Here is a 122,548-nt window from a genome sequence, read left to right on the forward strand (position 1 = left end):
TTCTGCCTCTTACTAACCAGTTTCCCTCCTGGTTTTAGTTGGCCTCAGAACGTCTTTTGTTTGTTTTTGAAAAGACATTTTCTTTTTCTCTGTTTCGGGTCGAAGTCGTTTTTTCTTCTTTTCTTTTCCCTGTTCCTTTATTTTCTTTATATACTCCTTCCTCAGTTACCCGTTTAGGGGTTTATTCATTTTTTGGGATACGTCCCTTAGGAGTATAGCACCCCCTTATTTTGTCTCTCTCACGAGACTCCGTGGTTACTGGAGTGCCCCTTTGGTAACTTATAGATCCCCTGTTTGGTCGCATCTGGTCTTCACACTTCCCCTCCCTCACAGTTAGCTGTTGGGCCTTGCTGCCAAGGACACTGTCATGGAACTGCCACGTTTGTGTCTGTGTAGTATGTCTGTGGTCCACCATCCCTGATTAAAGCATCTTACAGGCATGGCTATTTACACACTGTGGAATGTTTAGGGTTTAGTAGATCCAGGCAGTTTACAAACTGGTTTCTGTTGATGAAAAAGTAAATGCAGTATCCCAGGCAACTTATCACTTACAGAGCATCTGCAATGGAGCTGTGAGCTAAGTTGCAGAGAAGCGTTACACATTTGTTATTGAAGTCCCCTACATCTCACACTATTGAGTTTCTCATTTCACTCACACAACCTATGAGACCAAAGCACAAATGCTACTCTGCCAGTACCTTTAGAAACTAATGAAGCCAGTGCTGATACCATTGACTGGAACACAATCTCTGCACTCTCAGAACCTGGGGCATTGTTGCTCATTTCTTGAGTTGGAAGGGAAGTTGATCTGTCTTGCAACATCTGTCTGAACATGCGCTGCATTCCCCCAGAAAGTGTATCTGTGAAATAAGAAACTTGCACTCACACATGTCCGAAATGAGGGGTGAATTAGATGTTTTAACAGGACATAAATGATGCCAGCCAGGAGCTTGATGAAACCGCCCCGCCCAGCACAAATTACACACTCAGTTCAAGTAGCAGGGTGAGTTTGGATTGAAACCAAAAGATTAGTGTAAATTATATATAAGAAGCCGCTTTTGGTATTTTTATTAAACCGAACAGGAAGACTCATGCCAAGTACTGACAGGGCGCCCAGACTTCCCTGGTCACTTATCATAATAATAATGAGAAGAAAACCATAACCTTTATGCTCCTGTCTGGATTTACTGAGGATCGGTTGCCAATATGTCTGCTTATGCAGTGTTTTCAGGCTGTAATCATACCATGATGATAACATGATTTGGGATACAATGTGGAGCATCAAATGGCTAGTATTTGTATCATTTCTATTTTTATTAGGTTTGTGAAAAGTAAAATTTAATTACAGGGCTTGAGTTATCAGTTTTTTCCTGCTCTTTCTTTTTGGATTTTGATGGAGAATTGGCTCTTCAAAATAATACATTATAACCCATGCTGCTTGAATGTGCATTAAATGCACAGTGTTTTTGTGTCTGTGTGTGTGTTTGTGTGGGAACGGAGAAAAATGTTTGCAACAATGTGGTCTTTTGCCCCGAAATTTGAGACACAGCTAAAATAAATACTAACAATAAACAACAGTCAGATCCAGGAGTACTAGAATTCTGAATACTCAAGTCCTTCTGAATTGGGACGAGAGAGTGCGAGGACAGTCAGTGAAAGGGGGGTAAATTAAACCTGAAACTGAATTTGGCAGTGCACACTTGCTTTGCAAGGACAGACTGAGTAATTAATGCTATTATTTTTAGCAACACAAAACAAATAGCTCGGACATGTCACAGAATTTTAAGGACATGACATCACTAAAAGTCCAGGTGTACAATGTCTTTGTTCTGCAGCCCATGTGTATTCCCATACCAGGAAACATCCTGCTCACATCCCTCTTTGGCAGCCTTTCAGACTCTTATCTTAAAGAAGTTTGCATTTGCATTGATTCCTCAAACAGAACAATGGGAAATGGCTGCTTGGACCTCTGTTATCCACAGAAGCATGTGTCATAGGAGCTGACTGAGAAAATGTTCTTTACTTTAAGGTTTAATAGGTTCATGGGATAGTGGATGTAAGGAGGGAGAGGCTGTTTAAACGGACCACCACCCATCATCTCCATGCTATCAGGTCCGAGAGTTTTCATTGGTCTTATCAGAGCTTTGGCCCATTTACTTGTGAGCAGACTATTCACAATAAAACCAACTTTGTGTGTGAACACATTAACGTGCACTTTGACAGATATTATTTTGATTGGACTGGCAAAAAAAAACTTCCTTTGGGCTTAATTTAGTCCATTAAGCAATAAGCCGTATCTAAATGACCCTGTTTTTTCTTTGTTCCTGAGTGAAGTAAAGTCTCACAGAATAAGTCCCGTGGAACAAGCATAGAAAAATATCCACTAGACACTACATGCTGTAGTGATACTCCATGTTTACAATACAAATGGTACGTTTTGAGGAAATTCTTCCAGTGGTCTTTTTCACCTCACTCCTCGCCGGGCAATTCTTATGTTACATGGTCAGAATTTATCTACTGATAAATACAGAGGCTGTGTGATGATGTTGACTCAGTGCTGCCTGTTGTTGTGCTTCCTAGCCTCCCTCCAGTTGTTTCTCTTGCCTTGTTTGGGGGGGACTCTTGCAATCCTTCCCTCTCCAGGCACTTTGTTCTCCCGCCCATCTCCTCGCAGGCCCTCATAGCCAGGCCTCACAGATGGCAGCGCTGCGATAACACTCCGGTCCGTCCCCAAGGATCAGTTCAGACGAGATGCTAATTGTCGAGCCTCCCCTCTCCCCACATACTCCCTTATTTACTCTCAGGAAAAGGGAGGGGCAGAGACTGCACTAAGAACCAGATTGGGGGCATAACTGTTGAAAATCAGTGCTGATCTTACATTTTTTTTCTAAAAGCCTTTAAATTTTAACCTGAAATTGAAGATGATGCTGAAGGCACTCACACAGGTGTGCACTGTGAAATAGCACATTATATTTACTCCTGGTGTCTCCTAGCAACAGCTGAAGGCTTCATTGTGAATGAATTTAATATTAATGCTTGTTACCGCCGTCACAGAACTCTGAATTCTATGCACCTGCTCAGGTGTACTATATTGAATGAAGTGGGCAGATTACTAATGCTCAGCCTATGGCCATGTTAATGAAGATGAAGAGAGGTATGAAGCTTAAAGTGTACATTTGCTTTGTTGTATACTGTATATCCTTAATTTAATGTCTCAGGTTCTAAAAGACCATCTAGAGTTGTTGAAAAACTGCCTCTCTGTTGAGAAAAGATTGCAAGACTCGTTCTCATTAATTTGTCAGATCTTAGCCAGGTCCGATCCCAATTTGAACTCTGGTTGAAAAACAGTCCCTCTCACTGGATTATTTTAATGACCATTAGTATAATACAGCAAATGTCCGTTTTTGCATGTTTGTTATGTTTGAAATAAAATGTACATGTGCACCTGGAACTGGTCAGACTTTTTGGCCCAGTGCCCATCCCCCCCTCTCCTGGTGACAGAGCTCCCTTCTGCAAATGGGCATTTTTAACTAAGCCAGAAATGTTTTAAACGGTCTTTAAAAATTTAACCCCCCGGGAGCTTGTGTGAATACAGCTTCAATATGAGTGGGTTTTGGCTCTCATCCAATCAGAGCCAGTCTGCTCTAAACAGGTCCAACTTTGGCTCATTGGCACATGTTGACACAGATCACAACCTAAGATTTGCGATGTCACTGTCTGCCGTAGTTCCCCAGATCACCAAGTCTCCAGACGTTGCGTGTTGAAATGCAGGATTAGTAGCTCTTAAATTCATTGCAGCGTGGCGTTAATGCAGCCCGCCCACCATGGGCCCCAGGGGAGCTGTTGCACACAGACCAGTAGGGAGGGCAGTCAAGGCGGGGGAGTCTCTGAAGTGCCGCCTGAGCAGGGTGTTAAGTCTTTCACCAGGCTGATACTTGCAAGTAGCCACATTAGTGAGTGAGTGGTGGCGCTTCTTACAAGCAACCGATCAGCAGGGTGTTAAATAATGTTTACATGATCTTATCTGTGGAACGTCAGTCTCATGCATCTGGGTTTTTTCCAATAATTCCTGAAGTTTTAATACCAGCACCATTTCAGTTCCCACAACTGAATTCCCATTCTTAACACGGACAGAGTCATATTTCTTTTACTGTAAGACTAACAGTGTGTGGTGAGACACCCATGAAGCAAATCTGTAACAGACATGGACTGTAGACCATTTGCAGATGGGATCTTGGTCCCCACAGAGAAATAAGATTGGAAAATAGCCAGTAAATCAGACTAATTTAGAGTAAATGAGCATGTTTAGTTTTTAATTAAATAATCTCGACAGAGAAGACACTTGATGTGTTATACTAATGGTTATAAAGTAATGTTGCTGGTAAGAATTCAGTTAATTTACACAAACTTTCAAAATAATGTATTATCTCGGTTACTTCACCTTAGAAATATGTAAAAGATGTGTTTCAGACAAATTTAAACAGTGTTTTCACAAATTACCACAACCAAAAAAATAAATAAATAAACAAAAGAAAATATAGTTAAAAAAAAATGTTATTTAGCTTGCTGAAAAGTAATCAAAAAACAAACCAACTAATAAATGTACAGGAATTGAAGAACCATGTACAGGAAGTAGCATACCAGTGTTACAAATGTATGGAACTACAGACTACAGTCAGTGCGAATCTCTAACTCCACATTTTTGAAGATATGAAAATTCCACTATAGTTGCACTGAGATCACATGTATAAACTGTGGGTGGTCCAATCATAAGGTTGTAGCAACCAGTCAGCATCTCTGGGATCTGGTTGATATCCAAAAAATGAAAGCGTGTGAACATAGCTCTAGATGTCCCTGGGAATCTTTTACAATGCTAAATGCATCCAAGCCAAAGTAAAATGCAAGTGACATACAAGTCCCATGGATGGTGCTCTAGCTGCGTGTTGTATTCTGAAATCCGATGTTTTTCAAGCGCACTGCAGTTGCTCTTGAGTGGCATGCCCTTTGGCCTGATCTGACAGGAGAAGATTTGAAAATAGGAGGCAAGATCATGGCTAGGGTGCGTGGGCTGCTTTTCGCTGAGAAAGGAAGAAACAAGGAAATGAAGACAGACCAGATGAGGTCATTCGGTTCCTGGCAAGGAGATGAATACGGCCATGGGACGGTAGATGTTTGAGCTTTAAAAACTACACCACAATGGACGAGCCTGAAAAATATTTGACATGTGACGTGTGTAAGGCATACATAGCGTCCTCCCATGCTGTAATGTGTTCTTAGCTCTTCATATTGTTCATCTTTCTTTTTTTCTTTTTGTTTCTTTCACCATTAGTTTCCTGTTTCACCCCAGAGGGTTCTGTTGACTCGCACACTGTCACTTCCCAGCACATCCTGTGGAGGCTCCACCCATGTCATTGTCCATTTCCTGTGCATGTTGAGTCTGAAGACCATGGTGCTTGCAGTCACCTTGTGGTATGGGGCAGCACTTTTTAAATCTTGAGGGACATCAAAGGAACCACTGCTAAGCACGGGCAGGAAATGGAACAGGGCATCATGTTCATTTGACCTGTTTTTGTGGGGTGATTTTCCTTTTATGGCTTGGGCTTTGCTGCCAACTGTCCTCACAGACAGAGAGACCAGAGCAAAGGCTTTCGGCTGCCATTAATGAGGGATGGTTCCTCACCCACAGCTCACAGGCAATCAATCATCAGCCAATAAAATAAATGATATTTAACAGTATACTCGTCTGTCAGTCTCGTCACAAAAACTTCTCTCTGTGGATACTGTCATTAAGCATTTATATGCATACACACATGCACACACGCACACAAACACACACACAAGCATGCATAGTCAAAGAATAAAACATTCAAGTGTGTGCCACAACAGTCTCAAACACACACAGACAAGCTGAAGCTTGTTTCACCATGTACCCAATAGATGCACTGTCCAATGCAAGCATAACGAACGTAGAGAAAGTAACTTCTAGGGGGGGAAAAAATTGAAAACAGGATATTTATGTCTACCAAGGACTTCACAGCTTTGTCTTTGCTGTGTATTTGTGTGACAGCAAGAAAACAGTCCACTGCAGCTTCCGTGTTAAAAGACTTTACTACTATAGCAGGCCTTAAGGGGCAAATGATAGCATCTGACTAGTGTCTCTGATGGCTAATCACAGTTCAAAAATGCACAGAGATGCAAAACTACCATCTGGTACACAGAGAGAAGTGACTCATTCTTTTTTTGTCTCGTATAGAGGAGTGTCCTCCTAGACAGGCTTCCACATGGACAGACACTGGGACAATGAGGTCCTCGAGAGGACCTGTCAGTGCATTCAGCTGCCTCTTTTATTTGGGCCTGTGATTTATCTTCCATGCTTCTCTCTGGTGCTCTCTCTCTTTCTCTCCAGCCCCAGACAGGAAGGATCCTCAGCGCACAGGAGAGGAGCTTAACTGCGAGCTTAACCCAGATCAGTGAAGGAGACACTGGAGCTACTGGACCAGACCTGACAAGGGGCAGGTGGTAAACGCATTAACTAAGGGGCTCCAGCCTGGAACATCCCTTCTACTTCCACAGGCTCTCATAAATTAGATTGAAATGATAGGATGGCAATTAATTGCGAATACATATTTCATTTAGTGATGAGGCAGGTCTGAGGTAAAATAATGAATGCTTGTAGGGAACCTGTGACACACCTTATGGAGTTCCCACGGGGGACCCTCTGATCCTTGAATGCCTTGTCATTGTATGTCCCTTTTCAAAGTGAGCTCACTGCAAGTTAGTTAGGGGGTTCAAAGAAGACTTCTATCTTTGGAGTGGATTGAATGCCCTGCGTCTTTATCCCATTTCGTAAAACAAACAGTTCTCATCTCCCGAACAATCCATGCATCACTGTCAAAGCAATGGGGTTGGGGGTTGAGCTTATTTTGAGGAGACACAAGATGTGCCAGAGGAGTTGGTGGGTGCCCTGAATCCCTGGATCAGTGGGAACATCCCCCCACAAGGGGGTTAGGGGGTCAGGGCTTGCATTCCCTTTGGATTGGGTAGAAGATGCCATAAGGATCAAAAGAGTGCCACTATCAAATGAAGACAGGAGTGAGTTTGGGGTTTTTGACACTATGGTCTTACAGTTCTCCTGTCAGTGTGTTATGTTCCCCGGGGAAATCATGTGAGACAGACAGTGTAATTATATGGATTTTTGAGGTCAATGGGAGTATTAGAGCCACACTCTCTTCAACCACTTTGACGCCATTAAATCTGGGGTTCCTGTGCAACACTGATTCCCTGCGTGTGTGTGTGTGTGTGTGTGTGTCTGTATGTCTGTTCTCTTTCATGAACCATGGAATTCCAAATGGGTCAAAATATGTGAAATTGAAATCTGGAATGACACGTTGTCAACATTTTTGTCAGCATGTTGTTTAACAACACATTTACAGTACATTATCAAGGTGTTGAAAAAGCCAAACAACATGTTGACAACACATTTAAAACACATGATTCCAGACATGAATCTCACATATTTTTGACCTGTTCGGCCATAGTACGAAAGGCCAAAAAAGGAAGCAAGGACAGATAAAACAAGCAATTGGAATGAGCCCCATGAACTGGTGCAGATGTCTCAGCTCAGACCCATCAATGTTACCCATTTTGTTAAATTGCATTATGGGAAAGGTTGTTCAGAATAAATAGTGAGAGTGCTGTCTGCGACTCTTATTCAGTTCGAATGAGAACGACAGTGAAAAAAGATTGATTATTCTATGATTTTCAGTGCCTTCACATCTTTGAGGATTTCAATCTTCTTAAATATGAATGCAATTATTCTGACAAATTCTAGAACTATTTATTTTTTATCTTTAGATATTGCATGCTGAAAATATTCCATAACAAGTATTACTTCAAAACAAGCAAGTTCCTTATAAAACTGATAGTATAATCTGTACTCAAATATCATTATAATTAGTTTTTATAGTATTAGCAATATGGTGCGGAGAGCAAATTTTCCAATTCTGCAGTGACAGAAACAGTAGATCTGATCTCCCCCTGCTGGTTCTTGTGTATATTGACATTATGCAGACCAAACATCTATATATTATTTTTGACAACTTTATTGACAATTAAATCAAGTCCCAGTTTCAATGAACGTAGGGGGATGAATGGTATTAATTAAAATAATAAACAACTGTCTTCAATGTCTTTTAGAGGTGTATAAACATTAGACAGTGGTAGCGAAACATGTTGCATACTCACCTTTGGTCCAGAGTTGTTACAAAGCTTAAATCAAACCACATCAATTCCAATTGTAAAACTGTCATTCTGTGATTATTTTTAGATCCTGAGAAAAATCATTTAGTGGCCATTTTGTTTTTCAGCACCCTCAGTTATTTGTATTTCACAGTGAACAGTGTGATTTATTGCTACCCCTGCTGCTACCTTAGCTGAACAATGTATGCACAAGTGTTCTTAGTTTTGTGTAATGGATTGTTTATTTGCTTTGACCTTAGGAACCCAGTGGTAAGAGAACTGGATATGAGAGGATGTCTGTATTTTGCACACAGGTCAGTAGGACAGATACAGCAAAACATACCAACTTTTACAAAGAAATCTCTTAGGAAGCATTGGTGGTTTGTGAAGACATATTTAATTCCACAGCCAACCCCTAAAAAACATGAAGTGCTCAGAAAGAGGCAGAAAAAAATGTGTGCAAGTGATAACAGTGAAGAAACATTACCAGTGAAGAAACATTACTGCTCCCCTTCAGCTTGATTTACACATTCTTGACTTCACAGGAATGCAGCCTGTATGAATGGTGTGCCAAGACTGGCTAAGATGGGGTCCCCTTTGTTGTTGGAGTGGCCACTGTTTGATTCAAGATTAGGGGGACTTGTTCAGTTAAGCAGCTGAACCTCTGGAGATGGCCGTTTGAGGCTGAATTCCAGGAGTGGCAGAGGTGATGGAGAGAATTGGCCCTGACCTATCCTCCTACAACTCTATCTGTGCATCAGGAGGGGCTGAGCTTGGTTCCCTCATCCACTGGTATACAAACAGTGATAAAGATAGAGCTGTATTCTAAAGTAGTAAAATAGACTAGCCTAATGGAAGTTTACTGAGAAGTAGAAGAAATGACTGCCAGAGCTTTTCTCTGGAATTGCAGTGGCAAATTGAAGAGTAAAAGGCAAACAATGGCATATAGACTAGAGAAAACAATGGTGTATATCATATAATATCAATAAACACAAGCTGTGGTTGTGTAATGGATATATCTATTTGTCTTTCCCCTGATTTGTAAAACATCCACTATTAAAACATTCCTCCATATTTAACTGCTTTTAGACTGCTTTTAAATAATAATCACTTGCAAAATAGATTTTAATCTCACTGGGACTAACCTGGTTAAGTTAATGTTAAATGAAAAAAGATTGGTGAAGAAAGGTAAATAGATAAGCTGCAGTTGCAACAGGAGATTGAATGTTGTTCATTTTAATCTGCAGTTTAAAATTAAATAGAGCTTGTTTTACAGTTACAAGTACAATCTAACAATATGTTTATATGATATATAAAAAGATACACAGTATCTACCACTGTAGTTGCAATGTACAAATGTATTAGGGCCCTTAAAATAAAGTGGGACCCAGTCTTTTATTATTTTGATTTTATTCGGATTGTATTGTTCTTGCCTGGTCCTTCATTTCATTGTGTACACAACATTATTATAGGGACCCATAAAGAAGTAATCATTAGTTTTTTTTCTGTATGCAGGAGTAGGTCAGACAATGAATACACAAAAACAAATTTCATCCACCCACCGATTGAGGCTGAGCAATAACAGTGCAATATACATCTGGGAATTAACTTTAACGAAAGAGATTGTTAAACTAGATTGTATCTACATAAAGGTCAAATGTACATTGCACATTGCTTTAACACCCCACCAAAAACCTATAAAAACTAGACTTTTTGATGAAGGAGTTGAATATTAAGCAAATTAACATTTAGACAAGTTTATCTATTGCTCAGACTAATTCAATTAATGTTTTCTAAAGGAATAAAACCCCATATTCACTGATGCCTATCACCAAAGATTTATATATGATAGATAATATTATACACATGAACACATATCAGTTCAGAATCTAATCTAAAATGTTTTGTGTGCATGGTAATGGATAGTTTGAGGGATCTTAAAGCTTGACTGTGTTTTCTCCATTGATATCCTCAATTAAATATTCTCTATCACTTGACCTGTGGTAATGACTGCATCTGAAAGAGTCTGCACAGAGAGGAAAATGATTTTTATGGCTACACCATGAGCGGCAGTTCCTAAATTAATAAAGTTCCAACATGTGTCCTACTGAAAATTTGGGACTGTCTCCAGGGACCAGACTCCTAGAAGACGGGGGACAGGGGTCATGCCTTTGAAGTTAAAAGTACTGCTGCATAGTCTTTGTAAACCTGACACACTTTGATGGTACTAATCTTGCGTTATGTAGCCAAATCCAACCCTTATGAATATTGAACAGTGAAATGTTTTGCCAATTAAATATTTTGCTTTGAGTCATTTGAAACCAAGGATTGTGATGTAACAAAAATTTCCTTTAGGGGAAGTGTTTACAAAAACATTAGGCATATTTACGGTATTTACTAAAAGTTTTAAATACCTATTTTTGTGATAAAAGATGCCATGCATGCTAGAACATCTATTTAAACTATACCAATAAAAACTGATCATTGAGTAAATGTTTTAATTACCTGCACCGAAAAAATGCATCCAGAACTGTGAGGCTCTGAGTTGTTGATACTTTGTTGTGTTGTCAGTGAAAAGGATCTACTTCGTGTCATACAAAGATGTAAGAGCCCACGGAACTACTTTCACAGCCATCATTACACGAAAGGACACATAACATAAGCACACTGTCACTGATTGGCACGCATTCTAGTCTTTCTCTTCCTCAGTCTGCTCATCTGTCGCCATTTGTCCACAGACTTAAATGTGGGCTAATGCTCAGATAAGATCTGAGATGTGCACTCATAATGCAGATAATCTGACCTTTGGAGAAAGGATTTTGTCTTTAGTCTCAGAGACAAGTCGACACAGTGATACCTGACCCAATGAGACCCTGGCAAAGTGCAGTTGGAGATTAGTTATCATCTAAATTCATGCAGACTGAATTGAGACCACTATTCTTCTCCCTTGCTAGATGAGGGAAAAGGATGTGGAATTAATAAATGAATAAACACAAATCCATTTGACTCAGGAAACTGTGCTTTTTGTGCTTGTTCATAGCATGCCTTTATTTTCATATTGTACTTATTCCATGACTTCTTGGTTGTTCCTTTGTGCTGTTTATTGCACACAGGACACCCTTTAATTCTTTTTATGTTTCCTGTCTTCTTTTATTGAACTATTATGAGCACCTAAGGATGATGATGTTTCCTCCTGCAGCAGTGGATGATTGCCACTTTCAAACCTGATTAACAGCCTGGCTGAGGCCATGCTGAGAAGGGAGTATACATTTGGGAAGCTGAGCTTTGAGAAGCTGATTGGCTGGATTAAACCCAAACTGTTTCATGCTTGCAGCCAGTGTCCTAAAGTGACTGTTTTTTATTGAGTTACTGTGTTTTATTGTGTATAGATAACTGTGAAACAGTATATGTAGGGCCTATTACAGTTCTTATCTGATGGTGAAATGTCTAGCATTGTCCCTAATTTGACTCCCCATTTTCAGAGAATGGGTACTAACAGTGTCCTCCCTGGGGTTCTTCACTTAATCTTTCCTGATTAAAGAAACAGGTACCTCAATTCTAATTATAACCAGGTGTTTTATGGTAATAATGTCCCAAAGTCATGAATCAGCATGATTTTTAGGAGTGGGGTCAATACTGTACTCGATAAAAAAACAAACCAGCAAGAAAACCTTCCAGCATGCATATCTGTGCCACAGGTATTAACATTTCCCCTCCGATATAGTGCCAATGTTTAATTTTGTGCACATACTCCTCAGTCACCTAAAACTGAATCTGCCAAAAGATAAAGTTGTGGTTAAAATATCAGTTTTTCTTCCAAGAAGAAAAAAAGAGCACTGTGGAATAAGAGGGACAATGGCAATAAGGCGCCAGCACCAAATAGTAATAGCACCAAATAATAATAGTAGTAGTAGTAGCAGCAGCAGTAGTAGTAGTAGATGTTGCAGTAGTAGCAGCAGTAATAGTATCAGTAGTAGTAGTTGAAGCAGTAGTAGTAGTAGCAGAAGTAGCAGCAGTAGCAGTAATAGTGTCAGTAGTTGCAGTAGTAGTAGTAGCAGTAGGAGCAGCAGCAGTAATAGTATCAGTAGCAGTATGGAGAAGCGGATTGGTCTCGGCTGCGCCGGCTGGTGGAGAGAGTACACACACCTGGGCTGCATTAGCTAATCAGCACAGGTGCTTAAAGGTGTGCTGCTCTCCACAGTTCAGATTCCTTTTTAAAAAGAAAGGAATCCTCAGCTGGGATGCTGGAGGAGCTGGACCTGGCTGGGAAGGCGGGTCAGCTACAAAGCAGGGAACTGAAAAGTTGCTGCTCTGTTGTACTTTCTTTTGTCTTTGTTATTTTAGCTTGTTGATTTAGTTAATTGTTTTTTCCCGGAACCCGTGAAGGGGAAGGGTGAAGGTGTCTGTTTATTTTATTTCATATTTGTGTGGGTGCGCTCTCTCTCTCTCTCCATACGACAGACAAGGGTGTTGCCCGGTACTGCCACATCTCCCTCCCAGGGGTGCCACGCTTGGCGTGTGACACAGTAGTAGTAGCAGCAGCAGCAGTAGTATCAATAATAGTAGTAGTAGCAGCAGCAGCAGTAATAGTATCAGTAGCAGGGGTAGTAGCAGCAGCCACGGTAGTAGTATCAGTTGTAGTAGTAGTAATGTCAGTAATAGTAATAGTCACATGAAAGCTCAGCACCCTCCTATGAATCCCCTTCTGGAACTGATGTAGGCCCTTTCCTGATAACTAGCTGTAACCTATTCTAAACTTATGAACAGGTGATGTGAAGATAAGAGCACAGTGGAAGACATTGGTGAGTCATACAGCTCTACCGATGAAAAGATGCACAGGATAATTTATAAGCTGTGGCCATGGTGGATGATAGATGGCTAACAGGTGGGGACGCAGTGGGTTATGGGCTGGAAGTGACTTGGATTACTACTAATATGACTGGATTTCCGGCTGCAGCAAGATACTGTAGATCAGGGGTGGGCAATTCTGGTCCTGGAGGGCCAGTGTGTATGCAGGTTTTTGTTTCCACCAGTTATCCTGGGTAAATGAGCTAAATGTCTGTGTACACCAATACTGGTTCACTCATAAATTATATCACAGTATAGCATTTTATATAGCGACACATGAAGAATCTTCAGTTGTCATTCATGTACCTTTCAAGACATGTAGCTAAAATATCATATGGTGGAAATATTGGGGCTAATTAAATAATTAAGACCAGAAGTTGGCATGAAATCCAGAAACAGATATTGCCCTCCTTGCCTACTTCTGCTGTAAGTCAAAAGCACATGATTCATGAACTTCTTGATCATTCCCATTTCTGATATCGCCTTTCAAATGAATTTTTGTTGGTTTATACATGCTGTAAGTGCATGTTTTGTGAATGTTAAAATTCAGAATTCAGAGAGAAACAACAGGGCTATAGGAGAACTTCATTATCTGTTAAATCAAGCACAATCCAGATTAAATATTTTGGATGAATTTAATGAGTTAATTTATGTCATGTTTTATATTACAATATAACACCAGTGCTAGCACTGGGGGCTGTGAGTACATCGGAGTAGTGCACTATAGACCAGAGCATTGAATTAAGGTTTGCCAGAAAGGCGTCTGCCCACAAATCTGATTAAAAGATGAAGGCAGCTTAAAAGAGAAGGAATATTTAAAAAAATATATATTTATAGCAATTTGTTAAAATTCTGACATTACAAGTAATTCTATTTTTACAGTATTGCTTCTTTTTTGGGAATGTGTCCAGTGGCTTCTTTAAGGAAAAAAAAAGGAAAATAAGAAAAAAGGTTTATTTTCCAAATCTGGTCTGTGTTTGTGCAGATCTCTTGGATAACAGAGGCAGACGCTGCCAAGTGTCAGTGGAAACGAAAGCATGTTGCGTTTGTGCAGTCTCAGCTTTCCTCGTTGTAGCGCTTTGGCCCCGTCAAAGGAAACCGAATCCGTCGTTGTCTGTTATCTCTGCCTGCAAGAAGTTCTGTTCTTTGTCAGTGACCTCGCCCTCGTTACCTTGTGCCCTCCAAGGGGAGAAGGGAAAGCAGCACAGCTCCTAAACTTCAGCCATAATTAATACCATTTGCCCTGTATGTCCCAAAAGCTGGCTTACAGTTGGCTGCCAGAAGGCTCTGAAAAAACGGCCTTTGTTTGTGCCATCTTTCCCCACAGGCCAGCTCCCGATAGCTGATTTATCCATCCCTGCTCCATGGAGCCCCTCCAGGTTCCTATCACCTTGAACGTTGTGATTTATTTCTCTGTTCTTGTTAACCTGTCACAGGGATGATTAAAAAGATCTTGTCCCCTGGTACAAGCAGATTACATAACAGACAGGCCAAGTTACATACCTATATCAAGCCAGACCAGGTCAAGTTACATACCTATATCAAGCCAGACCAGGTCAGGATTGAACTCATGCACCTTTTGAAGACTAGAAAAGTGTCTTTCCCTTTTCCTAAAAATCGCTAATCATTTTCACTGAAAACAGACTGTCAAGCAGTTGTATTTTTTTGGACACTTTAGAAAACACTTTCAGTTCTTCCTCCCGATTTGTAAATGTGCCAATAGTTTTCCATTATGAAGAAAAAAACAGTGTCTCGTTGCAAACCCTAGGCAGTCAAGAGTAGACAGGATGCAAACATGGTTCTGATAAGGACTATCCATAATAATGTGTTATATATAGCAATGGCCTACTGTTGCTTTACCTGTACGGTATGTGCCATTTCATCATAGTATCTCCACCTCTTACCGACTAATTATCTCATCACTCGCTCACTAAGCTATGGCTTTACACCCCCATCTCTCCCACTTTCTCACTCACAGCCTGAACATCCCCATTGCTCCCTCTCTCAGCCCTGGGAGGGTGAAAGAATCATAGGTTGCAGACTGCTGTAGAATCCATCAGAGCTGGCTAGCCAAGCATGGCAACGAAACTAACCCAGGGATCACAGGCAATACGCATCACCACCTCAGCTTCCAATCAGCATTAAAGTACCTCACAGCAAGGGGGAGGGCTGGCAGAAAAACATTTGGTTTCCATAAACCAATTACATTCCCCCTTAAAATAGAAATCCTTCATAAAATGGCCTGGAGAGAAAATGAAACAAAAGATGACCCGGGTCAAATAAAGTGCACCTTTACTGGATAATGGACAAAAAAAGACACTCAATGTTTTGTTGTCTGGCGTACAGAATGTAAAAGCTTGAATGGTGCCTGGCTGCGGCAGTCCTGTTTAATGTACAACCCCTAAATGAATTATTGCCGTAATAACATGGGGAGGGGAGTCTGTTTGTGTCTGAGCCATGTGCTTGTTGTGCTTTGGTGCTCCAGTCAGAAACGTACATGTCAGCAGATGGGAGAGTCTGGTTTACTCAGTTTTTAAAGTCTGGGAGGAAAACATGAACCGCACTCAAATATCAGCTTGCATTTGTTTCAGATAGAGAAAGCCTCATTAATCATGAGCGGTTTAGTTCTCGTCATTCTCCTGGAATCACCACTGCATGTGTTCTCCGGGTACACTTCCCTGTGATGTAGTACATTAATGGAACTCAGAAGAACAGGCATATGGCAGACCACCCCAGGTGTTTCCGGAAATGTGTAATAAAGAGAGGCATGGTTGTGGTTAATGTTTGGATGGGGTAGGTCAGGCATGTACACTGTTGGTGGCATTGTCCCCATCAGAGTCACAAGCAAGAAACTTCAGGAGCAGACTCCAGCTTCATCTCCGCATCTCTGATTTTTTTCTCTGTCATTAAGTCAGACTCCCGGTGATGAAACACATGCCATCTTTTCGACTACAGATATTAATATAGATATTTCACAGACAATATTTGTGTTATTTGAGACATACTGCTTGATTGAACTTCACAATGTAAAATGCATGATTTCTTTCATGTGGAGTTCAAATCAACAACCTTCATTGTCACACATTGTACATTTCTCAGTGTACAATGCCAACATGCCTCAGTCATAGACACAAGATGCATAACTCACTTGTAGATAACTGGTAGCTACCTGCCTTTGTTAAAAAAATTTTAAAAAACAGCCTCTTATATTTAAATTTATTTTAAAACTGCACTACTGTAAATATAGCATGTGCAGACTTTTGAGGCACATATATTTAACTGTATAGTTAATTTAATTTTTATGCTACTATTATTCTGTGAAATTCAAATGTTGTGAAGACTTAAAAACTAACAATACAAAAAGCACTCAGTTATGTGATTCTGAAGTGTTGCCGTGTCCTTATGCTCTTGCCCCGCATTAATATTAATATTTAATATTTTAAGAAGAATAATAGTGAAATAGGGACACTGGGTAGAAGCTACAGTCTGAGACAGACCTAAGAATTACAGTTTTACAGCTATGTTGACATCGGTTCCTTTGGTGGTCACTGCTTGCAATATTTATAAGAGTTTATGGAGCAGAAAGTTCAACTCAGCATTTACCTAAATGAGTCTTTTGGATTAATAAAACCAAGAGAGACACTGTTTTCACCAATGAAAGAAAAATAACAAAAAAAAAGAATCTGTCCTCAATACACAGTTTGAATATACTGACATTTCCCAATGGTGAGGTAATAACCCAGTGCCATAGTTTTTCTTAGTCCATATCTCATTCCATAAACCAGGCTGTGTGTGGGGGATTTAAACAATACTGAGACTGTATCTGTAGGCAGTGATTTATAATCACCCCTCTGTATGAGAGAGTGGTAACATGAATAATATAACCCCTCTTGTGTTATATTATGTTGCTAGTTTTTTTTTTTTTTTTACATCATTGTTTTCACTGGTCCTCTTACTGAACCTTCTACTATTCTAGATGCTACTGTATCTGGCAAGTGGCTCCATTTGACATGGCAGCAATACTGTGGTAGTCAACAACAGCCAGTATAAATACTCATGGTTGTACGTGAAAATTCCTGGAGCCAGGTTTCTTTTTCATCAGTCTCTCTAAATCAGAATAATGATGTTGCAACATCGCACTTGAGAAACAGCCAGCACCCTGAGACAAAATCAGGGTCTGGAAAATATGCATGCTGCTTCATTGATAACTGATTATATCTCAACTCCTGGCACCATCCAAAACCTTTTCTGCAAATAATAACCGACTTGAAAACATATCGCAAAAAAACACTGCAAGGTACTCGATTAATTTGAGTGATTTAATGTTAAATGAGTTTTGGAATAAAAATGTGGCTATACTGGAATAAATTTGTCTAATTACCATTTTAAAGCTGCCTAATATACAAGACAATTAATGAACGATCTCTGGGGGTCACCAGCTTACTATTCATGAAGCAGGTTAAATAGATAGTTCCTCATTATTGGCACCTTACATTTTAGAAGGCATATTTCCAAAATTATACAATTGGTAACATTCCTGTTTAAAGATATAAAATATTGAGATAGCATATTAAATGTTTTAAATTTGCTGTTTCTCATTCAGTTTTGTTATTGTTTTTGGCTCTTTCATAATTGATGATGGATAGGCTCCAGCACCTCCCATGACACTGACCTGGAATAAGCAAGTAGAGATAAAGGATGGATGATGGATGGATGGATAATTGATGATGGAAAATATGCCTCCTAACACATGGGAGTGACTGAAATACACATTACACTTTACAGTGAGCAGTTCAATCAAAGCATAGCACACTTTGTCCTTGACTAAAACATGAAATTAAGGAGTTGGATTGTTTCAATAATTAGTCGTGCTTGGCAGCTGCTATAATAAAGAACAAAAAGGTAACCGCTAAATATATAACACTATAAATTCTGAATCTAAATTTTGGAAACTGGAGTTAGACTGTGCCTGGGCCTAAATCTGTAAATCTCAAAAGGCCAGAATTTTAAAGACGTTACTATTCACTGACAACTCAAGGAAATATCATAATCCGGGAGTCTGACAGTTCTGGGCACCACATCAAAGGTGATTAAAATGGGAAGCAAAAACCCAGTGGACACTTCTTCTCTGGCTGTCTTATTTAGTGCGATTTACCTAGATGTGAGAGCGGAGTCTGGCGTCCTTCTCTATACTGTAAAATAATCACTGTATCTCATTAAATCCACAGATACTGATATCTCAGCATGTCTTTCGCAAATCTCGCAGGTGGACTACAATCACCATGGACTCAACTACTACTGATTTTTGTATAGCTACATTACGCCATTGCTGTGTTGTGGATACCCTGAAAAAAAATGCATTAAAAATTTAGACTTTTTTGTGCAAACGTAACTCAATATAAACCCAACGGATCCTGACACAAGACCTGCTTTTAATTTGATTAAATTTGATTGAGACCTCAAAATTCTAAATTTGGACGCAGAAATGTCCATGGACTTAACATGGGAAGGCACCAACAATAGAGTCACAGGCAGGCACACCGACAGTGGCAACAGTGAGTCATACTGACTCTGTCCAAAGGACTCCGTTTGTGATAACATGTCGGATTCAGTAAAGCACAGCCAAAAGAGACCATCTAGATCGATGCAAATCACCGAAAACTTAGCTACAGCACCCCATCGTTGCTCTGCACAAACTAAATATAAACATATATTAACATTTATTGATTCCCTGTACAAGGTAAGGTCATTTCAAATGCCATCATAACCATCTTGGGAATTATATCTTTAACAATATTAACATTGGTCTAAATTCTTCAGAGTGCAAACATTTATATGGTTGTCAATCCACTGAATAGTATAAATTAGCCTCTTTGGGATAAGGTTTAAATCTTAAGCAATCTTCCCAATGGTGAGTACATGCCTTTTGAAGTACAGTAGGCATATACAGAGCTGTAGCAGTTGTCAAAGATCTGTGCTGATACCCCTTGATGGAGAGCAGGCTGATGTTAGGGCATTAGGGCCGATCAATTTCATTTCCTGTCTTTTGAGGCTTTTGGCAAATGCAGACATTTCATTTAATATGTAGGTTTATTTGTGATTAATACAATATTTATACCAACTCTGAATTCTTATGTCCACAAAACAAGAATGCACGTCCAAGAGCGATAAACCTGAATTATGGTCGCACAAATTCCGAAGAATTTGGTCAATAGCCTGAAACTATACTTTACTCCATCTTGTGGCGTTTTGTGGTACTAAAGGGATCATTCACGCTCTGTGGTTATTTGTCTGAACTATCTCGTATAATTAGCCTAGTTCCTTGAACTTATTTCCACAATGCAAGTTTCGCTCGTGATCACTTGCTTTGTATTTAAATTCTTCATTATCTATCAAATTGTTAGTTTGGCGGCCATTTTTGTAAGCTGTTGCATGTGTACCTCTTTTTATACTTCTATATTACCTGAACTTTTGCCTTCGAACCGGCGTCGCGATAATTATGTCTTCTTTATTGGTGAGCAAACAGCACCAGAAGCATTGTGTGTGTGTGTTTTAATGATATAATCTATTTATTCCATCTGTAGGTTTGCATTGAAGCAGCATACTAATGTGTGAAACTATATATTGCATTAATATATTTTTTACTTTATATAACCCATTAACTTTTATACATATAGTCTTGCTAAAATTGATATGCCAATCAAATTCTGACATACAATTAAGCCATGAGACCACCTTCATAATGAAAGGTCGCATGTATGCCTAAATAAAACACAGGTCCACGTTACATTAATGAATGTAAAGTGGGTAATACAAGTGTAAACGTTTACTTTGGGATAATTCATTTAGTTTTCTTTTTAAACATAAAGGTCAAATTGTCACGCGTCTTCATTTAGATACACTGAAATTTTAACAGGGAAAAGAAGAGTGGCTCAGACGAATGACGGTAGAGTGACGTCATGTTGAATCGCGTATTTGAGAGAGGAAAATAGCTAGCTATCCGTCTAACGTTCTCGCGTGTGCAGTTGTGCGATAAAGTCACGATTCAGTCGTCAGTTAGATAGCAGTCCAAAGTTTCTGTGCACTGCTAATTCTTTCAATTGTAGCATTTAAGTCGGAGAATTGTGTATTTTGCTAGTTGGTAAACTTGAGGTTAGCTTGCTAGTTAACACCAATTTGAGTGACTACTCACGGTGGCAATTTTGTACACGCTTAGTTATTGTTTAAAGCTAAACTCCAAAACAAAAGTAACGGCATGTCAGAAAAATGTCGTTTTTCCTCAGTTCATTTACGTTAGGCGACGAATCATGTGGTTACTAAGTTTGTTTTTCTAGTTAGGATAAGACGATAGGGTTCCTCATAGCTAACGACATAAGTCAGAGATGCGTTTCAAGACTTTATTGCTAATTCTCATATGGTGGTTTGTGGTAATTGCAACAGCAATCGAACCAATCAGCACGGGAATCGCTGTTGGAATGGCAGCCGCTCTCTCGGGCTTCCTCGCCTGCTACCAGAACGTGTTGTATTACTTCCACGAGTGTTGCAGACAAGAATGGATATCATATAATTCATCAGGTGGGATGTTTATTCAGATCGAGCTAGTTAACTATCTCACAAAGCTTGCTAATTAGGTAATTCATGTTTCATATTTTAGTAAATCTGGCTTTGCCTGTATTTATATAACATCAAGCATCAGTCTAGACTGCTGTCGATCAATGACGTTAGACAGATGCGTTAGATCGGAACTAGAAAGTTATTAACTACTGTAGCTACTTAAACTCCGCATTTATTTTGTACAAAACCCCAAATGCCTTATTGACCACATACGCAGACTGGTGGCTTATTTTGTCTTATAAGTATTTAACCTTATATGTAAATACGGTGCTATTCGCTGGTGTCCCAGGCGATTAATCAAATGCCACCCCTAAATCAATGACTCGTCGAGCGGTATGACCACAGAACTGTATGAAAACCAATGAAGTTCAGTAATAAGAATCCTCCAGTATTCTCCACCATAGAAATGGACGCACCCTTTGAAATGTGCACTCGTTGAGCTGTATTGAATAATTTGAATTTACCCTTTCCACTTCAATCAGGGGAATCCACGGGAGTTCTGTGGAGAGTTTGAACATTTCTTGGTAGTTGGTGGGTGCGTGTCACATATAGCGTCGTAACTGGAGAGGATAGGAGGAGCCAGGTGGTGCAGCCTTAGACGTAACTGGAAACAGCCCCTACCGTGCATGCTGAGGGCAAAAAAGCTTGCTTGCATTTAATTCAATGTAGAAAACCAAGGTGATTTAACAACCGTAGAAAACCTCATCGGTAATTTTTTGTGATCATAAATTTAATTATGTATAGAAGTTTGGGAAATAATTGTTTTGGCCAAAGTCTTGGGAGAATATGTATTAAAATGTCCATATTTTAATTTTAATTACATATTTTAATTTGTCACGTAACGATCGTTAATCAAGTTTTAGAATACCGTCGAGGAAGTTTTATTTTGCCTTCAAAAGTCTGAGCTTCCCCATTGGTTTTAATGGCAGCTCCAATGTTTTCCCGTCAACATGCGCAGTACAAGGGACTTCAAACTTAGATGAGCTCAAGGCAATGAACCCCCTATATCAGCCGAATGAACGATGAACTAGAAGGAAAACGTGGTCACGTGGTTCCTTTACATTCTATACTTCCCAGTGTCAGTGATACTTCCGCATGTGGCACCACCGCAAGATGGCTGCCACGGCCCGGAAATAGAATTATATGATGAACCTACCATTAATTTGCTGTGAGTGTTGTAGAAATTAATCGAACTCCCCCCAGCGCGAATTATGTGTCAAAAGCTCATATTGTGGTAATCAGTAGAATCAGGCAATAACTTTTCAAATTTTTCCTGGATCAAAAATTTTTCTAGGCTGAACAGAATAGAAAACAATATTTCTAATATAACTTCTGATTTTGTTGACTAGGCGCACTGATCTCTGATTGGTTAAGAACAAACGAAATTTGTAACAGGGTCTTGAGCTAACCATAGTAGCTTTATGACTGCATCATGTGATGGGGCCTATCTGCACAGTGGGCCTCATTCACCAATATCTTCCTAAGTTTTTTCTTAAATTTGTTCTTAAGAAAGATCCTAAGAAAAGTCTACGTCAGATTCACGGCGTGTTCTTAAACCGCAGAATTGTTTGCACATGTGGGCCTCATTCACCAACCGTTCTTAAGAAGAATTTTCTTCTTAAAACCCACTTACGCAGCTTTCACGAAGATTCTGACATTCACCAATGTTTTCTTATTTGGGATTTGTTCTTAGGTGTGAACAGAATCTACGCACACTCAAGAGCACACTTACGCACATTTGAGTGCTGACATGTTTGTGCAAAATAATTGGTTATTGTGTTTTCTTCAATTCTACAGTTGTATAATATTATAGGATTTAAATTACAATAATATATTTATCATTTATAATATTTCTTAATAATCAGTTTCATTATTTTACAAAGCATTAAGGTGCCAGGTTCCGTCTCAGAGGTGGTTGCCTCAGCGGGAGTAAATGGTAAAAATCAAACCATTGTAGTGACCTTTCATTTTTGGGGGTTTCAATTATGCAATGTTTGGTCTATACTGCAAAAGCAAATGTTTACATTTTGAATGCAAACTAAGCACTTAAGTAACACTTTTTAAACACATGGACATGTTGAAGAAGAGAACGTCACTAGGGGAGTGACTGGCAATACATTTTTTGTGCAGTGTTTTGTGCAGGGTTTACTCCGATGCAGTTTACTGCCGGTCGATTTAATTAGCGGTATTAGTGTGACATCTATACATCCATTTTATTTTTCACACATGTTGGGATATGATATCCCTGAAGATATTGGGGTGGTTTTCCGATAGATGCTTTGCTAGGCTGCAGGTGTTGCCTACCTTTTTTTTTTTTTTTTTTTTTTTTCAAACTGGTGCTGTAATGTTGTCATGTTCGCCTTTGTTGTTGGCTTTGTAGGCAAAGAACTGCCATAGGGTTGACATGTACACAAGTGGAGTTCTTGAAAAAAGTATAGCAATAGTGCAGATGTAAAGTGTAATATTTACTTTTGTGTGTGCATCTAATTACTTATTTTTTATATTACATTTTAAACTTATATGTGCATAGTTTACATCGGTGCAGAGGTTCATATTTAGTTGGATTAATGTGACAAAAGTGACTGCCTCCATACGCTTGTGCACACCGGAAATTCGAGTAGGAACTGTTTTGTCGAAAGTTCAAGTTGTAGTAAGTGTCTTTCTTCCGGTGGCACACAATGATGACAGTCCGCCGCTGCACTGTGATAGCCAACAAATAGTTTCGTTTCTTAATAACTAGTATAACGTCTTTTGCTTTATTTACAAGCTTTTCGCAATGCGTAAAATTATCAAAGGATTGCTTATTTTCCTTTCCGTATCGGTTTGTTTTGTGAATGCAATCGAGCCCATCTCAACTACATTTATTGTAGGAGGAATAAGTGCTTTATTAGGAAAGAAATTGTACAACTATTTTCATGAAACTTGTGGTGACAGTTGGATTGTGTACAATTCAACGGGTAAGTTAATTATTTGAAATGTGGCATCTCATCGAAGATTAGTAAATAACTAGCTTGGATGTCAGCTGTTAGTTAACAGATAAGAACATCAACTAGCACTAGCATTGGTAGCAGGTCTGCGTTTTTCTTTTATCTTGCTAAATGGACAGTCGTCAGCCAGTCATATACGCCACTGACTATCCATTAGCGTTAGTAGCGTAACGTAGCGTTAGTTGCTAGATAGTCAGCTAGTTAGCGGTCAACGAATGAATTCGTAAACTGTTAATTATAACAATTTCTTTAGCTTCGTGACTAATGATTGACAATCTTCATGGGTAGCTCGTTAGCTTCTTGTCTGTCATTTCCTGCCAATGCAGTTGTTTCCAGATGCAAGCTTCAACTTCGATCATATGGTAAACTCACTTAAAATATCAAGGCTAATTGTTATTTGTTGATTTACAACCCCCATCCCCAGGTTTGGAAATCGACCTGACGAGGAAGCTATTCGGTCAACATGTTGCCTCACGAGTTATCATGAAAGCAGTGACTGGATTCATGAATAACAAAAACCCAAAGAAGCCCCTGGTTCTGTCCCTCCATGGGTGGACAGGGACAGGGAAGAACTTTGTCAGTCAGTTAATAGCTGAAAACATCTACAGAGAAGGAATGGCCAGCAACTATATTCATCAGTTCGTGGCCACCACCCACTTTCCCCACTTAAGTCAGACTGAATCCTACAAAGTAAGTAGTGAACAAATACAGATGATGCTAATTTTGCTGCCAGAATTCACAATGCTGGAGCTGCAGTCTACCCTGCAGCTGGAAATTTTTAAACCATTTATATGACAATTTGTTTGATATCCCCCTGCAGATGCAGATGCATGCTATCTGGAAATATAAGCCTGTCTTTACCATGATTATGCGCTTAAGTGTTACACATATTTCAATAGCTACCACATAGGTTACATCCCTAGTGAAACCTCATTGAGTCTGACCATAATTTTCAAGCTTTTAAAATATGCTGATGCACAAACGATAATGGAGTGATTTTAATGCATACCTGTGGAACCCATGGTGTTCTTATAGACCCAGCTGCAGCAGTGGATCAAAGGGAACGTCACAAATTGCCCTCGCTCGCTGTTCATTTTTGATGAAATGGACAAGATGCATGCAGGGCTAATTGACAGCATCAAACCTTACCTGGATTATTATGAACACTTGGATGGAGTCTCCTATCGCCAAGCCATTTTCATCTTCCTTAGGTGGGTCAGACATCTGTTCTCCACCTAGTTAAGTGCTTGTGATTATCATTATGTTGAATAGTTACGTATTATAAGAAAGTACTTTGTTGTTAGAATTTGTTTGTACTCCAGGGTGGTGGCAGTGAAACATTAGACATTGTTCAGAGAAGGAGGGTTTCTGTAGGCAAGGTGTTCCCTGCTGCTGCTGCTACTTCTACTTTTACTACAGCTGTTATTATCACAGAAGTGACTCCTGAGGCTGACTGAGTGCCTGGAATCTCGCCATACCAGCTGTGTAGTGTGTGCAGTCATTTGGCACTCTGCCTATGAAGCTCTGCTGGTGGACTGCAGTGAAAAGAAGTGGCAGCTGACTGTTGGATGGCAGTGCTAGTCCTCACCCTCCAGTGCAGTGATAGGGTTGGTTTACATTTATGATTGAGCAAACACTAACTGATTTTCTGTTGGTTCTTGCGGATCCTCACAGTAATGCAGGGGGTGAGGACATCACACGAGTTGTGTTGGATTTCTGGAGAGCAGGCAGAGATCGAGAAGAGATACAGCTGAAGGACATTGAGGGAACATTGTCTAAACAAGTATTCAACAACAAGCAGAGTAGGTGTTGTGAGAAGATGGGCAGTATATTTTTACATTTATTATTATTTACTAATTAAAAGAAACATTCCACTGTTCTGTCATGTCACCACATCCTCCTCCTGCCTGTCTCACCCTTTCTCTCTTTGGGTCTGCAGGTGGATTTTGGCACACCAGCCTGATTGATAAGAACCTTGTGGACTTCTTTGTCCCCTTCCTGCCTCTGGAGTATCGCCACGTTCGCATGTGTGCTCTGGCAGAAATGGAAGCTCGAAACTTACCCCTGAACGACGAGATTGCGAACCAAGTAGCCAATGACATGACCTATTTCCCCAAGGAGGAGAAGGTCTTGTCTGTGAAGGGCTGCAAAACTATTGTAAGCAGGCTGGAATTCCACATTTAGGGGTGCTGGTGCTACAAAAAACTGTTTATGCCCTGTGCACCTCAGAACTGTAAGTCAGCCCTTCTTGGCCAAAGCATTCCAGCAGCTGAACAGCCAAGAAAGCCAGGGAAGGTTGAGCCACTGAACTCATGGATGGCCTTTCCTCGTTCCATTGTGCTCATTGAGAGGCCATCAAGCCCCGCTTCCAATAAACATCTTTGAAGGTGAATGAAGATTAAGGTTCTGGGTGGAGGGAAATGGCCCTATTTTAATCAGCTGTAGAGTATCAATGTGTCTAATCAATTGAGAAACACTAAGGTGATTTTTTTTCAGTCATTTTGGATGTAAAGTGAAATAATGTAAGAATGATAACATTCATGATTACGTAGGCTTGCACGTAGAGACCTGGCCAGTTTCAAAAAAGCAGTCAGCTTGTCCTGTTGTGAAATCCACCCTAAGAGTTTTGTAACTGGACCTAAACTGATCTTCCATGCCTGAGGAACGTATGCCTTGTGTCTTGAAACATGTAAGGGGGAATCTTCCCAAACTAGTGTTTTTATGCCATGGTTACATTGTAAAGAACAGTCCTAAATTATACTCATTAATCCACCCAGGAACCACTAAGAAGCTATTTTGTCTTAAAAACAAACATGTCAATGAAAAGACACATCAGTCTTATCACATAATTATTTACATTAAAGTTTAAATAATTGGAAAACCCAACGAGTAAATATGGTAACAAAGCACATTACAATTTTTATTTGTACCGGGTAGTTTTTGTCTTGCATATGCTACGTGCCTTTCTTGGATTGTGTTTAGTAACCATTCACTCAAGTGTGCATCTAAGTAATTTTGGTACAGTTGAGACACATTTGATTTATCCTGAGAATCAAAGTAAATTTATCTTTCTCAGTGATGAGGCGGAATCCTTAATTCAGTTGATCTCAAAGATTGGAATGACTGTGAATTTGTGTTTTGGATCTTTCCTCTATTAAAAACGAACCTTTTCATAAGAAAAATTTGGGGTGACAGTGAAAAGTACATTTTTGTCTGTTTGGCATTGTTTTGCAGTTGTCTACAGTGGACAAGGAATCAGTCTAAATGCATCTGACTGAAGGTATTACCTGAATTATACACTCACCGGCCACTTTATTAGGTACACCTGTTCAACTGTACTTTAACGCAAATATCTAATCAGCCAATCACGTGGCAGCAACTAAATGCACTTAGGCATGAAGACATGGTCAAGACGATCTGCTGAAGATCAAATCAAGCATCAGAATTGGGAAGAAAGGTGATTTAAGTGACTTTGCACGTTGCATGGTTGTTGGTGCCAGACGGGCTGGTTTGAGTATTTCAGAAACTGCTGATCTGCTGGGGTTTGCATGCACAGCCACCTCTAGGGTTTACAGAGAATGATCCGAAAAAGAGAAAATATCCAGTGATCGGCAGTTCTCTGGGCGAAAATGCCTTGTTGTTGGCAGAGGTCAGAGAAGAATGGCCAGACTGGTTCGAGCTGATAGAAAGGCAACAGTAACTCAAATAACCACTCGTTACAACCAAGGTATGCAGAAGAGCATCTCTGAACGCACAACACGTCAAACCTTGAAGCAGATGGGCTGCAGCAGCAGAGCCAACCCGGTACTAGCAAGGTATTCCTGATAAAGTGGCCGGTGAGTGTATATGGCTGGTAGAGAAAATTCAGCCACACCAAAACAGGTTGAGAACCAGTATCTGACTTGGATATTATTTTAAAATGTATGTAGACCGTCTCCTCTTGCTGTGTGCAGATTAGTCTGTAATGATCGGAGTGGGAGAAATGATGCAGTTCATTTGTCTGCTACCTTAACCTGTGTGTTCCCCTTCTTTTTTTTATAAAGTTTACCAGAATTGATTTTTACTCAAAATCGCACTGGATGATTTCATAGTTTGGCTGCTCCTATTAAATCTTTTTTACCCATTTAATTCATGGGATCATTCAGTAACATCATCAGCTTCCCTCCCGAATTTCACCACAAACATGAACAGAACAGAAACAAGTCCTGATTGTGATGTGAACAACAATGCCTTTAAATGAATACGACATCATAGCTTCTTGATTGGTAAATCTAAGAATGATGGACTAGATTCAGTCCTTTTAGTTATGCATGTTAGATGTAACTTGGTTGTTGAACTGTAAACATTACTTTGCCACATTCAGAATTTTGATGAAATAATCTTGGGCATACTGGTATTTTCCTCAAGTGTGATATCAAACCTCAGGGAAAAACTGATATTATGCAGATCTTTACAGGCAGTGCCCCCAAAGTTCTATCCGGAGTTAGTCAGGCACTTAATTATAAAGTAAATTATAATGTAAAGTGAAACTTGAGCCATTGTATAATTCTGGCCACATGATTTTTCAAAATATGTTCCATTGTCTGTTACCAAGCAACAGTGGTGTGTACCAATTGAGAATTATATAGTGTTACACTATATACTAGTCTGTACAAATTTATAGACAAATTAATATCCAGGTAAAGGCTTGATAAATTCAGTTTAGTGCTACAGTTTAACTTTGGTCTGGTACACGTAGCTACATCAGAGCTATAGTTACTGCTTGTACAGAGGCTCATCTTGGCTGTTTATTCTGCTAAAATTCAGGAGGACGAAAGCGTTTAATGTAAAATGGCCACAAAGTCAAAATGACAGCTCTCATTCTTTCTCCCAATATTTTTAATTGGCACAGTTAACACAATGCAAAGTATTCAGTGCTCAGAAACACAAGCATACCAAATGTAACGAACAGAAAAGTGCAAAAAATACCATTTGGCAGACTTCACAGAACAAAATCAAAAATCTTAGCAAAGCAAAAAAAAAAAAAAAAAAAAAAGGAACATTATAGTTAAAACCTTAAAAATAGACTTATTTCCTTTTAATCTGTTTAAATGTTATTTATATATTTATATATTTTCTGATTCTGATGAGCCTCTTCTGTACATAGGACACGTTGAGCTGTGCCGGCATGGTTTCCTTCATAGCGTGGAGAGTGGTAGGGTTTGTCCAACATCTTGCTTTTCCATGCACGAATGACCACCATTTAAACCTCAAAAAGGATGCAGCACGGCAGCGTCTGTTTCCTCTCCCTTCCCCCGACTGCAGCACTCCTTCAGGTAACTGGTTGTTGCCGATGGAGCGGCACCTCTGAATCTTCCATTGAGTTCTCACAAAGTGCATTGCCTAATGTAAATCAATGCTACTCAAACTAGATGCAAGAGCTTGGTGAACATTAACCCTGATTCTCTGCCACTATGTTTGTTTTGCAATGCTGTGTAACCATCTGTGAATAATTCCCAATCCAGAGAAGTTCAGTAAATGGAGCGTCCTTTATTTGATGCTGATTGATGTATTGACACTATTTCAGTCAATTATTGGTAATGTTGCTCAAGTCATATTCTCAAAATACATTTAAACACATACTTCTGATACACATTCAGGACATAATCATATCACTTCATAGAACAATAGGAAACAAGCACTGTGTAGTCAGTGCTTGCTTTGAAGTAAAGTCACAGGACTTCAATTCCAAAGTTCAGTCTGATTTTTAAAAATCTTTTCTTGGATGATTTGATGATGGGAGAAAATGGTTTAGGTATTTAATCCAGCTAAAAAAGACGGCTTAAACCATGACCCAACAAGGAATCAATATAAAAATCTTCAAATCATTATGTGCCATCAACAGAGGAAAACATGAACGTGTTGCCTGTGTGGACTGACAATAATGTACTGTCAGATGTCCACGCAAAGAAACAGCTGTTGTCCTCTTCAAAACAAACAAAACAACATAAATTCCAACCAGTTATTTTTACATACCACAGTTCCACAGAATGCCATCTACTTGAATCATTATTACCAACAATAAAAGACCCAGTAATATAACCCAGTAATGCCTAATTTGACTGTTCCATGTTTATGGGAAATATTGAAATAGATGTGTATATGAACCACAGTATATTTCAGCAAGACAGCAGTACAACACACACCCTGCAAAAATGTCATGAGTGGGGAGATGGATGATCATATAGTCAGACCATTACAGGAATAGCCCAGAGGAAATTTACTGAAACTCAAAGACTAAATCCAGAAAATTATGATTAATAAAAAGATTTGCGAGTTACACTGCTCATATTAAGTGCAGTTGACATTTGTACATACACATAACCAAGGGCATTTTCATATTTATATGTACTATATAGAAGACATCAGAATCATAGTAAAAAATATAAACAAAAACCTTGGGATCCCAGATGTTTCTTTGTTGGGTGGAAGAGTAGAGATACCAGGAGTGCAAAACTAAAATAATTCATGGTGTGAAGATGGGTGACCATGCGTAAATAGACGACACTTAAACAACAAACAGGTTTAAAACCAAAAACGAATACACAGGCACAAAACAAAATGTAGCAAACAGGTTAAGAACTGTACAGGCAATGGGGTTAACTTAAATGACAGGCAGTAGGGTCGGACCCCTCTTCTAGGATTGGCAGAGGCAAGGAGACAGGGCAAGCATGCATGCTTAGAAACGCGATCCCAACTGAGGAGCAAGCCGCCAGGGCAACTGCCTGAGGGTGTGAGCTCTAACTGGAGCCAATGGCCAAAGCTACAGCCTGGCGTGGGTTAGTGGCCAGAGAGAGGAGAGGATGCCAGTGAGGATATCACAAGAGCGAAAGTGCAGGTGAGTACAGTAACCTTACATCCAGGGTGCGGTCAGATGTGTAGGTGCTCCATATGCCATGCCAGTGATGATGACACAGTAAATGAATGCTTTGTTATCTGAGGGCTTATAATGTTTAGACTCAGTAATAGTAACTGGCACGCCTCCACTGTGTAACTGGTTTGTCTTTCTGATCGTGATAATGTGTTCTATTGTGACATCAGTGCCTGGCATTGTACAGAACCTGCCCAGGTTTTTACAGTAACTGAATATATGGCATTCAGTTATATGGGAATGATGCAGTTTCAGCTCCTGCCGCATATTCGGCTAGTCCAGATCCAGTCTCTGACCACGAAAGGCTGTGCTTGGGGGTTCAAAGCAAGAGCCATCAGCCGCCACACACACAGACACGGAAGCCAAGTTAGTACACCAAAAAGCAAGCTTTGCAGAAACAATAGAAGCAAAATTATCAAATAATATGATGGGTGCTAAATTTGGTTCGGTTTTCCTTTTATCTTTTTTTTTTGCGTCTTTCAGCTACCATTGCAGAAGGAGCACTCAATGAATTTCTGTATGGAGTTGAAAATTGTAATGCCTCATAACTTGTCCCCTTTCTGTCAGTTGATTCTGACTAATGACCTTTAAAAGGAAGATGGGTTTTCTCCGAGGCAGCTTGCCCTGCCATTCCTGTGCCAGCCCCACACTTTTAGGAATCTGCAATTCAAAAAAATAAAAAATAGAACAACAAACAAACAAAAAGAAATGACAAAAACATGTTAGAGAAGATGCATGGAAGAAAAGGAAAATCAACCCAAAAAAGAGATGAGGGGAAATCACTCTGTCACATTCCCTTGTCAGGCAGAATATTTGATTCTATGTGAGGTCAAAGGCTACAGTAGTTGCTAAACAATGGCAGTTCAGATAGTGAAAATCCAATATGTCATAAAGTAGTAGCTCCTCCTGGCTGCAGTAATAATGCTTATGTGAAAATATATTCCCATGCTTTAGTCCAGTCTGAATATTACTTTTTCATTTGACAAGCTAAATGTCACAGGGAAAATTTTAGCTTGTGTTTATGCCAAAAAACCATGCAAAAACCATTTGTTATGCAGTTAAAATAAGACCATCATGCTTTCATCATTGGCAATGGTCACATTTCATTTCTGCCATGATTGCATCTGTTGGACGATGAAATGCCTGGGTTAATACTACTCTGTTTGAAATTTCCAAGACAACATTTTTCTTTCATTTCAACCTGAAATTCATGAAAAATGTTGTGCAAATGAGAAAGCAACTGATTGTATTTGTCAAAGTTAAGGTGAAAACAAAGTCTGGGTCAAATTAAGTTCTCTTTGAAGTGTGTATTGGTACAGTTAGAGGGAACTTTTGGTTTTTAAATTTAGCCGGACACCCATGGTATGCTGAAATATAGCTACTTATGTATAAAGCTTTTAAAAAAGCGCTTAAAACACTTATATTAAACCATGCTTGTCAAACTAACATTTTGTGGAAATTTGAGAAAATTCACTCAAACCCATGCAAACAGAGACTGTTTTGAAAAAAGCAGGGCTTCTGGGCTCACGTTGACAAGGGCATGATCCACTCTGTTATCACCAAATTTAGCCATCTCTGTTCTGCCACACAAATCATTCAGACGAGTCTAAAATTACCCCCACAACCCCTCCTCGACCCCTGCACCAAACCCAAGGACAACATGTTACATGCTGGTTTCAAACCGATTCCGGAAACCTCTCCCTCTCGTCATGCTTGTTCCCCTGGCATCGGCGCTTTGTGTTTTCTCGTTATTCTACACTGATGAAGATGTTGGAGAGGATGTGTGACTTCATAATGGAAATGTTGGAAAAGAACATCATTTGATTCATTACAGAACATGTGTTCACCCAAAGCATGCATAGACGCCTATAGCGATTATTACAGGAGAGAGAAGCGTTACTTCTGGGTACGAAGCCTTTTACAGTAATATATTAAAAAAACTTGCATATTAATATTAATTTATTTTTAAAAAAAGGAACAAATAACATTGTATTTGCATAATTTAACACTGCACAATCTGGCATGCTTTCCTACATTATGTGGTTCAGGTCTTTTGTGCATTCTGTAAAGCACTCCCACTTCATTACAAATTTGAGAGTAATTTATACCATCATTTTCACATACCCTGTCCTTGCTTCATGTATTAAAAATGACACCTCACAGTCAATTAATCAGTTTGGGTTTGGCTGTCTTTTAGATCATGAGAATTGAGAATATTCAAAGACCACATGAGACACATTTTCCTCAGCTGAACTTTACAGAGAATTTGAGAAACCGGACATTGTAATCGCGACCTTTCTGCATTTATGATTTCGGCCACTGCACTGCAATGTTTGCAGAAGTTGGAGCAGAAACTGCTGATACATTTCCTCAAAAAATAAGCCAATTCGTTCTCTGATCTATAGGACTATTTCACCAGTGAAGTGATTCTCTCTCACATTAAAGCTGCCAAAAAACAGGAAGCTATCCACAGAGGCCTTTTAAGAAGAAACTGGCACAACTTCAAAATGTCCAACAGCCTATAAGAGCTCTTGAGTAGTGGACATTAAAAAAATATCCAGGGATTTCAAAACCAAGAAAGTCTTTACAAATAATCTTTTCTCAAAGGCATAAAATAAGATATTTCATTGTGACCAATGATTTTTTTCTCTTGCCTTATTTGTTCCGTAATAAAAGTCTCCTGTTTGTGACTGCAAGTTAGCACTGTGGCAGAAAAGCAGAGCATAAGAAGCAGAACCTTACTTGCTTTACACAGCAGTAATCGGGCTGCAATTCACACTGTGATGAACGCAGAAAATATCAGCTGAAAAAAAAAAACCTCCTTAAGTTAAATACTTATGCTCATCTCTTACAGTCCCTTACACATTACCCCTTGCTGGTTTGAATCATAAATAAAATACAGCCAACCCAGCAAAGATGGAGTGTATTTGACTCCTCATAGTTAAGGGGTAACAGAGTAGGGAACCATGCATGGTGAACGTCACAGATTCCACACCTGTGCCATCTGTCTTGTCTTACCCAGAATTCTTCCACAGTTACCAGCCCATTGGAACTGACTGTACAGAATATATTATATACATGCTTTTTGATAAAAGAATCAGAAGAGGAGAAGGAATAAAATTACACAGTAGAGAGCACAGGTATGAAATCTTCATACAGTCCAACATCACGCGTGCCTCGGCCTGACACAATGGAAAAGCGGGGGTTTGAATTGTCCTGCACTGCAGTAGCACATTTTAAAAAGAGGGTCCTCTACCCGGCTCTACCAGTAACCCCACTGAATTGGGTAGAGAACCCCCACCCTAGCCCACCCCCCTTCCCCCATGGTGCGACGCCCCTCCCAAGTCTACAGTTAGATGTATGTCATAGCACCTTTGGCATTTGTGTCCAAAAAGACCTCGACGTAAGACGTGGGCACGTATCCCTCCTCTTCCTCGTTCCTGCGCACGCGCGTCCAGCCGTCGCCCTTGTCTTCCTCGATCACGTACAGCAGCTCGCCCTCCGCCACCGAGATTGTGCCTTCATTGTGACCTGGGACAGAGATGGAAAGAAGAAAGAAGAAATGTGCTAAATGTCACAGACAGGGAAAGTTATGAAATAAAGTTAGTGAAATATTTTTTTAAAGCGCATGTTGTAATTTAATATTTACACTTTCTTACAACGTATTACATTACACCTTCATCCCGGTCCCGTAGAGGGATGACTCCATAATACAACAACAACACTCCAATATAGGATGTATTTATGTTCATTGATATTGCTCTATATACACAGTACTGATGAGAGTACTCAGGTATCTGTATCTATGCAAACACAAAACAAATAGTAATTATTGAATGTCCCATTAATATGAAAAATAACCTGTTGTCATAAAGCCTATTTATAGCTATATCTAAAACATATGTACTTTTCTGATTGTATGGGCAGATTTTGTTTGCAGGTCAGCATTGCCTGTGATTGTCCAACAAGTGGTCAATGCTGAGTAAGACATTACCTTCAAAGGGATAGAGGGCTTTGCAAGTTCCAATAGTGGGCAGTGTCTCTTCATCATCAAACTCGTCATCAAACTCTGTGCTGGGAACCTTGATCTGAGTCTCGGAACTCTGCTCCTCTGTGTAACTGCCATCTGGGCTGCTCAAGGAGGAACAGAGACAGTAACTATAGCAACAGCACCTCTCCAACAGCCATTTTGAGATATCTTTTGAATTGCTTTCCTCTGAAGGTAGAGGCTCTACTGTACCTCTCACGGTCTTGGGCGCAGTTGTTGACAGTTGTCTGAATGTTGTTCTGGGTCTCATACAGTCCACTCTGTCTCCGGGGAGGGTCACTCTTCACTGGCAACCGCCCTTCCACCTCTGCAAGCCACCCCTGTGGGGAGCGTACACAGATACAGAAACGCACAAACACACACACACAGACACACAAACACACGCACACACATGCATGCACGCATGCACGCACGCACGCACACACGCACACACACACACATGCGCACACACAAACGCACGCAAAACACATACACACAACACACACATGCACAGGGCAGACAAATGTAATATAATTCTGACATCATCAGAGGTTTATGTTAGAAAATGAAACGTGTACAAACTGCGTTCGATGAGCTTGACCTACAGTCTGGACCACTAAGAAAAGCCAGTACTTAGAGCCAGATCCCCAGCTGGCAGCAATAGCTCTAACTCAACAAGCTGTTCAAATAAGGTAAAAAGAGCAGGCTCTTAGAATACACTAATATTTGTTTTATGTTACTCACCACCATTCATTTTACAAGCAAACATCTGCATCTAGGGCAATCTGCAAGAGTTTCTTTCTGTTGCATAATCATATTCAACCTGATGTTTTATGACAGCAAAATTAAGCACCTGCCTTTGTAATCAAAGTCTGACATTTGCGGTAACTCCCCTCTATTACTCAACTGGTAATTTTGCTCAAAGCATAGGTTTCAGCAATCAAATGTACATTACGTATCATAAATAGGAAATATTCAATGGAAAACAATTTCTTTGTCATCCTGAATAATTCATTCATATGACACATAAAGAGAAAAGAATGAGTTTATCACAGCTGCTGGTGCATCAGTTCTGCTGTACATCAGAGACCAGTGAGTTAAACAGTCTGTTTACAATCTTCCGTAAAAACTGATTAACACAATATAATCTCAACTGGAAAAGCCTTTAAACCATCCATCTACTAAACATTTAAATAATAGAAAAGGGGGAGGCTGTAATCACTTTTGTCTCTGCAAGCAAAAAAGAAGAGATGTCATTTTTCAATTAAGAAAATTCTAGCTGTTCTTTAACAAGAGCCAGAGAAACAGCACTAACATCCCACAGTGAGCACACTCGTGGTGTTGGCCTAGTATCCATGGTGGAATGCATAGACGCTGTCTTGGTACAACCACAATAGCTGGTTCTCCTGCACTACACGATTTACACCCGAAGTTTCAGATCACCTTGGGTTTATGTTCTGTTTTGATTAGTAAATTAGTATTAACTGACTGAAGGGGTTTCATTTGTATTAGTTTCTATCTTTCCCCTTCACTGGTAGATGACTCTGAATCAACGCTGTCACTGTTAAAGAGGGTCCTAAAAGGGGACTAAGCCACCCACCTCAAATTTCTGCGCCTCAAACTGCAGCTTCTCTATGGTCTGGCTGATCTCAGCCAGCCGAGGGTCCACACTGCTGGGGTCTCCCATCTGTGGATTCTTCACGTAGACATCCTTCATCTTAGTCAAGGCATCCCTGAAAAGCAGGATCACTTCCATGCTTAGAACCTCTCTTTTGTTGCTTTAAAATGTTCTCATATCACTGTTTTCTATAATCGTGTTGTACAGCTCAACTGGATTTTTGTGAGACAATCTGAATCCTCAGCCCTGCAAGCACATTCATGGAGCCTGAACAGTTTCTGTGTGCAGCTACCAATGGCAGCCATCTCAAAAAGAATAGTTATTTTACTTTTGGTCCATCTCCTTCTGGATTTCCTTGTTGATGTCATCAATCTTGGCCTGCAGTTTCTTCCTCCTCTGCTCGGGAGGCAAGTGGCTGAAATCTTCAGGACCAGAGCCCTAGAGGATTTGGGGGAGCAGAGAGACAAATGAGAACCTGCTAATCTCCCACTGCAACTAGTGTACATGGAACACAGAATACAGCCTTCTAACACCATTCTTAGCTGCACTATCCCCTTTTGTAGTTCCTTGTACTCTAGATGTAAAATGTGTCCGGGAACCTCAGATATACATCACTGAAATGGACTGTAGCTTATTCATATGGAAAACTTGGGTCATGCAAAGTTGTTCATTCATGCTGACTGGGCTTTGTGTTAAAAACAACTAAGAAATACCATGCAATTGAAGTGCATGTTCATTTCCTCAAATGGTTTGTGGTGTCCTACTGCAAGCGAGGAATACATCCAAATAAATTCTGAGCTCCAATCAATTCTGCTAATGAGTGATGAAGTGAATTTAAAATCAAGGGGATAGTGCATCTTCACAGCAGCTGACCACTGCAAGGACACTTGAGATTAACCTTTTCAGTTCCAAGCCTTGGGCTATACACTGCATCTCCGCTCCTAAAGTTTTGCAAATGTCACATTAAAAGCTTTGCATTGGCTGATTCATCCTGATAAAAAACCTAGAGGCAATGGAAAGGGCATGGGAGGCTTTAGATTTGACTTAAAAATTGTGCTAGTTATCATATAATTTACTTTGAAATCATCTGAACAATAACGTCCCCAAAACAGGTTCAATTAAATATATATATATATATATAAACGACTAAGTGAGGTCACACTGTTATTGTGCTGCAGTTCATGGTTCAAACAGTGGGTGCCACCAGTGAGCAATACAATTTCTCTCTACACACTCAACGAGCAGATGGCTTGCAAGTTCTAACAAAAGAAATGGCAGAATATATTTAATGACAGAATATTTCATGACAATATGCTTGTGCAGGTGACATTTCAGCTTGGACTGAAGAGGTTAAGACTCGAGTGAAACTTGTGCATACTGAAAAACCAGAAGCACACGGCCTAGAGGGGGGTCACGGTACTGGGTCAGCAATACATGCGACTATAATGGTGACCTTACCCCTTCATTCTGCATCAGAACGCAACACTTACCAGGCATGCAATACAATAAATGAGTTTCACTAAACATGTCAGATACTTTAACGAAAAACGCTTTATTTTCTATGAAAACACATAGAACACCCGTGATAACATAAATAAAAATAAAACAAATAAAAAAATAATTACCCCATAGTAGAAAAAGTATGAGATTATAATACAGTCATATGAAGAACCATCCCGACATACCAAGTACTTACCTGCATATATAATAAAACAATTAACATAGAAAAAAATCTGGGTTTGATCATACAGAATTACAGAATTTGATTCATAACCTTTTTGTTTTCCACGACCATTCTTTTGACACAACGCATTAAATGTTTCATTATCACTTTAAATTAGAAAGGTATTCAGTGATGGAATGAGAAATTTTAACTTAAACAAATACAAAGTAATTTTATTTACTAAGAAAAAGCAACACAGGGCTCTAAACATCCATCAAACAGAATGCTACAATCTGGCGATAGAGCCAGGGAAGCATACATCTCTCATTAAATTAAAACATGAATCCACCCCCTACATTTTTTTGGGAAGCTATGCTACTTACAATACAGTTTGGGTATTATGGAGATGGGATGGGGGAGGGGTGGACAGTTTTAATTTAATTCACGTCTTTTAATCCTTCATATTCTGAAGACCTTCCTGAGAATGGCAGATAATCAATTTACAGAAACTTTATTGCTTTAAACCAGCACAATCAAAGGGGGGAAATTAACTACTACCTGTGAATGATAAATCTTTCAGCAATATACAATACAGGGGTCACATCACAATACTGCATTCCTTTGGATAGTATCAATGAATAGTATCAATGGTGCACAGCACAAAATGTCCTTAATGGCTCTGGTGGTGTTACGTTTAAATGCCTGTCTCTGTTTCTGCGGCTACAGAAAGCTCTTAACATTTCTACACATCCTTTTTTGCCCTTTTGATGACTAGACTGCTCTGTACTTAATGCAAACTCGTGATGGAGTGATGTACAGTCAGAGAGGGTTTCTCCCCTTCTCCACAAAACACCACGGTGCTGTTTTCACTAAAACATTGTGCTGTTTTTCTGCTTTATGGGCAAAATGCCATTCTTCTTGCAAAGTAGTAAACTGATAACCCTGCAGTCTTCTGTAAACTGTCAATATGAAAGGTATGATGAACTATATCTATTCACAGGATTATTTCAGAATATTCCCTATTCCTGAGAGAATATAGTGACCAACATTGTGGAGATAATTTGGTCTGTTTCAGCATATGGTATTTGGTTAATTCCCCCCCTCCCCCAGCTGGAAGATTCACTTCCCATCTGCAGCAAAAGATTGGTCTTTTTTTAGAGCCCTGCTTTGTGATTACCTTACAATGAGTGCTACCTATTTAATAGCAATCTACCTTTTTAGTCCTAAAAAACAACAACACAAAGCAAAAGAATAACAATGAATAATTCTGATCACCTCAATGAGATTCCGGACCTGAGCATTGAGAGTGATCTGACAGGACAGACAAACGGAGGCAGACAGTCACACGGACAAGACACAAAACAAAACGACAAAAAAAGGAGACAACAACAGGTGTGGGCAGTTAATCCTTTTTTTCACCACAACAACAATAAATAATTGAAATTAAAAAAGACAAAAAAACCCAACACAGAGATTAACTGTCAGATGTCAATAACGTGAGGAGCATGCTACGGTCATGCTTACCAGCTTGAGAGAAAGCTTCACGGTAGAAGGGAGAGTAATGAAAAAAAAAGAGAAAAGATAAAACAAAGTGAAGTCGGCATCAGCAGCAGATGAACTTTGGACATTTCTGGCACATATTGACACTTGAGCTGTTAGAATGTCATAGCTAAGAGGTGCTTGAAGGAGCACACCTGTGCTGAACTTCCATCGCATGATACCCAGAGCTGGCTGTGCCAAAGCGAGCAAATCAGAGCCATAATCATAGTTATTTCAATATTCTGAAATATTGCAATGAGGATAAATTGGGACAAATTACATGTTTACTTAAGCAAAGCTAGAACCCACAGAGACCACTGAAATAACAAGACATCTGGCTGGAAGAATTAAGGCCAAATCTCTACTTGGCCTAATCTGTCCCTTTGGCCTTGCCATACCAAAGCCAGTTCTGATGGCAGTAACAAACAGTTTGTGGTTAAATGAGTCTATATTACTCATCTAATACACCAGATGTCCCTGATTATAACCTAAAAGATCCTGAGTGGTGTACTGGGGGAATACAAGTTCAATATTTCAGTATGCCAGCACAGCCAACTGTGAATCTGGTAAAGTCTTTGTGTCATTATCATCCAGTGAAGTTCAGCGACAAGTTTCAGAGATGGACCACTTTTTCCCACTGAGATGACAGACACCAGCAGACTAGTCTATGCCTCTAGTCACCCAGAAGTGAAGGAGATGGAGGAGAGTGAACAGGAGAGACACCATCACATGGCACACACGCTCAGCCACACACACTCACCCACATACACACTCACACACGTACACAGAGCAGGTGGTCATGAGAAGTGTCCCACAAGTACAGACAGGTGACCCACAGGGAGAGAAGACTCAGGAACAAGAAGAGGTGTTGCTGTAATGGGGTGGGGTGGAGGCCCCTGGGGTGTCAAACCTTACCCCTGCTCCCCCCCCTAAATTCAGCCAGGAGTAAAACTGGGCCACGCACTGCACCTGCACCCTGAAACGGCCTTCACGCGAGGCACTATCACACAGCACACATTCCCTGCAGAAAACACAGCTAACACATAAAAACTCAAATAAACCACAGCAGGTATTGTTCTGCCAGTGACCAAATCATATAAACACACTGTCCTTTAAAAAAAACAGACAAAACAATTTTCAACAAGCTAGATTTCAGAAATGAGTAGTGCAAAGAGATCTGATGATTTCCAAGTGCAATAATAAAGGAACAATAAGAAAAAAGACCAGCAAAACTGTTAAATGACAAATAATATGCAAAATGATCAACAAAGGAACAAATCTGAGGAAAACCTTGGTGGCATTATGGGCTGGTGTTTAAGGAAGCTGCTGTGTTTAAATCACTAAAACCTGATTCAGATTAAAATGACATGCAAATAATGCTAAATGCATTTTTAGAAACAATATGAATAAGCATAAAAATCATAGACATTACAGTCAGTAGTGTTTGTGTAAATGCTTAAAAAATAAGCTCAATTTTCCACATGTTGATAAGATTGTTGTTAATAATTTCATTTTTCAATCACAGCTTGGCTAGGAGATATTTCATTTGAATTATGGCAGTGTTAGCATCTTTGTCCTCACTTTGACCTGCCTGTGTTTGCTAAGCCTAACACCGTTTCTTTCTAACTGCTCATTTGCAGTTCCAAGCAGCACTACAGCCAGTAGAATATAAGGCCAGCAGATGTTTTTCAGGACCATAATTATTACTTCAGTGCAAAGAACCCCTAGGAGCCTGGGGGAGACCGGAATATGTGCACAGGCCCAGGGTGATGAATGTCAGCATAAAGCAACCAGGAGGGGCAAATTCTGGGTTCCCCTGCATTCCAAAGTGTTACGAGCACTCCAACACGCACAAGTGAAACTTCAGCCCTCCGAGGAGGATCTGGAGAAAGAGGAGGGAGCGGCTGGGGCAGCTGGAGGATGAGGACTTTTGTTCCTTGTTACGCTACGGAATTTTTTTCCTCCGTGCCTGCCTCTGTGCTTGTGACACTTTGTGAATTGACCCCTTGCTGCAATGCTGGATGTGAACAGCAGGGGGGAGGCACAGAACCACAAGCTGCGGTAACATACGGGAGAGCGATGATGTCGCCGCTTGCGACCATGTGATCCAAGTGGCCATGTGATATGACTATCTTATTAAGGGCAGCTGCAGCCACAGACACTAGCCCCATTTAACAGATACCAAAAAGGCTTGCAAACAGAAAAAATAATCTAATTGCACAGGGGGAGGGTACAATAATTCTCCTTATTGTTCATCAGAAACATATACTACCATATGTTATGTTTCAGTTTATCAGCTTGGGAACAATTTACCTTAAGGGGACAAAAGTTATAATTATGTCACTGATGCTAGATAGTCTTACTAAAATCACAAGATCAGGAACTAAGCCTAACAAAGGCATTTATTAATGAAGGGGAACCTGAAGCGAGGGTGCACAGAGAACTAAGTGTACGTTCTGCCACACACCTCTTTTCTTTTCAAAAGCACGACTGCAGTTTCCAGCCTGCATGACTACTTCCTGTGCCAAATGATTAAGCAGAAGCCATGACACCTCAGCTTCCATCGTTAAATGCGGTTAGTGTCTGTGCAGCGTTCATTTGGCCCCCCACTCGGCCACACGCACGCACGCGCACACACACACACACACACACACTTACAACGTATTGCCTGGCCTCAAATGCGTACGTGGGCTTTCCCAGCGTCTTCTTCATGAGGTCTTTTTCGTAATAGTAAGAGTGAGCGGACAGCTGCCGTGGCGATGGCGGAAAAGAACACATCTTCATTAATAAAAACAAGCCCGCGCCGCACCTCTTCCTGAGGCGACACACCCAGGCACACGCGAACGCGCACACACGCAGTCTGATCCTCTGATATGGGTCCTGGCTCTCTTTAGCATCTGGCAGAAGATCAGAGACGGTGAGTGCGCCGGTGCCTAGTGGGGTGTGGAATAACAGGGCCCCCCACAGTGAGGCGGGCTGACACACAGGGGCCTGCTGGGATACATCACAGAGAGCCTTTACACTGCAGAGTGCAGCAGGACGCACTGAGCCTCAGCATCCCGAGTGTCTGTCGCCTCCTATTTTCACATTTTCTCTCTTGTTCAACAGGAAACTAAAACCAAATAACAGATGTTAACTTAGATATTCAACATACTGCTAATGACTATACATGAGCAGTAGCAGATCCCTGCACATTGCTCCCATATGACAACTATGTCAGCTAATTCCTGTGCGTCTCTCTCCATCCGCTCTGGCTTCACAAACAGTTGGGTCAAAGGTCAAGAGACAATTCAAGATCCAGTATCCATATCCAGGCAGTGGGATTATTTTATTTGTGTCTGTGGAGGTTATTTGTACTACACTATTGCTGTTGGACTGTCCATTTGGACAGCTGTTGAAAAGTGGTGTTTTCTTTTATAAGGCTACACACTTATGAAGGAAGACTTTTTACAAGAGATCAGTCACAGAGAAGATCAGTGCAGCATAAACTTTGCTTCAATTACTGCAAGAAAACCTCTTTTATTTATTAAATACTGATTACACTGGTCTGTGTACAGCTATATACCAACAACACCTACAAAAGTAAAATAAACTTATAAAAAATCAAAGATGATACTAATAACAGAATATTAATGTGAATGATGGTAATGAATGAGTTTGTGAATGTTTAACAGAGTATTACTGGGAGAAAAGCAACCGTTGGTGGTTTTCAATTCAATTCACTTCCAAAAATGCACATAGGCTAAATTCAAATTCATAGCCCTCCTCCTTCATCATCTTCCCTAGTTTTAACTTGTTTAACTATTTAACAGTTTCAACTTGTTTAAACAGCTTTAATGCACGATTGTAGATGCAAAAAGCAAAGTTCCTCTTAAAAAAGCAATACCACAGAGAACATTACCTGTGGTATGTTTAATAATTTTATAAAGGCAGTTAAAGGTCAACTCTGGTCACTCTATGAAGAACGAAACAACAGTCTTCATTTAGCAATAACCAAGCATTCAAACCAAACATTTTGTTTCTCCCTGCCACGCTCTGCAAGGCTATAATTTCTCATAAAGCAAACAGACTTCCACTGCTTTGCAAATTCAAAAAAAAAAAAAGCAGTAGGAAGGATGCATAAGCCACCCTTCCTGCTGTAACGGCGAGATGGTGTGGCTTTGTTAAGCCTGTCTGAATAGCCACACAGGGGAAAGGAAGACTTCTGGCACAAAACCTGTCACCTGAGTAGAGGCAGTAAACCACAGAACTGTCAAACTGAGACAGACTGAGCTGTATCATGATAGTCACCACCCTGATTCTATCTATTCTAATTCATCTTTTGTTGCAAAGTTCTAGATCACACATAAAGCCATAGGGGTGTCTGTGTAAAATTAAATGAGCCTTTAGAGTCCTGTTTGAAGGCAGCAACATATATTTCATTGCAGCATGAGATCCTTTTAAGTACAACTCCACAGGTCCAAGGGGATGAACACATAATGTGTAGCAGTCACCTATCCTATGGCGTTTACTAGTTGCATTTTCTCTAGTCCAATGAGGGTGCGACGACGCCCTTCCTGTTGGCATCAAAAGAGAAAAAATGACTCATTCTGATTCTACTACATGCCATGCGTCAGCAGCTTTGTTTTAGCAGGTAATCTGCCTAGCCTTCTCTGACTTTCTAGTTGAGGTTTTCATTGCTTTAGCTGTCAGACCTGTAGATGATAAATGGTAAGAGAACCGGGGAATCTAGCTACCTTCAAGGTGTTCTATTTAAAAACACACCTTTCCTGGGTAACCTGCACTAGGGTAACTAGCATATCTAAACTGCAAGTCTCTATACTACATTCTTAAATGAGTGACTAGACGTACAGGCTTAAAAGGCTTTATTTGTTTTGTTTATTAAGGTTAAGCTTTCAAACGCTCCTTTCAATTCATTTCATTTGCTGTTCCAGAAGAGAGGATTTTAAATTATATAGAGAAAGGGAAGGGGAAAGAACAAAACTGTTCTTTGAAACTGAAGAGGCATTTGTTTAGTACACGATTACTATAAAATTATTCATTTCCTTATTTTATGTGGCTGGAACTAGTATTCAGACTCCTTCCTGATCAGCTGGGGTTTGGGGATAACCATACTGCCACAAATGCATTACTTCATAGTGAACTTGGACCTTTACACTTTTGGTAGCACATTACAACATTGAGACAATTTTATTTGGTATTTAATTTTGCATAAGGATTGCAACTGTAAGGAGCTTTACTCCTGCCAGCATTTCTTTAAAATTATAATATTACTGAGCAATAACTGAACAATAAAGGCAATGTTTAAGTCCAGACTGCCAACGTTTATCCCAACCAAGGATGGCAACTCGTCATTTGTTAAAGCTATCCACTAGATTCAATCAACTCGCACTGTACTATATTGCTGTTCTAATGAGATGAACACATTGAACTGGATTTAACATGCTAGGAGTGTGCGACTAAAAGATACTTTTAGCCAGGAGAGTTTACAAACTACCTGACCAGTAAGATCCAAACCACTGTATCGAGCACGTGGTGTCACTGATTTTTGGTGGCTAGAACCTCTTGCTTCCAATGCCATTCTCTCTATGCTGAGAAGTACTGACTTTATGCTGATATGGTACCAGATTAATCTAGGCAGGCTGGTTTTGATTGAATTGTAAAACACTTTCAAAGAGACATTCAGACTGGCAAGAGTAGACGGAGATCCTGAATACTTGTCCACTCAATACCGATTCAAAGAATAACTATGACCAGAGTTGGTGTCATTCCCATACTCGTTAATGATCCTTTTGAGGTATATGAGTTGCGGTGGCTTCTGTACAGTACAACACAGATTAGGGTGTTTGTGGGAGAAGTCACTTTAACACCATTATTAATGATTTCCCCATGCTCAACTCATGCACACGAGTGAAAGAACTAAATTTCAGATAAAATAAAAATATTTTTCACTATAGCCTGACTGACAAACGTCCAGCAGAGATCTGTACTTCTATAAAAACGTAATGCACTTCACACGAATCTCTGGTGATACTACAGGCAAAAAAGGAGGATCTGTATATTGTGCAGCATTTGACATTCCTATACTAATTTGAAGTATGCCACTCATCCAAATCAACTCCATGGTTGGAAAGACAATCTCTACTACACATTTGCAGAACTATTTTATTTTGATACCAGTAACGGTCCATAAGTCTGATATCCAAGAATTCCCATATCTGGACAATCCTTACAGCCTGGCTTATAAGTCAAACGCCATACACCAATAGAATTACACAACTTCTATAGCAGACACTCCGAGACAGAACCCGAAGTGCCTTCGAGAGTATTTCCAGACAGAAAGGTTTGTCTGCAGTAAAATTATGAAAATAAAAGGGAGAATTTGCTACTGGAGACAGGCATCTACTACTCTGGGATAGAGATTAAATGAAGCTATGGAGGCATGCAAGAGCCAGCTAGACACAGAGAAAGAGAGAAGCAGAAGAGAGGCTGTATAGAGGGAACAATGGTGCCACCAAAATGACTGCAGTACTAGCAAGACTTAGTGGATTTTTGGAATTGGAATTTAGAATATCTTCTATATTTCTTTCATCAGTGAAGTCTATAGGCAAAGTATTAAGTGACGATTTAATGTCCACAAACTGTTTGGACAATTTATATTCATATTGTGCTAGCGAATCTGAAATACAATTTGAATTTCTCTCCAAGGGGTGTCCCCAGGGCAGAGTTATCACTCACAAACTGTAAACAGATGATGTCTGAAATGATTGGACACCCCAGGCCCAAATTATCTGGGAAATTCCTGCTTGCTTTCTGCTCGGAACCCCGAGTTCCCTGTTAGTCTTCACCTGCTGTTTCAGGCGTGACCATGGAACCCCTCCATTACAGCGAGCAACAGCGCCACAGACACGCAGATCCACAAGACAACTTACCCCGCGCTTCAGACTCCGGAAGCAGTGCATTTTGGGTTTGGAGGCCATGAACTCGTTGAGGCGGTGTGAGAGGGGCTCCTTGTGCTGCTTGGGAGACTGGGGGCCGTTGGGAACAGCAGAGGGTGAGGGCGAGGTGGAGGCAGGGGGGGGAGGGGGTGGCTGGTGGGGGGACGTTAACAGGGACATAAGCTACCAGTAAGAGAGATGGAGTAGTGGCAGAAAAAGGAGGAGCAGAACAAAATAGAGGATAAAAGGAAACACAAAAAACGAGAAAAATAAGGCTCAAAAAACAAAACAAGGGGACATCAAACGGAGCATCAAACCCGGTGTTCGAGCTGTTACCTTTTATCTTTTTAATAATTCCCAAAAAAACGACGGGAAAAAGGAGTTAGAACAGAGAATGTGAAAAGCGTAAGTATGTTAAAGCGAGTTGTTACAATTGAGAAGCTATTTGCCAGAGAGCACATGCAAACTCCCCTTTTTCCCTTCATCACATGCAAGCTCTCTGACTGGAAATTCAGCACAGTCTGAAAGCGAAGCCAGCACTACTGAATTTCAGGTCATCACAGCAGTGTTTCTCTCTTACCATCCCAAATGGCTGCTGACTGCCATTTCATTTGCGGACAGAAGGTGAAATTAATGAACCAAGGTTTGGGAATTTAAGTAGAATGTTTCACAGATGCATAGAGCGTGCCCCACAGAACTTCCTCTGATATTTCTGACTACCTTGACATGATTAAAAATGAAAGCATTCACAGCAGCAGGAATACTGGTTCACTTGAAACATCTGTATCAATATATGAAACTGCAGAACATGTTCTGTACCTAAATATATGATAAACACAAAAAGAAAACAGAAAAGACAGGCTGTCCCCATGGTACTTGTATGCCTCACCGCTTAATGCATTTATAACCCGAGAAATTCAAGGAAACTCATGATTTCTTATTCTAAAAGAGAAATGAATATAAAGTGCTCATCTGTTTCTTCTATGCACATTGTGGGTCATTGAGACGTACTGTGTGCAAGCTGTCCCTTCTAGGCCATATAACACCATTCACATTAACTGTACCTCAATCTACCATGACTTTCCATGGCCTGTACTTTCGTGGTATACACATTGGAAATGTCAGTGACTGAATAAGTTCATGCATCCTTTGGGCTTGACCAAAAATAGTGTACCCTGTATCTCTGGAAAGTGATAAGCATCTTCACTTCCATCTTTAAATAACACTTTTGATGCTTTAATGGCCAGATATGAGTCACAGCACATAACAGGTGTGATGTACAGGATGTGCATACAAATATAAAATGGACTCTGCTTCCTGTGGTGATCATCCACTAATGCCACAAAGACATCGTGCTATTCATGTGCACCGCCCTGCCATGGTGTAGAACACACATCACATGCCCAAGTTTGAGGACTGCAGCTCAGCAGCACAAAGTTCTGGTTTACAGACGACAAATACATCCTAAACAGTTCAAACCCCTTCCCAGTCACCAATGGTGAACCGATGAGCCGTACAGTAGCAGGGGATTGTGGGAAGCCATTCCAGGCAGATCACAGAGAGGAGGGATACAGTTATTACAGGAGATGGTTGGGTGCAGCAAAGAGGTGTCCCACAAGAACCAGGAGGTGAATTATTCTTTGTTTGTTTTGGTGAATGGCAGTGGAACTCAAGGAATGCGTTAGTGCGTTAGAGGGGTGGTTCAACCAGAATTAAAATGACCAATGGCATATGGGAAAAGAAAATGATGACAAATGGCAATAAAAATACAACAGTAAAAATAATAAAGTAAAAAGTAGTAATTATGAAAACAATACGACTGATAAAAAATGTCAAGTGTACTAGTATGAACAAAAAACAAATAAATACAAAAGACCAACAATGCAACAACAGCAACAACAATAAAAATGGAACACAGAACTTACATACCGCTGTAAAATGGTCAGACATAAACAACAACACAAGTGCTAATGTCACAAGTTAATTCACTAAAGGATTGGGATGATTCACCATTAGATTCTAAAATAAATTGGTCTGTCCTCCAGGACATTTCTGTATAGGAAGTGATGTCACAACATACGGAATATCTTCTACACTGTTCTGGTGCATGTGTGTATGGAAAACAGCCCTGTCTGCAAACGGCGTATTAGCCCAAGGTGGAGCACGGCATCTTTACCTTGTTCTTCTTGATAAAAGGCCACAGTTTGCCCTTGCTCTTGCTGCTGGGTTTTTCTGGCTTGGCCTCCCCCCTGGAGTTGGAAAGGCTGGACTCTGAAACTGTCCTCTTCATAGGCTGGCTGTAGTCTTCAAACTCCACATCACCAGGGGGCTCAAAACCAGACTTGTAAGATTCTACAACCTGCTTTGAGTCCTGTTGAGGAGGAACCATGAAACTGATTTGGCATTTGTGCAAATGTAAAATGCAAGATATGCAAGTCAATATTTTGGTTGTACTGTAAATTTATTTTGCTTTAATTTAACGAAATACATAAATCATAAATCTGTTCTCATTGCATTGCTTAAAGCATAGAAATTAGTCAGCAGATACATCAGCCCCACTGTGTTACAAATCGAATGCTATCCATTATGGCTTAAAGGCACAGACATTTGCATTGTTGAACACTTAAAATTCAAAAATCCTCCACTTTATTTGATCAATTTTATTTTTATCTGTCAGCAAGACATTTGGGTAATGAAAGAGCAGTGTATCCATGAACGAGCCTACGTCTTATTTAGAAATACTGGATATCACTGTACACGCGAAACAGACCATCTGTCCAAGCATTTTTTTACATTATTTTTTTGTGTTGTATGATTTTTTAAACTACTTTCAATCTTCATGTAGTTTAATCGATAAACTTCAGCTGCTGCTCAAGGTAATGCTAATGTGTTGGCAAACTTTCTACAGTCTTGCATCATTGTACTGTTATGGTATTTGGAAACTACAGTCACATTAAACTGTATATAATTAAACTCATAAGGTCATTATGTTTACGCCTGGTCTGCATGAATGTCATACATACATGAGGTGAGCAACCCATATTTGGTGAAACAATAATGCCATATGCTTTTTATTATGCAGCACTAGACAAGGCATAAAATGTGGAAGTAGTGCTTAAAACAGATGTCCAAGGAAAGAACAAGCAATTAGCATGCTGGACAGCATTCCAATCACCCTGGTTTTCAGGCAGAGAAAGTGCTGAATGCTAATCACCTTAACCAGGTGCAAGCCACAGCACCTGACATCGCTAACATTTGGAACTCTTCAATAAATACCTGATATAAGTTCTATTTGGTACAAATTGAAAGACTTTCCTATTTTGAATTACTAGTATTTGTTTCCCTCCTATTTATAAGGATAAAGGAAGTGTGCAGAGTTTAGGACATAATGGAATAAACCACAGAAAAATAAAAGATCACACCTTTAATCAGGTGGCTTATCAATAACAGCAAAGAGAAGGCAAAACATGAAGCTCTTAGATGAGGCACACTGAGAGTCAGTGTGCACTGAAGCTCAATGGAGAGCTGTCTAGCTCCCCGCGCTGATGTTTGAACTGCACTCCGTACACCCTGTTGTGCGATATGCGGGTATGTCGCTTCAGAGTGTGCATGTGGCACAAGAGCCAGCTGCTTCAGTGGGCCAGTTGAAAGAAAAACACATGATTTAATCAGCTTAGCTTCCCACCGTTTACAGCTAATGAGAGCTTTAATGGCTGCCAGGGCATTTACCCCATCCACACCTACACACAACCTGTCTCCAGTAAGGCATTATATCTATGACACATTACATTATTTCAGGTTAAACTAAACCGAGTGTACTTTTACACATTTTAGTGCATTGTGTTGTTTTGGACTGACATCCTACCCTTTAATTTCCCTATTCTGCTGAATCATTTTGGAAGTAAATGTGAAATGCGAAACTAGACGAGGCCCAGGATGCATGCAGTCTGAATGGAAGACAAAAGTACTTGCAGCTGGGGAACTGCAACCGTCCCTTTTTAAATACGTTCGACTTTGAATTGCTCTGGCAGACAATTCAGAGCAACTGCAAATGTAGCATTCTCTACTAGTGAAATAATATTATATTCGAATGTAACAATGGGTTAGGTGAGTCTGAAAATTATTTTACTTTATGGAACTGCTTCTTTTGACTGGGGGATGATTCACTGAAGACTCCCCCCTCCCTACTCCTTCACTGCTGACTGTGGGCGTAACTGAGGGGCTGGCCTGCACCTGGATCCTCTCAGACAGACTCTGTGGGAGTCCGCCTGGCAACAGTTGCAGTGCTGTGGAATGGATAAGTCCCTGGGTGGGAGTGACAAAGTCAGCCTTCAGACCGTGTGCATAATTCATCTGCTTTTCATACTGCCCTCGTTTGGCTCCGAGAAACGAGGCAGGGCCACATCTGCACTTTGATTTGGCCATGGGGGCGACGTTACAAGGTTACTTTTTTCAAATAAATAAATAAAAATAGAGAGCTTTTCTGTCTTTAAATGGTTTGGTTTGGGAGCTAGACAGCTTCTCAATTGTTCTATTTGAAACCTGAAGATAAGAAACAGTAAAATGTATTTGTATCAAACAGAAGAACAGCTTGGGCAGATCTCCTGTAGAAATTTCACAGCTCACAGTACTTCACAGCTCCCAGTTCTTGCTATGATTCACAGCTTTTTGTTCTTCCTTACCGTTTGCACTGTGTGCTAATTAATTCCATCATTCTTCTTTTATATAATAACCAGTTACACTGGGTGAGAATATGCTCTATAGCTTCTATAGTTAGCCTATACTTACACTTTTGGGTTCAATGGATTCTGCTGCCTTTGTCATACCATCAAGGCATTTGCTCACGATGGGTAGAACTTGCCGGTCGACCTCTGCAAAGGTTTTCATGGACTCCCCCACCCTCTCAATTCGCCTCTCCTCCATCTCTTGGATTTTCTTCAAAGATCAGGAATTGGTCAGCATATTTCATACATACTATACCATTATGGATATATTCTAAATCATAATTCACACTCAACATTAGCAATTCTACATGGTTGGGAGGACTTAATAGCCCTTTTAAAAGATGGAGTATAATCATGCATGCTTAAGATGACTGTCTTAAAGCCTTAATACACACAAACCCCAAAATATAATCTGTGATGCATTATAATAAATGGCTCCCTCAGCATATCTGGATCATGTATAGCATGGCACTGTTTTACCTATAAGACATGTAGCAAGCCTACTATTTGTACGATGTGTGGTATGAACATTTGGTATTACTGGAACATGAAAGGTGGGGTGTGTGGTATTAACTGGATGATGTGTGGTATTAAGAATGAGGTAAAATGCATGATCAGGATTGAGGCATTGTTTACAAAAAGTGTGGCATTACCTGGAAGATGTGAGGTATGAGAGTATAGTAATGTTCATTCTGTTCCTGGTTGAACTTCTGCAGGTAGGATGAGTACTCTCCCTTGCTGTCTGCTGCCATCTGGTGCCTCATCTGGGCCTGCTGTCGTGCCTGGGAGGGCAGAGGGGCGACAGGGAGGGGGGTTCACACATACGAACTGCGGGAGACACAACGCCTGACCCCCACAATGACCAATGCGTGCCCCCACACCACACAAACACACGGCCAGATGCTGACCTGAAGGTAAAGCACAGCTGGTTGAAGCAAACGTACAGTATCTCTATTACAGGCAAAGACATTCCTCAACAATGGCGAGTGAAATGAACAGCTAGACAGACAAGAAAGGAAGGTGGGTGGTACTGACAATCCAGACGTGCTTTTCATCCAGACCATTTACATCATTCTGGGAAGTAACATACATCTCTGAAGATGAAGCACATGAATAATAACACAGTCATTAAGAGAGAATACAGACCTGCTTCTCTACAAAGGGCAATGCTGACTTGCTAGGAATTATAATGACCTGTAATAACTGACAGTAGAATAATTGAGTTGCAGTCATTTTTAGCACAGTCTGGTCATCTCTTTCAGTTACCATTCTCACAGTACAGTTTCTTTTTTGTGTTTGTATACCCTTAATTCAGGCAACAAAATTTATTTATGCACAAATTCAAATCTAGAAGTTATGGGGGCTCTGCACTGTATAAACCTTTTAAATGGCCCCATCGCTGCAATATGGCACATGTCCATCCATACATAAAAACAATAATCCCATCCATGAAGGTTAAACTGCCCTTTGGGGAACCATAAACCCCAGGAAACCAAAGAAATGGCCCCATTCTTCCATTCATGTTTTTAATTTTAGAGTTTATGAAATCATCTGTTTTACAGCCAATCACACCTCTGTTCCAGCCAACCCCTTCAAAGCACGTAATCTCCTTAGAGCAGACCACACCATCTAAGGGTAAGTTAGAAACACTGTGCTCTGTACTAAATATTGATGCTCTACAAATTTCCATTAGCAGCTGGACTGCTCATCAATGACACTTGGCTGACTGCATTGTAAGCAATCCAGTGATGGTGTAAACTGAGACTGGAGGTGAGCAGCCAGACATTCTTCCCCTCCATTCGCACAGTGCTCCCCTCATCTTACTCCAGGCTGGGAGGCCAAACAATGTGCCAGACACATGTGCGTTTGGCTAGTTAGGGCGAATGAATCCGGCTTGACCATTCAGGCTGGAGCTTCTCCGAGTTTCACGTGAGGCAGCCTCTGTGTGTAATCTGCAGGTACACGCAAATGACCACAGAATGCTGCCCGGTGAGGAAGCTGTGCCAAGCGTTGGCACCCCAATCCAAATCTCAGTGGCTGCCAACATCGAGCAACCAGCAATGCCATGGGACCACAGGTATATCTAGTGCAACAAAATTATGCCCCTGAAGAGAATTAATTCATTACCACAACACACACCCAGTTTTTCAATGGTATATTCATTAAAATCATTGTTAGGGCAGTGTTTGAGGTTGAACAGGGCAGAGATTCCGTATGTAATGCAAGCATCCATGAACACCAGTGGGTGCATATCAACAGCATAGTAATAATATCAACTACCAAAATTTAAATAATCTTTAAGTTAAATTATTAGTTAAACAAAAGTACAAAATATTTAACTTTGCTGATTAACATTAATGCTGCAGTAATGCTGTGGGTGTCACAATTATCAGAATTCTGAAAACACAGGTATTCCATACAATTCTATAAATAGTGTGCAGTACTGTCAAGAAGAGTATATTACTGCAGGTGAACTGAAAAATGTAATCTGCTGAGAGCCCCTACAATCAAGTAACTGAATAATGGTGTCACCTTGGAGGGGGAAAAAATCACCTCTCCTCCCCTGTGCGATCTCCTGACTGGCAGTCCTCCAGGACAGCCGCTGTGCATCGAGCATACCCAGAAGCGTGCAGACATACGCGCAGCACTGCAGCATTAATGACGCTCAGGCGACAGACTGAGGGTTGCATTTTTAACCCTTGCCTGATGAGTACAACCTGAACAGCAGAACCAGGAGTCCCTGTCAAGCTCTCTGTGTTTTTATCTCTCGAGTTCAATGAACTTTACAAGGATTTCTGTCAACATGGAGTACCATCGTTAGCATCAGCTAAAACCAAGTCAGGAATGTGAGAGTTCCTCTGACAAACCATTTTAGTTACATTATTAGCATCCATGTACTTTTCATTCATACAGCCCACAGCTCACATTAAGGGCCTTGAATAGAGGGACATAGGAGTGAAATCTGAACCCATGACTGGCCTGAGGCCTCAAAGTATTCCCTGAAAAATATCAGAAGGATTGCTGCATTACATTTAATCTTTACAAAACTCCAGCTTAGTAGCAAACCTTATAGAACCGCATAGCTGACAGAGATCCACCCCCCCCCCCCCCCCACCCCAACACACACACACCAAAAAGTACAAAAACAGCTAAGTTTCTGCTTATTATTTGTGTACTCTGCTTGGCAGACTACTGGTTGCAGTCCAGTAGTCTGAACCATTCATCATAGATGGGGAAGGTTCCTTTTTAAGGCATGTGGGGTGCAGCATGCGAAGTCCTTGACCACAGACTTATCTGCAGTACACTGTATGTAGTCTTATACTGAGGACAACACAAAATGAAAAGTACCAAAGGAAAATGACCTTGCAGGTCGTTCACGGTGCGTTGCATCTTGGGACACGTTGAATAACACAGAATGTGACGATGCATTAAAATAATGAAGGAGACGACCAAGGAGAAACGTGTGAGAAGGGGGGTTGGCGTGCTCTCAGAGCTGTACAGGAACCCTGGAAGGAGCACAGGCTGTTTAGCGGATTCTGTTTTTCATGAGATCGAGCAGGCTATGGGAAGTGTGATTACAACACAGCTAAGCCATCACATCCTACTCCTCCTCCTCCTGGAGGGCAAGAGACACTTTTAATCCTGTGTTTCAGCTCCACTACCATGAAAACAGTCATCCAACCTTTTTGTGTAATGTAACATACCGACACGCGTGTACTATTTATTCAATAAGCATTAGCTTTGAACAAAGAAAAAAAAAACTACTTCAGTTACATGCTAGAAAACAAATGCAATTACACACATGCCAAATCTCCTATTCCATATGCATTTAAAACACATTCTGCATGTGAAAAGAAGAGCAATGGAAGTGTTCTGGCACTGATACAAAGGCCTCCAAACTGAAAGGTAGGAGAGCAGCTCTCCCAAGGAGGGAAGCAAATAAAACTAAACACACAATGAAATCTCTGCCCACAACATACTCTCCATCATTCCACTCGTGTCAGGTCTCAGGGAGCCTCTGCAGAGCCCATAAGATCATACTCAGGGAGAAGTGAAGAGTCAGAGCAGAAGCCGTAAGACATGCACAAACGGAAATGTGGCACGCCTACCAGGAATTAGCCTACACTAAAATTACACTTAGAAAAAAGAATCCTGCCATCTGCCAATCCAAAATCTCCAACAAAGCAGCAGCAAGGCTGAACTAATTAAAATGACAGGAATATCAGTCAAGCAGAGGAGCGACATCACAGCTCACCGCCAGTCAAAAACCACAGAGCAACCAACAGTCAGAATAATCTGCACTTCAATCGCCTCGCTTCCTGTTTATTGAAAAAAAACATCAAGTTCACCATGGCAAATGCGCTGCGTAGAGGAAGTGTGTTTAAGCTGCATAGAAAGTGCCAGTTACTCAGAACCCACATTCTGGGGACTTCTACGAAACATGAACTGTTAAAGTACCATTTCAACTACTCCCTCTATCCAACTCACAGGTATAGACTGCGTTAAGTGATAAATCTGTCATTGTACAGTCAACATGAATGTCTACCATCTGGCTGTAGGTACAGAGTACCTTTCGCCAACACCAGCCATGGCCATAGATCTTTTAGTTCCATAGAGAGTCAACATCCTCAACATTCTACAAACAAAGAATTCTAGCTTAAGCAAATGTAAATAGTGGGTCCATGCATTTATGCATCTGTCTTTTTGCACTATAGCACTGTTCCAGTGTCCTACTTTATGTACTGTCCCTGATGAGACAACCATGTTCTGACCGTGTGACGCACACACATTTCCTGCAAATGATCTTCCTCTCTGTTGAAACAACAGAAGGTAACAGAAAAGCACTTCACTAAGCAAAGTCTCCCCTTCATATTTGTCCTTAGTTTCAATTCATAAATTAGGCCTAATGCATGTTTTGGCTTTTGAATGTTTTTTAGCATGCACTTTATACTGTGAGTTCAGAAATCCTCAATTAAATTTCCAGTTTAAGGAAGTTTCGTCTGAAACCAGGCCTCAAGTCAGGCAGTGGGATCTCACTAGAGGGAAGTCTTGCATTAAGCCTTGAGGGAAGTGGCTTTATGAGTTTCTGACCATCTGCAGATAGACTTGCCTAACTGCTCATAGAGCTCTGAAAACTTAAATCTGCAAAAACATGAACTCTAAAAATATCAGAACTTCCATTAAGTTGAAAAAAAATTAAAATACAGAAAGGGCTGCTGGTTGGCCATTCCTGTTAAGCAACTGTGCTAGTTCATGGGCCCCCCAGTGGGAACATGCCAGTGCCAACTGTAGCTGACAGCACCGTAGGGCTGTCCACCAGATGAACTACCCATAAGAGGTCTTCAGCCTCCAAATGAGCCCAACTCATAGACTGTAGTGTGATAAGAACCAGCACCTGACATCTCTAGCTTCAAAGGGAAGCACAAGCTTGTCTGTGCTATCTCAAATCAATAGAGATATAGATCAGCAAAAAGAACTGGCATACCAAATTCCACAACTCTTTTTAAATGAATGACACAGCGGTAAAATAGTTTCTCCCTATTAGGAAATTTTTAATTTATGAAATCCATCTACGAACGCTCATACTTGAACGTGAGTGTATCTGTTTACCTGTCTGTGCACATGTGAGTGAAAACAGTAGCTGAATGAAATATAAGCAGTAAAATATACACCTGAGTAATTGTGAAGTGTGGAAGCAGGCACATCAAATGAGGATGCTCATTTCATGCTTACAGAGGCCACGAGAGGAAAATAAACAATGCTTACATACGAGTATATGCGTGAATGAATGAATAAATGGATTGATGAATGACTGAATAATTAAATAATTTGAATGACTGATGAAATAAATGGCACAAATGCTGTCCAGTACAGTCAGGCAAAACACTCAAGAAGTTCTGGTGAGATTGTGCTCGGCATGCACAGTGCGCACAGATACAGTTCATGAGCAACAAGACGGACCCCACATGACGTACAAGCATACACACATACAGTATGCGCACAGGTTAGACGGAAGACCTGGATCTTATGACAACACATGGGTAGTTTTCCCTGATACAGGGAGTATTTTTGACCAAAGATGAGTCACATCTGACTCCAAACCAATACAGGCTTGGTCTGGCCACTCATCAAGACAGAAACTGTACTGTCACATAATTAATTTTTATTCAGTTTTTCCAAGGTACTAACGACCATCCATATGCACCTTGAAATATGCAACCATATTTAAGGTACAATATAAAGAATATTCTTTAGTTCTAATTCAAAGGCTCATTAAAATAAGATGTTACCTTTGTATAGTAAATTTTGTTGGGTTTAGAGGTATAAAGCGTCACAGAACATAAATTCATGCCTAGATGGTGAGTTAGAGAAGATCAAAACAATGAAAGAAGAGATGTTGAAACTGCTTTTCAACCGGTTGTGTATCAGGTAGATACCCCTGAAACCTTGCACAGACTAGACACTAATTCCTTGGGTGGAAGATTTTGTTTAAATGCTATTAACGTTCAAACGGATGACTGTCTTTGGTGGTGAACTGGCCGTGGAGTGACTGAGTGCACGGTGAACAGATAAACAAGTCCCCACAAACATGAAAGACGTGTTGTGAACCTACCTTGTGGGAACATCGCTTCAAGGCATGTCAGAAAACAAAAATATAGGAGTTAGCTTCAGGGTACTAGGAAGGCGATTTAACAGACTGAGTCTTGGAGTACACTATATTAATAAGTAAGCTCACTGAGCCCCAGGGTAAACCCTGAACTATGAAAATGGTAGATAATTTTTATGGAACATGTATGGTGCAAATCAGCAACAGGCATGAATTACTGGGTAAAAGAGATGTATTACTGAGTATGTAGGACAATGCATGGAGGTTATTCTTCCTTTATTTTCAGTGATTAAATACTTATGTAAAAAAAAAAAAAAAAAAAAAACTTGGATATCAGATATTGAACCCCGTTCAAAAAGCTCAGGACACACAAGTTAGAAAAATGGAAACCTATGGATATTTTTAGCGATGGGCCTTGGTTTGTGTGAAACCGCTAATGTGAGGAAATCCCCCCAGCAGGGACAATAAAATGTATGAGGTCACATCAACTGCTGTTTTAACCAAAACTTGGCTCAACATACTCCGATCTTTTTGTGATTGTTTGAATTAAATTATTCTGAAAACCATGGGCATGGAGAATTGGAAGTGTTCTCTGCATTAAGAGACCTTGTTGATGTACATGCAAGCCCACACATCCATTTCTCCTTAGCTTTTATGGGAAAGTCCCTATCTTTGTGTTGTTATGGCAGGCGCCACCCAGACCAAACAATGAACATTAACAGTAAACTGTGAATCAGCCTCTTTACACAAAAGAGCCCCTACAATAACCACTATACCCCCTACCTGCTATGTAAAACCATGACTATTCTGCGATGGGGGAGCCCAATTGCTCACACAGCACAGAGAATCCAAATATCAGCAGATTCTTCCTCCACTCAGAACACAACACTTTAATGCTGCTCCATTTAGCAGGCAGCAAAATGATTGTGGGGCCACTGCAAGTCAGACCATCCCTCATTTGAATGGATAGAGGGACACATAACAATGTGTATACATAAACACAAAAATAAACATGATGGCTGATGCTATGTGGTTTATAGGAGAACTGGACTGGTCAGGCTCCTTTTCAATCAGCATAGTGAACTGCACCAATTCAGTTTACTGGATAGAAACAGTAGAAATGCAACAAAGTAAATGGTGGAGTGAAATGAATGCACACTCACCAAAAAAAATACCATAACTAAGAATAAACTGGAGCATATACATACTCACACACACTGGTATTAGTGTCATCCCTATTCTCTGAGTGTGTTATGAAGACACCCATATGACCAAGTCCTCCAGGTAAAGCAGGGCTTGTAGAACTGATCACTGCAAACATATCCATATCAGTCCTGGATAAATGACTGGCATTCTCTGTCCCTCTCTGTCCTGTGTGTCAATGTCCCTGGACAGAAACTTATACTTTCACAATTTGACAGAAAAGGGGCAAGGGCCATGAATTCTGATCAACACTAACTAACAAAGACCTTTTAAAGCCCCAAGCAATACTTACTACAGTGCACTGCTTCTCAGAGCATAGCAGGACTGCGCTGATATTTACCAGCTAATGGCAGCACAGTAAAGTGATGGCAGAGTCCTCAGTTTACAGGTCATAGCGGCAACAGAATGTGATGAATCACTGATGTAGATATAAAAGCACAAATGCAGGAGTTATGAAAAACGAAAATTTCCAAGAGGGTAAAGAATAATTAAAATGCATTTTTTTATTTGAAATCAAATCTGTGCTTGTTTAAGGGCAGAAAAATAAACTTAACCCCCATCTGAAATAAATAAAATCTAACTTAACACTCAGTGATAAAGGCGATTAAATGGACTTTAATAATAATTTTCTGAAAACACAATGATAAAATCATTAGACGTAACAATGGAAGATGAAAACCAAACTTCACCAGTCTCAACCAAATCTCCCATTGTACTATGGTAAAATATACTATATGTCAGAGCCAACTGTATACTTACATTTGTCATAACAGGTGCATCAAAATGACGTGTGTCATTACACTAAATTCTTGTAATTCCATCTCAAAAATGTGTCCCTCTTACTGCTGTCCACTAAGTTTCAGGTTCCGGTGTATACTTTTCCTATATAGCTGCTGGGGGACATTCTCTAAACAGCAATGCTCGGATGTCAGGGAAAATCTGTGTCATTCTAGGACAGTGTGATCTGCCAGGAGAGCAAAGCTTGGTATTTAACAAAGTACAACTTCATGTGAACCTGAATAAGTATGACTGCTCTCCATTGAAGAACAATACACGTTCAGGAATAAACATGCACAGTGGGTACTACGTACAACTTCTTGAAGGCCCACTTCAGAGGATCTCTTGGTATATGAGGGATCTAAAGAAACCACTGTGCAGTCCAGTGGTGCTTTAGTGTGTATGTAGAGGCAACATGAAAACAAAGTGATCGTAATGAGTTTGTGTGTGTGAGAGTACAGATGCAGATTTATCTAAGAGAGGTCAGTCCCGTGTTTGTATTTATTTATTTGTTTACCCCTGTGCTCTAGGAGGTTTTAAATGTTTGTGTACATTCCATTTACTGTGAACCTCTATGAAGCTCTGGTGGAGGGCCCACACCTTGCAAATCACATACCCTACATACACTGAAATACATGTTTGTTGTGTGACTAAGAAAATGGGAATCAAGTGAGTAATGATAGCGTCTACTTTAAAATATAGTCTGTACATAGTTTTAGGCTAGCAAGATACATTAGCCTACAAAAATATGCTTCTCTTTCTGAGTATACAGTGAGGAAACGCAACCTTCCTGACATCAGTGTTTGAACTCTTCTGCTTGTTCTGTAAATAATAAATTACAGGCATTAATAAATGATAAAGCACTACTCAAGCAGAATAGAAAACTATGGGTTTTGTGTTATTTTTTCTATTTTTTTTTTTAAGACCATGAATGTTCAGAGCCAGGCAAATCACTAAATTCTAGGTAATTCCAAATGATTGGAGTTTCAAGAAAGACTTGCAGGTTTCTTCACTCAGCTGGTCTTCTGTTTTCTTAACATTATATAATCAGACTTACAATGTCCTCAGATTGTTCTAGTTTTGTACAAATACCCTTCAGGCCATAGAGAAAGACCAGGGAAAATGATCTCTAACGCAACAATCTCCAACAATGTGTGATTATATAGGAATACAATCTAATAAAGGTGCACATTGATTCACACAAGTGTTTTCACTTCCAATACTGGACAGTGTCTGTTTGAGTGGCCTCAGGGGACAGTTCAGTGATCCTGTTCTGCATTCAGACCAAGTGTTAAAGAAACACAGGGCTGAATGAGGGAGAAATGTTGTTATCTCACTTCCCCACAGAAGCTGTATTCCCGAACTGAAGGCATTGCAGCCACCATGTTTCCAGGCTGAAGAAAAGGCTGTTGTCACAAGTGTATTTGCATTATAATCACATCTAAATCACTTCAGCAATTAGATCTGTAGTCCTGACTGCTGGTGGACGAGGACTGTCCGCTCACCCATAAGCTGTATACCCTTGCAGGTTTGTGGCAGCTGCTAAATATAGTAGGTGCTCTTAAGGTGAGTCTCTATCAACCTGAGCAGGTCCTGTTTAATAACAGCTATTAAAAAGGGGCAGGAGATGCATCATGCGTCACCTTCATGCTGTCCCCCTATGTCAAATAAGCATTCCGTGAAAGCCTTGTGTGAAACTCCACAATGGTTTTTACTCTACTTCCACCTCTGAAAGGGATCAGGTAATAGTGACCTCAGAAGTAAAAGCAAAAGTCCTGTCCAGTGATCCGTACAAACTCAAGACACCTACAAGTCAAAAGACTAGCAGGGTCAGAAGAAATTGGAAATGAGAGTTTGTTCACAGTTACTGTATAGCCGCTGCTTGAGACATCGCCTATAAACTAGCTGGGACTTTGGCTTATTGTTGTCATTTACAGTCATTTCTTCATGGCTCAAACCCCCACATTCTCTCATAATGGGGTTTATAGAGATTAGTGAGGCTCGCTGTCACCCTGCACTCTGTGGGCCTGAAAGAAACACACAGCAGAAGGCTAGCGGCCCACATTGACAATACCAGCCTTGTACTGCAAGGAAACTCTAACTCCATCTACATTCATCTGCAACGTCACACTGCTCCAGTGAAGCTTGTACATTTGTATATCAGATTAAAGAGGTCTGTACATCATCGCCTTCAAAGCGGTATCCCATGAGTCTTGACGATTCAAGGGTCCACTTCCGGCACCAATCAGAGTTTATTTGAGGGGAAGGAGGTGTGAGCCGGACCCAGTCTGCATGGGCTGTTCTAGTTGTGAGGGAGAATCCCTTGGTTCCGACTCGGTTGCTCACCTTCTCCACGTCTGCCTTAGTCACGTTGATGTCTGCGTCCATCTTCTCAAAGTACTGCTGCGCCCTGTCCGCTTCTTTGCAGTCCCTCTCAAACCTGCGTTTACTCTGAAAACAGTGACCACACACAGAATGAGTGGCTTCTCATTAACCACAAACAGAGCAAGGTGGAATTTGTACAGGGAACGAAAGTAGAACAGATCTCTGCAGGTTTCATACACACCACAAGGAGCTGACAGAGTTTCCTTTGCGGGTGACTGTTGTCAAGGAGACAATGCTATTTCTCCTCTTTTCCTAGGGTATGCTTTCAATAATTAAACTTAACTGGAAGAAGTATTTTAACACATATTCAAAAAAGTGGTTAGGTACATGCTAAGCACCCATGCAGTTCTTACTGGAACAAGATCAAACGTCATACTGGAAGGTGAAGTCAGTGTCCTACCGCCCTGGACTCTAATCTGCAGGCCCTCTCATAATGAACGCCCTAAACAGCACCCTACACTACTGTCAATGACAGAGAGAGCGGTTTGTTCAGCCTCTATTTGTGATTATACTGTAAAGAGGCATCATTGTGTGCAACACCATCTGAACAAACAGTGCTTGTTCTGTGTCTATATAATTTGAGCACACTGTAGCTTCCCATGGCTCTTTCTCATACAATGAAATCATTGAAACATTGAATGTCTGAAGAAGCACAAGACTGCAATATTTCTTTTAACACTGGGTGGGGGCATTTGGAGCTGGTGGGCGGAAGGCTGTGCTGCTACAGTGCTCCGGGGTGGCAATCTACCACATGCCTGGGACTCCCTCCATTCCTCCATCGCTAATTTCCTCATTCCTACACTCCCTAATTCTGCCCCCTCCAAACGCAGATGTTGTCCAGAATGGGGGGTGGAGGCAGGCTTGCAGGGCTCTCCTCTGACATTCTGGAAGCCGTAATGGATCCATCTGAATTCGGAAATCTGATCTCTGCTCACAGCCACCCCCATATCCCCAACACTTGATATCAAGCACTGTATATGGGAGGAAAAGAGTGCCATAACCCCTGGCCTTCTGAGGACTCCTCACCCTCCGCCAGTCTAGAACGTCTGGTCACCTGTGTCTGGCTCCTTATTCATTGACCTCTCATAAATCAATATTGCAAAAACAGACGATGAGGTATAAACTGGCTAACAAGGCCCTGGGTGCCAGGGTCTGGAGCTCACCAACTTAGCCCACATGCACTCTGCCTTGAATGCAACACTGCAGTAACACAATTGTGAGACTTACAACACAAATTACTGTTATCGTCGTGATTCTTATTCTTATTCATTTGAACTTTGTAACTTACATTTTACTTACTGCCCTTGAATTTACAGTATGGAAGTAATCAAGTACTATTTGTATGTAGAAATGGTACTAGCTATGCAGTGTGTATAGAAGTGTGAACCAGAATTCAAACTAGCAATATTGTAGGTACTTAAGTCCTACGCATTTCAACAAACTATGAATCTGAATAATTGAAAATAGTTTAAAGGTAACAAAAACATTTCAGTGTCAGTTTCTTGAATTTACATGATTTTATTTCCTAGTTCAGTTGGATAGGTTTCAAAAGATTAATTTGACTTAGGTTGCAACTTAGGTTTCTCTCAAAAGGTAAAGTACCACTTTGTTAAGTGAACCGTGGGTGGTGACCCAATTGTTTACTTTTTTTACATGAAACGTTGCATCCCTACTATATGCAGGCAGCCATAATCCACACTTCTACTGCTCTTTAAAACATCTCCAGTAATACTACTAAAATATAGTTAGTGGAGAAACTCACAGATTCCAGCTGTTTCCAGGAGTTTTCAATGTGTTGCTGTGCCTTGCGTCCATCATGGAAATGCTAAACAGGAGAAACAGAAAACAACACATAAATGATAGAAACATGGCATTAGCACACATCTGTTGCTCTTCCTTGGTGCATAAGCGGATTTGAACCATATTGACATCTTAAGGCCGATTAAGTCATCCTTGTTTGTCTCCAGACAGGATGGACACAAGAGGCAGATGGACCATGCAGTGCAGTGTGACTCTAAGGGGAGCAATGTGCAACATTGCCAATTTGGTACATAAATCCAGAACAGCTTGGGTCAGGGGCCCACTTCCGCCCAGAACTGAAAGTCTTGGAAAAAGTCCTGTTGTGTGACCACTCCTCCTCACTGTTTCTCACACAGAAAGCACTTCAGAGGCAGCTTCTAAACAATCTCCATCAGAGCCACATTTCCACATCTGCGCCCCCTCCTCTGCTTGCATCACTAAACATGGAACACGGTCAGAGGGACCTCTTTACCACGTGCTGACAGGCGGCCTTATGAATGAAGGGTGACCAACATGAGCCTGACTGTTATAAGCAAACAAAGCCCTTTTTGGGCCTCAAATAAGTGCTTTTTTCCCTCCTCTTTTTATGTTTCCAAGATCATTCAGCCTGGAAATGGCAGTGATGTATTCAAGATTCAAATCTTCATGTGTGCACGTATGGAGGCTTTGGCCTGTCGCCACTGCTCTCACGCAGTTCATGGACGCCAGATACTGCAACTTAGGCTTTGGACTTACAAGCAAGCAGCTTGTTTTCACAGCAACACCCCAATCTGATGCTGCCTGCCACAGTACCCAGATGTGACTGCACCACCACGTGAGTTTGTGAAGATTAATTGGCTCTCTAGAGGCGCTCATCTTCTCCTTACAGGGGAACCTACAATCAGATTATCATGGAGAGGTGAGGGCGTGGGCAATCACTGGAGTGAAGTGGACTCAGGAGAGAGAGCGAGAGAGTGCGAGAGGGAGAAAGCCTTGCCAAACCAACATGTTGCACAAGGCAGGACAGCTGTCGCTCCGGACATGTTCTGTAAACGAGTGAGAAATTTTTAAAGAGTCCCCAGTGCTCCCATCAGTTAAGTCAACGAAAAAAGAAAAAACAGCTTTAGCAATCCGTCAGCCTGAAAGCTGAAATAAACAAATCCTGAGGATCATGCACAGCAGTTACCACTCTACAACCACTTTCAGTTCCAAAGATTTAGCGTACTCATATTAAGGCTGCATGTACAGTATGCCTTGAGACAGTATTATTCTGACAATGCAGGGACAGTGCATAAGAACATGAATGCAAATAACCCACAGTACAAAACTGCAGGGTAACCACAGGCTAATTCAGACTTCTCTAAAAAGGGTCAATTCATTCTGCATTAAAAAGCAAGCATGTAATCCAAGGCCTAGCCTTGTGATTACCATTGGCAAACTCTGCACCAGCGGCTTGATTTTCATGGCAATAGATTTAATTGAACACACACTGAGTGGGTGGAAGAGCGGAAAGTAAAAGCTATTAATTATTGAAAACAAGTGCCAGAACACAGATAACTGACTGTGGTCAGTGTCAGTGTATTCCATACACACTCCCGATCCTTATATAAACACCCACACAACAATAAGCCTTGGTGTACATGCTGGATCTATCCTCTTCCATTTGGAATGCAGTGCAGAAAGAGGAACATCTGGTGCTAAACCGAATGCCGTTAACTACCATTGAATAGTCGCAAACGTTGAGCAGATATTGATACTCCAAACTAACATTTTTGTTCTTCACTTTTATGGGTTATAGTGATCACACCTATGCACAATAAGTATCCACTCTTCTTCCTTGAACCTAAGTAGTAAATCTGGACCTGAAAAACCCAGTGTCACAATATCTAAACGTCATCTTTGTAAGTAAACATGCAGCAATGCCCCACAGAAATGAGTGAAGATAAGTAGCCAAATAAAACACGAAAATGGGCAACAGCATGAAAAGTGATAAAGCAGGAAAATTACAACAAGTGACATCATAGCAATACTTGAGTGTACTCTGTCAGAAAATATTTTTCGCCATGACAACCTCTCTGAGGAGAGATAATGAGAAACAGTGTAAGAGAGAAATATCCCAGTGAGTACCCACTGAGATTGGCATAAATACATTCCCTAGCACAAAGGCTAGCAACAACAAAAGATGACCTTTTGAAAAAGGCACAAAGCAAACACCCTGCCACTGTCCTGGTGTGCAGCATGCAATGTGATGCACCTCATTATAGCACAGCAGAGACCACAGGGAATGCCACACCATACAGTTCTCCAATCAATAACAATGAGAGGTAAAGTACTCTCATTTGCTGAAGACATCAGATATTTCCAAGGCTGCTATGTTGACTATGTAGATGAGAATGTAAGGCAGGGAGTGTGCGACACAGAGCATCACTGCGTGTTTGTTTACTCTGCAACATTCGATTCCTGAACAGCCATGATCCACTTGGCCCAAATCCCACACTGCAAACACAGCGTACCTAAATCCCTGCCCCCCTCCCGTGGATGGCCAACATGCCATGGCCGTGCAGCCCTGGGCTGCTGGGGCTATTAATAGAAGGGGCCAAAGCAGTGGGAATCTGATAGGCCCCCTGAGACAGACAGACCCTTCCTCAGACAAGGCAGTAATGCTGAACACACCACTGAGACGGCAAAGCTTTCTGAGGAATACAGTATATTGAATATATATGGAATTAAACTATATGATAAAGAAAGTGCAATATTTCACAACATGGACAATATAGACACACTTGTATGTACATATACACACACTTAGCCCTTGACTCTGCTACAGATACGTCACATCTCTGTAATCAAACCGAGAAAGAACCTAGCTTCCACCCTTGCTGCATACGTGTTTGCTTCCATGGTAAATTAGCATACTGCAGACTGAACTGGCTCTGGGTGGTTTACCTCACCACAAAACAACAACCACACATATGGCATGGAGGAGAAATGTGTGCTGAGGGGGGAAAACACCAAAAACTCCAAAATCTAAGCTGTTTAGACTGATTAGCCATCTTGACACTTCATGCCAGCTGGGACAGAGAAAACAATTAGCCTACAAGGAGGAACTCCAACATGTTTTGTTCTCCTGAATGACTAGGACTGTATAGTTAGTACATATAGACAGGCCTATTATTATGAAAGACTTTTTTTCAGACTGTTTGTATCTCAGCACAACTGACAGGATTGAAAAGCTGACCACCCTTGGGGTCAAACCTCATCCCATTTTTTTATTTTTTATTTATTTTATTTTTTTTATGGCCTGAAACGGCCAGATACAGAAGTATTGTTCCCGGTGGAGTCATTACCCCAATCACTCTCCGCACTTACTGATTTGAAAACTTGAGCAAAGGGCTTTTAAAGGGTAGAAAGAATTGTGCTGATGGTACTCCAAACACCAGAGCGAACCTTGCCCTGGTGGAACACTGAGCAGGCACAGCCAGCCTCACAGACTGCATCTAAGAGCTGGCATGGGCTGGGAGAAGGGTGAGAGGTCATGGGACAGCATACGTCTCTCCCCCAGCCGAGAGCACCGGCATTCTCCCTCTCAGATACAGTCCTGCACACGTGCACGTGCATGCACCGCGGCAGTTAGAACAGACAGCATGCTGTGCGCGATAAGGGGGGTGAGCGCTGCTGGAACGATGGAATCATTCTGCAAATGAACCTTTTCCCAGAAGGCCGTGTTTTTCTCCTCCTGGCTCGAGGAGATAGAGCGAAATGTAAACATGAAGCTCAGGGAAGTGTAGAAATGGTATGGCTCTCAGCTCATTTCAGGTTCAGATAAAATGCAGGGATCTCAGCCTCCACTGGTTTTGCAGTTTCAAAGCTCACAGTTTCTTATTTTCCTGGCTTACGCTTAATTATTGTTTGTGCTCATAAAGCCATTGTGTAAGCAAATTTTTACTGAAAAATCATCCATTCAGTGATTTCCTTTTCAATATTTCTGATTTAACTGTAATGAAATCCCAAGTTATAGCTGCCAGTGATAATTCCAAGTCTGCAATGGGGAGGTACAAAGTAAAGAAAGGAATTTCAAATCAATGTTTTTAGTTCATTTACAAATAATACCTGAGAGTGAATGGAATGTCAAATTATATTCAATGAACAAACAAGCTGGGTAAAAAAGACGAAAAGAATAATTAATACAAACGAACAATGAAGTCACAAAGAATTAAGCAAACCCCTGTAAAAAAAAAGAAAAATGCAATGGATAAAAATTCAGGCCTTGTCCTAATCTGTGCTGCAGAGGCAGAAGCACAACACTCAAAGGTTTTTTCTTCTCTCGCTCTGGACCTGGTCTGCCAAATTGCTCTGTCCTTCTTCACAAGCAGTGTTTTTCCATTTAGACATTCTGGAGGCGTCTCTAATTGGCTCAGACCCCGGAAGGCCATCTGTGCGCAGGCACTAGAATCCCTTTTTTCCAGTGAGCTCACTGTATCCTTGGACCCCAGATCTGGCAATCGAGCTGGTTGGGAAAATTTGCACTTCCAGAGAAGAGATTCCAGCGCATTTATCAATAATAACAATACATTTTATTTATCAGGCACCATTCTGAGCACTCAATGTCACCTTACGTGATATTAAAATGGTTAGCAAAATGACAAAACACAGCACATACCAGATATGGAATTTAAAATAATTTTTAAAAACACTGGATGACTAATTATCTAAGTTATCTACATGAGGGTAGAGGATAGCTATGTCCTGTTCATGTGAAAGCTAGTGTGAGGAGGTGAGATTCTCAGCATTACGGAGGTGGGGAGGGAGTGTGTTGCAGAGTTTGGGATGCACAGGAGAGAGCCCGATCTCCAACATCTCATCCAAAATGATGGGCATTAATATAGAGTTAGTCCACCCTTTACTGCTATAACAATGTCCGCTGTTCTGGGAAGGCTTTATACTCGTTGTTGAAGCATTGCTGCAGGGATTTGCTTCCATTCAGCCAGCCAATATTTAGATCATAGTGTTTATTTCAGGATCATCTCAATGTTACCAAGTAACATGAATTAATTTTGTTTATTCTAGATCATTAAATGTATTTAAATGTCATTATATACAATGAATAAGAAACATGGTTAATGGCATAGGTAATCTATAATCCATATTTAATCAATTATTTACTGTATATTTCATAAAATTTTTTTTAAAACTATAGTGCTACTATGTGAAGAATCCAGTGGCCCCTGATACTGCATCTCAATATTTATCACCAAATTCCAGGGCAAGAACTGGAGGTTTCAGTTAAAGTAATTAGGCTAGCCTCTCATTTCCAAAGAATAAAAGTGCCAGCAAGGCTTGATCCAGCTGCACAAAATGTTCTGATAGCCTTTATTGTTTCCAATAGACAGGAAGACACACTCCCTGCCAAATGAACCAAGGCCATTCTAGGATGTTTCCCAGAGGGGGAAAAAAAATCTAGCTGAGATCTCTTCTTATTCATATCTATTGCACCTCTACAATAACAACCACACAATGGCACCAAAGGAAGACTTCTTTTCCCATATGTCTCATACAGGCATATATATATAAATATACATACTCAGAAAATAGAAATAAAACCGACTGTAAACATCTTCTAGGGATAATGAAATGAGATCAAATCTTTCTCTGGAGATAAAGAAATGGCATCAACAGTTTTTCCTTGGGTTTGTTTCACCATGTGGATGGAGTTTCTCTTCCAGACGGAGAGCATAATATCAATCTAACACTGTTATGCATGTGCTTAGGAGGACAAGTGCAAAGGAGGGATTTTCCATAACCTCCACTAACCTTAGTAGGCACAGCCCAGATTGAGAATTCAACAGCAGGCTGAATACAGGAGATGAGTAGGCTCACCTTCTGACCATACTGTTTAACTTAAGTCTCATCAATATGTAGGAGTGCCTTGATGACAGTCTACCTTACTGTGCTCCAATGCACCATGTGACCTTTATGAACCATCATTACCATTGTACATCACTGCCTTCAGGAGTGCTTCTCTGTGTCAAGAGGTCTTTCACTGAGGGAAGGCTTAATATGATTTCTAAACACACATTAAGAGCTCAAGGGTTTAGTGTCCTCATCCGATTTCAATCCCAGCAACTACTACCTCCCTTTGTAGACAGCTACTGCCTGAGCACACAGAACATGGCCTACATTTAAGGAAAAGAGGCATACAGATTAATATTATAGTCAAACACAACTTAATCTGAAAATGAAACAGTAACTACTCTCGTGACAAAAGCCAAAAGGAGAACCTGCCAGTTGGAAGTGAAATGGAAATTGTGGGTACAGAAACAGTGAAGAACAGGGATGCATGATATGAGAATTCTGGGGTCAATATCAATAAACAATGTTTGACTGGCCATACTGGCTGATTCTGATACTTCCCTGTTTTATACGGTACTATAAAAGAAGTACTGTAGATGAGTTCATACATTAACTTATGACGAAAAACAGTAACATTTTATTTGTAAAACGAATTATTTCAACTGGCTTACTTTATTGTTAAGCAGAATATAGTCTAGAAAGCTACAGTCTCTGTATAGCTTTGCTTGTGAGCTTGGCAGGAGAAAGAATAAATCAAAGCACAATAAATGGAAATAAAAATCTGACTATTAGGCTACTTTTTGGGCATGAAATCTTCACTTCATTTTCAGCCTCAGCGGCACATGAAATGAGTTGCCTCTCTGCCGCATGTATGTTGCGTGACCACACTGGCCCTTCATACAGGCCATAATGCTAGCTGATAGCAACACAGCCCTGATATTACTGTGCATGCCTAATGAAGACAGCACACATCACTCTTTCCCTCCCTTCCAATCTGTCCAACATGCAGCTCAGCTCCCTCCCTCTTTCACCACAAACTAACTTGTTCAGTGTGACACAACACAACCTTTAAGTTAAAATACATTTTTTTTAATGCCAGGGAGTGACTCTAGCACTGCATTCTTACTGTACACTAACAACCCTGATGCCCTGCCCTTATTACTATGAGTACAGCGTTTACTCTGCCTCAGTAGAGCAAGTTCCCTTTAGGGCATGTGTCCACATGACTGGTCCACAGCAAGACCTCCACAGAAACTCCTGATGCACATCCGTTGGGAAGAGGGGCACAGACTTCATTACCACAGGATTAATATCCAGCATAAATGTAATGTAATGGTCCTTATGTTCTCTAGATGACACCTGATGTACAGTGACCAGAAAGGCCAACAGAAGGGGCTACTGTCTACTGCCCTCATCCTTTATTTCACTGAAATTCACATCAGACACGAGGCCACACGGTAGTGTATATAAGTAGCCTATGCGACTTTAGTATCCAAAATAATATTTTCAACTGTTAAGATGAAGATGATGAAGAATTTCTCCATAAATCTCTTTTCCCAGGCACTCAGTGTTCACCCTTGCAAAAGAGATTTCAATCTCAATGGAGTTTTCCTGGTTAAATAAATAAAATATTATATTAACCTTTTACATATTTATCAAATTCATAACTCAACCATTTTTTCAGCTGGTTGCTTTTTGAAAAGCTCACACAGAGCCTTCTTTAAGGGGAAGTATTCCCCTAAGATAAGGGGAAGTATTACAACAGAATACGGAGCTAATGATTGATCGCAATGGCTAGCACAGGCTACGAGAGAGCAAATAAAATTTAACCCACTCCCAACTGCAGATATAACCATGACAGGGAGTGCAAACGAAGAGGTCACTTGTAACTTAGGCTATTGAACTGTAGAGCACTGCTGAATAGCCTCTCTGGTTCAGAGCAGAAATATTTCCACAGAACAGTCAAAGAAAAGATTTAGTGTGCAGAGAACGTGCACACTGCAGTGTAAAGTGCTACGCCTGGTCAGCCTGGTGCACAATGGGGCATTTTCTGTAGAGTGGACCAAGGTCATGACACTGTCACAATTTCAATTGACGTTGTCTCGCACGGCTGAATAAATAACTGTACAATATCCTTCAAAATTATTTATTCTGTTCAGGCCTGAAGAAAGGAGTCTTTCAGAGCTGCCTGCATACAAAGCGCTCTGTCCTTCCTGCTAATCGCTCTTTCCCACTGATCCAAACTCGGTTTGCAGATTATTCAGGAACAGCAAAGCAGCAGCAGCAGCCGGTTTCCACATTTGACACATCATGGTGGCCGCTGCCAAACCTGCAGATACTTCTTCAGGTCTCAGCTTAGCTATAAACTCAGTAACTGGGCTGCTCTTATCTGATCTGAATCTCTGGCCTCAAGCACAATTCCTGCAGCTTTATGTTCTCATTACACACGTTGTACTTCTCTGCCATTTTCTACAGTTACGGACCCTTATGGAGAGATGCTGACAGGAACAGATTCTTAATAACAATACAGGGAACCCCTGAGTCTACAGTGTAATGAACTAATTAATGTCCAAATGGCAAATGGTACACTATCTATGTGCAATATACACATCTATGTGTGTGCATGTATACTTGTGTGCAAGCACCACTGCATGTATGTGTGTAGTTAATAGCCTGAATAAACTGAAACCACTTGTGATTCCACAATTTTCAGAAAGTTCCTCTGGCTAACATGTTTCAGAACAAAAAAAACCAATGGAACTTCACACATACATATGCACATTCAGTGGTCTCCTCACAAAGTGCAAACCAGAATTATCAAATGGAAAGGTCAGCCCCTCTGTTGTGAGGAATCAGTCAATGCCAGGGGATAGCAAATGAGTGACAAAGAATGCATAAAATCAATTTAATGCTATTTACAAACTTTTGAAACAACCATTAAAGACTTGATACAGAGCTGGTAAAAGATCACTCCCTTTACCTTGCAAAAAAAGACCCAACACAGTTAGAGATTTGCTGATTCCCAGCAAAGAGTGTATAAGAACCAACTGAGTTTCATCTGTGGTATCACGTTTTGTTGGCAGTGTAAATTATGTGATTCCCACAATGTATGTGGCTTAATGTATTTGGGTGAGAGAATTTTTAAAAATCACCACTGGAAATGATTTAAAACTTCATGTTCTTTTTGTGGTAATAAATTATGTCACTGCATACTATTGCTTTTCAGTGGAGAGCAATGTAAGTAGCATTTTTTGGGAAAAAACCACATCAAAAGCAGTTATAACTGAATGGGTTAGTTGACAAACAAATGTTTTCCCAATTACCATTAAATATGTCCCTATTTAGTTTATTTGAGCAGTTAATTCAAAATGAATAGGTGCGCAATTACAAGGACAGTAAGGGCATGTGATATTCAAAGTTAAAAGATGTGACTTTCCATAAATGTACAATTCATAGTTTTCTGTATTTCTGTGGGAAATACAAAAGGGGGTCACAAAAGCAGATGCATTTCCATAACAAAGAAACAGTATGTGCTCTTCTAATAAAAACTGTTAAGTATCAGATCAGCATGACCTTTGGAAAATAAAAGCTGCAAGGACTCAGAGGATACACTGGAATTTATTCAACTAGACACAAAAGCTCAGCACACACAAAAAGTGGTCATATAAATTCTAGTGTTCACACAGTCGCTACTTTTTCTGCTATTTGAATAGTTTAATGCCCTTGTATGCAACTGCGGGTACATGCACTGAACAAATAAATGACTGCGTACTGAAGTTACAGAAATGAAATCTACTGTAAAAGATTCACGTTTTATGGATTCTTATATGGGGCAGAAAGGTACAGGCTTAATGTTTTAATTAAGCACTTAATTCCACATGTAACTCCTTTTAATTTTATATGCTCTTCCTGTTTGAGGGGCTGGTCTGATGCACACGCACACGCACACACACACACACACACACACATTACTTCCAGCCCTCAGTCCTAAACAGAGGCCTTGTGCTGCTCTCACCAGCACTGTAAAGGGGCTGGGGGGAGGGGGAGCGTAGCTGGCCATTTCCTATTGGACATCCCCACTGACCTGGATACTTAACCCAATTTTTCTCTGGATTAACGTTAACTGGATGGAGCAACCATTGAGCAGTTTTGAGCAGCAGAACAAAGTCATGATAATATCAGTCACCTTATGAAGTCTACATTTTTGTACAGAACTCCAAGGGGAGCTATGGACTGTGATGGAATTTTAATGAACTCACAAAGGAGAACAGAGTAATTTAGGGAGGGGAAGAGAACGTCCCAGGTTAACATCATGGCTGCTTCTTCCATTTCTCATAACAGCAATTTTGGATGGAATTTTCATTTTAGCCATGGGGCAGAAGAGCAACATGATCTGCATAAAACAGGCACAGTATTCTGTTCATCGCCATTCTTAACTGAAATCTCCAATGGCTACAATCCCATTCAGCTCTTATAGTGTCTTTGGAATCCAGGCAGAAAAACAAAACTGTCCCTGCATGAGATTAACAGATCATGGTTGCCTCATTAATTAAATTGCTAAAGGTAAAAAATGCTGAGAGAGCTGGTACGTAGAGACACGCCCTCGCATTATCCCAGGCGCAAGCCTAAATATGGTTGCTCACATGACCTTCCAGGTACCTATTACAGCCCATACAGAAATAAGCTCCTGCAGTTCATATCCCAACCAGGCTGAATGGAAGTGAGGTTTTCAAATTCATTTGTGAAATGAATAATCAGGAGATTATACACATCACTGGTCCTATTCGTGAACTGCAGAAAATCCCTTTTTCCCATTAGCTTGTTTTTATGTTATAGTGAGGTGGTTTGTAGTAGTTTTTCCCCAACCTCATAAAAACACAAGGCACAATGATTAAATTCAGTAAATGAGCAAATTAACTATTTTGCTTGCTGTCTGTTGCTTGAAGGCCTAAAAGAAAACCATTAATTTACTTATACTGGTGAATTCTTTTGAAATGTGCATGACTGGTGACTACACTTGAATTCAAACTACTAAGATATTGCTGCAAATTTAGTTTAAATAATGAACAACTATAGCTCTGGGCTAACACAGAAGTGGAATGCACACACACACATGTTGGCCAGTGGATACACTGCAAAAGGGAGGGTTCAGGGGGCATCCGGCAGACACAAAGCACGGTCTTACCGATTTCCTTTCTGTCTTGAGCTCCTGGGTGTACCGCGTCAGCTCAGAGATGATCTGTGAGGTGAGGTTCTCGGCGATGAGCTCATGCTGTCCAGCATAGTCGTTCAGCTCGTTCAAGGTTGACAGGAAGGCCCGACATGATGAATATCTGTTAGAAGAAGTGACATTGCATTTCATCACCAAGAATGACTGCACAATAAATGCAAAGCAGAGTCATGCACAATTTCAATGTCTCTGCGAGGCTTTAGTCAGAAATATGATTCACAATTAAGGGCCTGTTATTGGGCTAGCAGCAATGTAGCAATGCTGGTATGAATAGCAAGCTCTTTACTACCTCTCCAAGGACAAAGTTTTGGGAACTGCGATCGGTCATAATCTGCAGAAATGCATAACTGTGTCCAGATTGATTTCTTGTCAATTCCATGAGCAACAGGAAAATGTCTGGCTTCAATCAAATCTGAGTTGAATTTCAGCAATCACACATTTTTTACTAGCTAGAGAATGGTAAATAACATTTCTTTCCACATCTAGAGCTGAGAAGATCTGTGTTCATCATTGAATACCACATAAATATTCTTTAATATGTAAACATTAGTAAGATGTTTGGCAGGATGTACCGTGAATGTGTTTAATCCTAGTTATTTTAGATCTAAACCTTTCTGTTCATTTGAGCCATGCCCACACTCAAAATCAAGCCATGGCCTGTTTCTGCTGATTTTTATTCTGATTATCTAAGATCAATAATACAATAATGCACAATGGGCCTCATTCATGAAATGTGTATGATCACATTTGATCATAAACTGTGTGTAAGATTTGTGTCCAAGAACATTTCGGCATTCATCATTTTTATTATCTGTATTTGCCCATGGCTGTTTCCTTATGCTAATCACATCAACAGGATTAGCATTAATCACAATAACAGTCAGCATTCATCATCTCATACACCTGGGATATGCATAAAAACAAAGATCTGCATGTGTCATAAATCCCATTTTGTTTTTTCGTAGGAACATTTTTAAGAAAAGTTTTGACTGCATAAAATAGGAGGTTAGTTTTGTTTACAAAACTCACTTGTTTTCTTCTTCCTCTTTTGAATTCTTCTTGGGTTGGTATTTCTTTGAAAGGTTCCTGTGAATAAAGACAAGTGCTTTGTTACCCTGCAATTAAATATGAGGCAATATCTGGGAAGGTGGAAGGAGGAAGAATGAAAAGCATTCTGTGCAATCAGGGGGTTGATTTTGTGCCACCAGGCATCACAGCTATAAGTGTGTATGCAAACCATCGGAGTTACTTCAATGTTGAACCAGCGGCCTGTAATCATTCCTGTACAGCACATACTGGCAGACCAGTCTCTTCCTAGAAAATATATATATATATATATATATATATATATATATAAATACTATTTCTTTTTTGTATTTTGCACTATTATGATGCTCATGCCCACTATTACTGGGTTATTCAGGAAAAAGATTATTATGGTAACGCATGTTGCACAACAAACATTCATTATTAAACTGATTAACAATTAATAACATATAACTGTTACTTTTGTGCTCATTCATTATAAGGAATATCTGTATTCATAATCAGGGCAGATCTTTGATGGGTGTGATGCCTGGCTTGCTGCTTGAACCAACTCTGTGGCTCAACAAAGCTCTCAGGAGATTCACCTTGCAGCAGCATGTCTGCTGTGGCAACAAATTACTATCTAGGATTTTAGATATTACCAGAATACCCAACACATTCTGTTACTGTGTAAAGCTGAAACACTAACAATGCCTCGTTCTTTACTAAACACTCTTGTCTATAACTTATCTATAACTTGTCCTTTAGTGGAGTGTGAACTAAAAGGTGGAATACAGGAATTGACTAAATGTGACTCAAAATGCTAATTTTATTAATTGTCAAAGCTTTGCAAGTGTAATGTGTCCTTTCCCTGTAACAATCCAATATTTGACTTCTGTATTTTATCAAACATTTCCAAAAGCATGTAAGACCCTCCCACCAATATCCAATTAATATGCTGCGGGAAAAGTATCACTTCTTGATTTCAGTATTTGCGTGTACAACCACTGGCATTTGTTGCATAAGAAAGCTGGGATACTGCACCAATGAAACAAGATAACTGAAGAAAGGAAGTGATTCTATTACTTGTTCCCTTTCCATGCCCTTCATGAAGACTATTTATTATCACTGATTGCATTATTACTTTCAATGTAATTATGAAATGATAAAAAAGCAGCTATCATGCTTAACATGAAGTAGTGGCATGCCCCATACCTATACAGCACATAGAGTTTGGCACTTTTCACAGTTTCCAAAACATTAAATTATCTACCTTCTGACCTCATGTAAACAGACAAAATTCACAAGCAACTTCACACATCCACACAATAAAGCCCCAAACTTACGGGATTTTGCATTTTTTCCTTTTTCTTTTTTATGGCAATTACATCGTCACAAATGCTCCAAGCCCACAAAGCATAATTTTTCCCATTGGATATTTTGCTACCACAGCCAATAACAACACAAAATTGACATATAAGGAAGGCGTTTTCAAAAAAACCTTGGAGTCGCCATCTTTCAAGCCTTCTTGCTAACTAAAAATTGCCAAAAAATAGTAAACTATTGTTTTTTTACAGCCGTGTCATCTGTGTGGGAAAATTCTGAAATGCATTCTCTATCATTTCATGTGAAAACCCCACATAATATTGTTCCATGATTAGGGATGGGTATCGTTCAGATTTTGATGACGCATCTGCTGAAACAATCTGAAACTTCTGAAATGGTATGGTGCCTTAACCAGTAGTTTACCTTCTTCGAGCAAACGACAACATTGAAGAATGTCCTTTTAAATGCAAAGATGAATCCTTTTGGGTAAAATACAACCACACTTTAGAAAGTTTCCCTTTTGGCATTTTGCTAGCTAGCTGGCTAATGGTACCTGCTGTCACTGACAGAGTGAGTGTAATAACGTTTGTTAGCACATTCATGTGACAAATAAACTTGATGATCACATTCTCTACAGATGCTAAGATGAAAAAACAGGGCCAAGTAACAGGAAATAATTTAGGAAACACTGTGTAGCACTGGTAGTGTTACAAGTAGTTTCCACCCCACTTGTAACATCGATTTTTACGTACAATTTCCACTGGTGTACGGTTTCTAAACAACAAACAGCAGGAACTGATCATCACCGAGGCCATACAGCATCTCATTAGAGGACACCATTGTGACTACACGTCCAACATGTAAGATCTATGATCTGAATCATTACTTGTGAAGGTCACTTCTCTCCTTAATGTATATGCTTAATGTGTATTTGGTTTGATTCTTTATTGTAATGAAATCAGCACCAGAAGCTTTGCCAAAAAGATCCTGTCAGCACAACTTCATCAGGTGTGGTGTACTCAGTGGTTCCTTTGTGAATAGACAGATACACTTCACGCCCAGAGCTTGACGGTAGTACTTTTTTTTTTTTTTTTTCAGAATCTTTCAGATGAGCTCTGTGATTCAGTTTCCCTGGAGACCCAGTGCTCTTGACCTCATTTTGTCTGTCACTGTGAAACCAACCAATATTTCTCTTTTCAGTCACCAGACAGCCAGTAACGACAAGCAAGCTCAGCTCGAGTCTGCCCAGCAACCAAGCAACCATTAACAAGCCAGCTTATTATATTTCATCAAAAACCTAGTCTGCAACAATGAATCTCATTTTAATTAACAGTGCAGCACTGTAATACATTCCAGTTTATGCAAAAAGAACCATTCTCTGAAAAGGTCAGAAACAAACAATGGCAAATGTTTAATCTCTCAAAACAACATTCAATGTTTAAATGTAATGTGTAGCCTAATGCTAAACATTCAACCTTTAACCTAGGTTGCTGCACTGCTTCAACTTACTACTACTACTACTACTACTACTATTGTACTATTTATTGTGCACTTATTCAATGATCAAAAAATCCCTGTGCTATGAGGAATAAGATCAAATCCTCCACCTATCATACCAGCACATACTTTAACTGCAATGATCATAGGATTGACTAATGCATTTTCTCTGCTATTTCTAAAGGCATAACTGACACCAGATCCTCCCACCAATATTCAGCGTGTGCAAAATGTTCACACCTTTATATATTTCTATCTTGCTCTCTTGGCGGTGGACAAGAAAGCTACCGCATCCACCGATTGGTAGGGTCTGGTCTGTTGCTAGGCAGATGTCCCTCTCTCCCTCTCCTCTCTATATGAATATAGCCAGACGTCACGTCTCAACACTGTGCTGTAGGTGCCAATATCTTAATGCTGTAAACCCTTGGTTTACAAAAATACAGACAGCATTTATTGAAGATGGTATATTGAAAGTATTTAGTAAACCATTCTTTGAGCACACACACACCTTTACACAGCATCTCTTCACACAGCCCTTGTACTATTACAAGAAGGAACAGTTTTACTGCATGCTCCTGAACTCATGCACAGACACTACAAATGGATGATGATAAGCTAACAATGTTACTAGCGTTTACTACATTTAAACAGCAGTGCTTTTACTGGGTGAAAGCAGTGAAGTTTAAATGAAATTTAACTACGTAAATAAATTAGGCTGAATAATCAGTCTTGTGACTTCTTTAATTTTCTATTAAACAGATTAAAAGATTATTTGTGTTTCAGGCCCAGCACTGCCCCTGAAGTGTAAGGGATGTTAAATCTGCTGTGCTGTTATAGTACGAGTGGAATGGGAAGAGATCAGCCCACACCCCCTCATCAAGGACTGTCAGGCACCATCATTATCTCCAAGGTGCCTCCCCAGAGCACTAAGGCAAGGGGTTACCAGTACTGTGGGGTGTGGAGGGGGCAAAATGTGGGTCAAGGCTGAGGGGGGAATGTTGCCACTTTGTTACCATGGAAATACATACGCCACTGATCACACTTCCTGTTGCGCTGTGCTGTTCATATGCAACATCTGCTGTGCATATGTGTTTATGTAACTCTTCAACCACACCATGTGCTCTTCCAGAAAATATATCTTTTTAACAGTATGTTGCTAATAAACACTCAATAAATAAAATAAGCACTTCACACATCATACCTGGACATATTAAAGTTGTGTAAACCTTCAAAGCATTGCTTCAATACATATTCATTTCGTGATACAAAAAAACTAACTGTAAAAAATGATCTATGCACACATTTCATTCCTCTGTATACTGGAACAGAAATGACACAGCCACTACTGTTTTGTATACTTCGTGACAAATAGCATTTTCAACTTTCATGTTTAGGATATTTCAATGTAAAAAGGTGTTTTCACTCACCTAATCTGCTTTGCATAGTTGATTTCGATTTCAGACCGCTCTTTTACAAATTTGGTGTACTTCTCCACAAAGTCAATACCCCACTGTGTGTGCTTTTCCAAGTTGTCAAACTGATCCTGAAAGATAAGAGAGAAGAAAGACATCAATACAACATTCCAATGAAGGAGTCAGAAGTAGTAGGCTAAGCAGCGAATATGTTAAGAAATAATAATGTGAACCCACAGATATCCAACAGAGAACGTCACTGGATATCACAAATGTCATCCAGTGGCAATGGTCTGTGGTACAACATCTGTGACAACTACAAGAAGTGAAAAAAGATTTAATTATTTTATTCTTTAAAAAAATGCCTTGATGTCGCCTACTCTGATTAGAACACGTTTGCCAGCACACTGTGATCATACTCTAATTGTGCCAGATACCCTTTATTTTTCCAGTGAACTCTCCATCTCAGTCTTTAAGTGCTTTCCCCTGTCATCTTTTCTTTTCTCATAAGGCAAACATTTTAATAATAATCAATTAGCCGTGCCTTACTGAGGCCACTTAACATGTTACCAATTCAGTTTTAGTAAACCAGGCTCTGGATTCGTTTGGAAATATTAATACGATTGGAGAAAAATGCTAAGAAAACAAAACCGCAGCTAAACAGAACTCTCAAAAAGACCTTCCCTGCAGAAAATGCCAACTTAAACTAGGCTAAACTGGTCAAACTGGTTTAAACTGTGCTTTCAACAGCTCTGCTGGTTTTAGCTGGTTGACCAGCTATTTACCAGCTGACCAGCCTATAGTTAGCTAGTCCACTAGTTGGCCACCAGTTTATTCTACCAGCTTGACCTGCCACAGATTAGGCTAGCTATGGTCATCTAGAATTGTCGAAAGCACAGCTTAAACTATCTTAGATGGTGTTAGCTGGAATTTTCAGCAGGGTTAAGGGCTTTTTTGTACAATGTAGTTTTATTTTTCCGGAAGATGACTTCTTTATACAGTTGTGATAAATCTAAGATGAATCATGTAGCCAATAAAGATGTCTTCTTATATTACTGAATGAGATAGCTACATACAGTAATGACATGCTGCATGATTATATGGCCAATCTTCAGACATAATATAGCCTAATGTTCACAACAATGTGTAGCAGTGCAGTTAAGATCTGTCACCTCAACGGTTTCCATAATGAAGAAATCAATTTGCATAATTCTTCCTCAGCTTCAGAGATTTAAAAAAAAAAAAACATGACAAGGACAATGTGTGGTTAAAGTTTCTGTGTTTTTCATTTCAAATAATCAAAACTGATCACATCGACACATCAACAGGTAGCAATCCAGCATCATGCTTCATAAAAAAAAACATCTAATAAGCATTTTCTGCCCTCCTAATTGGCCCCATCATAAATTGTATTACCCTAATCTCTCAGGCTGAATAAAAAAACTCTTCTGTGTGCGCTGTGCTCCCAACCTGCCAAAGGAGCCAAATCTGACAGATGCTGACTTGCACCTCCTTCAACCTTCTAGCAAACGTAATGCCCACAAGTCTTTGTGGAACAGGCATGGACAGCTTATTTTACTTGAGTTAGGCTACATGGGTTCATTGTCCTCGTCTTTCCGTATGGATCCCGCAGAGGGACACGTTATTTTTCAGTGAAAGCAATCGCAAACACAACACTCTGGCTCTGTCCTAAAAATACTTCAGCATTTTGTTTCACAGAACATTTCTCACAAACTCCATAGCAACAGACTAAATTATTAATAACATAACCGCTATACCCTCTCACCTGATAAAACCATAGTAGCATTGTGCAGAATAAAAGCATTTTGCTGCTTCATAAGTATGGAATAAAATATTCATAGTTTGTTTTTATCATAGTTCCGGTACTCTATAGGCTATGGTCTACACCGCATGAGGAACAGGTGTTCATTCTGAAAGTGTTGTTGCATAAGGTCATTATCCCAGTAATTTAATAATTAATCTGAAATAGTTTGCCTAAGAATGAGATGATTCTCAGTGAACCCTCAGTGGTTTCTTAGAAACAACCAGGAAGGTGGTTATACTGCAAAAAAGAGCAGCCCTCATACCTCTGGTACCACAATTACAATCTGCCGAGTGCGTGAAAAATATACAGCATTGCTCTATTTTATTACATTTTGTAATACAAAAGATATTAGTTTCCTCAGCAAAGTAGGGACGTGTTTACATGGACACATCCCTGCACATACAGTAAAACACAATCTATAGCACTTACAAGCACAATGTTTCGTTTGTACACGTCTTGAGCACTTAAATTTTGAAAGCACACACTATGTCTATGAATTTGGAATTCAGATTTAGCAGCAAAAGCCCTGTCTTGCTTGCTGCCTCACCTTAGAAATGGCTGATATGATGATCAAGTACTGCCTCTCAGAAATACAGCTCTGATGCAGCGATTTCCTCACTTTGGTTGACTCGATAAATATTCTGATACAGAATTCACCAGTGAAGGCAGTTTCTGTACAAAAAGCTGGGTGCAGACCGCCATTAAATGCAGTTTTCAGGCTAAAAAGTAGTGTTTCTTATCAAAGCTTCTCAGAAGTATGGGAATATATTACATATTAGTTACATATATTTTTAAAAATCACCTTGGTGTAGCTCCAACAGTTCCCCATTTTTTCCTCGACCATTTCTGTCACCTTGTCCAAGCCAATTTTTGTTAATCTGTCATCTTCTAAATGTGAGCAAGATGGTTGCTCCTAGTATACAGGTTCACTGAAAGCAGCAGGTGGAAAAAAAGTGAAAGATGAGGAGAATGACTTACTGCTTTGATTGGGGATTCAACTGTGGTGTATCACATGTCTCAAAATGAGGCTAGAGACACAGGAAGTGGGTTCAAGAGAGTTGAGTATTTCAGCACATTATGCGCTTTCATGCACCTTTGCATGTTTTATACTGAGATACTCAAATGGTAGCCATTACAAAATGTCACCTGCATTAGCAATCATAGACACAAGCTAAAAAAAACTGAATTAGAAAAGAAAGAGGTGGGTTGTGGTTTCAAAAATGTACTGGCAAAAGTCCTAAAGCTCCTGAGTACTTTTTGGGGGGATTTCCAGTGTGACATTCTGTAATACAGTGGGCAGAAAAATAAGAGTGAAAAACGTAGGTCTGTGTCATCCTGTGCAACTTTGAGCTTTAGCTCATAGGCTATTATTTGTTGATCCATTTAAGCATTAATTAGACTGAGAAGAATGGTTACATTACATTACAGGCATTTAGCAGATGCTCTTATCCTGAGTGACTTACACAACGTTTTACATTGTATCCAGTTATACAGCTGGATATAGCCTACACTGCAGCAATGCAGGTTAAGTACCTAGGCAGAGTCCTACAAGGGAGTCGAACCTGTGACCTTTAGGTTAAAAGACCAACTCCTTACCCATTGCCCAGGTTAACTACACAAACAGATAACCATGAATATTTCTCTAACAGAAATACCTATATCCAGTACTTATGTACGTGTCATCACATTCAAGAAAGGTCAGCGCATGATTATTAAGCATTTTCTTATCATTAGTCAACTGATCAATGGTGACCACATATAGTGCATGCAATTTCACTGACCTCAGATGTTTTCTACAGACTGAGTAATAAAAGTGGCAAAATATTCTGGATGAAAGTTCAAAATGCCTGTTTTAGTTTACAGGATTGTAAATTCCAACTTTAATTGAGCTTTCTGTGGGGGACAAACAAAAAGGCTTGTTTAAGCTTTTACTGTATGCCAACGTCAACAGTTAGGCTGCCCCATAATGCTCTATTTCTCTCCTACCTCTTCCTCCCTCCATGTCACTGTCCATTTCTCCCTCTCTGCCTCTATCTCTTCCTCTCTGCTGCAGATTTGCTATCCTCCACTTTCCTAAAAAATAAGCCGATCAACTGACATTCTGCCAATTAAAGCCAGCAAACCCTTCTCTACACATTTTGTTCATTGAAATAACTGAATCAGCGCAATGCAATGGATCCCATCACAAAGCAGCAGATTTTAAATCTAACCACACTCACTCCCTTTAAGAATGTCACATTGGCTTTTACTATCATTTTCATCAGCAGTATGTCCTGTGGATTTCACTGGACACTGATAGCTCTCCTGCCCACAGACCCGTCCAATGTCCAGCAAGAGATTTGGAGCAATGAATGAGGAGGACTGGAGCTCACTACGTCCCGCCCTACATAGACAGGCAGTGCTATCTGCTCATATGGGAGAAGATTCCAGAGGGACACGGCATGTGTCACAATCCCAACTGCAAAACAGAGCCAGTTCACAAACCTGATAACATGCCATTAACTAGGCTAAGCTTAATAAACCAACACATTTGTCTCAAAACGGGGACCCAAAGGGCAAGACTGGCTGTTTGCCAGATACTTAAATCAACAACTGCAATCTTGAGTAAGGTTAAGATATCCAATGGAATTCTCTTTTATAAGGGGGTACATAGTTTAAATATTTTACCTCAGATTTGAAAATATATCAGGTAATCTGGATTTTAAAGAGTAAGCCTGCATTTTCAGTGGACTCAAATACAGTAATCAAATACAGCCTGCCATTACGAAACCCAAACAATCAGCTTATCTACTCTACAGTAATTCACTGGCAGGGCAAAACCTATGAGGATGGAAAAGCCTACAGGTGTGAGATGGCAGGTCAAGCAACAGGCTCCACCTCCGATCACGACTGTACCGACTGTGAAGGCAAGCAAGCAAATGTTTATTCTTGGATTCTTTTAAAGCCCCTGAACAGTGTGCAACTCTGGACTTGAAACCCCATGCTGTTTTTGTTTTCATACTTCCTGCTAACGGGAGGCCCAATCTGAGGCTGTTCTCACCCCTGACCCCTTTCAAGCCAACTAAAATTATCTGGGGCAGTGCAAACAATATTGCACTTGTTTCATACATCATCTGATTAGCCCGAGCATGAATGTAAATGGCTCCATGCCTTAAAGTGACAAAAAAAATATTGAGAGAAAGAGAGAGACAGACAAAGAGAGAGACCAACAGAGAGAAAGAGAGAAATATGCACAACACTGCACTTCCATTTCATATCCTTTTATGATTCTGGAAGTCGCTGATCACCATGGTAACCCCATTCATCAACTCAGTCTGTGGAAGAAAATCGGCTGCCGATAGCCAATCCCAGTCCAGATTTCTCCACACCAGGAAGCAAAAGGTCATTGGAAAGAAAAAATCAACTCCCATTTTATCAAAAACACAGATCCTGTCAGGTTTCCTACCCCCCTCCTTCTTCCTGGTTTGGATGTATTTCACTGTCCGGTCCAATTGTTTTTTTCTTTTTTAGAAAATTTAGTTTGTGAGTTCTGTTGACTGTGGTGTAATGTTGTACATGGCAGTCAACCCATCCATTCCTATTGTACACATACAGAGTAAACTCTGGGTATGTCCAAAGACTGCTGAAACTCAATTTAAAGCCCCTGTGTTAGACGATACAATATCTACAGTATTTATTCCAGGATAGACATGAACCTTGCAAGCACACAAAAAATCACTCCCACATTAGGCCCTGCTACTGGAAAGGGGAAGGTACATGCTCAGTATGTCATTCACTCTTAAAGCTGAAATGACACACCCTACATTTTAGGTGACATGTTTGTAACATCTGTGTGTCCATGTGGACAATGTCAATCATATTGGCACTGAATTAATGTTGGTGATGGTGGAATTACAGCATGTTTATTTATTCAGTTCTTTCTTGGGTCAAGAGACCAGAGTTCTCTTTTTTGTGAAGACAATGTAAAAACACTAGGCCTTCTTGATGGCAGGGTTAAAAGCCCGGCTACAGTTCCAGAGTTTAATTTCCCAGGCCTATAGCCCCTAGTGGCAGACTGGCTAGCAGTAGAAATGTCTGCAAAATATCACATAACATAGTCGAAATAAATGTAGCCTATCTCTCAGTAATCTGAGACAGCATCCAGTCTTATTTGAAAATAAAGTGTGGTGAATCTTTATTGTCCATCTCAAAATTATAAAACCACAATTTGTATTATGCTACACTGTACAAAAACAAATAAGCGTCCACAAGAGTCCTCTAAAAGCAGGACTTCCACAGGAAATATGTGGAGAGTAAAAAGTTGCACATGTTCTAGGGTGACAATGCAAACAGTAGACTTCCAGATGGATACTGTTATCGCAGATGAGAAACAGGGACATCCTTGGGCAGAGGGTTTCCGCGGGTGACGGGATAAATTTGTGGGGAGAACACAAGGTTAAACCACAGCCGATTCATTTGCAAACAAGCTCACAGCTGTCTGGACCCTTTTGTCAACATGTTCAGTTTTATCAATGACAAACAATTTGGATTAAGATGAGGTGCGGTGCAGCAAATGAGAGACTATAGTCTAATAAAATCATAAAACATATAATATGCTTTTAACTGTAATATACTCATAAAATAAAAATCAATACAGTAATCCAGTAGGATCAGGGTGCTCAGTAATTGTAATACTGAATATGTTGTGATAATACCCTAACTTTGTGTTGTAGAGCCTCATTAGTTGGTACCCATTGAGCTGTCAGTTAAATGTGCAAAAAGACTTGTGACACAGTCATTACCTCTAACATGTGCAAAACCCCATTTTAAAGGGCTTTATGTAATTTCTATTGCAGCAAACTAGGCTCCTGGCTGAACTAGAGCTACCCATCCCACTTCACATCTTGGGAAAACTAGGAAAATCCCTTCAGCTCATTTTCAATTTGCAAACAACTGCCTATAAAAAGGACCTGAAATCTTCTTCTTTTCCACTGTATACAGCTGCACAAAAAAATAACAGTTTCAACCGTGTTGTGCAAATCCTATGGGATTTTCTGTGAGTGTCAAGGCCTATTAAACATCCTCCATCGTAGGCGTTCTGCTGTAAAGAAAAATATTTGCGAGAAGTGCTGACCCTCTATCCAACACACAGTGTCTTTGTCCGCTAGCAGGCTAGAACAATGTGACTTCAGAGAGATCTTTAACCCTTGGTCTGGAGAAGGAGGTCCGCTCGAAAGGAATGCTGGGACAAAGGGCTCCAGACGGCCACAGTTTCACTGCAAACGTTTGCCTTTTGTGATACGCAAAGCCTCCCTGCACTCGAGTGCCCCCAAAACAATGACTTCACACACAAGACCAATTATGTGACTCAAAATGTTTCTACAAAAAAAAGATTATAAACAGCTTCCCTTCAGCAGTCAAAGGCTCTTCGATTTATGAGCCGACTTGCTCAGCTCTTACTCAGACCGTTTGGGAACGACATGAGAGGGGGAAAAAAAAGAAGTAGCTGCATCACTCTGGAAAAATCCCTCTAGCTGCAGGGAAGCTGGATGATTCATAAAGAATGAATGAGCTTTTCCTGTACATTACAAAACCAATGACCAAAAACTAGGCATAATATCTGTGAGTGCCCTGTACCAACAAAAAGCCCTGAGAATAAATGTTTAGGTTTTGAGGGTACAGCGCACATTGTGAGAAATACAGGCACATTCCTTTTTCTAACAGTGAAGGGAATGTTTTCTCTCACTGATACTGAGTAACAAAACCTGAAAGAGGCTGTGAAACTGTCCATGGGAAGAGTCACCTGTCCAGCACAACATTTAGGCCTACACCTCTCGGAAAACAGTGAGAGGAAACAGTACTGAAGCTCTATTACACAATGACAAGATAACAGTACATTGGCTTTTTACACGTTTCATTTAAATTAATATTATATGTGCTAATCATATTTATACAGATATAAGCATTGGCTCAAATTTGGAAAAATAAAAGGTCAAAAATGTACACAACCAGAAGCCCATTTTACCGGGTTGCCAAGTCCTGTAACTCACACTGCTTGTCATCTTCATCTGAAGAAGAACCTGGAGGTACTCCTCAAATGGGGACAGCTGAGGAGTCACCTCACCTGCGCTGGATTTAACCACATACACACTATCCAAAAAGTTTAAAAAGTCATTTCTCCACATCTTTGTGTCCTTCACGGAAGCAGAACGAAGGGTGAATGAGAGAAATAATGATCCCTTTGAGAAGACGAAAGACTCTCCAAAAAACAGAGTTGTGTCCATCAAATGAAAGAAAACATTTCAAAAGTTCCACTAGATCCCTGAACACGAGCAAGCAGGAACAATTCCCAAACTTGATGAAATCTCTCAATATTGGAGGTTCCAGTGCAAATCAAAATGCATGTAGAATTGCGCAGAACAGTGTACATACTGTAGGTAAGGAGTAAGTAGCCTATAACACCACTGTTCATAGGCATGAGATTAAATTACTCAAGAAAAACTTTGTTTGACGCTGTTTGTATTACTAATCTGCTTAAGTCCACAAGAAAAACCTGCAATGCTCTTGCCGCAATTAAGACATCTGACTACTGGACCTACTCTGCTATAAGCTATTGTTCTTTGTGCAAGTCTGAGTGGACTCTTATGTGATTTGAGTTTTTTGGGAACGACATGAGAGGGGGGAAAAAAAAGAAGTAGCTGCATCACTCTGGAAAAATCCCTCTAGCTGCAGGGAAGCTGGATGATTCATAAAGAATGAATGAGCTTTTCCTGTACATTACAAAACCAATGACCAAAAACTAGGCATAATATCTGTGAGTGCCCTGTACCAACAAAAAGCCCTGAGAATAAATGTTTAGGTTTTGAGGGTACAGCGCACATTGTGAGAAATACAGGCACATTCCTTTTTCTAACAGTGAAGGGAATGTTTTCTCTCACTGATACTGAGTAACAAAACCTGAAAGAGGCTGTGAAACTGTCTCTGTCCACTGTCACCTGTCCAGCACAACATTTAGGCCTACACCTCTCGGAAAACAGTGAGAGGAAACAGTACTGAAGCTCTATTACACAATGACAAGATAACAGTACATTGGCTTTTTACACGTTTCATTTAAATTAATATTATATGTGCTAATCATATTTATACAGATATAAGCATTGGCTCAAATTTGGAAAAATAAAAGGTCAAAAATGTACACAACCAGAAGCCCATTTTACCGGGTTGCCAAGTCCTGTAACTCACACTGCTTGTCATCTTCATCTGAAGAAGAACCTGGAGGTACTCCTCAAATGGGGACAGCTGAGGAGTCACCTCACCTGCGCTGGATTTAACCACATACACACTATCCAAAAAGTTTAAAAAGTCATTTCTCCACATCTTTGTGTCCTTCACGGAAGCAGAACGAAGGGTGAATGAGAGAAATAATGATCCCTTTGAGAAGACGAAAGACTCTCCAAAAAACAGAGTTGTGTCCATCAAATGAAAGAAAACATTTCAAAAGTTCCACTAGATCCCTGAACACGAGCAAGCAGGAACAATTCCCAAACTTGATGAAATCTCTCAATATTGGAGGTTCCAGTGCAAATCAAAATGCATGTAGAATTGCGCAGAACAGTGTACATACTGTAGGTAAGGAGTAAGTAGCCTATAACACCACTGTTCATAGGCATGAGATTAAATTACTCAAGAAAAACTTTGTTTGACGCTGTTTGTATTACTAATCTGCTTAAGTCCACAAGAAAAACCTGCAATGCTCTTGCCGCAATTAAGACATCTGACTACTGGACCTACTCTGCTATAAGCTATTGTTCTTTGTGCAAGTCTGAGTGGACTCTTATGTGATTTGAGTTTTTTGGTTTACTTTTTTAGTTAATAAATTTTGTGCATTCTTATTTCTTACATACAAATGTATTTATGAATTTATACTACAACACAGAACAACAGACAGCACAATACATGGTTCCCAGGACCTCTTAACGGAACATTGTAAATATGGAAGACATGACAGTTGTGCATACATGGGTCAATGCCCTGAGATAGGATACCTCAAAATGCAGAGTTTATTAATAGATCATTCTCGGAGTATTGGGGAAATGGAAGCGGGTCTTCACCATTTTTATGACACACAGGTCTGGGGATAGAGGGGTGTCACACCCATCTGTAATCCGCCTCTCTGCGCCCTCAGGCATGCCATGCTATTCTGGGGTCCTGCGCTATTTTTCGACCACACTGAAGCAAGCCCACCCTCACCATTAAACCTGGTAGCACACTGTTTTTCCTATCAGCACAAGGGCAGGCATAAAACTCTACAATGGAAGCAATGGAGACCCACCGGCGGTGACATACCTATCATATCCTGTGAATTATATGCAGTCATTCAATTAAAAGCATACTAAAAAGGCCCAGCCAAAAAATAGCAGGGAGAGGTCATGAAATCATTGAGGCCAAAGTCCTGGAATCATAACATTTCACTAGTCTAAGTTGCAGGACTGTACATCAATCAATTCAAAAGGTTTTAATTAGCTTTGCACTCATTTTTTGAGTCTGTATGCACTCGTAAGTGCATGTGCATGTATTTCTCTTGGTTTTTTCCCCAGTCTTTTTGTACCTGGTTATATTATCATACATGCTTTATATTACAATACAGGCATTTACCAGGGCAACCTGTATAGCTTTTTGCATTTTACAGAGTATCAATGTGTACAGCTGGATATACTGAAGCAATTCAGACTTAGCACCATGCTCAAGGGTACAGCGGCATCATTCTAACGGGGAATCAAACCTGCAACCTTTAGGTTAGAAGCCCCAGTTCCCGAACCACTGTACTACACTGCTGCCCCTGCATGCCAGCAAGAACATTGTAAAAGCAATGACAGATGTATTTTACCTGTCTAAGAAATAAATATGAAACAAGTTATGAATATTAATTTCATAAATTATTTTTCAGTGCTTCTGACTATAAACTGGGATAATCTTGGGTAAGATATATTGCTGAAAAATTCTTCCAGTCAGCCAGGTCTCTGGATGGTGGGAGTAGTCTGTTGAGCGGGTTATCAGCCTCATGAGGCATGAGACAGGTAATCTCTGATTCTGGCTGGTAACTCAGTGGCTATATTCTGGCCTGACTGCCTTTTATGAGACACCATCTTGTTAATGAGTCTGTGAGCTGGTCTTATGCTGGCCGAAATCAGAAGGCAGCGGACGGCGTCCAATGACCACACAGTGACCACACAGCACTTTGCAAACGTGAAATGGCCCTGCTGGCAGTGCTTCTGCACAACCTACCTGGTTGAGATGGGGAGAGCCCGTGCGAGGCAATGGGGAGCTGCTGGGGGGGGCTGCAGTGCACAGAACTGCTGCATGACCGGTATCTATGCCAACCATCACATATTATAACTTTTTGCAAACAGATCGACAAATACAGTAAATGGTGTTTATCTGAATAACAATCAATAAAGATGTGTCCTGTTATGTGCAACTGTTGCAAACACCAGGAGTAGCATATTACATTATTCAGAAGCACAACGAGAGTGATCTGTCTGCTTCTCTGTTGAAATGGATCTGTGACCGGTAAATATATTTTTCAGTAACAGGCACCATCGTCATTAAGTGAAAGGGAAGCACCACTGTTGTCTTGAACACAGGAAATCGTGTCACCATGGACACTTCTTCAGAAGTGAAGCAGAGCTGAGCTCTTCTTAAAGTCACATGGTCATTATAAGGACATTACATTTCCAATAGCCTATATCTCATTGAGTTATGGGGTGGGGATGTTACTGCAAGGAGACTTCCTCAGAAACCATAATAGTATAAGTCCAGAGCAGTACAACGCACACCAAATTGATGAGCTTCAAAGTCATGATGCTCATGTTTCTCATGACAGAGTCTGCCGTCTGGTAACAATTTCAGGAAAGCAGACGTCAAAGAGAGAGGAAAATCACTATAATGACCCGAGCACTCAGTATCTGTGCTGAGATTCAGTCCTGAAGATCCCTCTGATTCCGCTCTTGTTCTTTCTTTTATCACAGAGAAGGGAAACCGATGTGCAATGACACGGACAATTGGAATCATTCCTGTTGCCACCCTTTATTCCAGTGCATTTTCACCCATCACTATCTCTCTGCAAACGAGCAGAACTATCAGGACAACGCAATGACTTCCTGTTTAATGCATGTTTCCGCTCCAGCTAAGTATTGCAGGCTGCTCTCCCCGCAAAACCCTACAGACTGTTTCCTCATATGAATCAGAGCTTTATGAAAGACTTAAATATTTACTAAACAAACAATGAACAAAATTATTGAATATGGTTACATTTAGAAAGGACATGATCTCTTTAGTTAGCATCAACAACTTGGAGGAGCTCTTGCATGTGGTCATCTTCCGTGACATTAGAGCATGACTAAGTTTTTTTTTTTTTTTTTCTCCCCACTGTTTCTGGTATTTAACCTGCTTAATCGATAATTAAACACAACTCTGTGCAATTGCTTATGTATAACCACCAAACATCCTACTTTATGCCAAATGACTTAACACCCTATGCTCAATGAGTCCATTCTTTTACAATTGAGCACAGCCACTCAGGCAGTGTATTCAGTGAGCAAAAGGTACGAGCATCCGGCTGAAAAGTGCTCTGAAACTACGGCGTAAACGAAAGAGGAAATGATGCTGAAATTGAAGACGGAACAGCGTAATACAGCGAAACAGCCATTTTATGGAAGTAAGAACAGCTCTTTCTTTGTGTTTTTCAGGTGAGGCACAAAAGCTATCCGACCAAAAAAGGGAACCTCTGAAAAGAAGTGCACTTACTCAATAGCTTCTGAGCCACACATTTTTCACTCTTGATCTCCTGTGAACTATGACAACAAATTTAGGCTATATTTTTATTACAATTTTTTTAAACGATCAATGAATCTCATTGCCCCGTATGCCTTTAAATTGTTAGTACACTGCATTTAAAAATATATAGAATATCCTTACATTTATATAGCACTTTTCCGAATGCTCAAAGTGCTATACAGTGAAGGGGAACTCACCTCACCCACCACCAATGTGTAGCACGCACCTGGGTGATGCACGGCAGCCATTTTGCGCCAGAAAGCTCACCACACATTAGCAAAGGTGGACAGGGAGAGAACACTTATTTAGCCAATTAAATCTGGGGATGGTTTTGGTGGCAAGTTGGTAAGAACGGACTGGCTGTAGATTATTTGGGATTTGGAGGTGAATTTGACTGAAGGTTTACTGTAGTCCCAATATTAAACATGTTTCAACACCACAGTCGCCCTGAAGGTACCAGCTGGTTTTTCTTGACTTGAGCTGAGGCAGACATAGAATGCAATGGACAGGCACTACCCACAAGTCCTTCAGGGAACACTAATGACAAAGCAGAGTTGATCTGTTGCGGCAGATGTGTAAAATTCCCAACAATCAGCTCACACAATTGGCAATTCATTACAGTAAACAGGATTATGTCCAACTTGGCAGCAGCATAAATCAGTAAACAGAAGGTTGTTCATTTGGTAGCATTATCAAACCATAAAAGCATTCATTAATCACTAGTTGCCTACTGAGGAAATACAGGTACATTTTATCTGTGAACTGACTCAGTGATCAGAATGGCAAAACATATTATCCAGTAGTACTGAACTGCTATCAGCATTTAAGTGGGTATACAAATATGCCCAAAATGTTTGAAAATGGCACGTTTCCTCTTGTCACAGCAGGAAGGAGCAACAGTCACTGTGGCGCTTGCAGTCACGTCACATGACCCGTCAGCTTGCGAATGTGCCTGGCTCATACCATGCAGTGAACCCAGACACTGAGAGTTCCTGTCATTCCACCACGGCACCTCGCCACAAAAAAACATCTAATGTCTGAGGTAGTGATGAATGCTTTTAACACATGCTAGCGGTTTACACAGCTTATTGAAAAAACCCCACTCAAGAATAATGGTTGTGTCCATTGGTCTGAAGATAGCACATTTCGCGTTTTTATGAATCTTAGCAGCATTTCTAAACATATTCATTCTACACCTCATAGGGTTGCTAGGCAACACCAGAAAGTGAGCAGTAGAGGCATACGGGTCAGGCGCTTCTGCAAAAAAAGAAGCATTTCTCAGTGGTAGTTTCTGCTTCATAATGATTTAGAGTGACTGCGGGGAAAATGTATTCTTACACTCTTGAAAAATGAGCTTTAGACATAATATAAAACCATCCCTGCAGTTGGTGATCAATACGAGCACAGTTTTAGCAGAGCACAAGCTAAAGTAGCACTTCATCTATTAGCCTAAGCATAAACTCTGTCAGCAACAGAATCAGTACCTTTCCAAAATGTCTGTAAATCCAAATAAAACACCTCACCCATAATTAAAAGCCTACTTGTGTTATTTTTCCATTTCTTTAATGTTTTCAGGCCAAATATCTGAATATGCTTTTGGCTTAAATTTGCTTGTGTACTTTTTAAAACAATGTTTTTTTTTTGTTTTTTTTTACAAACTCAAAGAGTTTTGAATATTAGAACATTGCATCACAGCAGCTAGCATGTATCATCCATCCTAAGGATAATGGACTGCTACAGTGTTACTATAGTGGCTACAGTTAGGCTACTAAACATAAAAAAACTCATTTACATTTTATTGTATAAAATTGCTTTATTTTATTTAAGGTGCAGGTGCAACTGAGGTGCATTTGAAGTCTGCAAACATTTACATTTTGAGAACATCAATGAAAACAGATTCACTTAGCTAGTTAGCTATGTTGGGTATAATCTGAATTATAAGTCTGTCAAGGCAACATTGTCTTAGGGATCATGACTAGTTTATTCTGGGAGTTTGTGACCGAGCATAGTGCCAGTACTGCCCTAAGAAAATGCTATTTCTACAGCATTACATTGAGTTTGGACTTTATCAGTCCATGCTCCTTCAGAAAGGACTCCTTCAGAAAGTTCTTGCTATTGTTTTTCTGTTATCTGAAAAAAAAAAAAAAAAAATCTCCCTGGTCAAAGATTTTTGCCTGTCTGAAAAAAAGAAAAAATAACTAATATAAGCAGGCAGTCAATTTTTTAAAGGCATTAGAGGTCTGCACAGGCATGAAATTAAAACCCAATCCTGGCTTGTACCCAATACCTTGAGACCCAACCCGACCAAATCCGACTGGTGCTGCCAAATTTGAAAAGCGAACCCGACCCGAACTCCAAATCGCTCACAAATGCGATTTTACAATGCTTTGCTCAGCTGCTATGCACTTCAGTTATATAAATCATTTTCACACACTGCAATTTACTATATTTTATTTCCATATGAGATAGTAAACATTAGCTACACTGCTTACCAAGGCATGGTGGCCCATCAGCAGAGCAGTGTGCTAGGCTAATAAAGCACTTGTCTTACCGGTTTGTAGCGATCACATCCAGTTTTTGTCAGCTGGCTAACCAGACCCATTTGCATTAGCCTATATATCTCACTAGCGCCCTCACTGCCAGCAAAGTTTCTGCCATTTTTTGAACGGTATCTCTAAGTTCAGTGGGATCAGTCTTCTTGCCATCGTAGGTCAGAACAGCATTGCAATCCCAACGCCACAAATAACCATAGAGCTTTTCATCTGTTGTCACAACATTGACAACAAGGTCATATAATTTCCATAACAAAGCTGTTCCTGACTCATTAGAAATTTTAAGAAGTTGAAAGTTCTCTCTTTGCAAATTTTCATTTCATTCACTGCGAATTTAGGGGCTCAAACACGGACTAGAAAGGGAGTGCATGTGTGCCAAACAAGTTAAAAAACATTTATTTCTTCAAATAAATATACATTGAAACAACAAAATAATTCATTTAAACTTAATAGAAAACAAACCTGAACCCGGACAGAGCCCAAAGTTGTGTGTGCGGAAAAAAAAACGAAATCATAAACTTTGTCGGGTCCCATCGGGCTTGGTTTGGGTTGCAGACCTCTAAAAGGCATACTACGCAGGATATTTACCTTCAAAAGATTATAAAATAACCATGATAAGGCATATCTATGAGGCACTGGCAATCTCTGTCTTTATGCACTTTCGCCTAATTTAATCACCTTTGCCTTTATTTGATATTCTAAAATGTGTTTAGGTCCTTTCTGGGCATGACACTCTTTTCTGTGTGAGGAGGGATGCGTTTAGCTACTGAGCCTGTGGTTTGGGATCAGGTTTGTGCTAGCTAGCCACTGCGATGGCCCAGATACAGCAAAGCAAAAAGACAAACCGACAGGGCTCGTTCAATATAGTCAACCGTTGAATTGCTTTTTCTTGGTGGCGTCAGCTTATGTTTGCCAAGGGGATGAAAAGTGACATGCAGTTGGCTTGTTTTGTGGTGGACCTGTAAGTAATATTACCTCCAGCTATCCAGCTAGGGTTGCCAGAGGTTGGTTTTTTTTTACCAGAATGTCCGGTTTTCAACTTATTTGCACATGTCTGGTCCATGGTCCCAACCGGACAATGTGCAGTAATTTATGGGAGTACTTCCTAATGAATTAGCCTAATGTGTCAGAGACTAGACTAGGCTGGGCATTCAGGGACGAGTGGGTGGGGTTGAAGATGAGGAGGAGACTTGACCATGGGTTCGCACAGGATAAAAAATCCTGCATAGTATGCCTTCAAATTCAACCATTTTTTACTTCCTGAGTAAATAACACATGATGATATATGGATTTGGAAATGCGTAGAGACTTCAGAATATGAAGGAATATGAATTAGAGACATCAAAATATGATTTTTTGCTACTGAATTCAGCTACAACCTGTTGGCAAGCTCCAGATATGGTACCTTCTTCCTGCATCAAACCTCCATCTCAGTCAGACTGCTAAGTAATGTCCTACTAAGTTTGCAAAGAAGGAAAATTACAGTTTTAAAATAATAGTGATACTTTCACTGACCCATGATTGTAGCAAAGCAGGCCGACAAAGCTCTTTTGTGCTAGCTCACAGAGTATAACCGAAAGAACAGCAATTTTTACACAACAGTGATCACAGTACAAGTAGAATCTATGGCGGACGTGAGGCCCAAGGAAGCAGCTCTGGGGTGCACATCACCACGTGTTGATTAACAGAGGACACAGGTGTCTCCAGAATTTACAAGAGGCATAATCACAGAGGCTTTCCCAGCAGCAAACACGTTTACACATGTTTAGGGGGACGTCACACTAACAACTGCAGGAACTTCTCATATTTGGATGTGATGACTCTTATACACGTGTTGGTACTGCTATTTTTGGTCAAGGACAGTTTTCACTTCTACTGATCGTGACCACTCCTGTTCCATGTTGCATCTTTTGGTCTGGCAGGCCAGCTCTTCCTTTGTGCTATGTCCGTTTTATACTGAAACTGAAACTGTCCACCTTTTACAGGAATCATGATGTGAGAATGAGGTCCACCGAACATTGTTATATAGAGAGTGTACAGAAAAAAACACAACTGGGACCTGGCCTATGATTATGTAAAGTTAGACTACTGACTCCCAAATGACCACTAAAATGGAAAAATAGTAGGCCTATGTTTTCTACATTGGGTGAAATTCCCTCCCCCTCCTATTCAAAATTCCCTCACTCTCCCTATTTACAGTTGACCAACAGAGATTATGGGAATTATGGAACAGAATTTACTCCCTTCCTCTCTGTCTCCAGTCAATGTTGTGGAGACAGCATTCCCTTCATCTCTGGCATAGAATTTCCACCTTATTAGACTACACTTTGGAACTGTGGGCATAGTAATGAGTGATGACCAATGAGAGCCTAGATCAGAGGCAAACTCACTCATCGCTGTCCAGTCCTGCTAGTCAGACATTAATAACAGGGACACCCTGCAGCTGGGCGAGAGGTCCCTACATAGTGCCCCCCGGGGCACATCCTGCTAGCGTCCCTGACCCCCTGCTGCAGGAGGAAACAAGCAGGGTCGGGTTGCAGCCCTGGAAATGCCTAGATAACTAGTGCACAAAACAGAGAAAACAGCAGGGACATTTCTATAAAAAGGAATCCTTTTTATACAAATAAATCATCTGGCTCATCTGATCAGGAGACAAGAATAATGCAAACAGAGCCGAATATAGCTCACAGAAAATGGGTCCTTTCATGAAGCATGAGTATCAATGGTAAAGCAACACAGTAAATGGAAAACATCCGATCTCTGACCAAAGCAAGTGGTTTAAATTTGACATGTGTGTCTGTGGTTTGTGGATAACACTGGACACTTAGAGACCACTTACAGAACAGCATGTGAGTCCCAACATAAGTTACCAAAGTTGTCTGGACTCACCAATTTATCTCCTCAATGTCATTAGTGAGGTGGCAGGCATGCCGTTCCAATTAAAATACTAACTCAATCTGGACATTCCTCAAACTGCCTGTCAACAAGTAGGTCACAGAAATATATACTTTCAGCTATGAATGGCAAATAAATCAAAAAATTCCCAAACATGGCACCAACTAAGAATGATTAAACACACTGTGTAATAAAAGAAAGAGTCTGCCAGGTAATGTGTAGCATAACATTCCATATGCACTTAAAACTGAGACACGGGCAAGTGACACAACATTGCCAAAACTACATTGCTAATACTCACAATCCATATTCCAGATTTCGTAAGAATGTTAGACCATGTTAGACGCTATTGCTTTCAGATGTACTACAGTTATCATAAGCTACGTTGCATAGGCCTAAATATTCTCAGACAAAAAGAACCTTCTAGTTTGTCTTGTGTAGCCCACTGTGCTCCAGTATGTTTCAAGTCAAGAGTGTCGGTTATCTATTCTCTTTCCATTAAAACCCATGACTGACTTACAGCTCTAATCGTGACACTCTACCGATTGATCATCTTCACAACATCAGCAGCTCTGGATGAAGGCTTCTAAGCAGAGTCTGTATTGATGTCCAAGCAGTTCAGAACCAAGGCTGATTATACAGCAATAACACTGAGCGGCCGAGGCTGCCTTTTAGACCGAACTTACCCTCAGCTGCTGGGCTTTCACCAGCGTCTCCACTTTCCCCAAATCCATGGTGGTCCTGCACCTACAGCCTACAGAGTCAGGAGCCGAAAGGGCGGTGTACTCTCTGGTTCACTCTGATCAAACCTAACATTAGCTAAACAGAACTGAAACGTGCTATCTGGTAAAACGCACCGCATCTGTCTCACCGTCCAGGCAAAGGAGGTAAGCTGACTGAATATTTGTGATGTTGCCATGGTGTTGTGAACACTGAAGGTCAGTATTTAGGCATGCATACTTGTGATTCTGTTCTGTATCCTTATTTCATCAATAGATCACGATGGCACAGTTAATCTGATGCTCTGTTCCTTCCAGTATCAAATAGTAATGTGCAATTTTTCATTTTTTTTAAAAGTGCCTTTAAAATTTTTTTTAAAAAATAAAATACATACAAATATTAATAAAACCAAGTTTTTTTATAATGTTGCGCAGGAAAACCATTAATGACTTAAACAAAGGCAAGAATAGGCTATACTTATACCACACTATTGTGGCATTTTTGAGTAAATAAACACAAATGGAAGCTGTAGTACATTCTGAAGCAAACTCATGGTTTCATGATGGAAATGCACTACAATCACTTTTCACAGGATAGGAACTGTATTAGTGCAGAAAAAGTTATATGAATCTATTTTAAAAGGTTAGAAAAATGTCAAATGTCTAACTGATTAAACATGACAGAGAAATGTCTGTGATATGGTGTGCTGCCAAGTTCATTGTAGTGCTTTTCCTGTTTATAGTAGTTTTTTGAAGTTATTAAATAGTCTTTTCTTTTTCTAACCCATAGAGAAACAATCACATGTTCCCCACATTTGACTTCCTCCTTCAATAGACGCATTTGTGTGCCGGGCTGGGAGGGGACAGGCAATACACAGGACGCTTGTGTCCTTACTTAACAATTTCTTACGCAAAAACAAATGGCATTTCTGAGGCCGCTCAGCTTCTGATGAAATTAAGCCAGGAAATATAGACCAAGCCAAAGACCTTAGGCCTCATTGTTAGCTGAGACCAGTACAACAGTTAACTACTTGGTGGGCTCTAGTTTGAGAGTATATGAATGGGAGATGTATTAGCTACAGCAGTACTAAAATGAAGATGGTTATTGGCAAATATGGATTAAATATGTAAAAAAATAAAGAGTCTAAATATAAGGCAATTTAAAGTTTTTTATCTTTTATTTTATTTTTTTTATTTTTATGTGGACACAAAAACTAAATGTGGACCAGATTTAATGGGTCACTCCTCTTTTGTCTAGACTGTTCAATATTCTGGACTGAGTAACTGGCAAAAGTAGCAATCTGCTGGTCGATAGAAATTCAATTCTGGCCGGCCGTATGAAAAGGGGAACTGTGGCCGTCCCCAGCCCTTAACATACTGTGAAGGGACTGCAGTTCTCTGTACCCTGGAGTGCCCACTGAGCCCCCTGAATAACATTGTGTTTACAAAGACCTCTGCTGCAAAATATGGCACGGCTGCAAGCAAATTGAAATTTACAATGGTCAAAAATATAGCCTAGTACTCATCAATTGCCATTATTATTTTATTATTACAATTTTAATAATGATTAGCCTATATTGTTTTATTTTATACCCCGTCAAGTTTAAGATCCAAGTTAGAACATGGTAAAGCATATCCATAACTATGTTTGTTTCTTGCAGGAAGATTACATGAAAACTTCTGTAAACTGGTGGATACGTGCTGTGGTCTGGATTTTATGGGACGCATGTGCGCATGGTGTCATAGGCCAAATACTTACGCCATATTTTATTTAAGACTTGGGTAATGCAGATAATGACGAACCTGCAGCTAAAACTTATCAAAGCTGCACAAGCGTGGCATGATATTAAGAGGCCTAAAGTACCCACTCCACCAGCATGCTAATAAACCTCATGTGCGCAGACAAACACAAAGATAACCACAAAATGACATTTCTTTCCTACCTGTCAATACACTATTTGTGAGCATGAAAGAAAAGTAACCAAAGACCCCACATTTACAGCCAAGCTATGGCACACTCATGCATTATCCTTAGTATCTATTTCTGAGGGAAAAAAGCCTCAGTGTTTATAAGTGACAAAGTATAGGCTATAGTTCAGAGGACACACCATCTGTTCAGCAGCTAAGGTGCTGCTGTTCAAACTGAGACTATGCTAAAACACATGACCATCAAGAAGGATTAAATACAGCATTCAACTTCAGCCATTAAGATAATGACGGCCCCTTACGAGCAGCCTTAAATATGTTCTTAAGTGGCTGCCATACTGAACGCAGTGACCTCTTGAGCTGAAGCGGGCTGACATTAGTATGCTTAAACAGAAATGCAAAACTTTTTTAAACAAGTATTATTATTATTATTTTTTTTCCGGTTAAGAAAGCTTCTGTTTTTTTATAGGGACTTCCTGTTTCACTTGTTCTGCTCCAAATTTGATCATTCAGAGTAATGCCTACCCATTAGAACAAGGTAGAGGTTTCCTGAGTAAAAAAAAAAATAAATAAATTTAGACACAGGGTTAAAAATGCTCTAGGCACTGTTTCAAGGCTAATAATTCATTTTAGGTGCTTTGCAAGGAAATGTAACTTCACTGAGGCGCTAACCTTGCCCTCTTAAATCACCCTTCCTTTCACTAAGCTAAAAAAAGCTGCAGTATAACACCGGAAATGAATTTTTATCACAGCATTCAAGATTTCTATAATCACACAAAAGGTAAAACACAATCAAAACCAAATTTGACACAATATAAAAGTTTTTGCCTGGTTGCAGTATAAAACTTAAAAATTCAAATTCAGCAATGGCAAAGATCTCTCACTACTACCTTACATTACTATACAGTGAAACTGCAATATGAAGTCATGTTCCATTTATTCTACTTGTTTCGTAAGTAGGCTAAATATCAAACCTTTCTGCTGCCATTTTCATTTGGGCAATGATCTACACAAGAACAATGGTACAGGGAAAAAAAGGCTTTTACATTCTTTTTTTAACCTGATCGAAAACAAACAAATTACTCTGACTCTAGGAACTCAGGAATATTACAGTTTGAGGGGGTGAAAAAAACGAATGTTGTAGCTTGTTGAAAACCTTGGCAACACTGGTGCGTTAGTAGGTCACTACAACCGTGTATTACCAGTAACCTCTCAACTTCATAAACACAAAGATATTACTTTTCATGTGTATTAGGGCTATACAGATAAAGGAGATTACTCTCTGTGCAGTCATAGTGTGTCTCCATAGGTCTCCTTCAGAATGCTGCAGACAATGCTAAGATAGGCAACAAAGGCATTAAACCTTGCGGCTCAGGTTCAGACTCCTCCTAAGCTACGGCTGCCATGACTACATATGACATTAAGCAAGCCTGAAATGTACACACTGCCAGGTTTCAGACTAACAGAAATACTTGCAATTTGAATTGCATAGCGCAGCAGAATTTTTGCTAGCCTGAATAGTGTTTGTTGGTTGAAGACTATACTGGCCATCTTAATATCAATAGGTTGAAAGCAGTAGGTGCAACTGACACATGCATGCATGCTAGCAGCTAATAACGTAATACCTTCAGGCAGCTAACAATTAAGTTTGTAATACTGTAATTATTTTGCAAACCTGAGTGTACAAGACGTCGTGGTATTCTGCAAAAACAGAACTGAGAGTTTGACTAACCTGCATTAAAATAAGTGTTTTAAGTGACCTAAAGAAAAATGTAACAAAGCCAATCAAACATTCAAACTTAAGCTTACACTTATTTAAAAAGCTAGTACCAGCTACATACTTACTGGAAAGCTTTTTCAACAATCAATCTGGTTTTAAGAGGAGCGCCTAAGAAACAACTAATTTCATAAATGTTACTGTCTTTCTAAGATTGAGTAAGCTGCCCAACCTCCAGAAAATCCTCACTGCGCAATGGTTGCTCCATAGTACAAGATTTCCTTGGTATTTTGAGTAACTTCCACAATTTGTAGACATTTGTGGGGCCTCATATAAAAAAAACAGTCATACACATGTTTCCATCCTTTAAAGGAATTTCTTCAAGTATTTTAATACAAAGCGTGACTATAAATACATTGTACACCATAAAAAGTTATTACGCTTTACAATACCTTTACCACATTAATACTGCTATACATCAGAAAACTTCACTGTTCAAAGATTAGGAATGTGGTACGTTACTACATTAAATGACTAATACCGACTTTTCATAATACAAACGTGACTACCTTCTCCGCAACAGTGTTTTACTTTGGTTTTAAGGAGCCCGTTTTCTTAATGGGGAGATGGAAATAAAATCCAGAGAACAGTTTGGAGGTATTAGTGTAGCAGCCTTGTGAGGGAGTTGCACCTCTCTGCTCATGGATGACTGTGCACGTGTTTAGAGTAAATAACCTATTGAGTTAGGGTTCCTCTTTCTCGCCAAGGGATATGCATTTTCTGGCCTACAGAGAGTGAGTGTGTGGACAGAGTCAGGAAGAGTCATGAGGAAGCAAGGCATCCATAGGCTGAGTCAGCCAGATGAAGCTCGAGCTCAGGAGAAGCGCGCCTCTCCTGGCTTATTGAGTTTTGTGCAAAGTGGTAGTTGGGACATTTTCCTCTCAAGGGAAACGGCGTATTGGTTCATATCCCTTCCAGCGCACTGCTGTTTCCCCCCTGGCCAAACTGATTTAAATAAGCCAGATAAAAATAACAATACTTACCTGTAAAATGAAGTACATGTTTAAAACTCCTCAGAAAATAGGTAAGAGGTGTTATCTATTTAATTAATTAGCAGCAATGCCTGAGTAATGCCGACTGCATCTTAGTATGTCATTCATTTCTCATATCCCAAAAAAAAAAATTTAATTAAAAGAATGATTCCATTCTTTATGAGTTCAAATGCAATGTCTGGGAATAGGTTATGATAAAAAAACTGTTACAATTGAAAAGTGTGAACACAGCCAGTTTTATTGAAAATACTTTAAATGTATGCATTCCAAATTAATATTATTTACACTACATAGGCCTAATGCTAATTGAAACTTGCTTGCATCAACCTATAGCAGCTAATGGTACACATTAGGAAGGTTAACCCAAAGAGGATTCATTTACTGCCATTTTCCTGCAGTGCAAGTGTTCTCTTTCAAAAACTTCTCTCACTAAAGCATCTCTCCCCCCCCCCACCCCCACCCCAAAACATCTCTTGCTCCGGAAAAGACACCCCAAGGCGGCCAAACTGGGATCCTGAAGTACAGGTCCATTACGTAGCATTACGCAAGCTTCTAAATAACAATAAAGCTCTTTGAAATTATTCCATCACCTAGGCTATATCCAAGCAGATACCTAAATAGTCATTTTTCTTAGTGTGTGTTTGTGCGTGTGCACATGTGTGCACACAAGCATGCATGTGTGAGGTGCCATGAGCCTATTACTGTACTTATTGTTTGGCTGGCATACTTAGTGATTGACAACACAAGCACCTCTTAAGTATGCAAAAGTTGTTAAGCACAGGTAATTGCTTCCTATCCTATCTTCCTACTGCACTCGTCTCTAAATCACAATTCCAATGTCACAGATGATTTGAAGAATTTACTTTTTTCAAATTTGAGGAAGATATGACAAAAATAAAAAAGTAAAATTTAACTGGATGTCTCTGCTTATTAGGGCGCAACACAAATAGCAACAGCCATACTGTAATCTTCATATTCCCATGCTGCAGTTTACGACACATGGCCTGAGCAGACCAGTGTCTGGGACGAGTGAGTAAACACTCTGGAATTCTACTTCACCAGATGACTCCTTCTATGGTGTAATCTAGCATGTGCACAGACAAGATATGAGAAAATAAACGCAAGCAAACACTACTGGAATTGAAAAACAAATAGAGAGATTATGTCCATCAAGAACAATATTTTCCTGGTGTTGTCAAATGGGACTTCTGGTATTCTAGGTTTATTGAAAAAAAAAAGAAAAAAAAAAGCTGGATGGGTCTTCATCACATACAGTAATAAAATCAGCTGTTCGGTGTATAATAATCTGAAAATTTGTTCTAGCAATCCATCCAAAATCCTTAAATTGGATCATATACTGGATATTTATTATCTGATATGGCTCCAATTCCTATACGGTGTAATCTGACCCTAAATTTCGATGATGAATAATGATGGATTGAGGTGTGGTAAAAACCGCTTCACAATGTCCTGAAATGCACAACCCAGCCTGAAGCATACCAAGTGGTAGAAACCCTCAGTCAGACAGCTAGCCTAAATGTCAGTAACTCAGTTTAAAAAGACCATCACACACTTGCAAATCACTAACATCACATAGATAGTAAAATACTCTCATTCTGTAATTTTGACACACTTTCTTGTAGCTATACCCTATGACAGTGAAGTACTGTATGATTCTTCAGGACACGCCACATGGTGCGAACTAACAGACATGCCTTCTGGCAGTTATCCTACATTCTGCATTCTCAAGGGCTTTATTAGTAAGGGAAATCATGTGTCAGGACATTATGATGTCACTAAACTCAGGTATATTAAACTGAATTTAAATTTACATTGAAAACTTTATTACTAGTAATAACTAAAGTAATAATGTAATTCAAGTTTGATGTTACTACACACATTCTTTCATTTATGTGGTTTTGTAATCTATTGTCATCATGTATATCAAAATATTGGGTGAAGCTTGTTGTTTTTTTTTTTTTGTTTTTGTTTTTTTTCTCAGTAGTTATTTATTGTATCGCTTGCTAGCTGGTCATCATTCAAGCAATACGTGCCGTGCACAATGAACCATTCTGCGACATCATCGTGGACTATGCTAACGTTAGCATAGTTCGATTCGATTTATTGCATTCTGCTGCCTGGCAGAAAGCACTGACTATTAGCCACCTTATGCGTGTAGCAAAGGAACTGCATCTGACGAAGTCTGTGGTGTGTATCAAGCAGACACGTTTTTGTTTTTCTTAAAATGTTACAAATTGTACAGCGTGCGTAAACTGGTATAGCTCATGTTAGTTTCCCATGTACCTGTTAGGCATGCATAAGTAGCTTGCAAGGTCCAGAAAATCTGTGCAAGTCCTTCGATGCAGCCTGAAGTGTGTAACCCATCGTTATATCCTTATTTTCAGAGAAGCGACAACGTGCAGTATGTTCGATCATGCTGAATGATGATGTGAATTAAAATTCTGCGGTAACACGTTGAATAACTATATAAATGAAAAGAACGTGTCGGTGCCTAAAAGTTAGCAAAAAAATAAATAAAAAAAAGCTTGAAAATAGCGTAGCCTAACCTATATTATCAGCAAGGACCTTTCATGGAACAACACTACCAATATGAAAGGTACAGTACAGTAAGATAGCTACAGCTTGGTACCAACCAGGATTGCTATAGGACGCATAATATAGAAGAAAGCTAAACTGACATTACATTTTGTGTCGTATAAACTGGCTAACTAGCGAGCGAGCTAATGTTAATTGTTCCACGCGCCATACGGGGTATCTGGCTACATTGAGAACCGTTATCTCATAAGCGCGTCAATTCCCGAATAGCTGGCTATCTAAAGAACATAAAACGGGCTTACCCATAGCTCTGTCCCCCAGCTCATGGTTCCTAGGAAATTTCGTCGTAAAAATCCACGATTTGGACAAGTGTGTCAGCAGTTAGGATAGCAGTGTGCACTTGCGTTATTTTGTGCGTTGTGGTTCGTTTGTTCTCCTATTCAATGTGGCTCTTTCACCTCCTCATTCTGTCTTCCACAAAATGGCTAGGAGCTGCAGCATAATCTTCAAACAGAATGCAGCACGAGCACCCGCCTCAACCAATGACAGCTGCACAGGCGCGTGCACTGTGCAAGAGAAAAGACGCAGCCATATAAGAGATAATTACTGTTGAAATATGGGGATGTGGGGTGCATTGAATTTTTTTCCAGGTAAACAGAAATATTTATTTTTGCAACAGTTTGTACACTATTTCAACCACGTACAGAAATATAAACAATACCTTCCAGGTAATCAAATCCCAATCATACCACTGTATATGTACTCTGTTTTTGGATTGCAACGTGGAGTTGTTTTTCTAAGGCTCTATATGAATACTGGCCTTTTCATGATGTACCATCACACGACTGTTTAGAGTCTTAATTGTCTGTTATTGCTTATTTGTTTATTATTATGCATCCTGGAAAATTCCCTACGGTTAGATTATTTATTTTTAATGTTTTATTCATAATAATACATAATAATAACAATAATTGGTCACGGGAAGGGATTCAGAGTGGAGAATTATTATTTTATTATCCATTGTCAAAGGAAACTTAATTTATATATTATTTAATTTTAAGATGAAGTTTATGCTTGAGGACTCACGAACTGATGCAAAGGTGCATAGTGACATCTATTGGGTAGTGTCCACTTTAACTGGCAAGTGATACACTTTTTATACTCTTTGTTTAGGATAATTAATCACCTATATTTTCTAAAATATGCCCTTCTGAGAGTGATATTTATCATTATGTTATGAAAGCAAATAGTGAAATGCGGACTATGATTGGCGTTCTGTTTGTTCTTATTTTCTAGGCACGTAACCAAGGCGGAACCATTGTTCAAGGGCCAGTGAAATGTTTCTTATGGACCATCTTTTGGTGTGGCACACTGTTTGGTATTTCGGAAACAGCATGGTAGGATGGAAAGCGTGGTGAAGCTGGTAGTATTTATGTGTATCGTAATACGTTAATGAAGGTAGTACGTAGATACGTTAAAATTAATCTATATGCATTTCATGTAACACTTTCTATGCATAATTTAGCAGTTTGCTGTCGTGCCAGGGAATGGTAACTGGCATTAGCTAGCTAGCCTACTGACAATTCCACTTAGAATTAAGTTAGCTATCTGAACAGATGCTAGCTGGCTGAATAACTCACGTAGATAAAATGACATACAGTGCATAAGAGTGGTTATTGAATCGTTTTAAGAAGTTGATCGTTGCGGGTGATCAAAGGTCTACGTCGGAGAGATTAAGTTGAACAACTCGGAGTTATTTGGTTACTGCTCAGCCGAAGTAATAATGTCCAAAATTAAGCCAAAAAAGTCTGACATGACTGTCGTATCGAAGACGCCAAGCAACAACAAGCCAAAAGCTGGGAAGAAAAAGAAGTTTTGGAAATATTCTGAAAATGTGACATCAGCACAGCATAAGAAGAAAAACTTATTTGCTCTTCCTCCCAATGATCCCCAACTGTTCTCAACCAACTGGAAAGCACTGCAAGAGGTAGGTCAAGCTGGCATTCTTTGGAAAAAAAAATAGGAAAACAAGCTTGTATTTGTATGTGATAGCAATTATTGAACACATTTAGTTTTATAGCTCTGCTTTTACACCCAAGTCTCAGCAAGGTCGATTTTCATTAGTGGTAAAATCATTGAATTGAGGTTGCCACTTTTTTTTCAGGCATTAAAAATGAGCACCAAGGTGAAAGAGACTGCAGTTGATCAACTTGATAAGAACCAGAGCTCCAGCCATGGGAACGTTCAGAAGAACCATTCTGGACATACTGCCAACAAGACTGATAATGTCAAACCTACACAGGTGTACCCAAAAAACAAAGATGGTCCTGTTCCATTAAAACTCAATGAGAATAGCAGTCTTCTGCCCTCCGAGTCCAAACAGTCCAAGGGGCTGAAAAGGAAACATAAAGATGGAAAGGCACTGGTAGAGACCAGTGAACAGAAAAGTAAAAAGAAGGGAATTAAGAAGGTTGAGGAACAAGCTGTGAAGAAGCCAACAGAGTAGGTGTAATTTTTTTGTTTGTTTGTTTTTTCTGTCATTCAACCCATAATTTTGTCATGCCGTTATTTTCTTTGTATGAGAAATGTAAACTGCTGTCATATTTCTCTGCTACAACATATTTGTGCTTCTGCTTTAGTCCAGTCCTCAAAATCTAACACCATATTTTTCACTGAACTTTGCTGAAATTTCAGCTTTTAGAAAGCTATAAGTAATTGTGAAGGGTATAATTATCCAAGGTAATGAGCATGCTACTGTATTGTGGCCATGCACAGTGGATATAGAGGCACAGTAAGTTTACAACCAAATAGTACGCCACTTTAACCTGGTTTGCCAAATGTGTTCTTTGTCAGAGAAGATATCTGGTTCGACGATGTGGACCCAGATGACATGGAGGCCACTGTGGGGACGGAAGCAGCTGACATAATCCGCAGGAGGCGGGGGACCAAGACAGACCAGAAATCCTCAGATGCCACACTTGTGAAGGAGCATGCTTTTGAGGGGTAGGTAATGTCCTGACACCGCTATCTGTAAATGATCTTTTCTTTGGTCTGTTAAAGTTTTTTGGCTTTTTTTCCCCCTCTCTAACCACATAGACTGACCAAAGCGGTGGCTATGGACTGTGAGATGGTGGGAGTTGGGCCTGAAGGCGAGGAAAGCATTGTGGCGAGAGTATCTCTCGTGAATCATTTTGGAAAGTGCATCTATGACAAATACGTGAAGCCCACAGAGCGAGTGACTGACTACAGGACAGCAGTCAGTGGCATTCGACCAAAAGACATCATCAATGGTGAGTCCGTAAAAAATTTTATTTGAACTTTTAAAAATTATGTACATACTTGTTTTAGACAGTTTCTGCAAATATCACAGGTCTTAGAAAATGGTGGCAAAGTGGCTCTTTCAAGGTGGTCTAAAAGATATCATTTTTTCATGTTAAATTTCTTGTTGGATGGAGGGCAAGTACCTACATATGTTTGAATGCTTCATTCTGAAATTATGCGCTGCATTCCAATAAGTCAGGTTGACTCCAGCATATTCTTTTTTTGCAGGGGAAGATGTGAAGACTGTGCAGAAGGAAGTAGCTGATATTTTACAGGGAAGAATTCTTGTGGGGCATGCCATACACAATGATCTCAAGGTATACTACTGCTTAATGCTTCATAAAGAAAACACGTGTATAACATATTTTCAGAAAGCACCCATGGCAAATTAATATCTTTACCTTTCAGATTTTGTTCCTGGATCACCCAAAGAAGAAAATCAGAGACACCCAGAAATACAAGCCATTTAAGAAAACCGTGAAGGTGATTTTTTTTCTTAAAAGCAATGCATTATTGAATGCAAGTTTGTTTTTGTTTTTTTTCCTTCATAAACACAATTTGCCAAAGTGTTTGATTGGTTGAATCCTGGCCTCAAAGGGAAGAAATGCGTTGTGCAGTAATATGCCATGAAAAGGAACTTGCATTTTAAATCTTTGGGGAAAGATGGAAATAGGCATGACTCAGTCTGCTCTCTTTTTCTGTTTTTCCTCAGAGTGGTCGGCCTTCATTAAAACTTCTCTGTGAGAAGATACTCCATGTCAAAGTCCAGCAGGGTGAACATTCATCTGTAAGAACTGGTTAAATACACATTGCATATTTTAGTAAAATATGTTCATTATAAATAGTTCATTATTATTTATTTTCCTCAATGGCTCATTTTTTGTTGTCTCTTATAGGTACAGGACGCCCAAGCAACAATGCGTCTCTACACATTAGTGAAAAAGCAGTGGGAGATGGATATCAAAGCCCGACATAAAGCAAATGGATCAACAAAGGAAAAGACTGAAAGAAAACCCAGGCTTCCAAAGAGCAAATCCAGCTAAGGACAAGTTGATTTGATATAAAACTGATATATATCCAATATTTTTTGGAATCACGTTTACACGCTCAGTTTAGGGTATGCTTTTACTGTCATCTCAAGAAATGTGCATGGATTTTGCTGAAGAATCATACACATGCCAAGAACGATCTGTGCAAGCTTTTAAAACCGTCTCCCCTACTCCTCAATACACAGTCAACAAGGAGTTGCCATAAAAATAATGGTGCATCCATTGTACTAATAAAATAACTTCCATTCTCAATTCATTCAAACATGCATTGCTTTGTTGTAAAGCAAATTGTTTATTAGAGTTGACTCTTTTAAATCTTTCTTGAAATCTTAATCTCCTGTTTAATGAATAGATATTGACGATTACTTTTGAATTAGTATTTCTTAAGTTATATGGATATGGTAACTGCACATTGCAAACATATTAGCTGTTCTAGTTGTACTGCAGTTTTGTGGTTTAGGGGGTTTAAACCTAAGGTTTGAACTCCAGCTAAGCAAACTGCAATTGATCCTCAGTGTTCAGAGTCAACAGATTATTTGAGCTTAGATTCTGACAAAAGTGCAAAAACATCTGAACTAAAATAAAAGGGAAAAAAATAAGGTGAGCAGATGTTTTGGTCTCTCAGAACTTCAATACTGGAAGGTACAGCGGTCATGCACGCATAAAAAGACTATACCTTGCTATATCTTGCACTGTTTGTGATGCATGTGATTTTCCATTGTGGTTGAATGAATATCAATACATTTGCGCATTCAGAGATTATCTGGTTACATCTAGTCACATACGTTCCTGTTTGGAGTTGTCATGTTATGTTCCTGCAATGTAATTCAGCTGATAATTTGGTAATTGTCTCGGTGAGAGGTATCAAGTCCATTTTAACCCAGTCTGTCTTATCACCAGTTAATACTAAATGATACCCTAGTGTTATCAAAAGGTGGTTGTGGGAGGTGGCCTAGGTATTTTGCATTGTGATCATCCGGTTGATCATTGCTTTCAAGATGACTGCAACAACAATCTTGAAAAAAAAAAGTTAATGTACATGGGACCAAAATTAACCTGGTCTTCATGCAGTGGTTGCAATTTTTCATTCATTTTTGTGCTGCACTTTGTAAGCTAAACATACTGAAGAATGAAACTTGGTTATTGTATATTCTTTTTCCATAAAAAAGCCTTGCTAGTCTCCATGTGCTTTGTAGTGAGTTTTTTGGTACTGTGAGGGAAAAAAAGCCCACAAGGCATTTCAGAACAGAATCAAGTTGTATTTGAACTATATTTGAGGAATTATCCTTTTGTAAAAAAAAACAAAATGGTCTGGAAAATTGGATGAACCATTTAAAAAATGTAGGCCTATATCCTTGACTTTGTTCTCATCTAGTGATAAACTGGGTCTTGTTGCTTATATTTAGTATTGTGTATTCTTAAATTGTTCTGCCAATATCCTTTGTGTCCAGATGTAAAATTCTTAGTTTTTGAACATGCCATGATGTGTTAAGCACCTGTTAACAATTGGTGTGGCGGAAATAGCTGAGACCAGTGATTAGAAGGGGTGTCCACATACTTTTGGAAATGTAGTGTATTTTTTACTGCTAGAACCAGTCTGCTGAGGTTTTTTTTTTTCTTTAAGATCAGCGAATGATTCTGATCAAGAAACCAGGTGACCTGAGCTAGCTGTGTAATCAACTGATGAACTCCTGTGCTACTAAAGTTCAAGTAACAACAAAAGCTAGCAGCTCTCCATGACTGGGAGTTGGGACCATTGGCTTAAAGACTTCAGATGGTCATTTTTGCATCACTTGGAAAGCTAGTTCTGCAATGGATAACACTACAGGAAAAAGTAGAGATCATGTAGAAAGGTGTTTATTTTTCATATAGGAAAACAAAACACTGATAAACAAGCACTGTTTATTAGCTTTTCAAGTTCATTATCCCAAAACAAAGCACAAAAAAACAACCAAACCAAAATAGCATTACTATGTGATGGTACACACACACCCTTTACAACAATCCAAGGCTCAGAACACAAAAACAGAAGTTGAGGGTGGGACATTGTATTCCATTACAATGGATTAAAGTCCTAATTAATTTGTCCAAATGGGCCACAGTTTGAGTTTAGACCAATTAGAATGCTGATAAAATATAACAACCATTTAATCTCTCCAACCATTCACAGACAGTTATGTGTATAGCAGTACCAATGTACACATTCCTGTAAAAGCATTTCATCTGACTAGTTGAAATGAAAAGGTACTGGACATGTGATGCTAGAGTGCCTAACAGTCTTCATTCACTGAATACTAGTGTTAATGGAATAAACACAGCGGTCAAACACACCAAAGCATCGAAGAGCTGTAATCAGGCATTGTCAGACAGAGAAAGTGTCTATACAGTCAGTCATTTAACTTTATTTACAACCTTGGTATGTTGGGTGTCAAATATCACTTTTTCTATATAGATTATGCAGTAACTTTACAGTATACTGTTTGCTGGTGGTGAATGTAATGTATGTACAGAAGCTGGTGCGTTAAATGATCCTTACTGTAAGGGTCATAAGCATTTTTCTTCTTAAAATAACCCTGCAAACACCATTTATGGATGTGCCTGATGAATTCCAGTTTACAGCGCAACCTTCAGCCCAGCATTCTGATATTGATATTAGTGCTGAAAGCTGAACTAGGTTGGTGATCCAAAGAAAAAAAGATGGGTTGTGCCAGCAGCTGCTTTGTCACTGTTATTTTGAATCCATTTTGCTGTAAAAGGTGGCCATGTACACACCTCCACTACCGGCTAATAAATACTGTATACAGTGCAAACATGACAGGAGGAATGTTACAGGAGAGAAAATGAAAATATCAGCTCTGACAAAATTTTAATTTCACTACCAATTGGCCATCCAGACAATGTAAAGACATAGTCTGTCCAGGTTCACATGTTGCTTCTTCTCCTTATAACCTGGAGGACTAGGCCATGATTAAACATTTTTCCACTACACATGCCAGACACACAAATACGTCCCTGAATCAAAAACCATAGAAATCTTGCCTGGCAAAAGTCTTGGAGAGGGGCTTTCAAGTCAAGCAACATCACACTGTAAAGGATAAATTGTCCCAGACTGACTGATTAAGAATGAAAAAAACAGGAAATGATTAGGCATATTTTTGGTACTACATAGCAGAAAATTAACCATTCTTGTTTGTATTATGCCACACAAAAAACCACAACCACACTTCAGCTTCACCACTGGCCTTTGAGTTAAGTATCAAGTAGGACATAAGTTCACAAAATAGAGATTTAGCAAAGATTTTACCCATGCAATGAGAAAGCTCTTATTTTTTGTTCCTGTGGTTAATATATTGTAGGTATATATTCGTTTTGCCTTAATACCCAAACATGCATTGTCTTTTCAAGAAGAAAAAAAAAACTAAATTAAAAGTACCATCACTTGCTGTACAGGAAGCCATGGTCACAATAAATACATTAAGAATTATTTTGCTGAATCACCAAAACTGTTCATTCACATTTCCTGCCCAATAGCATCCAATGACTTTGCTTAAACAAACATCATGGTCAATAATATTGTCTTTTTCCATAACATCTTCAATACCTTTGGATAATACCAGCAACCTGAAGTATACATAAACATTCTGTGTTAAAGACACAGTAGCCTTTTCCTCATAAAACCTCAAAATGAAAAAAAAATTAAATCAAAAAGGCACACAAAAAAGCATAGCAATGTTAAATAGAACATAATTTAAAAAGCATATTTTCCCACTCATAAGTACCACACATTTGGATACGACTGAAACCCCTTGAGAAAAGAACCCTCCCCCAGTACAGTTCCCAGGCAGTACAGAAGGTGTGTTTCGGCAAAAGAAATAAAATCAGTAACGGAAATGAAACAGTTCTGACGTGAGACTGAATCAACATGAGCAGCTATCCAGTGTACTATTCTACATTAGGATCTAGAATCAGCAGCTGAGAGAGGGGTCATTGGGATGTGTTCCCAACATGATGGTGTGCGGGGGGGGGGGGGGGGGGGTCACTGTGCCTCCCCATCGGTCGTCCCTGTTAGCTTCTCCTCATCCCCCGGTTTCTGATGCTGGAGTCGAGCATAACTCACAGCATCTCCCCTGAGAGGGGGGTGAAGGAAGAGTGGGGAGCAGAAGAAGATTAATTGAAATGGCCGATGTCTTAGTCACAGAAATAATTATGTACATTACTTACTTTAATTACTTTGCTAATGGTTAACAACATTAGTGCCACTGTTAACATTTTCTTCATTTAGTTATTAGTAACTAGAATTTTGCAGGTTTCTCAATGTTCCTTAATCTTAGCTTTAGTTCATTATTACGATTATACAGCTGACTTATGAACCAAGTCTACACAAATATTAGTCACGTTGGCAAAGCATATTTAATCAATTAAATAACAATGAATTTAATTATATTTAATTGAGAGAGGGAGAGAAAAGGGGAGAGAAACAGAGAATTTGAGTGGATAAAATCTACTATCTTGTCATATTCACTGAGTACACATTCTTTTAGTTGGTCAATTCATGAAGGCATTCTGCACGATGGCCAAAGATGCACGCACAGCATTACATTTTTCAATAACCATTTCATTTTGGTATTAACTGCATCTTCATAACACACAAAAACATGCTTATATACTAAATGAAAATGTAAGTTATTTATCAAATCAAGAAATGAACTGAAATGTAATTCATTCAATGTCCATAATGTTTTATGGCATTTATTTCTAAATGAATTAATTGTAAATTTCAGTTCCATTCAGTCAATTGGGAAATGTTACATTATGTATTATGAAGATTCAATAGTCTAATTTTATAGTATTATCAACAAGGTGCCATTAGCAACTGCACTAGGAATTTTAGTTGGAGTGAGAATGCTTTGGTAGCTCTGAATACTCAGTTATGAAAAAAAATCAGGAAATTGGTCTCACTTCTTCCCCAGTGAAGCCAGGCCATACAGGACTCCTGTTGCAAAGGCGATTGCGTTCCCAAATAACGTGGTGATAGACAGACTCAGAAAGACGGGAAACAGTGCCATCCTGCACACAACAGAGCAGTCTTACAATCAAAAGACACTCATAACAGACAACGGCATGTAGGCCTAATACTTGTTCTGATTTTTATCATTTGGATGATTTTAAGACCAAGGGTTCAGACAGCCCTGTGTTCTCAAATAAATATAAAATTCAAATGAATTAACATCAGGCTGATTCAGGTGACGACAGGCATACTTTCAGAAATCTGTAGGTGAACCTTTCAGCGCCACACGCTTGTAAAACAGAATCATTTGAAAATCCATGCGCCGTTTGGATTTCTCAGATAAAGGCCAGAGTAGAGATGTGTGAAAATGTGACTTTACCCGCAGTAGAAGAATGCTTTCTGCCAGGGTTTAAGCCGGTCAGCTCGGGCTGCCACGGCGTTGGCAAACTCAATGAACTGACAGCAGAAAGGAACCTCGCACAGGAACAGCACACAGGCATTCAATCTTCAAAGGAGAGACAGCATTAGACCAGAGGTAATGGAGCACAGTACATTCATACACCAGGAGTTTTAAACAAAAGGGCTATATTTCTGTAAACAAAGAGGACAATAATTGTAATATTCAGAATATATTTTCTCCTCCAAGGGGAATAAACCAAAACACAAATAATAAATGCGGTGCTGTGCCATCAAGACTGGAGATATGCATTTGGCAGGAATATTAATAAGAGTCTGATGAAAATGTCAGGAAATATAACAAAAAGGTCTGAAGACATTTTAACTGCTGCACATTCAAATTTTGTTTGCAGTAAATGAATATCCACTATTCAAATTCCACAATGTCCAAGTACATTTCAGTAAAATTACACAACTTCACAAAACAATTCAAAGCAAGAAGGCTGACTAAATGAAATCACCTAGCAACAGCTAAAGAGGGCATCATCTTCTAAGGTAGGATATAACCAAAAAAAAAAAAAAACTATAGCCTAATCTGCAAAAAAAGTTTGCAAAAAATATGCACGTAAATAAACACAAGCAGGTGCTGCATGCAACATCCAGCAGGTAGTAGAATACCTTGATAGTTTGTTCATGTTCTATTCACAGGTTGGAATACTTCATTATGATTACCTTTGTCCATCACTTGCACTAATATAAAGTACAAGTAGCATTACACAGGGAGAGAAAGAACAACTCTTTGCGTCCATTAAAATGACATGTTGTAAAGTCTCTACAGGAGGTGATATATTTTTCTCAGCTGCTCCACACAGAACTAAAATGATCATCATATACTTCAGGGCATGTATACAACCTCATAAAAAGAGCTATCAAGCCCCTGACCGTGCATTGCAGATCGACTGTAAAGCCAAATATTTGTACTTACACCATCCACACACCCGCTGCGATGTTCAGGGGGTTGACAGTGACACAGTTCCACACTCCTGCCACAGCACAGGCTGTGGGAAGAAATACAGGCTGCTTGTTTGCTTGTTTTCCACAGTCAGACAGAATTTTATCAACACATAAGAGTTACTTCTGCAAGACTACAAATACATACTGATTGGCATTGTGAAATACTAGAACTGTTCACAGTTAGAATTTTAAAACCTAATCCTCTATGTATTTTCTGTATAATGAATGCTTTGCAGTGACAAGGTTTGCAAACCATTCAGTCAGTCCACAGATTGGGGTATTCCAACTTACAAACTTCTTGTAGCCATAATTGGTTATGAAATATTCTCACAATTTTATCCTTTTGAAGGATGTTTTTTTGAATGTTTTATTTTGTTCCCAAAATTCTAAATCAGTGTTCTAGAACTCCATAGCTTTAGTACATCAGCATTAGAATGTTCTGACCCATGCAATGATACAGCCCATCCAATGTGTAAGTAAAATGATATTTGATATCTAGATGAGATTTTAAATAGGCAGAATTGCACATTGCATTTTCATGTTTATGTGTTTTGTTCTTTCTGTTTAACATCACTCCTTCAATGTTAAATTCTGCCATTTCCAGTCTGGTGTAAAGTGTGGTCAACAGTCTGGCCTAGCCACTGCTGCACACACGCTGGTCCACAGCAGGGGGCATTCACAAATACACAGAACAGAGAAACACACAAGATTAACAGAACAAATTCTCTCCTCAGCTGTTTTAAATATCTGCACTGTTTATTACCCGGTGTATTTTCCAAACTGGCAGTATATCTTACACAGAATACACTGAACATGCAGTCAGCCATGAACACAATACAGCTGCAGCTACTCCAATATCACCACAAGGGATTGGGGGACAGGAGAATACTGCAGGGAAACTGCAACACAGGTCCAGTCAACTGAAAGCATCGCTTCAGAATCACACAGACAGGCACACTGTGGACAGGGAGACCAATAATGGTGAAAAACGGACTATTCCACTTCCACAAGATGAGCATTAAAAAAGTCTGTGAGGTGGCTAACGGAGGCCGAGGCTCTGCTGTGAAGAGGATGGCGTTAGCACGTGACAACGAAGTGCACCATTACAGGATCAGCAGCGGCCGTCCGAGATGTGGGACTGCTTTGTGTGCAGAGACAGGAGGGCACTGAAAAGCCTGGAGGATGAAAGCCTGCTTGTTCACTGTGTGAATATTAATTCTGCTCAATTCTACCATCTCTACTCTCAGAGCGTTGACAAACTAGACGGGATATCCACATTGGTGGCAGGCGGTTTATTAGTCTTGCGGGTAAGGGAGAGGACAGGCACACTTCCCACTTAGTGTTTCATGTGGTGAGATATCTTCAGAACACAAAAGTAAATCCCAGATTAAATGAAGCCAACAGTGCAAATGACAGTTCAGCTCCATTATAGCTCTGTGGCATGGGGTTCATATTAAACAATGCCAGAAGATTTGCCTTTCACACCTCAATGTGTTTTTATTTGAAGGTCTGCAGTATAATCAATGGGTGGCCTATGTAGGCAAATAATTAAATATAATTTCAGTTGTCCCCCAGACGGAAACAACAGCACCAGATCTTCGGCTCTGGATTTATTTCCCTTCAGAAACAAGGGCAACTGCAGGTCAGTGAAAGACAGATGTGAACATAATGCATCTGTTGCATAAGGATCTGGGAAGGCCAGGAACTACAATCTGGGACAAATATTGGAAAAGCTGAAACTGAGGCCATATTTATTATTAGTTTTCAGCCAAAGCCTGAAACTACGGAGTCTGGTAACACGCAAAGACAATGGGCAGAACAGTGGCAACACAATCTGAGGCCACTTCTGAATGGGTTTGTCGTGTATCTTTTTAGGCATTCTCAACCCAAGGCAAACCAGACCAAATGTTATCATCAGGAATGGTTTGCGTAAGAAGCGTAAGTATCGACCACTTTCTTGTCACATGCGTCTTGTTACCAAAGAACAGGTTATGCAAACAGGAGTTACATCTTCCACAACCCGAAACAACTTCTGTATTGTTGTGGCACATGTAAAGAAAAAAATGTGTTTTGATGGAAAGCAAATGTCAGCTGCTTCCAAGAAGGAATAGGAATCCCTTTGTAGGTTGACTACAGCCTCACTATTAAAACAAAGGTGCAATTCAAGGTATGAAAGGCACACCGACCTGAACACAAATGAGATTGCAAGCTAGGTTTAAAGTCTAATGTGATACGATCGATGTAAACAGCATACCTATATGAAGTTATTACTTGCTAAGACTAGACGCCATACTTACAGATTCCGCCGATGACACCAGCGATCTTGCAGAGCCATCTGTACCACCAAGACATGCCATCGTCGTCAGTGTTGGCCTTGTTGACAGCACTAGGCTGCTCTGCGGAGCTCATTTTACTTCAGTGAATTATTCAGTGTTCTGCCGTATAAGTTACAGCTCACTAAACACTAGCCACAGGCTAAGCACCAATGTTCGGTTTGGGAATACAACCTCAGCTTTTCTGCGGTGCAAGGGTACGCATTAAAACAACTTTTCTTTTGGTATGCTGTCAAGTTAGTTAACGCTATATGGTATCATTTATTATTCAAAAGTGTCCATCAATGTAGCTTTAAGATGCATTTAGTTGACTGCTAGGTTTAGCTATCGAGGTAACATTAGCAGACGCGTGGCTAACTTATCACTAGCTTGCTGCTGACGTCCACCCTTTAGTTCTGTTAAGTTAGATAGCTTGCTAGCTATCTTTTCTGTCAAAGAATAATAACACGTTTTAAGTCAGTTCTCTTCCATAAACACAAATACAAAAATACCATACAGCGCCTTGCTCTGATTCTCACCCACACTTGACTCTTTCATCCGATCAACTTTTAGACGTTGTTACATTAAGGCGAGCAGCGGTGGGCTAACGTCAGTGTTTTTCTTCCTTCCAAACAAACAGCCCTTTAGAAATCTGACAGCCTTACTAGCTATTTTCTAGTACAACGTTAGTCTGTTTCATTTACATAAGTAGCTATAATTTTGGTATTTTTGTTTTATGTGTCATATTCGTTCTCCGCTGTCAGCACCAGCCCTTTCTTTTGTTGTTGGTTGTTTCCCTGGGTTTGTCCTCGTTGCATTGTGGGTGGGACGGAACTGGCTTACGTCATTTGAGTAGAACGAAGACGCCAGCATATGCAAACAGGAAGACTGAGTTTTTTTTTTTTTAAATATATAATTTCAATATAACCCGCATTGCAACATTTCCAGGCTCACTTGTTCCTTGAAACATCGCACTTGTTTCAATCAGGATTTGTAAATTAATTAATTCGGTGTCCTTAATTACAGCAGAAAAGAAGCATGGGAAAGAAAGGTTTGAAAGATAATTACCCAGCTACCTACTGAGATGAGCCTTTGAAACATTTTAAAACTCTTTTTCTGCATGCCTGATTTCAGAGCCAGCTTTTTGGCAATGTGTTTACCATTTTCTAAACACAAAAGTCTCAGGCCATTTTCAAATAATTGTGGTGCATACCCATTCCATGTTATTGGCTGGGGAAAAGCGCTTTAATCAACTTGGTGACAACAAAATTGGAAATAATCAATGAACATTTTCTGAAGACACTGCATGTACATGTAATAGACACATAACATGAAAACATAAAATAAAATTATATTTGAAATAATCAAAATGCAATTACAAAGGCTGCTACACAGGTGAGCCATATTAAGTTGAACACCAATTAGCAGTATGTGTTAGCTATGAACTAGTTTGCTGCTACACAGGTGAGCCATATTAAGTTGAACACCAATTAGCAGTATGTGTTAGCTATGAACTAGTTTGCTGCTACACAGGTGAGCCATATTAAGTTGAACACCAATTAGCAGTATGTGTTAGCTATAAAATAGTTTTGACAATCAGCACTTCCATATGTGAATTTACAAAGCAACAGGCAAATAACAGAGTTCCAAAGAAACCATAGGCAGTACCCAAAATGTAGGTGGTTAAGGAAAAGTACTGAAAATTATATTATATTACTGAGCATCACTCATATTTGCCTTTTTGGTGGATTATGACTAAATGTTCAGGACATACACTTAATATGCAGTTCATAAATTTGCTCTGAGTCACTTTGACTAACACCATTTCCACTGCATCATACTGTATTGGAGATGGTAAATTTGAGTCTTTCAGGATTGTTACTTTGATTTTAATCACTTTGATTTTAGTTTTCTGAAGCCATTCAGTGGTTGACTTGGATGTGTTCTTTGGATCGTTATCATGTTGGAAAGTGAAATTCGTCTTCATCTTCAGCTTTCTGACAGGGTTCAGCAGGTTTTGTCCCAAAATATCTTGATATTTTGAGCTATTCATTATCCCCATTATCCTGATTAGATATGGGTTTCTTTGGGTGATGAGCTGTGTTGTCTTTGTGCCGAACATATTATTTAGAATTAAAAACTTCAACCTTGGTCTCATCAGTCCACAAGATATTTATCCACATGGATTGGGGTGATTTAATGTGACAAATTTTTGTAAAATTTATCCAGGCTTGGATATTCTTTTTTTTTTGCAAGAAATGGCTTCACCCTACCCCATTGCCCAATTAATAGCCCAAATGTGCAGAATACGAGGGATTGTTGTCACATGCAGGAAGTGACCAGTTCCGGCCAGATATTCTTGAATTTTCTGCAGGCCGCTTGGTCACCTCCTTGATAAGTTTTCTCCTTGTCTTGCCATCAGCTTTAGTGGGATATCCTGATCTTGCCAATATACCCATGGTGCCACATTTTCTCCACTTATTGGTGATGGTCTTCACAGTGTTGCATGGTACATCTGTTGCATTTATAAAAGGGTTATGCAACCAGGGCATTGTAGGTTTTTTATTTTCAATTATTTTTCCTAAAAATGGTATATTTGTTTTTCATTTGAATTGTGTTGAATGAAAGGTCACATTAAATGAAAAAGAAAAAATGGTCTGACAATTTATCTTGATTTACATCACAAAACATGCAGTTTAAATAAGGGTTTGTAGACTTTTTATATCCACAGTAAATAAATAAATATTCTTATTAATTTATTTATTTCATTTTTAAATGTACATATTTGGTTTAAGAGAAGGTTAAAAGAAGAGGTGCAAGTTTAAAAGGTTTTAAATAAATGCACTACCTGACAAATAAGGACTGAACTAAAGCCAAAAGAATCCTTCATCCAAAGTCTTCCTCTAGCTGTACTGCCAGAATTGCCAACTGTAGTGTGATGACAAGCGGCTTTTCCATGCTCTCCTGAATCAATAGGCTGCGGTAATGAGCCTTCATAACACTTGATTGGCCAATGCAAAACTGGGGAAAAAAAGAATGGAAAGCACCAAAAATAATGTGAAATACATTATTTATATGTCTAACGAAATGCATGTTTGCATAGAAGATACATTTAAGAGCAAGAGGCTCCAGACTTGAGAAAAAGGTTAAGCTTCTCTTGACTGGATTTTGACTGTGCACCCTGCATTAAACA

At 39.8% G+C, this 122,548-nt stretch overlaps 4 protein-coding genes across 32 annotated transcripts; 2 read left to right on the top strand and 2 right to left on the bottom strand.

Moving 5' to 3' along the window:
- The first annotated feature begins 20,037 nt into the window (after positions 1-20,037).
- Positions 20,038-26,891, top strand: tor1 (torsin family 1). 2 transcript variants are annotated; one of them, XM_035390726.1, is made up of 5 exons: positions 20,038-20,661; positions 24,112-24,377; positions 24,723-24,898; positions 25,362-25,489; positions 25,627-26,891. In XM_035390726.1, exons 1-5 carry the CDS (start codon positions 20,469-20,471, stop codon positions 25,869-25,871), a joined length of 1,008 nt encoding a protein of 335 aa, XP_035246617.1. In that variant the 5' UTR covers positions 20,038-20,468; the 3' UTR covers positions 25,872-26,891. The 2 variants fall into 2 exon arrangements, with proteins under 2 accessions (XP_035246617.1, XP_035246618.1); XM_035390727.1 differs by lacking the exon at positions 20,038-20,661 and adding an exon at positions 23,346-23,657.
- A 1,656-nt stretch (positions 26,892-28,547) lies between these two features.
- Positions 28,548-106,794, bottom strand: LOC118212617 (formin-binding protein 1). 27 transcript variants are annotated; one of them, XM_035390697.1, is made up of 20 exons: positions 98,972-99,092; positions 80,214-80,329; positions 75,967-76,023; positions 74,893-75,040; positions 63,841-63,903; positions 62,040-62,144; positions 57,720-57,734; positions 51,760-51,888; positions 51,171-51,317; positions 48,559-48,753; positions 46,377-46,565; positions 39,430-39,444; positions 39,181-39,216; positions 36,571-36,680; positions 36,225-36,357; positions 34,838-34,965; positions 34,592-34,731; positions 33,970-34,128; positions 33,340-33,400; positions 28,548-31,257 (listed from the first exon to the last, which is right to left on the bottom strand). In XM_035390697.1, the coding sequence occupies exons 1-19, from the start codon at positions 99,017-99,019 to the stop codon at positions 33,345-33,347; spliced, it is 1,989 nt and encodes a 662-aa protein (XP_035246588.1). In that variant the 5' UTR covers positions 99,020-99,092; the 3' UTR covers positions 28,548-31,257; positions 33,340-33,344. The 27 variants fall into 27 exon arrangements, with proteins under 27 accessions (XP_035246588.1, XP_035246598.1, XP_035246599.1 ...); XM_035390707.1 differs by lacking the exon at positions 33,340-33,400 and having other exon boundaries at positions 98,972-99,090; XM_035390708.1 differs by lacking the exon at positions 33,340-33,400 and having other exon boundaries at positions 34,592-34,728; positions 98,972-99,085.
- An 817-nt stretch (positions 106,795-107,611) lies between these two features.
- Positions 107,612-111,807, top strand: rexo4 (REX4 homolog, 3'-5' exonuclease). Its single transcript, XM_035390725.1, has 8 exons — positions 107,612-108,242; positions 108,420-108,757; positions 109,109-109,258; positions 109,352-109,545; positions 109,805-109,893; positions 109,985-110,059; positions 110,289-110,363; positions 110,473-111,807. Exons 1-8 carry the CDS (start codon positions 108,039-108,041, stop codon positions 110,617-110,619), a joined length of 1,272 nt encoding a protein of 423 aa, XP_035246616.1. The 5' UTR covers positions 107,612-108,038; the 3' UTR covers positions 110,620-111,807.
- A 659-nt stretch (positions 111,808-112,466) lies between these two features.
- cacfd1 (calcium channel flower domain containing 1) lies at positions 112,467-120,191 on the bottom strand. Of its 2 annotated transcripts, none has more exons than XM_035391580.1 (5): positions 119,341-120,190; positions 117,015-117,087; positions 116,013-116,138; positions 115,585-115,692; positions 112,467-114,752 (listed from the first exon to the last, which is right to left on the bottom strand). In XM_035391580.1, the coding sequence occupies exons 1-5, from the start codon at positions 119,450-119,452 to the stop codon at positions 114,662-114,664; spliced, it is 510 nt and encodes a 169-aa protein (XP_035247471.1). In that variant the 5' UTR covers positions 119,453-120,190; the 3' UTR covers positions 112,467-114,661. The 2 variants fall into 2 exon arrangements, with proteins under 2 accessions (XP_035247471.1, XP_035247473.1); XM_035391582.1 differs by lacking the exon at positions 112,467-114,752 and adding an exon at positions 114,759-115,001 and having other exon boundaries at positions 119,341-120,191.
- Positions 120,192-122,548: the final 2,357 nt, after the last annotated feature.

This window comes from Anguilla anguilla, chromosome 14, assembly GCF_013347855.1.
Source record: "Anguilla anguilla isolate fAngAng1 chromosome 14, fAngAng1.pri, whole genome shotgun sequence".
NCBI classification, from domain to species: domain Eukaryota; kingdom Metazoa; phylum Chordata; class Actinopteri; order Anguilliformes; family Anguillidae; genus Anguilla; species Anguilla anguilla.

What these genes read in the sequence shown, in the direction of transcription:
- tor1 (XM_035390726.1), top strand. Translation starts at nt 20,469, where the DNA reads ATGCGTTTCAAGACTTTATTGCTAATTCTCATATGGTGGTTTGTGGTA. An exon ending in GATATCATATAATTCATCAG is followed by an intron (nt 20,662 to 24,111) that starts GTGGGATGTTTA and finishes CCCCATCCCCAG; the next exon opens with GTTTGGAAATCGACCTGACG. An exon ending in GCCATTTTCATCTTCCTTAG is followed by an intron (nt 24,899 to 25,361) that starts GTGGGTCAGACA and finishes GGATCCTCACAG; the next exon opens with TAATGCAGGGGGTGAGGACA.
- LOC118212617 (XM_035390697.1), bottom strand. Translation starts at nt 99,019, where the DNA reads ATGGATTTGGGGAAAGTGGAGACGCTGGTGAAAGCCCAGCAGCTGAGG. An exon ending in AATCCATTGAACCCAAAAGT is followed by an intron (nt 48,754 to 51,170) that starts GTAAGTATAGGC and finishes CCTCCTCAACAG; the next exon opens with GACTCAAAGCAGGTTGTAGA. An exon ending in TTTGGACACAAATGCCAAAG is followed by an intron (nt 33,401 to 33,969) that starts GTGCTATGACAT and finishes TTTTTTTTTCAG; the next exon opens with CTGATATTTTCTGCGTTCAT.
- rexo4 (XM_035390725.1), top strand. Translation starts at nt 108,039, where the DNA reads ATGTCCAAAATTAAGCCAAAAAAGTCTGACATGACTGTCGTATCGAAG. An exon ending in CCATACACAATGATCTCAAG is followed by an intron (nt 109,894 to 109,984) that starts GTATACTACTGC and finishes TTTACCTTTCAG; the next exon opens with ATTTTGTTCCTGGATCACCC. An exon ending in AGCAGGGTGAACATTCATCT is followed by an intron (nt 110,364 to 110,472) that starts GTAAGAACTGGT and finishes TGTCTCTTATAG; the next exon opens with GTACAGGACGCCCAAGCAAC.
- cacfd1 (XM_035391580.1), bottom strand. Translation starts at nt 119,452, where the DNA reads ATGAGCTCCGCAGAGCAGCCTAGTGCTGTCAACAAGGCCAACACTGAC. An exon ending in TGGTGTCATCGGCGGAATCT is followed by an intron (nt 117,088 to 119,340) that starts GTAAGTATGGCG and finishes TTCTTCCCACAG; the next exon opens with CCTGTGCTGTGGCAGGAGTG. An exon ending in GCAGCGGGTGTGTGGATGGT is followed by an intron (nt 116,139 to 117,014) that starts GTAAGTACAAAT and finishes TCTCCTTTGAAG; the next exon opens with ATTGAATGCCTGTGTGCTGT.